This window comes from Pezoporus wallicus, unplaced genomic scaffold (assembly GCF_028554395.1).
Source record: "Pezoporus wallicus isolate ANWC-B61680 ecotype Strahan unplaced genomic scaffold, APGP_CSIRO_Pwel_v1 scaffold_2584, whole genome shotgun sequence".
Classification (NCBI taxonomy): Eukaryota; Metazoa; Chordata; class Aves; order Psittaciformes; family Psittacidae; genus Pezoporus; species Pezoporus wallicus.
The window spans coordinates 8,760,684-8,904,862 of NW_026642851.1; the positions used below are offsets into that span (position 1 = coordinate 8,760,684).

The following is a 144,179-nucleotide window of genomic DNA, read 5'->3' on the forward strand; positions in this document are numbered from 1 at the left end:
TCTCTCCAACCTGGGCCTTGAACACTGCCAGGGATGGAGCATCTACCACCTCTCTGGGCAACCTGTTCCAGTGCCTCACCACCCTCATAGTAAAGAACTTCTTCCTTATACCTAATCTAAACTTCCCCTGTTTAAGTTTGAACCTATTACCCCTTGACCTATCACTATAGTCCCTGATGAAGAGTCCTTCTCCAGCATCCTTGCAGGACCCCTTCAGATATCGGAAGGCTACTATGAGGTCACCACACAGCCTTCTCCAGGCTGAACAGCCCAAACTTTCTCAGCTTAAGGAGGACATAACCAATGAAATTTTCCCCGAATTATGTTTGAAATAGCCATAAGAACTACCATTATTGAAGAGAAGAAAAAGCTTTCCCAGACATGGAAATCACTGGGGGAGAGTAGATCCCAACCAGCAACTAATCACCTGCCAGCCGCTCACTCACTCACGCATTACCCCCAGTCTCCCACAGGATGGGGGAAAGAACTAGAAAAGCAAAAGTGAGAAAAAAATGTGGGTCAAGATAAAGACTGTTTAACAAACGAAAGAAGAAAAAGTAAAAAAAAACCCCAACTGACAAAGGCAATCACTCACCACCTCCCATAAGAAAACCAATACCTAGCCAGTCCCCAGGCAACAGCTACCTTGGGAGGACCACCCCCCAGCTTTATTGCTGAGACTGATGTTATATGGCATAAAATAGCCCTTTGATCAGCTGGGGTCAGACACTTGCCCACCCCCAGGCTACTCCCTGGCAGGGCAGGGTGAGAAACAGAAAAGTCTTGACACTGCACAACCCATTTAACAACAGCTAAAACATTGATGTGTTATCAATACTGTTTTGATAACATCAAGCAACATCTACAACACAGCAACGCATAAGCTGCTACAAAGAAAATTTAGTCCATCCAAATCAGACCCAGCACCAAGTTAAAACCAAATCTTTGCCTTCACTATTTAAATTTATCTCTTACATTTCTATCACCTGCCCACCATTGCAGTTTAGAGAAATAAAGATCTGTGAAGTTGTTTGTGAAGCAGGTGACTTGCCTCTACCAATCTACTGCAAAATTTTTCCCTTTCTTCCCTGCCAATGTTAGTAGTCACCTCTACTAACCATTGTAATCATGACAGATCTATCAGACTTCATGGAATGTCAGTCAGTTATAAACTGACCTTCAAAGTTTGGTGTTATTTCTCCTGCCTGCTGATACACTGGTCAGTATAAATGGTTCTTGACTTGTCACCGCAGTTGCTTTCCAGTGACAGGGGGCCTTGAACTAGAAGATCTTTAAGGTCCCTTCCAAGGTGATTATAAATCTATAAATTTTCTGTGGAGGGGTGATGTTAAAAGTGAAATGAGACACCTTCTTGGGGTTTGCTTGTGCCTAAAAATGACCCACCAAGTCTTCTGTTACGACAGTACACATTTGTCATACTGTAAGGCCAGTATCTGTTTGTGCTATGATCTCAGCAGATTGATATGGCTTATAAAAATAGAACTAAATTTATACTTGCTGTGCAACATTATGAGAAATCTGGGGAGAAAGCAATGAGATTTGTGACTAAAAGGAATCACAGGAGAGAGCTGAGAGCAGCTGTAATTTCTTTACCTATTATTACCTGACTTTGAGGCCACAAAATTATTATATTTGTCTGTTTCCTGTTACATCTGCAGCTGCTGATAGCAATTAAGCCGCATTTGAAGATAGAAAATGTTATTTAATTTCAGAATTTGGCTTAGTATTTCTTCCAAAATAGCCCTGGCTGGCAAAAGAGAATACTACAATGAATTATTACTCTGAAAATAGCACAATTATTTGTACAGCATGGCTTTCTCCATCAACCCAGAGCTGATAATAGAAAGGAGACAAGTCTTTTGGCCTTCTGACAAAGCTCTGTGCTGGTGTCTTACAGCAGGGCCACAGCCGGTGATGCTCTGACAGATTTGCCTGCACCTTGCTCTAAGTCATATAACTGTTTTATCTGTTTCTTCCAAAAGCAGATGGCTTTTTCAACATTTTTTTCTTTTTTTTTTTCTTTTTGCCAATGAATGCACCAAAGATAGATAGTGAAACAGGAATGAGGGAAAAAAAAAAAAAAAAAAAAAAAAAAAAGGAAGGTGTGAATATGGAAACTTTTAGACAGACATCCAGACTGTTCAAGGCCGGGTTGGACAGAGCTTTGAGCAACCTGTTTTAGTAGAAGGGGGGCTTGAACTAGAATATCTTTAAGGTCCTTTCCAACCCAAACCATTCTATGATTCTATGTTTATTAGTTCTGGTCTACAAACTGAACATGATCTGGCAGTGTGTGCTCACAGCCTAGAATCACAGAATCATAGAATAGTTAGGGTTGGAAGGGACCTTAAGATCATCTAGTTCCACCCTCTCTGCCAAGGACAGGGACACCTTACATTAAACCATGCCACCCAAGGCTCTGTCCAACCTAACCTTGAACACCGCCAGGGATGGAGCATTCACAACCTCCCTGGGCGTCCCATTCCAGCGCCTCACCGCCCTTACAGTAAAGAACTTCCTCCTTATATCCAATCTAAACTTCCCCTGTTTAAGCTTTAACCCGTTACCCCTTGTGATGTCACTACAGTCCCTAATGAAGAGTCCCTCCCCAGCATCCCTGTAGGCCCCCTTCAGATACTGGAAGGCTGCTTTGAGGTCTCCACGCAGCCTTCTCCAGGCTGAACAGACCCAGCTTTCTCAGCCTGTCTTCATATGGAAAGTGCTCCAGTTGCGAAGAAATGGATTAATGCAGGTGTCATCGTGAAATCACTCCAGAAGGACTGTGGAAATTCATGCCGAACGAACTAGCTTGAAGCCGCTGCCCTGGGACAAACGGGAAAGGGGAAGGAAGGGAAAGAGCGCCAGCGGCGTTATCAACCTCCCGCACGGCTCCCCTCAGGCGGGCCCGGCGCCCCCCGCGCATGCGCCACAGGCGTCTCCTAGCAACAGCCGAAACAACGGCGCTAGACGCTGCTGCGTGATCGCCCCCGGGTGGCACGTCGTGCCCGGCCCGTCCGCGGCGGGTGAGTGGGGGCCGCTCCCGGCCCTGCTGCCCGCGTCCGGACAGTGCCGGAGCGGGCGAGAGGAAGGCGGCCTTGGGTCTGGGGGAATCTCTGCGGCAAGCCTGTGGCGGAGAGCAGCAGCGGCGTCCGAAGGGGGCAGGTGCCGCGAGGGACTGGTGGCTGCCAGCTCCAAGTAAGCAGAAATAATCTGTTTGGTGTCGCCGGTTAGAGCCCCAACGTACGAACGCGGTGGCAGGGTGCCGGCGGTGCCGGTGCGGCGTTAGGCAGGGGGTCAGCTCTTCGTGCCTCGCCTCCGGCGGGTTTGGCCTCTTAGCGCTAAGAGAACTGGGGTCCCGTGCCTGTAGACGTTCAAAATTAATGACCCAAAGTTAAAGCAGAATCATTACCTTTTATAATTGATATTTTAAAAGTGTACATTGAAGTTTCCTCCAACCACAACCAGAAAAAAACTAAAAACTTACTGTCCTTTTGGCAGCGGTATCTACACCTTTTGAACAGCAGTGACAATTCCAAGATTTATTAAAAAAAAAAAACTGTAAGATTTAAGAACAGCTGAAGTTTATCAGAATGGAGAAAAATGGCATTTTTAAACCAGGCAGAACAAATCCTGCACTTAAGCATCCTGACAATATTCCCTATGAGAAACTGGGAGCCTAGGGATTTGTGTCAGCAAAGGTAGGGAAAGGCATGGGATGGGCTAGTTCAGCAGGGGATGACTGTGATCAGTGTTTGTAGTTGTGAGCTAGGAAGAAAGAAAATTCAGTGGAAGTGCCTTAAGGAGGCTTATATAGTAGAGAAAAAGAATTGTATTAAAAAAATTAGGGAATATGAATAAAGAAAGAACTGCACTACAGCTAAGGTATGTAGAATTTTTGTGTGACTGTAACATGAAAAGTACGAAACCTAACATTGTATGGATAATAGATAAAAAGAAGAAAAAAAAAAAACTTTTTTAAAACAGAAGTTTGATCCTAAAGAACTCTATCAGGGAATTAGGCTGTTAGGGAGGAATCTCACCTGATTTATTGATATTTCAAAGGTTTTGGGGCATCTGCAGACAGGAATTTCAAACCAAAGTATGGATTTGCTGGCAGAGGAGCATAATCTGTAGAACAGAACCTTTTATAATCTTCTTGGTAATCTCAAATTATCATCTATATATAAAATAATCCAATATTGTATTACCTTAACCTATACATAATTCGTAGTATAAATATTTGGTATAAATAATAGATTTTGATAACATGCCAGCAAAGAAAGTAATTGACAAATGTTTGAATATGACACAAATATAGTCATGAATAATGGCAGTAAAACTGGTCGTGAATAAATGTAGAATAAAAATTGAAAAAGGTCCCTGGCTGCTGAATAAATGGCCAGTGGAACAGCTTTTTAAAGAGAGAACTGGGAGCAAAATACCTAGTGTTTTTTAAGACACATCAGAATAGGTATCTGGTGGGATTAACATGGTGCAGTGGCTGTGACAGGGGAGGGGAATGAATCTGATCATTCACAATCCCTTTCACCTGGTGTCCCCGTAAAACTGACAGAAGGAGCATCCATTTTAAGACATAGATTGGCACAGCTGGCTAAAAATTCAGGAGTGTCTTTATTTTTTACTAATCTTTAAAGCACCTTTTTTCCTAAGGCAGACCATCTTTGACTTCTGTATGAAAAGTGTTCCCTACTATTGCTCAGGCAGTGGTTGTGTAACTGCTCTCTCTCATTTGTTTTAGATTAAGTAAATTTTTCTTTAGTCTCTTTCTCATGGGATGAGGGATTCCATTATGCTTCTTAGTGAGTCATTTAAAATCACACACATGATTTCCAAAAACCTCCTTCTTTCAGGCTGTCTCATCTTAGATTCTCCAATGATATAACCTAGGTCTGATCCTATTATTATGTTCACTATAATTTGGAAATGAACAATAACATAGAGAAATCAAAATAACTTACATTATGACTAACAAAGACTGCTAGAAACTTCTGAGGGTTCTTCTGCAGTTAGGTGAACTGGTCACACTACGACAGATAAAACTCATTGTTGATGAAAGCAGTATAATTTACACTTTGGAACAATATACTCTTCAGTAGTGAACCTAAATTAATTGTGATCAACTGGGAAAATGACCTATATATAGCTTAGTGAAAATCTTCACTGAGGAAATTGAGTAAAAATTAATACTCAGAAAGTTATAACATTACTGGAATAAATCAGTAGTGTTCTAGAATTGATTATGGTACTTCAGGTTAGGTTCATCATATATGAGAAAGATTTAATGGTCACAGAGGGACTCTGAGACAAGAAATATATATGTCTGGAAAAGCTATATGGAAAAAATAATTAAGGCAGCTTAGAAAAGTGATAAATCAGAATGTACTGGGAGTTATAAAAGAAAGTAGAAAAGATCAAGTCGGCATCTTTTAACTGAAGTTGTAACACAAGAATGAGGAAATGTGTTGAATTAAATAACACATTAAAACTGTTTACACATTTTTTAAATCTAAGGAGTAGTTCCTTATACAGTACACTTGACAACTGGACCTGTGCTGTAGCATGTCAGACTAAGAATGAAGAGTAAAAGGATTAAGCATTTATGTGGACAGTAAAAGTAGCTACTATTGTTAGGAAGAACATGAAAAAATTCAGGAGATCTAAACCTTTGTACTTTAGGGAAATAAAAACCCTGTAACAGATGGTGGAAATCTGACTTGGGATTGGCTTCATGTACTTATTAGAAGCATTTGGCTCTTACCATTCTGGAGGCAGAATAGTGATCTGCCATGAAGACTGTTCTTATTCACTGAAGGAGGTTTCTTACGCTGAGATATCTTAGTCATTCTATGATTTGAAAAGACTGCTACCATGTTCTTTAATTCCTGTTACTTCTTTTTATTAACATTCGTACATCATCTTTTACACTGCACTAATTGGAAAATGCATTCTGCCTCTGCAGCTTAAGGTCTCAAAATGACTGAAACGCTCCTGACATTGTATACTTCTTACTAGGTGTACCAAGCTCTTCAGCTTCAGAAAACAATGAAGTATCATCCTTGGGCAGTATGAAAAAGGTGCTGCTATCAATCAGAACCTGCACACAAGTCAAAATTTTATTGCACATCTTGCATATTTTCACCGCATCAGACTGTGGGATCAAATACCTGAAAATCTTGGCTTTTCTTAAATCTAAACCTCTACCCTTGGGCTTTTGAAAGTAACACTCAGCTGAATGTTAATGTGATATCAGAATGTGGATAAAAACTAGCAATGTATTCAGTGTATCTTAAAACTTCTGAGATTTTAAATAAATTATTATATTATTTTTTTGGCTCACCTAAAATCCCCACCTTTTCTCTCTTATAGCTATTTCCTCAACCTGGCATTTAACTGAAAACTCATCTTGGTTTTAACAGTTTGTCTGCAGAGTACTCGGCTCTGCATGTCTCTTTTTCTTCCTTTTTTTTAAATAGAATTATTTTGTTTTGTGTGTATATAATTAATAAATGCATAATTTTTTAAAAACAACTATTTAAATGAACTCTCAGAATGATAAAAATATATTTAGTCTTTTTGGTTTTTGTCTTGTATCTAGAAGCAGATTCTTGTTTAGTTAGCTAACATCTGTATGGTAGCTAATTCTTGACTTAACTTGATAATTTTTTACATAATATACATATGGGCACAGAAAAAAGAGTGAGCAGATTCAAAGGTCTTGACTTAATTGGTGTCTCATATAATGTATTAATTTCATACAGCACATAGCTTCAGAAACTGGATATTAAATTGGACCTGGTATCTCTTTTTAACTCTCTTCTTGCATGAACCCAGGTTTTTATAGTGTATTAATGCTTGCATTGACGTTACAGCACTGGGCAAATCCATATATAAGGAGTAGGACAGAAGAAAGCCAGAGGAAGAATTTAGGAGAAAGAAAGAAGGAAGTTTCAAGATTATTCCACATTATTTTCTTAATCATTACAAGGTTACCAGAGAATGATGAGGAAGATGTTTAAGCTGGCATACAAAGTACAGACTAGTTTACAGACTCAAGAAAGCTAGAGTGAGATTGTCATCTAATGCTTTTATTAGAATTTTAGTATCTTCCTTCTGATTGCATTGGAAGGCAGCAGAACTAGTGTCCCTACAGAGATCAATTGAAATAATCAATTAATATGATGAATTTATAAGAAATTTTCACTATTATAACAGAAAAAAATATTTTAATTTGTGAGATAAGAATAAATAGCAAAACTTCACTGAAACTAGCTGAACTGAATTGGGATTACATGATTATCACTTGGAAAGCAAAAAGAATCTCACTTGTGCATCACTTTTGTGAGGAAACTGAAAATCATTACTAGGTTGTAGTAACACAGCTTCAGGCTGACTTAAAGCATGGGACAGTCAATTTGCCAAGCGGATCATGTCGTGAATAACTGGTTGGAAGCTATTCTTACATACTTATCTTTGCATTGCTTTTCCATAGGAGTAATTTCTCTCAGAAGAGACCTTTAATTCCTTGACTAAGAGGTAAGTTCCACAGCTGGCCTGTGTCTTTGACTTATACCTGCTCTTTGTCTCATGTCTTGCTAATATTCAGTACATGCAGGATCTTAGGTTGTTGTGTCAGTTATTCAAAGTTTTGGAAAACATAAGATGCAGATGGAACAAGTAGTGTTTTCTAAATGCATTGTCTGACTTAAAGTCATGAAATATTATGGTCTTTAAATGTATGCAACAGGACTCTGAAACTATAAGTATATATTCCGTACTGTAAAGGAAGTGTTTATGAGATTTGAATGGAAAAACTGCAATAAGACTTCAAAGTTGTCGTGGTTTAAACCCTAGCCAGAGAGCTTGTTCACTCACTCCCAGTGAGTGGTGCCGGGTTGAGAGCAATCGAGGCCCAACCCCCCCCGGGCTCTCCCCTTCCCCGCTCCTGGAGGAATGGGGAGGAGGATCAAAAGAGTGCAACTCCCACAGGTTGAGATAAGAACAGTTTAGTAACTAAGGTATAACACAAATCACTGCTGCTACCACCAATAATAATAATGACAAAGGAAATAACAAGAGAATACGACACCTCACCACCAGCCGACCGATAACTCGCCCCCCCAAGCCTGACCAAGCACCAACTGATATCTCCTCTAAACCTGCAGTCCCAGCCCTTCCAGGTAACTCCCAGTTACATCCTGGGCATGACGTGCTGTGGTATGGAATGCCTCTTTGGTCAGTTTGGGTCAGGTGGCCTGTCTCTGCTTCCTCCTGGCTTCCTCTCCTCCCTGGCAGAGCATGAGGCTCACAAAGTCCTTGGCCAGACCAAAACATCATTGTTATCAGCTCTGTTCCCAGGCCGAAAGTCAAAACACTGCACTGCACCAGCTACCAAGAAGGAGAAAAATGGCTGCTACTGCTGAACCCAGGACAAAAGTATAATTTATAGATTTTTTGAGGTTCCTAGTGCAAGAAAATAAAATAGAGTAGTAACAGGGAATATGTCCATCATTATCTTATGATCTAGTATTTGGAATCTGCTCTTCTGGGCAGGCATCTGCAACAGCTCTTTCAAAAACGAAATAAATTTTGCATGCTTTATTTGACATGGCAGAGATGACAGTTCATGATATAATAGCCAAGAGGTTAGAGGGTTCCAATTTTGAACTAAAAAGTCCACATTTGTGACCTTTCTCAAAATCATTTTCCCTTTATGAGCAAAACATTCTAGTCACAGAGATGTTACTGGGGATAGGCCTATTCCCTCAGCCACTTCTAAAAAGACAAGATGGCTGTGTTTTGTCATATGCTGAGTTCTGCTAACATTGTCTACTGTGATAGTATCTGCCAGACCTAGCCTGTCATGTGGATTCATGTGGAGAATCAGGGTAATAAGTACATCTTGCTAACTTTAGATGTTAATGTGTCAATACACAAGGTAACAATTCTAGACTCTGCTTTTGATCTGAGGAAACAGTAGCTATTTTTAATGTGCAGTTCAGTTTTAGCTACCTACTTTAGGATGAATGCCTTAGGGGCTATTGAATATGTTGACTTGATCTCCATCAATTATCAAGGAGAGTGATTAACTTAATTACTGATGCCTAATTTAGTTTAGGGGACGCTACTCACAGTTTCTGGATACTTGTTCAACTTAAGATACTGATACTGGGGTAGTTCTGGTCCTATGGGAAAGCTGGAGGTCCTAGTGAAGTTCAGAGTAAAATAGGGAAGTGCCTGCTGAGCTTAGGCACCAGGAGCAGCCAGAGCTGAGTGAGAGTGATGGGGATTGTAATTTTGGAATGAGGATTTAGTTAGATGTAATGACTGGCCTGGCTGAGAGGCAACACCTGATTAGACCACTGCACTGAAACTGGGTGGAAGCAAAGCAAAGCAGGCTAATTTGTCTACCACTGAAAGCAATAAATTCCAGGTGAAGGACAGGAAGTAGCATAGAATGATAACTTCATAGATTGCTTAACTACACATTGGCTACATCTGCTAAGTCCTTCATTACACTATCTCTGCATGATTTAAAACAATCAGCCCTTTAATCTCAAAAAACATGTGGAAAAGATATGCTTCTATGATTCTAGAAACCTACAGAGCATGAAGTAATGAGTATTACTTAAATAAGAATTTTCTTTGTTTTGTCTTTGAGGTTTAGAATCATAGAATCATTTAGGTTGGAAAAGACCTTTAAGGTCAATGTGTCCAACTGTTAACCTAACACTAGCAAGTCCCACTAAACCATGTCCCTAAGCATCACATTTACATGTCTTCTAAGTACTTCTAGGGATGGTGATTCCACCACTGCCCTGGGCAGCCTGTCCCAGTGCTTGACAACCCTTTCAGTGAAGAAATTTTTCTTAATATCCAATCCAAACCTGCCCTGGTGCAACAGGATGCCATTTCCTCTTGTTCTGTCGCTTGTTGCTTTGAAGTGACTGACACCTGCGTCACTACACTCTCATTTTGTGTAGTTCTAGAGAGTGATAAGATCTCCTCTGAGCCTTCTTTTCTCCAGGCTGCACAGCCCCAATTTCCTCACCAGACTTGTGCTCCAGACCTTTCACCAGCTTCATTGCCCTTCTTTGGACCTGCTCCAGCACTTCAATGTCTTTCTTGTAGTGAGGGGCCCAGAACTGAACGCAGAATTTGACATGCAGCCTCAGCAGTGCTGAGTACAGGGGGATGATCACTCTCCTGGCCCTGCTGGTTACACTATACACAGGCCAGGACACCATTTGCATTCTTGGCCACCTAGGCACAAGCTGGCTCATGTTCAGCTGTCAACCGGCACCCCCAAGTCCTTTTCCACGGAGCAGCTTTCTCCATGCCTGTAGTGTTGCATGGGGTTGTTGTGACTGAAGAGCAGGACGTAGCATGGAGCCTTGTTGAAGCTCATATAGTTGGCCTTGGCCCTGACTCATGGATCCAGCCTGTCCAGATTCCTCTGCAGACCCTTCCTGCCCTCAAGTAGATCAACACTCTCACTCAGCTTAGTGTAGTTTGCAAATTTATTGAGCATGCCCTCAATCCCCTCTTTCAGATCGCTGGTAAAAGATATTAAACAGAACTGGCCCCAGTACTGAGCCCTGGGGAACACCCCTTGTGACTGGCCACCAGCTGGATTTAACTCCAGTCATCACCATTTTTTGGGATCACACATCCTGCCAATTTTTTACCCAGTGATGAGTACACCCATGCCACACTGTAATTAGCCAGTTTCTCTGGGAATTAATTCATTAACTATGCTTAATTACAAGTGAATAGAATTTTAATTTTCAAAATAAGTTTACTGTTAACTTAGACTCAGCATTTATTCACATTTTAAAATCTAAATTCTGCTACAATTTTTTTCTGACTTCTAAATATTCTGAATAGTAAACTGATAGTCAAAGATATGTGTACTGTAAACCTACTGAAAAAAAGACAACATGCAGTTATCATGGTGAGAAAGGGATTTGAGTAAGGAGTTCTTTTATGGGTCAGTAGTCTTTCAATACCTGTACATATCGATTGTCTGCAATAATTAAAATTCAATGCAGAAGACACATTTTTGTCAGCAAGCCAAAGAATTACACGTTCCTCATTGCCTCAAGTCACAGAATGACCACTGAATACAGAGAGCTTTATGGGAACAAAGCTAACAACAACAGTTGATGGCAGAATACACTGAAATCCAGAAGAGTAACTGCAGCAAAGAAACAGACTGAGGGGCATAATCCACAATAAAGTAATTGTCATGTTCTCTGTACCTGTTGCTTTTTTAATATTACTAAGGAACCAAGTATTCCTGAACATATAGAAAAATGTATAATTTTCTTGAAAACATTCTCAGAAGTTGGATGTATTTATATAGAATGAGTAAATATTTACAATTTAAGGCTTCAGTTATTTACAGTCTTGTAATATGTACAATTATTTTATCTGTGAACATTAATGGTACAATATTATAAATGCTTTTACATGAATTAACTTTTTTTAATTGTTTGATTTAAACTGAATTAAACTCATTGAGAATTAAAATTGCTTTTTAGAACTTTAGCTTGATTTATGTCTGAAATTATTTGAGCTGATCTGAATAATTCCCATTGTGCCCATATCTGTATTCCAAGATTTAACACAGTTTAAATAACCCAGATTTCCTGAATGTCTTTATAAATCTGATTCTTATATGTGTGTATGGTGCTTATTTTCTATAGTGACTGCATAAACCAGAAGGTAGTATGTCCATCATTTTTTTTCTCAGTAATTTGTCCTTACGCTTTTTCTTACATGTTAATTTGCCTCTATCCAAACCTTCACTTTCTGAAACACTGAATTCTAGTGTCTGTGTATGTGTTCATCTGTATGTGCATATGTATATATCATAGAATCATAGAATGGTTTGGGCTGGAAGGGACCTTAAAGATCATTCAGTTCCACAGGCAGGGACACCTTCCAGTACAGCAGGCTGTCCAAAGCCCCATCCAGCCTGGCCTTGAACACTGCCAGGGATGAGGCAGCCACAGCTTCTCTGGGAAACCTGTTTCTCATAGTGAAGAATTTTTTCCTAATATCTAAACTAAATCTCTCCTTTGTCAGCATTCCCCCTTGTGCTATACCTACATGACCTTGTAAAAAGTCCCTCTCCAGATTTCTTGTAGGCCCCCCTTAGGTATTGGAAGACAGTTATAAGGTCTTCTCTGAGCCACCTTCTCTTCTCAAGGCTGAACATAAGCACTAGGGTAAAGCAGATTGGAGCTGAAGAATCTTTGTGTGGGTCTTCCTCAAAAACTGTACTTAGTGACCTGATTATGAAGTTTTAAGTTTCAGATCCATTTTTAGGATGTGCTTATTCAACTGGTTTCAGTACTGCCATGTTATAGTTTCTTTGAGAAGTTGGTAGAGGAATAATACCTGAAAAATTTCAGAGGATTCAAGAAGAGCTCCAGAATTTTGTTGAACACAACAAATAATGGCCTTGACTTTACCAGCCAGGCTACAGCTCATGTTGCACTAGAAAATGATCTCTTATATCATAGGGAGACTGTCAGAGTAGTCCTGGCTGAGGTTGGATATGTTTCCCTTTGAGAACTTAACCAAGGAGTTAGCAAGGCATACTAACAGTGTGCATTTTGTTTTTACACAGTATAAAAACAAACTGAAGTTTGGCATAATTTGGGTTATGTTGTATGCATAGCTATTGCTAATGGGTCAGGTTGCTCTTTTCTTTTGCCTGCAGCTTAGCTAGAAGGCTCTGTTGAAGTTTTGCAAGCCACATGAAATTAGATACACGAGATATTACGTCCATATGCTTCCATATGCACTATTAGGTGCAGCTGAAAGGTCTTCCTGGTTCACATGAATATGTGCTAATATAAAAAAGGCAGAAGACAGAAGGTGGACTTTGTGTAAATTGGTGTAACTTTTTTAAATCAGTGAAATTTGTACTGTGCAGAACTGTTTCTTAGTACCTGCAGACCTGATTTTTGTCTCCTGTGAAATATGAACAGAGAATTCAAATCAAACTTGAACCACATTTTCAAGGTAGAACTTATTTGTACATTCTGCAGTTGTATAGAATGTGTGCCAACATAGAAAGTATAGATATGGGGAAATATTCTAATAAGACTTTTAAGTTCATATATGATTTATAGATGCAGATTAAAATAACTTACAGAAATGCATGGTATTTTTATCACATTAAAACTTGAGCCTGTGATGTCTCAGATTTTTCTTTTTAGTTATGTATTTTGTTGGCAGATGTACTTCATCAAATGTGTGTAAGCATTAAGTTTGTTTCTGTATAGAAATTACTATGTCAGAGAAATCTTCAAACTGATTAGGTCAGTCAAATGAATGAGAAAGTCAAGCTTTACATACTTTACTAAATCACTGGCAACCTAATTCCTAAAACACAGAAGAGAGTTTGTTTGTCTGCTGCTTTTTTAGGTTTGTTAGTTTTATTTTGTTTTTTTTTAGAATGGGTAAAAAAGTAAAGAAGGAAGGAGAGCCTCCACCCAAGGATGTGGTAAGTTTATAAACTGATATGTTCTATAAAATAAACATTACACAACTATAGGCCCAGTTCTACCATCCTTACATAGTTCCTTACTCTCCTAGCTTACCCACATTATTCTAAAAATGGCTTTAAATATGACTCTGTTTATGCTTTTCTTGGACGGCATACAAACCAGAGTGACTGGGCATGTGTAGTTCTTTGTGGAGATTGTTGTCTTTGGCAGGCTTTGCAAATAGTAATGTATGAAACAATCCAGGCTTCTTTTTATTTGAAGAACAGTATTAGCTTTCCATTTGTAAAAATCAAAGGAGAAAGGAGAGCAACCTGACATCTGCCTGTCTTTTCAACTGTGGAGACATTCCCTTTCTTTAAGAATGAAAGAGTTAAGAGCCTAGAAGGATCTGCAGAGTTTTTTACTGAATACAGAATTTTACATTTTGAGTGACAGTACTACATATTCTGGCTCTTTTGCAAAGATGATAGAGTCTTTAGAAGCAGTTCAGGTTTTTCTGGTATAATTGGAAGTGCCACAGTGAGTAGTACAAGAGCTGAAGCCAAATAAAGAATAATGGTGGTGTAATGGTTTAAACCCAGCTGGTAATGAAGTACCCCACAGCTGCTCACTCACCCCACGCTTTCCCCCACCCCAGGTGGGATGGGAAGGAGAATAGGAAGAATGTAAAACCCACACATTGCGATAAGTTTAATAACTAAAGATAACTAAAGTACAGTATAATAATAATAATAAAAAGGAAATAACGAGAGATAAAAACAGAAGAGATAGATAAAAACTCAAAGGGGAAAGAAAAAAACCAAACCAAAACAAACCAAAATAAACCCAAAACAATAAACACAAGACCTTCTGACCAATATCCAACCCGATCCAAGGAGCAATCTGCCCTTCCAGGTAAACTACCAGTTCCAGGTAACTACTTCCAGTTTATATACTGGGTATGACGTGCTGTGGTATGGAATACCCCTTTGGCTAGTTTGGGTCAGGTGTCCTGTCTTTGCTTCCTCCCAGCTTCTTGTGCCCCTCCTCACTGGCAGAGCATGAGACTGAAAAGTCCTTGATCAGTGTAAGGGCTACTTGGCAGAACTAAACCATCAGTGTGTTATCAGCATTGTTCTCAGACTAAATCCAAAACACAGCACTGCACCAGCTACTAGGAAGAAAATTAACTCTATCCCAGCCAAAACCAGGTCAGGTGGCAATGTGAGATTTAAGGGTCTAAGACTAGCATGCTTTTCAAGAGTTTCTAAAAATTCACAAGCTACAAAGACACTCCCAAAAAGATAGAGGTTCAAAATGTAGGTATTTTTAAAGTTTAGTTTAGAAAGAAGTAGAGGAAATAAGACAGAAACATTGAAAAGAGTATAATACAAATTCTGTGCCAGATAATAACTAAGTTAATGCCAATCAGGATCTCAACAAGTCCCATAGAGGAGCATGAAGCTAAATACAAAGGTCAGTGCATTATTTAAAAAAAAAAACCAGTAGGTTTGTCTGTAAAGAGTGATGGTACTGCAAGAGGTTTTTCAAAGGTCATAGAAAAGTTGACCAGCAAAACCTATGTCACAATTTCAATATTAAGTAAGCATAAATAGTTTTGACTATGTAATACCCGATAGCCATGATGTCACTGAAGCGTAGCAATTGATACCAGGTTTTTCCCAACTGTTCTGTGGAAAGAAGAATTACAAACATAATTCATAAGCTTCAATCAATAATAAGTCCTTACAAAGCAAAACTTGACTTCAGCATGGCAGGATAAATACATCTGATGCCATTTCTGTATAGAAGGTGTAGGTGGATGGGACTAATTAAAATAGGTGTGAAAAATTAAAACTAAGTATCTTTGCAGTCTAAGAAAAAAAAAAAAGAAGGCATAAGAAGTAGATTTAAAGCATACAAATGAGCCATCCCCCTCCCAAGTAATAAAAGTGAACTTTCCAGTTAAATACCTAGAAAGTCAGTAGAAGCAGCAACACAATTTCCATATCCAAAAGACAACATTAAAGTTTCTGGAGGAAAGTATGGTACAGCCTACTAACTATAGCAATAAAACGTCAATAATGTTAGATGTCAACATAAACGTCAATATGTTAGAAAACATATTCAACAACTGAAAAAACTAAGCTCACAGAAAAGGTCAGTAAAACTATTAAAAAGGGAAGAATTGGAAAGAGTGAAGTTCAGATGGCATCTGAATTTTTTGGCTTAGCTTTTACCTTTATTGTACTTTGGGCTAGCATCAGTTCTAGCGGTCATATCAAGAGGAAAAAACCTGAATTTTGCATAGCAAAACAGTATTAAACATGAAAATAAATCATTGATTAGTTGTAACTATCAACCAAGAAAGTCTTCTAGCTATGAGAATATTGTTTATAGCATCATGTAAAATCAAATCTCAAAACTTTAAATTTCACCTGGATGTTTCAGATGGCAGGAAATGAGATGCAGGCAAAAGAAAAGATACACTAGCTATTATCTTGTGATTGATAATCTGCTTATGAAAATGTCAAGTCCAAGAAAAGAAGCCTTGAGATAATGTGGACAGGCTTATAAAAGAGGGCCTTTGTGCATGTGGAATGCTCTGAGAATATATGGTACTGCAGTTGACCGCTAATTTTTATAGATTTCTAGGAACAGGTGGGAAACACATCTCTTAGCTTAACCGCTGCTTATGTTTCAGAAGGTATTCCTGAGGACTCTGTTTTCCCTGCCTTTCATAATTTGTCTTTTGCTATTATCTGTTATGAGAATTGGGCTTCTCCAGGAAAAATACTGCTTTCAGCCTCTCTCTCTATACGGATAACCTTAGCCAGTAAAATATGCTAGCTTTGACGTAGACTGATAGGATCTTTTCACATGGTATCTTCATTGAATTTAGTGTTGATAATATTACTATTTGATCATCAGCTAGGGCATAGACTTTAAAAGGGAAGCCTAGCATTAGCACTAGAGAAAACACAGAGACATTATCACTGAAAGAAAGTCACAGATACCCTAGTATTTTTGAAAATGGCTTCAGTCATAACACTGATGTTAAAAAGGCGGAATATATGGAGTGGCACTGTCAACTCCTGAAATTCAATCTCCACAGAAACACCTTCTTTGAGCAATTAATGCCTAAATATTAATTTGACTTTAGTAATGCTTTCAAAACTGTCTCCCATAACATCATCATAGACAAACTGATGAAGTTCTTGTTGCTGAGTTATTATTAAACTAAATGACTTATGGTACAGTAAGCTGATTACATTTTCTTTAAAAAGGAGCTTTGTTCCATGACTCATCCCATGCCTCTAGCTTGTCACAGCAAGCATGGAGTTGGACAGTGGTTTCAGGTTTTCAGACATGCTTGAAGACAGTAAGACCAAGCATATCAGCCAGGCAACCTTTTAACTGTTTATGTAGCTTGGATCTTGATCTTGCAGGCTGTTAAGCTGTGTGATATGCCTTATGGAAGGTGATGAAATGATTTCATTTAAAAACCTAACAAAATAAGAATTTAGAAATTTGGGTGCTAGTATCATATTTTGCTTTATTTTTTAGCAAGTCAGAGGAGGGAGAAGGAAAAAAGCCTCCTCTTTGTTTTTTTCCTTCTCGCACACTCATAACTTGGTTGAAGATTTGCTCTGAATAATTTCCTTGCTTGACAACTGACTTGTATGTATCTTCTGCTTGACAGCTGACTTGTATTGTTCAGCAACATGTGATTCTGAGGTAGCTCATAGAGAGTGAAGTAAAAGAAATAATAGACATTTTAAAATACATATGGTATAAATAAATATACATTGTATTAATATTTTAAAATAATTTTGATTTTCAAGGTTAATACATTGGTACTGAGAGACTGCATTACTCCAGTATCTAGTAGTTTATGTATGTAACACAGATATTCTCTAGGCCTAAAGTGTGAAGAGGGAAGACAGTATTTCCATGTTAAAAAATGTATTTTAAATCCAAACAAACTTAAAACATTTCAATAGGTGAAATTTTCAGAAATCCTTGAGTCTTGTTAAAGAAGAAAACACTTTTTTAGAAGATTCCCTTGCTTAATTGGTGTTAGTCCTAAAGAATCTATTAAGAGGGTGAAAACTGCCAGACTTCTTGGAAGATTTCTTTCTGTACAAGAGGTCAGAAATGGAAATTAACACTATGTATCATTTCTAGATGGATGAGCAGGGATTATATAATGGAAATACTTCAGCTAATCAAGATCCTGGTGAGCTACTGAGCTGAGTTGACAAAAGCACAGGAAGGGTCCTTTTTACTTTTTTAAAAGCAACAACGAAGTGTTAATGCCACAGAGTAACCAAATCCTCTTCCTCATACCATGCCTAAGTTCATAGGCCCTGTGCACAGCTGCTCAAAATAAACTTCTCATGTTCATTTCCAAAGCACAGGATGCTCTTATGTGTGTAAGAGAATTACATAGTTTGTTGTCCTCAAGACTTCCTAGATGTACAGTGAAGTGTCATGATTTCCCCAAAGTTTTCATATGTGATGAAATCATAATTATATCTGAAAGTCAATAATTCTTTTTCATTTTTCAACAGTGTTTCCAATTGTTATTGAGAAAATAATTTCTCCAGGTAGATAGCTACTCATGTTCATATTTCTAATCCAGCGTAGATATCAAACTAGATTTAATTATTTTTAGGGAAATGTGAGTCTGCTGCAGCACACAGGAATGTTTATAAGCAATAGTTTGATATAAATCAAACTACTCTCTCCTTTTTGTTTTTATTTGTAGCTTGATCCTTTATTGATTGAAAGCAAAACAGCAGCAACGGTTGTGTTAATGCTTAGCTCTCCTGAAGAGGAAGTTTTGGCCAAAGCATGTGATTCTCTCTATAAATTTGCATCAAAAGGTTAGTTTTTTGCAATGAGCTTTCCTTTGTGTTGTTTGGATTTTGATAGTAATTCATCATTTTTTATTTTCCTAGCACTGAAACTTTCGTTTCATCTCAAAGGTGTCTGTCAAGGTTTTGGTGGGTTTCTGAAATATCTGTCAAACCTGAATTTGCAGTAATAAATCCTGTCGTTTGTGTGAAGAAAATTTTTATCATTTTGTTGTAGAATTTTATATTCCCTGTTTAATCGAACTTGTTTTAAATATGACCTAGATTTGTTTTGTTATGAGCAACAGACCTGCATCTAGGAAAGAATTCTCTTTTTTTATGTTACAGTTTGAAACTTCTGTACCACTATAGTTATTTCAGAGTCCAGTTTTCAGTAAAAATTACTTTTTAGCCTGTTTCTGTTATTTTTGCATATAGCTCTTGTGTCAGTACTTTTGTTACAGATGATAAAGGAGGCTGAGCAGTCTCCAATATATCAAGCTGATTTCTGTATGCGTTGGGAATATAGCAAGTCCCCAGGATTCCAAACCTTACAAAGGTCCCTGTATTATCTATATCTAAGTGTCATGTTCCAGGCACCCAGAAGACAACTGTGTAAAAAAGGCTCAAAATTATGTAGCACATAATTACCTAAGTTTCATCCTATTTATTCCATACCAGCCACTCAAATTGGTATACACTGGTAGCATTCTTGGTATAATTAAACTGTTCTAACATAAATTTCCATTTATTTTATATTTTCTTTAAAAATTATGAGGTTATTTACTGATTATTGTACTGATGACAATTACCAACACTGCTGAGTGAGAAGAGAGCTAAAGCCTTTGACAGCGGGCTAGGGATCATAGGACTCAGAAAGATCTTTAGGTTCAGCTTAATACGGCAATTTAGGCTGAGGGCATGCAACCAGATTTTGAATATGTGAAGGGAGAATTTGTACTGTTGGGAAACAGTTATGAATCACACACTATAAACTCTTTTTGGCTTCTTCCCTGCTGTCCACAGGAAGATGTGGCACACTGCAGGAGGGCAGATATTTAATTTTTCTGTTTCTACTTAATGAACAATCCTGTAAGTTGTTCATGTAGATATTGCTGCAGTCTTCTGGAAGATGAGACCATACTTTGCTGTGTGGCATAAGAGAAGTTGTTGTTTTCTCTTTACAGTTAATTAATTTCTTGAATGTTGCTAGTAAATTAAGTCCCATCCCTCAGTAAAAAAATAGTTCTTGTATTTTAATTGTGTTTTGGCCCGAGAGTGAGCGCAGTTCTTCTGTTTCTCCTCACATTTCTCACTTGCAGCTGGAAAAGAAAGGCATGGCTTATTAGAAAATGAATTATAATTATGTTGTGGGAACTGAGAATAGAAGTAGTTTTCAGATTTTATTTCTTGAGTTTTGTGTGGGTTTTTTGAGTAAGCAGGAGCAGAAAGAAGGCTGTAATCATACAAAACACTTCTGTTCTTTGCGTGGCCAGAGCTTATTCAGCTACAAAGAGCTCCATTCTCAGGTGGTAGAAATCTCAGGTGGCATTTAATGATCCAAATCCTGGTAGCTGCTTCAGTTGAGGGGTTCTCAGAATGAATTAACTGTTATTTTGAGGAAAATAAAATTGGGAGGCAAGAAAAGAAGAAAATAAAATTAGGTTCTTAATGATACCGTTCACCTGTACTTCACTAAATAGAAAGCTGTCTTTTGTACTACCACTTCAGTCTCCAACAAATGAGTTGGGTGTCCAATAAACAAAAGCATCCTTTGCTTTACAAATGTGAATTAATCCTAGACATTATTAATCCTTGATACTATTTGACAGATGCTTATGTTATTTGGGGTATAGATTAGACCAACTCCCAGGATCCTGTCCAGGCCTTTGTTATTTGTCCAATAGAAGATTGGTAGCTGCTTTACTTTGTGACATTATAACTGTGAGCATTTTTCATTTTTATAGAACTTTTAACCTAATTACTCTTCAGGTGATGAAAACAAAGCAACGCTTCTTGCTCTTGGTGCTGTGGAACAGCTGTATAAACTCATCTCACATGAAGATCCAACTGTACGTAGAAATGCCATCATGGTATTTGGCATCATGGCTTCTAATTGTAAGATTCTCCATTTTTTAATATTTTCTGCTGTGTATGAGTGTGGTCATCAAAGCAATAGGTGGCCCATGTGAAAAAAAGAACTATATAGTGGCCCAGAACAAAGGAACAAATTGAGCTAGAATGAACTCCGCTGATTTTGAAAAGAAAATCACAAGTTAATTTTCCTCCAACCCTTATTTTTGTTATGATGTGGCCAAATTGAAGGAGTCTATTACTGGAGCTATGTCTGTCAAGGAACGCCTGGCTGCATGAGACGCCCACCAATCTGGACGTGACACATTCTTTTACAAAAGTTGGAGGAGAAGGATAAAGTAGTATTTATCATCTACATGAAATGCTCTGATTAAATATCAGTTGTTACTTGGGGCATTAGTGTAACTACAGTGATAAGGGAGAAAATGTGTTAAATTTAAAGTAGCTAACTCAAGTATTGAGGGAAAAAAAAAAAAGCCTGAGCTATCAAGCATTGGCATGCATATTTACCCAGCTTCTCTAGCAGGTCAGTGCTGTTGCAAATGTTTTGTTCTGTATCTGAACTAGTGAAATTCAAGTAGTCTTGAATCTTTCACATTAAGACAATATGACATTGACATTCACATCAAGGTGGTATACCTACTGTAACCATACCATTATTAAATGATTTAAACACTCTATATGCAAATTTTCTTGTACCTTTTTATAAAGTAAGAATGGATGTATTGCATCCATGCTGGGAGGCTGAGTGCCAGATAATCAGGCTGTAGTGAGTGGTAGGTAGACATACCTGAAGATGAAACAATAAGTGATGTAAGGTTGAGTTTTAGTGGCTATTATTTTTACTTTGCTTTATAAGCCTACATCTAATGAATATAATTAATCAGGTCTTATTTTGGTAGATGTTCTACCCAGTTGGTAGAACATACCCAGTTCCATGGTGTATTCAAGTCTTCTCATCAACTGCTACTTGCTTTTCATGTTGCACTGGACCTTGTGCTCTTTACCTTCCTTTCAACTTGGCAGTTGCATACCATCATTCCCTTCAGAACTTAGCTTTCAATGCTGTTGCACTAACACGGATAGGAATGACTGAAGATCTTCCGTTATATTCATAGGTTAATTGTTTTTTTTAAAAAAAAAAAAGTAAATTCAACTTAATAACTTTTTTCTTTTATTTCAACACTGTAATATATTGATAGTGACAACTTGGCACTGTAAGATCACATAAAGCCTGTCCCAAAGAATGTTTTTTGTTATTCTATCCAGTGATTGTGGTTTTACTAGTTTGCCATTGACAACAGTAAAAATGCATTCTGAAAGTCTTTAATTTTAATAAAACCTATATAACTCATATTTTCAATTTGCAGTGTGGGTTGTGTTAGCATAAAATTAGGAAGTGATGGCTTGAGAATTAAATAACAGAAAGATTGATTTTAATTTGATAATCTTAACCACAAATAATTTTAACTAACTGAGTTATGACTCCTTTGACAACTAAAACTGTGCAATATTTGATCAGAGCCTGCTGAATGCATATATTTTGAATCAAGTTTCAATGAAGTATTGAGGAACTTCATATATATCAAATGTCAATGACAGTCATCTGGTACTTCCTTAATATTTTCTAGGCTTATTATGATCTTGATATATTTTCAGTTGCGGGTCATTCCTAGTCAGATCTTTTTGTCACTCAGGGAGTAGCCATAAGTACATTTTCCTTGAGCAGAATCTGTTTTTTTTTCTCAAGATTGAAATAAGGATTTACAAGCCAAGATTGTCAAATGAAAGACTTCATATTTGTATTTATTTTATTGTAGATGATGTCAAGAAGTTACTAAGGGAACTGGATGTCACAAATTCACTTATATCACACCTGGTGCCAGAAGGTAGCTTGCAGTATTCATTCCTTGGGTAAAAATACACTCAGAAATAATTTATGATTGCCATTTGATTATACAATTTTATAGAATCTTCCTTGCGATTTTTTATTTGTCATACTACATGTTAAATAGGTAATTGCTTTTATAGAAGTAGTTCTGTTATTCACTGAGTAGTGGTTTTCATTGTACAGATGTATCAACATGTTTATGGAGATGTCAGGTATGGTTAACAGCTATTGTTTATGGGCTTCAAATAATATTTTAAACCATAGGATTAGTGAACATATGCTGTGCTGAATTAAACTTGATCAATTTTATTTTTTTTTCCCATAGAAGATGTAGTTATTCATGAATTTGCTACTCTCTGTCTTGCATATATGGCTGTTGAATATACTACTAAAGTACAAATATTTGAGCAAGGTGGATTAGAACCACTTATCAGGCTGCTAGGTAGCCCTGATCCTGATGTTCAGAAGAATTCAGCTGAATGTATCTACCTCCTGGTGCAGGTAAAGTTTGTTGTTATTTTAAATGGGAGAGTCAGATAAGCACTTACCCCCTTGGCCAGCCTCTACAGGGTAAATAAGTTTTAAATATTTGGTTCCTTTACTCCCCAATGTTCATCAGTGTATTTGAAAACATTACGTCCAAGTCCCTGATTGTTACATCACTTATAAATATAGCTGATTTGACTCATTTTGTTGAACTTAATGCAATTATCCATTCTCTACGGCAAAGTAAGTGAGATCAGAATCAGATTCAGATTTCTTTAATTAAATATGAATTTGTTTTCTTAGTTGGAAAATGTTAATCTTGGTAATTAGAGTTATAACCTGTCTATCCAAAGGTTGGAATAATGCTATAAATTAAAGAACTAACAATTGCATTGTGCCTTGTTTTGGCCAGCAAGTCCATAGTCCCAGTTTTGAACATCTTTTTAATCAGGGGTGAATGCTGTCAACAGCTACTTTCCATACTGGGAGGAACAGATTTGTTATTGGCTACTTTCACACTCAGCACTAATGTCATCCATATGCTGCTTAGCAAAAGAATGGTGCATTTGTATGGCAGTTCTTTTCCATGGCTTAAGCGAATCAATTCAATAATGAATTCAGTTTATAACTCTATCTCTTTTGGGGCATCAGAGCATGTCTATTCAGAATCACATTTTACTCTTTCTCCTTTTTTACTATCTCGCTGTCTTTGTTGCAGGGTATATCTGGATAACTGCACCTGGTGCTTGCTTATATTGATAAGGATAATTGCATGCTGCACATGTGCAATAAGCTATTTAAAAGCAAATTGTAATTTATTTATTTTTTTCTATTTTAATACATCTACTACTGTCTTTTTATTAAGCTGCATATACACTGTTTAAAGTTGAAATTTTAAATTGTCATTTTGTAATTACTAAAACAAGGGAAGTTATAACCAAGCAACCACAGTCAAGTGCAAAAACTGCTTTCCCCCCACTGAGGTAAATCAAAATGATAAAACTAAATTTAAAAAACTTTATCAAAGAAACGTGTGTTGAGACAAACATGGCAAAACCAAGAGTAAATAGGCTTCCTTAGGACAAGATTCTGTAGCTTCTGTGTACTTCAGTCATGCAAAAAAAATTGGAATTTAAGATTGGTTGGGCTTGATTATATTCAGTTTGATTCTTAGCTGAAAAGAAAGAAATATTCAGAACTGGAAATTCTGGAATATTGACTTTTTTGTGTGTTTGAAACCAGATTTTTTTATGTTCTTTCTGTAAAGTCAGGAATTGATGTACTGCTATATTCTCTATCATTAACATTCTTTGTTGAATATTTTACTGCAGGATTTTCAAAGCCGTGCTGCAGTTCGTGAACTGAACATAATTCCACCCTTGCTGGAACTACTGAAATCTGAATACCCAGTTATTCAGTTGCTAGCCCTTAAAACCTTAGAAGTAATTAGCAAAGATGGAGAAACCAGGATAATGCTGGGAGAAAATAGAGGATTAGATTGTCTTCTGACGATACTGGAAACTGATGTACAGTTCACTTGCCTTAAAAGTTTTTTGTTCTTGCTGCTAATGTTTGTATGGCTAATGAGAAATATTATCCCTGTTATGGAAATAACATGAATAGGATAAAAGAAGAAAGAGCTCCTTACTTGGAACTGTTATAGGATAAACTAGGATTAAGAAAGGGAGCAAAAGGGTTCACCGCAGTTTGTATTTGTTTTCTTGCTTTTTTGCAATTAGTAATACTATTTTGTATTTACTATCCATTTCTCAAACTATTGCACATATCAGAAAAATCCACCATATAGCTTTTTATATGATGTTTTCTCTGAATTTTTGATTATATGCTGAACTCTGGTGCTGGCTCCTAGTTTGAACATTGCTCTTTTTTCCCCTGAATATACATTGATATCAATGGCCTGAAATATAATTTCCTGCATTAGAAATTCTATTGTTTATGCTATTATGAAACTCATTTTAGTGCTTCTTGGGTTCAGCTGTCACCATGGGAAATGCAATGCATAGAGAAATTTGTGAAGTATTTGAAATTTTCAGATGACAGATCCTTTCTGATCCTACCTGCCTACCCCACTTTGATGTAAATGAGAAAATTCTGGGGGTTTTACTGATTTTGACAAATTGTGTTGCATCCCAAGGCACATCACAGAAATTATACAAAAAAAAAAAAAAAGAGTATGAAAATAATGTACTTTGCAGTATGAATAGACTGTCCAAAAGACAGTTATGACAATTATACTACAATGTTAAATGATTAAGATATTTTAGTCCTGTTTTGAAGGTTATTTGTTTGGGGATTTTTCTTTACTAGGAATTCAGTGATCTACATGTGGAAGCTCTTGCTGTGTTGGGAAATTGCCTCGAAGATGTGCATACTCTGCAACTGATTCAGCAGTCAGGAGGCCTTAAAAAGCTACTTTCATTTGTAGGAGACTCTACCATTCCGGATATTCAGAAGAATGCAGCAAAGGCAATTACCAAAGCAGCTTATGACTGTATGTGACTTTTTAAAAACCTACTGACATGGATTTGTTTCTGAAGTAAATTTTTATCTAGAATGATTCCATCTTACCTGGTTGAGGGTAGTACTTGTGCTGATGAAAACACTGGCAACAATAAATTACAGTGATGAATTTTACCAATCAGAGCAGCAATTGGATGCTAGGATATGTATGTATAGATACATATGAAAATCTTAAGATTTTGCCTCAATTTATTTTTAAATGTAATATATTCTTTCAAAATGTCCTCAGAAAGGAAAATACAGCACTCTTTACCTTTTGTCCAATGATGCCAGGTAACTGCCATCTGAAGCCACCTTTGCTGGCACTATTTCTCATCCCTGTCAGTTAAGACTTAATAGCAAGCTTACTTCCTTCTGCACACAACTGCCCCTCTAAATGTCAGGCAATTTCAAATACAGATTCCTTTAACCGGGACATGAAAAACAAGCCTTTCAAATGGATTGCAGATTAATATTCCTAGTGGAGTTAAATAGCTTCATTGTCATCTTTTTATAATTATTCATCCTATAGTCTTTCTTTATACACTTTTCTTTAATTCACCAAGGCATTCTGAATTAGGCAGAACATGCTCATCATTTTGCCCACAAGGATGCTCTTTAAATAAATCTACATTTGAAATTCCTTCCATGTATTGGCTTCTGAGTTACAACATATGCCTAGTAGTGCCGTGTAACAAAATGCAATGTAAGAAATAATATACTTCTGTCTATAGAAGATTTTAATACAGTCAAGGGATTTTGATGAATTTAACAGTAGAGCTTAAATATTTCATTCAAATTTCTATCATCTCATAACTGAATCATGGCTTTAATTTATGTGTATTTTACAAACATGTTCTCTAATTTAATACATGGCTAAAATAATCTCTCCTTTCTACAGTATTCAGACCTCCTTTCTTCTTTCCCCATCCTGTCTTTCCAGTTCTTTTCTCGCCTTGCTTAGTTTGACATCCTGAATATTTGTAATTATTTGGATTGCAAATGTTACATGAAAAGAGTATTTCTAGTATTTCTTAGTATTCTGTGGGTTTCTGTGTGCTTTTATCTATTGGAAGCTTTGTAAGTCATTGAAAGTTATTTTCATTAATGTTTAGGTATCAAAGATAGGATGGGACTTTATTATGCCAGTATTTTCTTTGTGTATTTTTCTGTATTGTCATTTTATTATACTACTTAGGATTGTCAGTATCATTTTTATAGTTCTGTGACAGGCTTGTAAGCAGTATGCTAAGCAGATTTATATTTGCTCCTGCTACTTTCTACTGCATCTTACTCTTTTTCATATTTATTTTCAAATAAGCATAGCCTTCTTTTCCTCTTTCACATGTTTTTCAGTTTTTGTGGTCTAATATTTTAGCAGCTGTTAGTAGAAGGATATCTGAACACAACATTTTTAAAGCATGGTGGCAAGAACTACACATAATATATTACAGTGCTAGCTATGATCTTATATCATAGGATGTTACTGTCAGTGAAGATGCATCTTCTTGTCATACTTCTTTACAAATGGAGTCAATGTAGTTTCATTATAAAGGTTTGCTCTCTTCTTCAGCCTATGACAGTTAGCATGAATGCAGCAAGATGAGAAAGTAGATCCAAAAAGATGTAAAATATTTGCTTCCAGCTGTAGAATTTTAGGGACAACCAGTTAGACAAAGGGCAATATGTTGTACCGGTGCAGTGGAAAACCCAGTCCAGTCAACTTGCTGCTGAACATTTTCAACTTGCTTCTGCCCCCAGTAGTACTGAATTTATTGCAGATACATACAGCTACTGCTCTAAAGTCAGTCTTCCAGTGGAAGGAAAAGTGTCACTGGGGCCATTATAAGAAACAGTCCAAGCGCAAAAAGAAAAGAGAAATGTTTGCAGTTCGTTTTTGTTCGTTTGGTTTCTGGTTGTAAATATACTAAACAGCCTATCCAAACTGTAACACTAATGTATACTATACTAATACTTGCCTTGATGTAAATCCAGTATAATACAGTGCAGCTTTAAGTTCTTTCATGACTTTCTCACTAAATTTACAGTAGCCATACAGTAGCCCACATTCCTCAGGTTTGATAATTGTGGTTGCAATTTACCAACATTTCCTGCATATTCGGGAGAAAAATAAAGAAATTTAAAACTTTCTTCTGCTGTGATGGAACATAAATGTAGCTGTTTTTTTAATTCTGGCAGCTGAGTACACAGCAATGTCTGGTTTTGAAACCATTATTATTGACAGATGGGATTTAGTTTTGTTTCTTTTTTTTCCTGATAGACATGATTATAGCAAACAGTTTTGGTTTATATCCCTTTCAGCCCTTTGGAAAGGGACTCCTGTAACTTTGTTGTTGTTGCTGTTATGTATCCCTTAAGAGCTATTCTCAATATCAGTATAAATTCCATGGTACTATCACTATATTCCATTTTAAACAGCATCTTTAGGATGCTGTTCTGTTTAAATAAAGTAAAAATGATCATATTTCTATGTACAATCATCTGATTGCCCCTGAAAATTTGTTTTGTTCTGTAACATGATTTTGAATTCATTATTAATTAATATATTAACTTATTAATGGTTTTATTTTGTATGCTTAGAATTACAGTGGTGAATTTTACTGTGATTCCCTCCTTGCCCAGTAAATAATGCAGTCATATAGGAATTCAAAATATAATTTAATACTATAAATTGAATATCTGTGATGGATTATCTGGACTCTTGATTAAAGAGGACCTGAGTTTCCCCTGACAGCTCCAGACACACCAGCAACAACAAAATGATATGGAGTGTGTACGAAGAAAGTGATGATCATGCTCACTTGAGTTTGGCCTCACTCTGCTAAACCTGGTTTGAAGCTCTGCCTGTTCTTTACATGTATTTAAATGCAAATCCTTTCAAAGGGGGGCATACTAGCCATGCTCTGTAGCCTGATTAACACATGGTTTTTCATAATACAGGGGTTTATTTATCCGGGTTATCTCAACTCAAGATCAGTGAGAGGTCATGATATTATTTAACATTAACTTTTTCATTTGAAATTGGTATAAATAATTCCATAGGGTGGTGACAATGAGATGAATAAGTAACCAGTAGAATCTCTGGAATAAGAAGGGGAAATAGGAAAATACATTGAAAAACATAGGTTGGCTCATGATTGGATCAGTGCATGAAAAAATGGACGGAAGTGTTAGTACTCCAGACTCTTTTAGTAGGATGTGCCTGAGTATTTCACTTTGTGTTAAATCAGAGTATTCAAATTACTTAGGGGTCAGAAAATTCATCACTGTAAATACAGTGTTGGCACTGACATTGGAAGGGCTTAAGTACAAAGGGTGCTTTTCAACTGCACATTCTTTCTTTTCTATAGTAAAGGAAACAACTCACACAAACAGAGAGAGGATCAGCAGAAAATATACATCCTTTAAATAGAATAGGGACCTGGATCTTAAAATATTAATTTTCATCTGTCTAGCTAGCTAAATATAGATACATTCTCTTTGCCATAAATTGAAAACCAAAATCTCTTCACATTGTTGAAAAAATTTTATTATGTGTAAAATATTTTAAATAGATATTTTCACTAATTCAAATAAATTACTCATATTGGTATTTCATATAGGCATAAATTATCTTTAAAATGAAATGCTTACCCATCATCATAATTGCCTTTAGAAGCAAGAATAATTTTTGAGAAAATCTGTATAGTAATAAGTAACTTGCTCTACAAGAACCAAATTACTGAGGCATAAAGAGATCTAGAGATCTAATGATCTAGAGATCATTATTAGGGATTATGGACTACTTTGGAAAGCAACAGGCCAGCGGCATACTTGAGAAACTGTCAAAATGGTCTGTAATCCCCGTTATGGCCTTCTCTTGAGAGCGGGCTGATACTCATCAAGGCTGTGGCCAAGGTTCTGCTGACGCTAAAAATCTTTTCTCTTTCATTTATTGCATCTTTTGCTTTGTGATTTCAGTTGTGTATCTCTGATGATTCTAGAAATATTTAAAATGGAGCTGGGTAGGAGAAAGCAGCTAACTGTCTCATGTATGTGCATTGACACCTTTCTGCTGTAACCAGGTTTTCAATCAAACTTCTTTTCTTTGGCTTTGTGGACTTGCCTGTTTACTTTTATTCTCTACATATTCAGTTTTATTTAAAAGAATGCTTATGGCGTTCTTCTTTCCTTTTTAAACTTTTTAATCCTAAACCAACAGTTCAAAGAAATGAGTGTTCTCTCAAAGCATTAGTAAGCACTGGTAAAATTTCCAAATGTACTAAACTCCTACTGACGTCTCAGATGCTGAATTTCTTTGATACACTTGAAAATTTTGCCATGTAGATATAACTTCTGGCATGTAATTAATCCACTTTAAATTATGCATATGGTTAAATGCTTATTGACCCTCATAACTGTAGGGCTTCTATGCCATCCTGTGCCTTTCTGGCTAAGAAGGTTACCCTCAGGGCTCTTTCTAACAAACACCTGCACTTATGATCTCACCCATTTTGGGATGAGTGAGTTCATTAGTGTAATTATCAGATGTCTGTAGATACTTTGTAGACACTGTATGTTTTTACTTGTGTAGAGGAAGGGAACATCTATGTCCTTCATTAGCTGCTGCCAATCATTGCAGTGTAGGTCAGCAATGAACCCTGTGTCACCAGGCTAAAATACAAAATTGAGATTCTCTGCAAAGTGTGCATTAATCAAGAACCGCAAGCTGTGCAGAATTTAAAATTCAGCTTTAACACCCCTTGCATTTTGGGGTTTGTGGGTTTTTTTGCTATTGTCGTATGTTAACTGGTACTCCACCAAGTTCAATTGTACATTTACTGCTATGTTCTTCAATTTTATGCGTTTGGCTTTGTTAGCATAAACCGAAGTTAAGCATGATGCTGAGTAAGTATGATCTGTTGAACTGGAAAAGCTGTTTTCATCAAGCCTATATGCATTCTGTGGTTTTAAGTCTTATAGAGAACAAATTTCGCATTCTGTTGGGCTATGTGTTTTTAAAGCTGTGTTTAATAGTCATCTTCTGGGCTTGATTCAGAGTTCACTGAAAGTCTAATGGGGTTTGGATCAGGCCTTTGTGTACATTTCTTAATTGCTGGTGCCTCTGTTACTAATATGTTTTGATTTCCGTGGGATCAAAAGCAAGTGTTATGTTGGAAACAACTATACAAAATCAAAATCATGTCCTTTCGATGATCTGGAAAATTAACACAGGTTAATGCTATTGTTCTTTTTCATTTAAAGCGGAAAATAGAAATATCTTAAATGAGGAAGAGGTTGAGAAGTGTCTCATAAACCTTTTGGAAACTGATAATGATGGAGTTAAAGTTGCTGCTTCCCAAGCAATTTCTGCCATGTGTGCGAATTCAGCTAGCAAACGTGCATTTGGACTCCAGGGTAAGTAAGGTGGGAAGGAATGAACTGAGAATCTGTGCTTTTTCCTTTTATAAGGAGCATATTATAATTTCACAGACTGCCATGGTTTATTTAAAGGTTCATGTATACAATTATTTCTTTCAAAGGGATTCCCCAGCTAGTACAGTTGCTAAGCAGTGACAATGAAGAAGTAAAAGAAGCTGCAGTGACAGTATTAGTTAATTTGACAGCAGCCAGTCCTAGTAATGCAAGGTAAGTCTGCAATAATTAAATTATTATTTAGAACACTGACCTGAACGCAAGTGATATTTTGATTTTTAAAGAATGCTTTACCTAGTCCTTACCCTACAAGGCGGGTCTGTTTGAATTTGACTATAAGGCACTTCTTGGTGCTTATGTGTCATCTGGAATAGGTTGTTTCTCATCAGTGTTACAAGACTTACGCAATCTCCACTAATGTTTGCTTTATCAAGGAAAGGTGTGAGGCAGATGCAATAAAAGCAGAGATATACATCATGTTTTTAAGGGAACATATGAGGAAAATATGCCTTGTAGTCTAAGGCATTCGATGTGGGATATTTTTTGAAAATTCAAAATCAGTAAGTGTCATGGTTTAAACCAAACCAGACAGCTCATTCACTCACTTCCCCCCCCCTTCTTGCCCTCCCCCTACTCCCAGAGGGATGGAGAGGAGAGTCAAAAAAAATGCAACTCCCCCGGGTTGAGATAAGAACAGTTTAGTAACTAAGGTATAACACAAATCACTGCTGCTACCACCAATGATAATAATGATAAAGGAAATAACAAGGGAAGAGAATACAACACCTCACCACCAGCTGACCGATAACTCACCCCCCAAGCTCGACCAAGCACCGACCCATACCTCCTCCAACCCTGCAGTCTCCCAGCCCTTCCAGGTAACTCTCCGTTACATCCTGGGCATGACGTGCTGTGGCATGGAATACCTCTGGCTAGCTCGGGTCAGGTGTCCTGTCTCTGCTTCCTCGCGGCTTCCCCTCCTCCCTGGCAGAGCATGAGGCGCCAAACCAAAACATCGCTGTTATCAGCTCTGTTCCCGAGCCGAAAGCCAAAACACTGCACTGCACCAGCTACCAAGGAGGAGAAAAATGACTGCTACTGCTGAACCCAGGACAGCAAGGTATCCTTTAAAGTTCGATGGTTCATGCAGCTTTTTTGACTAATTTAAACCCAGTCTTTGGTGAGGTAGCACTCAGATATTCTGAATATTGACATTGTCTTTCTCTTCCTTTTTTTACTGTTTCCCAAGTAATAGAGAATGCTCTTAGTGCATGCTGTAAAAGAAAAGTATAACTTCAGTATTCAAGATAACTAACAAAGGATGGTTAGCTGACTATATGTTCCAAAATAATTGTATCAGCTAAATTCTATTGTCAGTTGCAAGGTTCTGTTACCCAAACTCTATTAAAAGTTCTGTTTAGAGAAAAGAAGTGGAGCAGTCTGACGTGTATGAGTAATCGCATGTAACTAACAGACCATAAAATAAAATTACTTAAAAGTTTCCTGGAATATACTTAAGGAAGTTGTAATCCATTCACAGGCATTCTTTGAAGTGAAAAAGTAAAATAACTCACCAAATAAATTATTTGTTTCAATTTATTGATTCAGCTCTTACAGTCACCAGTATTCACTTAATGTTACCAGATGGAGCAGTTATTTGACACAAGAGAATAAAACTCTGTTCTCGGATTCACATAGTAGATTTTCTGCTCTTCTCATGCGCATGACTCTTCAGTTGATGTCAGTGGGAGTCATACACATATAAAAAGAGCACAGTACTGGAGTTTAGGGGTCAAACTTTCAGCTCTGCTACAGCTGTTTTTCATAGAGCAGCCCTTTGAGGCTTCACATTGTGAAAAGGAAATCTCTGGAGAGTTTTGAGTTGGTATAGCAGCTTATGCCAACTCGTTCAGTTTCTTTTGCCAAGGAGATAGTCAGGACATTGTTTAGCTCAACTGCTAGAACAATTCTCTGAGACCTCAGGCAGGGAAATAGCTGTCTCTATTCCTCTGCATTATAATGAAGTCCGTATTTGTTTCTTGCTGGGCAGAGTCAAGAAATTGTAAAGGTGGCTTACATATACTGCTCTCTCTTTGCAACCCAGCTCCAAGTACAATATGGAAGAACCAGATAATCTAATCACAGGTCTTCTGTGAAAATCAGGAAGCAATAATTTACATAAATATGTATATTGGATGAATGCCATGCGACTATATAATTACTTCAAAGCTTCATTTCTAATCAAAACCATTAATAAGTCATAGAAGGGTCCAAGTGTGACTAGGATCTATGAATGAATATATAGAGTTGAACCCTCGGCTGATACAAATTGGTATAGTTCCAGCTCACTGACTATCTGGCCCATATTTATTTTACATTCTCGTAATAGGAAAAAAAATAGTTTGGAGAAAATGGATTCCAGATTGAGTTACCATAATCATATTTCATCCTGGAATATTTTCTCTGAGTGTCTTGTAAACCACTGAAAATAAGTGTATATATAATGAAGATGCTGATATGCTTTTATAATAACGTGACTTTGCTGTGTAATTATGTTGACAGTACTCTAGTCCCAAATGAGACTAATGAGACTAGTGTCCTTTTATTGGTTATATATTAGATTCTGGTTATAAACCTTCCAAGAATATTAAATCATAAAGCTAGTAGTAGCAGGTAGACCTTACGTGGCAAGAACAAAATGACTACAGTAAAGAGGAAGACTATTTACTATAAATGTTTTTACTTTTTACCACCCAAGAAATCAATCTTGTTGAACTCATCTACATATCTTCTGCCACATTTCATGAGCATTTTTGCATGTATTATATCAATTGAAGAATGTGTACCTTGCCCTTTTATTTTGTACAGTATATATAACAGAATGTAAGGAGAGTACAAAACATTGCTATTTTTGCTTGAGATTTGTTGTTCTTGTTAGGAATATTTGGTCAAGAAGCGTCTATTTTTCCTGTAATATGGAAAAAAAAAAAGTTTAACCACGCTGTGTCAGTAAGGCTCCCACAATAGCTAGCTCCTAAGGATAAAGTCTTCCATTGATAAATAACACAAGAACAGCATAGGCAATGGGCAATACTACCCCCCGCTAATGTATATTAACCTTGACCTTTAGGTGCTTCCCCACAGCAATGAAAGGCTAGTTCTATACCTCTACCCAATCAATCCTTTGTTTCTCAACTGAGACAGCTAATAAAGGTGTCAAATATGGTGGAGGTTTTGTAATTAGAACACCTGTTCACAACAAACGGGACGGAGACCAGCTTGTCATTTCAAACAAGTCCCCAAGCAACCACAGTTTGGCAAAAATAAATAAATTCATGAATGACTCTGACCCCCATGGTATTTTAGCCAAAAATCTAGAGCAGAAGAGAACATGGGTCCTATGCAAACTGTTTGAGTTTTCAGGTTTACTGGAAAACACGGATTTTCAATATGATATCTACTGGAACACATACAATTACTATGGATAACTTCTAAAATATTTCAACATTCAAATTTTTGCTGCAGAGCTGGTGGTGTGTCATGCTTCAGTAGCACACAGAAGAAAGTATGGTAGTCAAAAGCCTCATTAGTTTACAGACTGACACCACAGATGATGCTTTTATCAGGATTTTATCTGAAAGTAATGACAGAATTTTTTTAATGATAAATTCTTCATAAGCTTGTTAATAATTAGGCTAAATAAAAATAAAATTGCGGAGCATATTGCAGTTTAAAACCCCATGTACTTATTCTAACATACAACAAAGAAATCATTTTGCTATGTTACTCTTGTATAACTCCAACACCACCCTTGATATATGTCAGAATTTGTTTCTGTGGTCTGCTCCAGAGAAGAAGAGAATTATGTTCAGCTAGGGTTTTGCATCTATTTCCCATTTTTTAATCCAGAACACTAACTTGCTTTATTGAAAACTGTATACAGTTATTTGGACAGCAGAATGCCATTTTAAAGAATCTCTGAAATCTGTCTGGTTTTGATGTGTCCAAGCACCGGGAAATGTAGGCATAGTCACTTCAATAACGTACATTATGCACGATTGAAAAATTGCACGCAAACAAAGAAACAGCAGTGCCATCTATTGGTCAGAAAAACAAATCCTGTGCTACACAACTCACTACAGAGCAAACGTTTTACTTCACACTCTGCATATTTTTTTCCCATTTAAAGTATAATCAATTATTTTTGCTTTTCCTGTATTTAGGATAAGCTAATCATGTTAAATATAAATATTATATTAGTTAGAAGCAACACATAGAAATAAGCTCTTAAGTGTACCAGTTAGACATTAATTTGAGTAGCTCTTTTCTTCAGTATTGTCATAGCACAAATGCCATTTCTAATAGCTGTCTTCATAAATCTGGCAATGTCTGAATTCTAGGCACCTAATGGACTTACCACTAAAGAAAAACATATGCTCTGAAATTTAGAGCTTTGTACTGGACATGAAAACTAATCAACAGTTTCAATAATATTTGTCTTAAATTGTTTACTTTAAGCGCAAAATTTATAGCATTCAGTTAGAGTTTGGTCTGGGGGAAGAAGGAAAGGGATGTTTTTTGGTTCAGCTGCATTAAGGGCTGCAGGAAATTGTGGTGCATGACAGACTTATGATCTGTCAGAATATTTCTCCTGGGGTTTATCATTAGTGTCACATTACCTATTTATAAATATTCTATCTGGATTCGAGATAGTAAAGTATCATCCCAAAAATTGCAAAGTCAAGGCAAGCTTGATTTATTTGTACATTAAATATTATATATTTAAATAGTTATTTAATTTTCTAATTATTCTTTCCAAGAATCAGTGGACCTATTTAAGTAAGCAAAAGTATGTCTATATAGGCAGTTACAGGCGTTATTGCAGCATCAGAATACATGCTTTCTTACATGTATCAAGATTTCCAAGATCTGGGAGTAGGCTGGGCATGGGAAGATAGGTTGTGAACTCACTGATTATGAGCAGTGCCCAGTAATAAGAGTCAGTCCCTTGACTTCAGTGGGTGTTGCATCTATTCCAAACTGAAATTCAGATACTGATCTAATGACTCAACATAACACATCCTCAGTCTATTTCATGTGGATAATGCTCATGTGTAGTGAGAGTCTTTCACCTTCTTAAATGGAGTTTTTCAGTATCCACGACAGATTTGTATTCTTTTTAAGACAGGTGTAGCTGTCAAGGAATAAATTTAAAGAACGTCCAGTTTTCTTACATTTCAAATTTTGTTATTGTCATTAGGAAGTAATGATTGTTACCATTAGGTAATAATATCACTAGGTAGTAATCTTCCCTATTAGAAAATGGGGAACTTAATCACAGCTTTTTTCTTTCGAGACTGTAGATGGAACAATTCACATAAATGGGTCAATATTGAAGCGTCGGTATTACATAAGATAATACATTTGCGTGAATATATGTGTTAAATTATGAGAACAGGAACCAAAATTTCTAGTACATGACAGCTATATTTAAGAACAGAAATAGGAAATAATCCATTGTATGGGTTTTGTCCTTTTTATGGTTTAATAGTTGTTCTTTATAACGTAAGTTTGTTTCTGAAGGAGGGAATCAACAATAGAATGCCGCTAGCTGCATTGTGTAAAGGTAATATGCTTTAATACTGACCCCTAGTGACAGAATCATATTTTTGAGCCACTGTGCTGCAAGGTAAAGGGATTTTGTGGCTTTTGTGGTTTGTGTTGTTATTTTTTACATTAGCACCCATTCTGTTGAGCTCTTCGCAAATACATTTAATGCATGCCACGAACAGATTCCTCCTTTGACTGTCTCTTACTGTATATCCACAGTGCAATGGGTGCTTTCCAAAGAAGAAAAGCTAATGCAGTCATTACCCAAGAGCTCACAAGCTTTTCCTTACAAATTACATATTGACTTCCATTGAAAACTGGTTTATGGTAAATTTCTCCCTTGGCAGAAAAGCTGAATCAAGGCCTGCTGCTGGGATGTCATTCAGAAATGGGTTCCCACTGTGACATTAACATCACATCAGATGACTGATGCGCAACCCACGGACAGTATCCAAAATCATGCCTTGCTGGCAGCTGCGAATGTTCCACTCAGCCAACTGTTGGTTTTCTCTCTTGGATTTGTGACAGTGTGGCTATATAGAAAAGTCCTGCTGTGGACTCACTGTAACTGCATTTTGCTCCCATTACAACCCTTCTCTCACAAAAAAAAACCAAACAAAAAAATGTTATGCATTTTCCTGTTTTATCTTGAAGGCACAGACCAGCTTAGAACATTCAGCTCTAGCTAACACAAATCTCATTTCACAGCATCCTAAGTCCATGAGAACCTAAGAAGTTCTACCCTTTACTGATACAGCAAAATCTTTCAGGCTGTTTGCACTCTCCTACCTTCAAAGCCTTGCAGTATGGTCACTATTTATCTTAGCTGTGGAAGGCTGGACTTTCACTTGGTGCATGTGTGTTGTCACCTGTAACTTCCCATGGTAGATTTCTGTGGGATGAGGTGAAACTTCTCTCTTCCTGGATGGAGAATTCCTAAGCCTGGTGGAGAAAAGTGTGTTTAAAAGAGTGGCACAAGTACAATGATTTCTTTTGAGTGTGTATCCCTACAGTGACATTCGGTTATATGCACTGAGATTAATTATACTTCTTCTGAATTAAAAGTAGCAAGGATTATTTTACATTTGAGTAAATTTCAGGCAAATCTATTGGTGCTTTTACACGCATATTTTCTTTGTAACATATTTCTAAATTACATGTAAATTATTTAAGTATATGCTTTAACTTACTTAAGTGTAGTGTGAAGTTATTTAAGTCTATATAAGGGAATTGCAGGGTTATAGCTGATCATGCAAACTTAATTCTGTCCTGCTGTGAATTTAACCTGTGCACTGACTGTGGCATGCTGTCTAATTGGACTGTTATACACACAAGGGGGTAAAAATAAACTTTCACAAGTAACTTTAACCCTTTTGACTTGCAACCTCAGTAATTTTACCTTAACTTAGTAGTATATGTATACTATGTTAGAGATTTACTTTTGAGAGAGAAAACTAAAAGCATAAGTTTCTCCACCTGAATCCTTGTTGAGCCTTTAGCAAAGCAAAGCATATTGCTGCCACTGAAGTTCACAGTTGTCCAGAAAAGACTTATCCAGAAGTGAAAGATAGAGTCAAGTTTCACAGTCTGAGTGCTATGTTTAGAGAGACTGACTTGGCACAGCTCTTTTGTACTTCCAAAAATGAAGAGGAGCCACTGTCTCCTCAGTCCGTGTGTCCAAATGAGTTGTGAGGATCCTGCTTCAGCTTTTTCTTTCCTTCCCTTACACCTCCATGAAGGCTGCTCTGGCAGCTCCTGAATGTTCCCTATTATTTTGCTTTTGTCACAATGTGGGTTACAGACTCTCAACATTTGTGCTGAGTTACTGGTTTTTTCATACACTGCTACTTGAATTGGAAAAAAGAGAGAGGGGGATGGTATCTTTTTCATGAGCTTATCCTGGCAGAAGCTATGTGGGATCTTTAAAGGGAAAAAAAGAGTTTCTGTTGCTGAATTTCAAGGCTTTCTCATTATAGCAGAAGTGTCAAAGATTCTTAATAAATGTTGCAAATAATATTATAATTTAAAGGCTCCGATATCACAAATAGATAGTTCATTACCAATGCCACTGTAATATTTTAAATTAAGCATACTCCACTTTTAGAATTGAATTCTGTGTTACTTTGTCAGATGGGTTCAGTAACAGAAGATCTCTGTAGTGCTAAATGAGAGTCAGGTGTTACAGGCTCTGCTAATCCAGATAGTTTAAGGTTTTATTGCTTCCAGACTGTGGAGTTTATTGAGCTTGGGGTTTGTTGATGTTTTAACAAGATACTTCTCATTAAAAAATAGGAATAGAAGGGTCAGTTCCTGAAATTAAAAATTAATATGGTTTGCTGATATCATCACTATTTTTATTGTAGCACAAAGGGGCCCTAAATTGTAGATCAGAGTCTTCTGTGCTAGATTCCCTTACTCAGAATAAACGTACTGACATTAATTTCCTTGGTATAGTGAAGAAAACGAAAGTAATATTAATCTTTAAATAAAATACAAGGGACTGCATACAGTATAAACAGTCAATTCCTTTTGAAATAATTAAATCACAAAGTGAAATTTTTGGTAAATGCAGAAGACATTTGTTGGATGTGATTATTCTAATGGCATAACAAGGCAAGTGAAGAATATTAATACATCTAAGGAATAAAAAGGAAGATATTTCTTGATTTTTTTTCAAACTTCTGGTTATGATATTCTTTCTCAGTCAGAAATTACATAATAGAGTTGGATCAAAAATGCCTTGTGTGGAAAAGAAGTCATGCGATTTAACAGAGTTGACTTTAAAAAAAATGTGTGTGTAATTAGATGCATAATTCCTATGCATAATTTACATGCAATTATGTATGAAAATGAGATATGCACAGGCATAAATGGCTAGCTAAGCACTCACACACAATCACAGTAATTTTGCACAGAAATTAAACATGTGGTTGCAAATACATTTGGAAAATGAAGTCCACGAGGAGTCCAACAGTCTTTGTGAGGAGGAGAAATCTGAATTTTTTCTGAGCAGAAATTGTGTTCAATCCTCAGTCAGAAGGGGGACGTAGCTTACGTTAAGGGCTTGGGGGTGGTCTCGGTGGTTTCTGTCAGTGTTTTGGACAGGGATAACTGCTTTCTCCATTAGGCTAGACCTTCTCTTCTGGAGGAAAAGCTAGCTGGTCCATTCTCTATGCACTAAGTAAGTAATCCGTTATCTTTCTTGCCATGGCTGGGAGGGTTGGTTGGTGATAGAACTATTATGCTTAATGTGATGCCAACAAAGAGGTGGTTCTTGTGCCAGAAAGCCTACAGTCCTAAAAATAAAATAAAAACCCATGGAGTTTTGGATCAATTTTTACCGATGATTGTTCTCACAATGCTCTGCCACTGTCTGAACTTTCCTATTGCATCCCAGACAACTAAACAAATAACATATTCAATTCAGTGAAAGTCAGATGCATCTCCAAAGTAACTGTTTAAAAATATCTGCACTGTGAAACTTTTGGTAATTATTTTATTGTCAACTTTTAATTTCTTTTTGTAGTGAAACCAATGAAGAAAGCATTTGTCTCAAACTCTCAGCATTCATTGAGTTGAGTGATCTTTAGCGAACTTTCAAGAAAATCTCTTAGCTTGTTACAATGTATACTTAAAATTAATAATTTCAATTAAATATTAATTATCTGACCTTTTAATATTTGTCTTTTCAATGGCACTTGAGAAAAATAATTTAGCTGTTCCTGTACATAGTAATTTGAATTCAGGTGTAATCAGAATTTTACTCTTTCACTACAGAGCATGGTTAAGATCATTAGGGTACCTGAACCATATATACCCTGGCTAAGGTAAATGGCTAACCCTATTAGGTTAGGCACTCTCACAATCATAACCATGTGCTTATTAGTCATAACATTTGAATTATTTTAACTTTAATTTGAGCTCCACAATTTCTACACCTATCTCATCTGGTTTTTCTTGTTTGCTTGTTTGTAATTCAAATGGCTTCCAATTTTCAAAAAACCATGGTGATACTGCAAATGGATCTTTTTTCTTTTTTTTTTTTTTTTTTATTCCTTTGTCATTATCTTTTTTCCTTTTCCCTGATCTTTTCTTTCCATTAGGGTACTTGATGTATTTTGAATCTTTACACAATGTGGAGGAAAAAAACTGTGTATTTATATAATTTATTCCTTTATCACATCAAATAGTGTAATTTTTTTTCAGCTAATCCGATGTAGTCCTGTAGTGGGTGCACTGACAAAGTGCTCCGTCTCAGTAGGATGTGTTCTGCAGGCAGGGAGAGGCAAGTGCTCATTTACATTAGGCAAAGACAGTGATGGTAAAAGCTTCTTCCTCTGGCTTTTATTTCTTTGTAATCAGAATCTACACAATGTGTATCTCTGCCCAAGATGGAAGGGTATGAGGATCTTCATGATGAGATCTTAATGTTGTAGTATTTCAGCACCTTAAAAGCTTAAGCATATTGATTCTTTCAGCTCCATTCTGATGTCGGGTACTGCTGTTTCTTTAGCAGCTGGAGCTCTGTGGCCCAGGGTGACAGTGCTATGGAGGCCTTCTCTGGAGGGCTAAGGAGTAGCAGTGTGTTTATCTATGGATTCTCCATTCTTCCCTCATAACCTCTTCTGTATGTATCTCTGTCACCAGGACACAGCATTGCTCTCAGGTGTTTATGCCCCTTAAAATCTTATTCTCAAAGGTACTGGTTACCTTCAGCTCTTACTACCCGCTTTCATCACTTCTAACAGGAATTCTTTTTGCTTTGTAATTGTGCTCTTGATTAAACTAAACCATCACTAAACTGTGCTTCAAAATGAATCTGGGCAGAAGTAGAAGGCAGGATTCAAATAAATATGTATGAACTTCTAAATCAGTGGTTCTCAACCTTTTTGAAGTTGAGTGCCACTTGAGAAAATTGGCTGTGCTCTGTACCTCGCTGAGGTCAACTCTGAACACATGAGAAGCTGTCACCTTGCTCTTTTTTTAAGTACTTGTGTACTTGCTGGCTTTATGGAAATTACAGTGAATCTGCTTCTAATGTGATTGGCTACATCATTCAGTTCCATGTGTCATCCTGGAATCAGTCTGTTAGGGACTATATGTTTATTAGGATTTCCTATGGGAGAAATCATGTGTTATTAGGTGTAGTATAGGAAGAGTAAGTCCCGTACTTACTGCAGAAATATTGGATATATTACACCTGTGAGATGCAGCCATGCATCTCGTGTAGTGTATCTATCTGTCCTGTAAATCCTGGAATTTTGATGTATCCAATGTACAGGAAAAGCTTTGATTTTTTTTTTCTTCTTTTTTTTTTTTTTTTTTAATTTTTGTCCCTGGATAAGGTATTTGTGTGTATACTGTATAATGATATAATCTGGGGGGAAAAAAGCTTATGGATATGCCTTAATGTGCATGTATGGTAAGTCTCTCCCCACATTTTGCCAGCAGGTACATCATGACATCATGTCATGCTACATGTGCTATGCATGTGTGGCTTTCTGGTAAACCTGTGATACATGTGGTGTATAGCTGATCCTTAACATGTGCAATTGACATGTCCAGGATTTCTTCATATACAGCAGCCTGGATAAAGCTACAGCACTCCTGAAGCTGGAAGTCTGGATAAAATTTTTATGGGGAAGAGAAGACAATTATTAACCAGAGAAGTTCAGTGGCCTTACCTAAGTAAAATAAAAAAAATCACCAACCAAGCCAAACCAAACGTTTTCAGCTCTTCTTTATCTGGTCACCCAGGTAAAGGGCTAATGGAAGACAGTCTGAGGAGTGTAGTGCAGGACATCTGAAAACATGGGATTCACTTCTGAACAGAGACTGAAGTGCTTGTATTAAACTGCTGCCTGGCTGCCAGACTTCCTTATACCCATGCTCCAGTGCTAGAGCCGCCATTGCCTTGTAGCTGAGGCAAAGATCAGACTAACAAACCCCGTTAGCCTCTGCTGATTTGCTGCAGGTAGCCTCAGAAGTAAAAAAATCTGGTCTGGAGATACTTGTGCTAAGATGAGTTCACAGTGAGATCGACATTGTGTTGCTCATGAAATGGGATTATATGGCATGCGTTAGCACGTATTCTGCTTTCTATCCTGCTTGCGTAAGAGCGTGACTGTGGCTTTCCTGAGGTTTTTTGTTTTTATCAATGCCTTGCCAGTCTTTGATAGCTTAACTCTTTCTTGTATATGTAATACTTGTAAGCTTGTGTTTATTTTTGCAACTGTGAAAGTTACCAAAAGCCAGTTAGATTTTGGTAAAACACTGTTACAGTAAAAGTAAGATTTTTTTACATCCAGATTTCTCTTATTAAGGTGTTGACAGAAATTTAGCAAAACTTATAAAAAATGTACACTCTTCTCTTGGTCAAGTGCTTAGCTATGCTTGTATAGAGGTGGGAGAGTTTATCATGTTTTTGATATATACAATATATAAAAGAAGGTATAAAAAGCAGTTGCAAAGAAAATTCAAATTGCTATCTGTGCATTTCCATTGCTAACAATAATGCCAACCTTTGTTTAACAAACAGATGAGCCTAATGTAAAATTGCTACACGCAGATATTAAATTTGACATACGCCTCAAATCATTTGATCAAATTTTATGTGCAAGCTTAGCACAAAGACAATTCAGTTTTTACAGTGTGCTGGTTTCTAACGACATTGGGAAAAGCATCCCTGAAGTGAATGTAAGATGGTATAGGCAAAGAAGTAAGCAAAATTTTGGCAAGAAGGTGAACAAAAATCTCAAGTTATGGAATATTTTATGGCATTCAAAGAATATAAACTGCATTGGTTTCAGTAGTTTCTTTTGCCTATGGCAAAGAAACCAAAGAATACATAATGAGGTGGTAACCCAGAAATATATACCTGAAGTTGACTTTGTTATTTTTCCTTTAAGAGGCACTATCCCAGTGAGTACCAGCAGCAGAACAGCAGCATTGAGATGAAGGGCTCATAGGCCAGTTCCTTCTGCTGTGACTGAGCTGTAGTCCCACATGATTATTAGTTCTGCAACACATCAGATTTAAGTAATCTGCAAATGTGTCCTCTAATAGTGTAGCTGCCTGCACTGTCTGCTGTCTCCTGCCTGAAGTTACTATTTCCTTAGTAGTGCTTCATAAACTGTTTTTTTTTTTTTCTTGGCTGCTCTCTAACCTAAATCTGTGAAATGATCCTTAAAAAAAAACGCATCAATCTTCCCCAATTTTATTTGCAAGCAGGTTGTTGCACATCTAGCTTAGAACTTGGCCACACCAGCATTTGTCCCAGCACTTTTGAGGGGCAGCACCCTTCAGCTACGGCTGCAGTATCAACTGGGAGCAGAGGGAATATTTAAACTGGATCTGCTTCTGACAGACATCTTAATGCGGAGCCATAGTCATAGCCAGCCATGAACTCTGTGCTGATGTGTCCATTGTACTCCTGCTGTCTAAATCAGCTTGTATAAAGCCAGCTCAATATCTTCTATGTTGCACTGAACTCCATTATGTGCACCTACTCTTTAAGAATGGCAGAAACTTGGTGTACTTATTCATTCCACCTAGATATCTGATCACAGAAATTTATGGAGACAGCACAAAGAACAATGGCATGAAATTCCATGCACTGTAATCCTTATTAGAAGTTGTGCTAGAATGGTTATGGGGAGAGGTGGTAAGTCTGCAGAGGCATTTGGCTGCAACTAGAGATACAGAAATTTTGCACGTTTGAAAAGATGCAGGATTTACTTCACTTGTTCAGAACCTCAGAAAGAATCCACCTGCTAATAAGTCAAAGAATCCAGAAGTTTGTGACTTTGTCTGCTTAGGTTGTGCCTCTTGAACTTCACACCATGAGTCATATATAAATTACATGCATTACATACACACACATACATATATATAAAAATACTGAAATGTAATGCTAATTTAGTTGACACATATAGAACACTAAGAAGAAAAAAATGGTCCTAAAATAACAAAGATTTTTTCTTCTCCTTCATTTTGCTAGTGCTGTTGCTGAGGCTGAAGGAATTGAGCCATTATTAAATACCTTGTATGCTCAGCGAGATGGAGCCATTGCTAATGCTGCTACAGTTCTAACAAATCTGGCCATGCAAGAGCCATTACGTGTAAATATCCAGAGCCACGGTATTATGAGTGTGCTTGCAGAACCGTTGCGCTCGACCAACAGCCAAGTGCAAAGCAAAGCAGCATTTGCTGTGGCTGTGTTTGGTTGTGATGCTGATGCAAGGACTGAGGTAAAGCTGCTCTTCTGGGCTGTGGTTATTTTATGACATTTCTAGATCCTGAGGTTGCTGTTATTCTTACCTAGAATCTTTGTATTTTGTGTCTGTCCTAAAAGTCCCAGGCTTTCTAGATAGTAGCTAATTTTTCACTTTTATCATAGCTTCGTTCAGCTGAATTTAGCTCAGTTTGTCATGAGAACTTGGAAAGGGTTTTCTTTAATTTCTATGTTTACTGTTGTATTTGCTTGCACCATATTAATGTTTTACAGCTTTTCACTGGCTTTGATGAGCTTGCACAAGGGCTATATCTTAATTCTCATGTTTATGAGCATTAAACATTATGGCTTTCCAGCTGCAACTGTCATCTGAACTTTGAAGATGAGAAGCTCTGCCCTCTTTACTCTCCCTCAGCATTGTTCTATTGCCCATTTTCAAGGCCGGAATGGCAGTGCCTGACCTTGTTTGATAAGATCCTGCATGTACATGGAGTAAATGTAATTCAGGCAAAACTCAAAATATAATTAATCACTTGATCAGTGGCATCCAGCAAGTTGAACTTCTCACTGTTTATCAATGGTCACGCTATTTTCTTTTAATAAATAAGGATGATCCTATGTGCATTCATAGATCTTAAGCTGGGGTTTTCTCATGGGTCAAGACTCTTAATTAGGACATGAATAAGGGGCATAGATAATTAGTCTACCTCTTTCAGTGTCCTTAAAATGTCTTTCTTTTCAAAAATCCAAATGAGCAATATTTCCTCCAGCATGTATAGGAAAGATACTGTAGTACACAAGAGAATAGGACGTTAATAAGATTGTCATACATACAATACAATACAAATTCAAATAAATTGTTACGTAAGTAAGTTGCTAGGAGGCAACAGAACACAGAAAAAGCTGTGTAATTCTCTGTGGCAGTCTGGAGTTGCACAGTCTCTTCAGTTTCCGTACCACAATCTAATAACTGAAAATCAAGGCAGAGCCAGAACGGATGTGTGCCTTGTACTGCTCCTGAATCTTGCTTCAGCTCTAGCCTATGCCAAGTTCACAGAAGCACAGAATCCCCATAAATGATCTTTCTAGCAGCCCAGCATAGCTTGTCTACAAGCCTTGAATGTTTCGGAAGGTGAATTTCACAGGCAGTTCTTGCTGAGATAAATGAAATATGTAAGAGGCAACATCATCTTTTTTTTTTTTTGCAGTTAAGAAAAGCAGATGGACTGGGACCACTCGTTGAACTGCTGCATTCTAAAAATGAAGAAGTCAGAAGAAATGCCTGTTGGGCTGTTATGATCTGTGCAAGTGATGAACTAACTGCTGTTGAACTATGCAGGCTAGGGTGAGTAGAAATAGTATCGAGGGGCAGAGGGAAGATTTTGATGCAGTAATTCTAGTAAGTTGATCTTTACACGTTTATAGCAGAATAACAAAGTTAAGCTATATGTTTTGGTAAGCAGAAGCTACTTACGCACTACTGATGTTATAGATTACAAAGTATTGATTTTAAGTAACAGAAGGCTTAAGATAAAACGTAAGCCTGAAAAGAGACTTTGTCTGGAGTTATAAAAATGTTTATTGTTTTTGTGACTGAGTTGGGCTTTACATTGAAGGTGTGCTTGTATCACTCAAAATTAGGGACTGCAGTGCCTCATACATATGAAACTGAAATTAAAGTTTTGGGCTAAGTTCAGTATACAGTAAATTTTATTTAATATGCACAGGCTAAATTTGATTTAAAGCTCTGGTTAACTGCAGGTGTGCTAAAGTATCACATAAAAAAGCCTCTGTTTTATTCCTTCTTAGAAAGTCCAGGTTCCATATATTAATATCTGAATTACAAAAGCTGGTTTAAGTTATCGGAGTAGGACTCTAATTTATGTCCTTCTAGTCTGACAGCATATTATTGATAATAATACATTAAGCATAGTTTTTCAACCATCAGGCACTACTTCATGTTATTTTCATGTAGATCATATTTCCCTGACTTGCTTATGAGTATCAAAGTAGGAATGTGCGAAAAGACTTATTAAAGTCAAAACATACCTCTAAGTCAACTCATCTCTCATGTCTTCTACTTCTGTCTGTATGTTAAGTCAGTTACCGTGTCACAGAAAGGATTAGATTGGCTTTACATGATTTATTCTTGACAAACGCAAAATAGCTATTTCTTATCTCTTGTTGCTTGCAAAGTGATTGTTTAATAATTTGATATGGTGCTCCTTGGACACTGAAATTTGGCTGAATTATCTCCATTGTAACTTCCTTGTTCTTCATTTTTCAAATGTAGATACAATCTTTGCCCTTCTCCACTCCCCTGGCACCTAGCCTGTCCTCACTAAATTTTCAAATACAATTACAAACAGTTCAGAAGTTGCTTTTGCCAATTCATAGAGCAGTGTGAGGTAGATATCCTCAGGGGCTGCTAACTTTGCCGCCTCAAACTTCTTCTAGACATACTAAGCCTACTGTTTCTACCTTCTTTGTTAATATTACTACCAGGCATCTGCTTGCAACCTTCTTTTATGAAAACTGAAGCAAAAAAGGCATCAGACACTCCAGTCTTTTCTGTGCCATCTGTTACGAGTTTTCTTCCCACATTGAGTAATAGGTCTACATTTTCCTCTCTGACTTGCAGCATATGAAATGTTTATTTTTGTTTCAGTCCCTGACTAGTTGTGTCTCACTTTGCCTGTGGGTCTTTTGGGTTTATCCCTAACTTTTTCTTTTCAAAAGTGTCAGTGTTTCCATTTCTGTATAAGTCTTTCTTTTTTGTTTTCAGGTCTTCACAGAATTTTTGGTGCAGCTTTATTTGGCCATTTATGTCTTTCCTCCATATGAGGGTAATGTGCCATTGTTCCTGTAATGTCATCTGTTTTAGACACTGCTGTACACACTAGCTTTTCCATATTCATTTTTCCCCTTTAAAATTCTCTGCATCACTTGCTGGTTACCTGACTTTGTTGCAGTATGCTGTATGACAAATAGCCTGTACTGCTCTTCCACTATTTTCTCCCATTGTTCCCTTCTAAAAGAGAGGGCTGTTATTTGCCTTGCCTGAAAAATTTATTCTCTGGAATTCATCTGCCATACCTTCAGAAGTCTACGTGGCAAATGTCCACAGCTGAGGCTCCCTGTGTAGTTCACAGAGCAGTCTAAACGTGGAGTTCATTATATTTATATATACATATATATATATTAAATTGACTCCTCAGGATGCGAAGAATGTCTGCATGTGTGTATATACACACAGAGATATCAACTGAATACATACACACATATATAAATATATTTCCCTATTTCTTCCTGTTTTTTTTCATTCCTAAACAGTTTCATAACTGCAGTGTGCTATGTTCTCCTCACTGAGCTTTCTTTATCTTCTTCGAGCTTTTTCTCAGCTTTTCAGGTCAGAAGTTATCAGTATGTGGGTTTCAGCACCCAAAACAGCTGAATAAATGAATTCCTGTACTCTGGTGTCCTCACATGACTATTTGTTTCTACCTTCATCCTGCAAAAATCCTGCCATCCTGACGGTGCTGACACAACTGCTTGTTTCCATGCTCAACCGCGTTTATCAAATCTCTGCCAACTGTGCCTCCCCGAACACAGTAATAGTCCTAAACCAGAAGGATTCACACATTGAGTATTGCACAGCTGGAATCTGCAAACTGCATTGCAACATTGCAAGTTGGAGGGAGAGACATTCCCTGATTTGTATCTTATCATCAGCTCTGAACATTATTCCTTCTACTCTACTTTTACATCCTTCTTTTTCTCAGGTTCTCTGTGGTGCTTAACATCCTTCTGGTATAAGGCTGTGGCATCCTGTCCATGTTTCTTTATGTAAGTTTAACTGCCTAAATTTTTCTTCCCTAAAGAAAGAATTCTGTGCAGCACAGCCACCTCCTTGCTGGCCCAGGGAGCACAAGGCTACCACTTGGAAATGAATCTGTCTTGGCCTTGGTAATGCTGAAAACAAACTCTGGACTGTATAATAACAATTAATTGGTATTTAATGATGAATCAGCCTTTGTATTTTGTTTAACAGTGCTTTAGATATCCTAGAAGAAATTAATCTATCAATAAGCCGCAAAAATAACTTTAGTAAAGCTGCTCTGGAAAAGCTACTTGATAACAACCTTTCCCAAAAGTACAGCCAGATGGGATATTTATCATCAAATAATATCATTACTGATGGATTCTACGATTGTGGTCAGGTAAGCTACTTTAAATAAATTACCCTTCTTAGAAAGGATGAAATTTTCTTATTGATTTGGAAAAAGTAAGAGTACTACAGCAAAAGCCAAAATCTAGCTATGTAAAATACCTTCTTTTCTTGTCCTGAAGCTTCCCAGCTTTTATACAAATTTCTTTTGATTATCTTTCTTCATGGATGAAATCTTATCATCTTCATGTTACACCCCAGTTGTGATCTTCTTCCCAACCCTATGTAAGCTGTGCAGACATAGCTCCTTTCCAGATCCTTTCTCAGACTTCAGTTCTTCTGGTCTCTTTCCCTAATATCTCTTTTCTAAATACTGACCTTACACTGAATGACCTATGGACTTTTTGTTTATTTTTACATAAAGAAGTAAAGAGTTCATATTTTCACCTTGGTCATGACCCTTTCTCTCACAAAGCAGTGTTTATATATAAAGAATGACTCCAGCATCACTTGTTAGTGCTGTGTTCAGTTTAAATCCAAGGACTTTTCAAAATGCCCAAATTAATTAGAAATACCAGTCTGACTGAAAATCAGTGAAATAACTGCTCCTAAAGCACTTGGTTGCATTTGAAAAATCTGTCCTATATTGTAAAGCTTTCAGAGGCAGGAACTTTTCAACATCCTAGAACTATTTGAAAAGTAACAATAGTAACAATAACTACAAGTTAAATTATTTACAGGCAATCTTTTCTAAGAAAATTGACTAAGAAAATGCAAATGAAGAACAAAACAATTTTACTTATTTTGAATGACTTTATAAAGTCTCATGTAAGCCTTCTGTTCAAGATTATGAATTTTAAATTACTCTATAAAGATCTTCTAAATACATTATTTTCTCTTCATCTTTAACTGAACACCTTTTCTTCTATGTTAATTTTCTTGTAGATAAAACGTGGAATGAAATTTTCATCTCTGGAGGAATTGAGTATGCAAGCTCTTACTGACCGTCGGGCCATAATCTTCATTAATGCTAAACCACAAGAAGAGCAAGCCAGGTTTGATCTACGAAGTTATTGTGGTAGCTCATCTTTTCTGTCATTTCCATTGATTCCAGTACAAACTACATAGTCTATATATGTATACACATATATAAAATAGATTATCCCTAGTATCCCTAATATTTAATCCCTAGCTTCATGTCCTAGAAGGCAAGATATTTCTATTTTGGAAAATAGGAATTTAGAAAATAACATTTTTTCCCTCTAGACAGGAAAGATTTATTCAGTTGAGCTGCTTTTTTTCACTTAGCCATTAAGACTTATTCATTTAACACCCTTTGATTCCTGATGCTGGCATACCCAGTGTTGTATTAGCTATTACAAAGCTTGTCATCTGCCATTATAATTATGTCATCTAAGCTGAATGTCAATATGCAGCAATGGAACCTATGATTTGATGATCTTCTTGTACAGACAAATGCATGGAATTTTAAGCACAACATCCCAAGTGGCAGGACAAAGCCAGGCATCGTGCTTTCATACTTGATATAGAACCCATGCCTGTTCCTTCTCTGTTTAAGTTGAAGCCAGCCTAACAAATCTTCCTAGATTCAAATGCAGGAAGTTGGTATTTGGCTTGTTTAACTGGGAGTCACTTCCTGTAAACAGTCTCACAGATCAAAGAATGCTCTACCAATATTTTGCAAGTCCAAAACCTTCTTCTCTGTCAACACATCACATATTTGGTTAACAGTATCATTAGCTTCCTTTTAAGCTTGTATATGACACCATAAAGATGTCTGAGAATATCTATAACAAACTTTCATGCTCTTTGTTGATCCCTAGAGTTGTCTTTAACTATCAGGTTTTCTTTCTTTGACTTTGATACAGCTTCTTGCCTTTGGCAGCAGTCTTACTTTCCAGTTACTTTTGTGTCCATCGTTTGGTATTTGGTTATTTCATTTTTGATTCCTGAATCAGTATCTGGTTTCTTACTGGTTATGTTATTTCTTCCACTTATATTTTCCTATGAATATATTTAGTGGCCTTTAAAATCAGAACTTCATTTTCACAGTTTAATATGCAAACACTAATTGACATGCAAAAATATCTTGTTCCATTTCAGTCCTCCAGGAGAGGAGAAGGCACACGATTCATCACATGAACAAACTATCTTATCACCTTCTATTTCAAGAAAAAGCAGTAGAGAGAAAACAAGGTATGGTTTTAAAATTTACTACTTTTCAATATTCTGTTATTGCTCTAACATTAGAAATAAAATTCTGATTGAAAATAGTGATAGACAGTTTTCAAATGGAGTACAAAATGCTCAAATACAATGTTATATATGTTTTTGGAGTCTTTCTTTTACCTCCTAATTGCTGTAGTCTTCCTTTTCTATCTTAGTAATGATTTGTCCTCCATCCCCATGCTTTCTTAGAACATCTCCTGTTTATTTGGCTGGTTTTCCTTTCAATATCCCTTAGAGGCAGTGAAATTATGTTATTTTACAGCTTAACAACCAAGACACAGGGAAACTAGGGTAGAAGTTCCTTCTCAATTTAGAACCTAGACACACAAAAAGTTCCTACACTGCATGCATGCATCTTTGTTTCTAGATTAGATTTCTTCCAGTGAAATTTTATACATGACTAAAAGCTGAGAAGGGTGTTCTCAAAACTGTCTCCGTTTTGACAGCAACAAGCCTAAAACTGCCTCGCTTTTGCAGGGCTCCCACTGACCCATACAATACACTAGGTACAATCCTGCACTCCTCTCTGTAGAACTGATGTGGTAGGCATGTCTGCTCATAACAAATAGGTCAGAGCCTCTAGCCTTGTGGTAGGAAATTAATTTCTTTCCTTTACAGAAAGAGGGTTTGATCCTGTCCTTCCCACCTGGAGGTAGCTGACCACAAGATATTTGGGGTTTAGCAGTCTCTTTCTGGTTTGTTGTAGCTATTCACTAACAATGAGGTGGAATGAACAGAGCTGTCTACTTCAGCTGTTAGGGTACTTAACTGAGAGAGTAGAGACCAACGACTGGTCATTGTCTTGATGACTTTTAATATAAGGCACTTAACCCTTAGTTTGTTCCTGCTAAAGAAAATTGAACCATGATCCCCCAGCTGTGCTTTATATAAAACAGCAGCACAATCATGACCACAACAGTGTCCTTCAGAAAAGGCAGGTGTAAATGCCTAATCCTAAAGAAATTTTCAGGATTTCCAAACTGGTCCACATAGAGCTTCCTTGACATTGATGGGGTGATATCTAGTCCTTGATAGGAATGTGATATAACCTACAACTCTCCTTGGTTTTTCTGTTAGCTAACTTAATGAGCTGACCATTTATCATGCTAGTTTCTGTGGGTCTCAGTCCTGTCTTCCTGATTTTTCTTAGTTTATGGTATAGGGAGCCTTGGCTCTGCTTCAGGGCTGTGAATGTGATGTCAGTGGTGGGCATTACAAAATCCTAAGTGCTACAGGATCATAAAAAAAAGCCCACAGGAGAGATGGCATGCCTGTTGTGGGAACTGAAGTGCTACATTTGCAATGTTTAGCTTGGAGCTCACCCATGAACTGTGATATGTCTGTACAGGCATTTTAGTGATATTGTGGATTTCTCAGACTGCTTCTATATTTCTGTGTATGTATGTATGTATCTGTGCTGGAGACATGAAATCTGCAGTAGGAAAGTAAAGAGAAAATTCAAACCTGCTTTGTGATCTCAATAGTTCAATTGTATCTCCAGTGGAGGAAAAGAGAGAATTATCTGGACAATGGTGTTCAGTCAGCAAAACCAGCATTAGAGAAAAAGGCTTGATGTATTATTCTTTGAATTATATGTCTTATCAGCTTCTTTAGAACTGACATGCAAATTGTTGACAGATAATAGCTACTGACTGTGAAGGGTTGAGGTTCTGACTTAAATCAGAACGTGGATTGTGAGGTAGGTCTATCCACTTGACTTGTGGATCTATCTATTGACTTACAAGGCAGACATTTACATTTGACTAGTTATTTGGACTGCAAGCACTTTTGGAATTCAGTTTAAATAATTTCATAGTAGGTAACTGAAATGGATCATGTCAGTTGCATTGTGGAAGGTTCCCATTTCAGGATGCAAAAGAGTTTTCAATATTGCATCTTGAGTGTCTTAGCAGGCATATTCTAGCTTCTGCTCATTTAGCAGGTCCTCCTGAAGCCCAACACACTCTGGTCATGACCCACTATGCAATGTCAGTTTACTCAAAAGGAGCAGAAGGCAATGGGAGATATTGAGCCCCCTGGTGCCCTGCAATTGTGGGGGATTCCTTCATCTCAGAAGATGCTCTAGAGTCGTGGACCATTTTGCATAGTCTCAAGCAGCTGCGCAAAGCTTAGAGATCTGTTCTGACAAGATGTTTGTTTATTACAATGTGAGACGAGGATACCCTTGGATAATTGCTTTTTAATCTATTTTATGTCAGTTACACAGTAAATGACTGCTGGGTTAGCAACAATAACTCTTTTGAAAGCAAAAAAAATTCTTTACAAGAAGGATCCCAAATACCTGTCTCGATTTCCCATAGCAAACTTGCAGGGATACAAAGACTTCTTTCTTCAAGTATGAAATAATTGCTTTTGAATGTCATGATCAAGTTGTATGATTTATAACCCCATTGTCATTCATTTTGAATCCATAATTCATACATCGTTATTATTATTAATTTGTGAGATATATGGGAGTTACTTGAAGGTCAGTAGCCGACTCCAAGTCTCAAACATACTCAGACCTTTTCTGACATATTTTTTTCCTTTGATCATACATTTCTGTTCATCAATATTTTGCAAAGTACTACTGAACACAGCTTAAAGATGTTGTTTTGAAAAAGTAAATCTACTTTGTATAAACCACACTTGAAAGCTAAAAGAAAGAGCAGTTGTAATTGTCTGCTGGAAGTGTTTGAATTAGATGTAGAGGAAGTGCATAGTAGACAGGTTGACATATATTTTCATGGACAGATAGCAACCTTTTTAATCAAACGGTTGCATATCTGATATACACATTCACTGGGCTAAAATACGATGTTTAATGTAGACTGACAAATTTACATTTATTCTATGCTATGTTCCAGTACATCATTTAAGGAGGTGCTTTCCAGTGTCCATTTACTCCTTTTCTAAAGACAGCCAAAGGATTAAGCTATGTGAAAAAGGAAAGAAAATAGGTGTAATGGCTTTCTTTTAGTGGTAGGATATTTTATTGGCTGCCTTCTTCCTCACACTGATTCTCTGGTGACCCATTGGACTTTTTTTGCAGCAGAAATCAGAAACATCTTGGACACTGTTAACAGCCATGAGTTCTTCTTTGTATATTTGTCTACATTCATGGCAAGTATGTGTCATGAGTAGTAAGACAGCTTTGGGAAAGGAGAGTGATTTTTTTTTTTTTCAGATGTCATAATTCCCACTGGTAAATAAAATAATAAAAGAGGACACAAAAAAGATAGTAGAAGTCTAGTGTAATGGTCACTGGTTATTTTATGGCACTGTGCTATGAGACAGCACCTCCACAGTTCCTTAGGAGGTAAGTATTAGACATGATGAACTGAAGAGTTGAGGAGTAAGGTAGGGACAGGTGTGGAAGACAACTTTAAAGCAGCCATTCCACCAAGGAACCATAGTCATACCTGAGAGAAATAGGCAGCAACAAAAACCCCAAACAAATCACTGCTCAAACCCATCCCTCTCAGTGTTTTCTTTCTGAAAACTGGAAAGGAGAGTAAGAGTGATTCAAGAGTCATCTGAGTAGATAGGAATAGGAAACAGTTTTCTTTAAATAAATTATTCTTAAACATTATGTCTAAGTGCATAAATGGAGAAGTAGGTAGCTGTTTAATCTACCATTATAAGGTTCCCTGGCTATAGTTAGATAGAGTCAAATTAGACAAAGAAAACTGTTTATCTGCTTTTTTCAAGTATAGGTGCAATTAATAACCAGAACGGTTTACTTAAAAGGGTGGTGAATTTTCTATAATTCTAAGATTAAATCTTAATTGGCTATCCTGCTAAAATAATGTGCTTTAGGAAACCTATGAAAAGGCCATTTTGTGAATATGGTAAATCTCAGTAGGTAAAAGAAAAGTTTGCAAAGTATTCTGAAGACAAATGGCTTGAATTAGACACCTGATAATGGTGTGTGCCCTTCTGCTTTGTCCATTGCCTTCCTTCTTAAGAGAGCTGTCCATTGTCAAAATTTCAAGAATTAATTTGAAGAGCACAAGATAATGATAGTGTGCCCTGGAGCCATATACTCTAGTGATCCATCCTTTCTTTTTTTCCGCCCTTTTTCCTTCCAAGAATGCCAGCAGTATTATGGATTTCAACAAATTAGCCAGAATTGTTAAATAAAGGAAAGAAATTCTGTCATGTTTCACAGTAGAATTATTCAACACCTATGCTGAAAAAAGATATAATGCTTATGAAACGCAAGTTCCACATGTTCCCACAAATGAAATATCCTAAACTGATTGTATAGATCTTAATGATATCTCTGTTAAGATCTTGGTTTTGTAGTTGCTACGTAACTTGTGAAATGCACAGTCAGTATTCAATCTAAGCAGAACAAGCATTTCATTTTTACTTCTGCTAGGTGCTTATGATGCCTGTTCAGGATCACAGTCATTTTTCCAGTCCTGAGCATTAGCGATATATGTAGCATGTACAGTGAAAAAAGAGACAGCAAAACCACAGACTTCTTATAAAATCTTCATCTGACCAGCAGTGTTGTAGTTTGTACAATGCTTGAAGTACGTGGACTTACAACTACAGACACTGCTGCCTGGTATGTCCTGTCAAAAATTTTGGCCATGCTTTTGATACCACTTGTTCCTTTATTTGAAATCCAATTTCTATCAAGTAAAGCCTCATTGGAGTGCATGATTTTTAGTTCGTGTCCATATGGAACCAAACTGTAACTGTCTAAAAGTGTTTCTTATATGGATGTACGTCTCTTCTCCTCTAGATATATGTGAAAGGCATATCAGAGCTATAGATAAAAATAAAATGAGAATTTACAGCAATATTAATATGACGCTAGTGACACTTGGTTCATAAATATCTCCTGAGGGCATGTTCCACAAGTGTTCTCTACAACTTTGCAGATTTTCGAGTATTCATTATCAAGAGAAAAGATTTTTCCTAACTCCCCCTGCAATCTATTTGTCTAAAATGTTCTGTTGGAGAACTGCTGTTATTTGAATTTGGACTTTCGCGATTACAGCATTCTAAATAACTGTACATTGTTTCCTATGTAAGAAAAGGGAAGGGGAAAAAAGAAGAGGAAAAATCAAAAGAAGTTATTCAGATTCTGTCTGCAGTCCAGGATGAAATAAATCTACAAAATACACAGTGGCTACCACCGCCTGACCTCATTTTACTTAATTACATTAATGATGCTTCCAAAACAATTTTACCACTAACTACTACAAGGGAACAGGTTGTGGCTCTTGCACAGTGAGTATCAAATCACATTTCCATAAATAATAGAAATAAGTTCAATTGGTAAAATAACTGTTCTCTCATCTGAGGACAACTTTTCCAAGCTTGTTATTTTTCCCATCCTAACTGGAATCCAAATCAGGTCTGGTCTAGAATTCTAACATAATTTTAGATTTTAAGCTTCTTGTTCCTAATTTTGTTGTAAATAGTTGGATTGGGTTTGTTTGGAAGATAAAATCACTTGCCACAAAAGGGTACAAATTTCCCATTTTGAAAATATTCATATGAAAATTTCCTTTTCCTTCCCCCCCCCCCCCCCCCCCCCCCCCACATTAATGTATCTGTATTGATCCTTTCCAATGAACACCTCAGCTGCATATGGTATCATTAAGGAGCCAGAGAGACCTAGGAGCTGCAGTGACTAAATCCACAACCTAAACTCCTAACTTAATAGTTGAGACTGTTGTAACTTGCACGTATCATGTCTATTCCTTCTTTTATGATCTTTTTTGCCTGCTTGGTTTGAAAACCCCTCAGGACAGGATCTGTCTCATATTTTGTTTTCCTATAGAGCCAAAAGCATGAGACATTTTTCTAATGTAGTTTTTAGGTACTACTGTAATTAATATCCTGATGATTTAATAGTGCCAGAATATTGCACTGGTGCATGTACAGACTGTTATTATCAATGTGTGGTTCATTAGTTACACTGACTACTCGGCCTTAGCACCAATCACTGTCATCTTCAGGCAGTGTGTCTGCTTTCACCTTCTCCTTAGTTTAACCTTTGCTATCTTAGCAGTTTCCTGGCTACCTCCTGAATCTGTAGAGTTTGGCATCAGATCCCACTGAGTCTCACAAAATCTGTTTCTTCTACTAACTCTCATTTTTAATGAAGTGGTCTAATGTGATAGGAAGAATGACTTTTCTGTTGGTTGCAAAATGTGACAGTACAGATACTCATCCTTTGCTACCAGCTGTGTATAAATCATGCTGCCATCCTCAAGGTGGAATCCATAAAATGCTCTTTCAAATCTGCTCTTCAAACACACCAATGAAATTCTTGCAGACACACAACCCAGGAAAACAATCATGGGAAATTTAAGTAGAATGTTTTCTGTGGGGATTTTTATGTGCATGTTCCATTTTAAGCGGCTGCCTGAATAGCGTGTGTTGAATAGGAAGGGGAGGAAGAGGCAGCTGCAGCAGCCCTCGGCAGCCTGGCAGCTTGAGCGGGGTTCCTGCTGTGCTCACCAGGGAGGGAGCCGGGGTAGATGAAGGAACATGCAGTAGTGCTGGCTGTCTCCTTTTAAACAGACAGAGCACATCTTTGTGCACACGTGGGAGCAGCGTGCCTGCAGGATCAAGAAGCTTTGCTCTCTTTACTGAGGGCTGGCTGTAGGCACAAGCAGCACGAGCGACCGCCTGGAGTCCCCACTTCTTCACGTTCACCCAGTAATTCCCAACTTCAAGATACCATGTCTAGCCAGCTTGGTGATAATTCCCTGTGCCCATGCTGTTGCAACCAGTATCACCTCAGGCCCTAGGGTTTGAGAAATAAGGCCTCCAGGGTTGCCTTGCACATACTATGTGGACAGAACCTACAGTTACTGCAAAGGAGGGTAATGCAGATCTTAGTTCACTGTCTGAAGTAGTGGCTTGTGATTTAAACCCACGACAGCTCTGCATCACCTTGCCCAGAGTGAGGGCCCTCAGTAACACTTGTAGCTCTGGCTGAGGACTCTGAGAGGAACAAAGGTCTTTACATACAGGGACCATGCATAGAAAGGTGAAGGTGTCTTACAGACTTATAAATGGGGCCTGGTCCTATGTGTGCACAGTCGCCCAAAGACATGCTTTTGGCAGTGTCTGCACAGATTGTGAGTTTTGACCTTCTGTTTCTGTGACTAAGCCAATTCTTTTTCATGGGTAAATACACACCTCTCACCACCCAAATACTGGCTTCAATATTAAGACAGCACACATAGAAGCTGAAGTATCCTTTATGGATATAGTTGCTTTCCTATGTTGGGATCATTATCTGTGGCTTAAATTTTACCCTGTATACTCACATGCCTTAATGACTATTTCAAACAAATGGTAGGGCTGCAGATTGTAATATGTAGCTCACATAATCTGTTAGCTGTAAAGGTGAACACTAGCTTCTGAGCTACGTCCTCGGTAATGACACGGTTACTGGTGCTTTTCTCTGAGGACTTTGTGCCTATACCAGAGCCCTCCAGAATCTCTGCTGACAGAAGTTGCACCTTGGTTTAGGTCTGTGACAAATGAGAACAACCTGAGTTATGGTTATTTGTATTTAACAGTTAACATATATAAAATACAAATTACTGAATTAATACAGCAAGTATAGCAGAAGTATTAAAGTCTTATATGTCATTCACTTATTGCTTGTATACATTTCATTTGCTACATTTCTGTGGTAAATACTAGAGGAATTATAGATGCAGCTGATTCTGGTATACACTGGAACAGGTTTGTTGCAGACAAGATGGGTGGCCCGATTGAAAGAGACAAACTACATAACTTCAGCTGGGAACTTCACATAAGCGAAATAGAATTTGAACTGAAATGCAACGTTGTGCCTATCGGGAAAGTGAAAAAAGGGACATTCTACCACAGGGCTTTACTTTTCAAGGTACATTAACATTTATTTTACAACATAACATATTGATGTTAAATAGGTATTATAAACTAAAGCATACTTGCATCAGTACAATATAATATTTATATTCATGTAAAATCTTTTGTATACACTTAAGTCATTTTTCACTGGCAAAGTTGATTTCCCAGTGAATGAAAGCCAGCATCGCTTCTTTCTGTAAACATTCTTGTTGTCATTAAATTGTCTTAAGTGATATCTGCAGAATACTTGATAAATGGCAAAAAGCCAGAATATTTGATTGGGAGTCAAAACATTTTACATTTTCTGTAAACTGTAAAATACTGAATTATGCAGCTTCCCTTTTTTTTCTATGCTGCAAACATAAACTTGTTGGGACAATTTTTATTTGGTATCTATCCAGTATTCTATAATAGTATATAACAGCTTTTATGTTCTAGTTTCTGAAATTGGAAAGATTAATTTCTTCTGTCCTCATGTGAACATGTGCTGGTGCAGCCTGCATATTTTTTCTATCCTTTTTCCTTGGCTGTTGGGTAGCTGGACTTTTCTTCTTGGATGGAAAAGACAACAGAAGCAAGAGCCTAGCACATTAAGTGTGAAGGACCCAGGAAACAGTACACAGGAGAAAAAGCTCAGTCCTAAATTTATGGTATCCATGGGGAGAGAAAGTTCCTGACATATTTTATGGAGGTCCAAGGACACGAATTAATTGTGCTGAAGCAGCACTGATGTTCGCTTATCCTGCACTGTCCTAAGAAACCTTTGCAGGGACAGATCATCTCTCTTAAAGCCACAGCAGTCTAAGCATTGGTTAGCCTTGCCCATTCATAACAAGTTAAAAATCTTCCAGGATCTCATTCCCTCACAGGAGATGCATTCTGAGAAAGCAGTTTTTCAGCTGGAAACCATTATAGGTCTGTCAGTGATAGCACAGCACAGAGGAAAGGCAGGTGTTTCATCTAGCAGATGCTTGCCTCGCATTTCATTGCTTCCCATACTTGCAGGGCTGAAAAGCAAGGAGTGTGCTCTGGAGTGAGGCAGCAGTCCTAAACTTACACTGATAGAAATGTTGCATTTTTACACCTAATATTTCATGGTAGCTGTATGTGTGCAGTACCTACACCTCATCGCCTGAATAGCCAGTTCTTTAAAATGTTATTCAGAAGTAAGTCTTCCAACTAAAAAAAGAACATTCCTAGGCACTGCGGCTATTGCACTTGTTTATCATCCAGTCCTTTAGATCTCAAATCAAGAGTTAAAGTTAGTATTTTTCATGTTGTGCATACAATATGGTACAAACAACATTTTTAAAGGCCACACTTTCTAAGCAGAACTAACAATAAGGATTCACAGTTTGGAACACTTCAGAGATTTACGAAGTGTGTTTCAAGAAAGCGCTTGGCCTCTCAGGTATTTGTTTTCTTTTTAAGCATCTCTTGGCATTGCTTTGTATCACAGAACCTACGTGTATTAACTGTGATTAACTCCTTTTTCTTTCCTTTTTAGGCGATAGCAGACAGAATTGGCATTGGCTGTAGTTTAGTTCGTGGCAAGTACAACAGAGCTTGGAATGAAGTTAAATTGGTTGATGACTCTCCTCAAGGAATAACTGGGCTTCTGCTTCCCCCTCGCGAGTATATTGTAGATCTAATGTTTGAGCCAGGCCGTTTGATAAAAGAGGGCAGTGTAGAGGCAGATCAGTACAAACATATTTAATCATTTTGACAAATGTCACCAAAGTAGCTATTTTAAAGATGTTTGCAGTGCTAATATTTATGAAACATGAGGGGTTTCAGGTCCAGCTATCAAAAAGAAGCATAACTGGTATGTTGTCCTAAATGTTGCGTTAAACATATTTTAGGTATCCAACTTCAATGCTTAGAAATTTTATTAATTTTTCTGGTACTATTTTACGACTAAACTAAAAATACAGATTAAAATTTGGTAGCTCAAGAATATTTGGTATGTGCTAACATTATAATGCTTATTCAATAGGTTTAAATTATTTCCAAAATACAGTATATTCTTTTTTTCTGATGTTCCTTCAAAGCCCATGCACATTTACAGGAGCTATATGTCCATGAAGCAAGAAAATCTGAGGGCTGGTGAAGTAACAAGTCACCTAAAAACAACTGGACAATTTTTTGTGTGAAATAACCCAAGAACTGAGAATTAGAAGAACTAAGATAACGGCGTACTTTCAGCCTTGTAGAAGACATCCCATTCGTATTGCTTGGAACTTGGCAGAGTTAATAATTACAGATAATAGCATACTCTGGATAAATACTGTTTGTCCTGGCACAGGGAAGACAGATGATTGATAAGCTACTGCTTGCAATCTCCATTTGAATTTTTTATCTTTCACTTGAAGATAAAATGGACTCTGAGAAGGCAGCCGTTTTAGACAGGGAGTTTATATTTCTTGCAGCCTTGGGTAATGTGATGTGGCTACAGTGTGGTGGTGCATCTAAGAGGTGAAACACTGGCTACAGCACTCTGGTAAACACTTTCTGGTGAAAGTGGAAGGAAGGTACTGGAGTATTTCAGTGAGTTTACTGTGGGACAGAAAAAGACCTGTACGTAAGTTGGGCCACTGCACATTGTCACGTTGCAAATCTGCATTTCAGAAGACCAGAACACCACCAATAAAGCATTTACTTCCTGCCCACCAAAAACGTGATAAAAAAGTCTGCGGTCTGTGTTATTTTAGTTTTTAATGTTTGTGTAAGCACAGTCACTTGTATAGTCTGCTCTGGCTTGAAGAGGTTATATCTGTTGTATTCAGTACTGCTTATGAGCATGATCCCACCACTCCCCCTCCTTCCTCCTCTGACATGCAGCATGATTTTCTGGTAGCCCTCTGGGAATAGTCTATCTTTCTGTTGTAAATTCACTTATATGCCCTCATGTTCATTTTTTACCTTATGTTCAGCAGTGCTCCAGCCATCAGAATGAAAAAAGAACTCTGGAAACAAAATACATGATATGCTAGCAGAAGCCAGTGGAAGGTGAGGATGTGTTTCTTATCAGTGCTATGTAGCAAGTAGAGGCCTGATGAAAAGTCATATGCTCTCACTGACAGGCATGATTTGGTATAGAAACCTGCAACTTTGAAAGTGCAGTAAGTGCAAGTAAAATAAGAATTAATTTCCTACTAGCTATCATTTTGTATGGTTTTCCTACATTGGAATTTCATTATTTTGTATTGGAATCGTAATGTTAACGAGTGACTTATTCATTTGAGGAGGTCTTGAAAAACAAAGCAATTTCTGTTGTTTCTAATAAAAACTTTTGTTCTAGACATATAAAATGGCTTTACATAAAATGATAACCTAAGCAAATAAAACAAACAAATACTACACAACCTTGTATAATGCAAAATTTGATGATCCAAAAATGTTGGATGATGGTTGGTTTATGTCTTTCACAATTTTTAGCTTTGTATTACCTGAATTCCGTCACTTCAAAATTGTAATGCACTTGGGTGTCAAACATAAGAACAAGGTAGAACATAAACACTTACATCCAGAATTGTTACTTTGAAAACGTAGTTTAGTTGTCAAGCGAGTCAAGAGATGCCACACGTTTTTAGTTGATGCTTCCCATGGACCTGTAGCTGGGCCCATGCCCTGATGAACTCCCCCAGCCTTCATAAGAGCTGCCCAGCTCACACTCATTCCCCACCTGAACCAGAAAACAAAATGTTTCTGCAGGGCTCAGCTGGGTGAATATTCCTGGGACATGCCCAACATACACTGTTTGTTTGGCTTGGACCACGCCTGAGTAATCGCCTACCATCTTCTAAGGAGCAGATGGGGAAGGGTCTCATATTTCCTTTTACATAATAGTTCAGTGGGCAGATCAGTCACTCAGGGCATAGGAGTCAGGCCTTGATGCCTTCCTAAGCATGAACAAAACAGTCTGCAGCTACCCAATTGCCATGATATATTCTAGCCTCTGACAACTACAGCCCTCTGTTTGAAGCTCTGCTGTCGCGCAGAAAAGAGTCTGGGTCTCCAGTGCCCAAGAATATAAGAAATATTCTTATAGTTTCCTGTGTCTACTGTAAGACGTAGAAACTGTACCCTGCCTAAAATAATACCCTCCTAGTTAGGTGCTCTCCTTCTAGATGAAAAGCTGTCTTAGGCCAAGATAGGAATTGAAAAAAGGTTCATTCTTCCATAGCTGTAACCACTGGGCAGCTACACAAAAGCAGGCATTATGGCCAGCAGCTGTGCAGGATGAAAACTTAATGAGACATGCTCAGCTTCTTGAAAGAGAGGGTATGTAGGTGATTATCTCAGGACAGTGATGTGGACTGTAGCTCCTGATTTGGAAGGGGCACCTCTAAATCATCCTTACTGTGATGTCTGTGCTTCTGAGAGAAGACAGCATGAAAACACTGCTCCTCCTGTTCCCTGGAACTACCCAACTTCATACTCACTGTGCTGAACCTACTCTGCTGCTTACTGCAGGGTCTGTTCCAAGGCACCTGGAACTGACACATTGCACCTGCACACACCCTGCCATTCATTTTCATAAAAAAGAATCTTAGTTTTGATTTGGCATTGAGAAGCACAATGCTTAATACACAGCAATCTGCATATCAAAGATATACAGAACTGGCTGTGCTGACAAAAGGTCAGGCACGATTTCTAGCTTTCTAATGAAAGTGGCCCAGCAAAGCAGCAAACCAAAACTGCTGGTGGTGTCAATGAGATCTCAAGTTGCAGCAGCAGTTTTGCTATGAGAAAGTCTAATGTTTTGATCCTGCACATTTCTCTGCCTTTTTCTGTTTGTGCCAGGACCATTGTGGCTAAGGGTATTCTAGGTGGATAATTCCAGGCTCTCCAGACCAGTTTTGGCTGAGACCTGTTTCAGAGGGGTGCTTCTCGTAAACACCTCGCTGCCAAAGTGGCTGCTTCTGTTTTTCCCCAAGCAGATGCAGAGGCAGTAACAGATTTCTGGCAACAGCAATACCAGCGCTTCCATGCTTGCTTTCTCTTGCTCTTGATCCCCGAGCAGTAGGAGCACTGAGGTTAACTTACACTTGTTTTATCTTTAGCTGGGAGCAACTGCTGTGTAATTTATAGAATTAACATATTTCAAACAGTTTCTGATTACCCACCGCTAAACTACAGCAATGGCAGAATGTCACTGCCTCAAACTGTGCATGGTAGAAATTGAAATGAACTCTTCCTCCAGTAAAAATCCATTGTTGATTAGCTCTGCATCCTGAGAAGAATCCAAGACTCTTAGAGCAAAACAGGTGTTTCTTTCCAGATCCAAGAAGAACTTTTGTTGTTATTTTGTCATTAAAGATGGCTTTGGAGAAAAGCAAAAAAGTCTTTTATTACTAAATACGGGTTTCGAATGGTGACATATTATTTCATCCATGGATGAATCTGCACCTCTTCTACTACGTGATAAATCCAGAATCCAGCTCAATGCACAGCATCAAAATGGAGACTGTGCAGAGGCAATAGACATTTACTGACTAGCATGTCAATTTAGTTAAGATAGAAAGTGCATTAATACATTGTTATAGCTCTCTTGCTGGTTCATACAAGAGTCTTCTCCACAACTTATCTGCAGTACCTGTTCCCTTCAGAACACCAAAAATAAGCAAAAACAAAAAATTAATTCAAAGCCTGAAGACAGCATATGCCATAGCAGCAAAGTAGAGGGCAGCACAGGAATAGACACAGAGGCTCAAGCCAAGAGCCTGTCCAACTCCAGCAGTGGTCAGTATAGAAAAGGTTAAGAACACGGCACAAACACATTTATACATTTCAAGAGTAGTGTGATAGGTGACCCACCACCAGCACTGGGATAGCGTGAGGGGCACACGGGCATTCCTCAAGGCAGCAATGCTGAGTTCAGACCTACCTCCTGCTGCCCAGGCCCACTGCTGTGGGGGCAGGGGAGGCCTTGGGGCTGCTGCACAGGGAAAGCATCAGCACTGCCACTGCTGGTATTCAGCTGCATTGGAGCAAAACAAAGTCGGTTACAAGGTGGTTTCATCTTTCCACCACAGGGAGGAAAGCGCACTGATAAACGTGTCTGTCTGTGGGCTGGGGTGGTTAGGGACCACAGGCATTGCTTTGCACGGAAATATCCCCAACCAGTCTCTCCTCAGCATCTTTGCTGATAGTGCAACAATGGCAAAACCCTCACCTAGACAAAAAGTGAAAAACTCTCACCTTGGCGGAACCTTGACGAAAGACCTCTTTTTGACCAGTACAATCTAATTCCCTGAACTGCAGAAGCTAAAAAAGAGCTCTTTGAATGCCATACATTGGATCTATGTGTGGCACTGGGTATTTGCAGCCCTAAAAGCCAAAGGGATGCCACGCAAACCCTGAGAAGTGGGGCTGGCCATGCAGTGAGCTCTGCGAGGCAGGCCTGAGCAGGGGTGGGAATCAGAGGTTGGCTAAAGCGCATAAACTGCTGAGTGCTGATCAACACATCCAAACCACAGTGATGCACCATGCAGCATTGAGAACACATAACACAGCACAGACAGACATGTACAGCCACCTCCTGGCACATCCAGAAAGCCAACCTTCTCGCACTGCAGCTCTGCCAAGGTGTCTCCTCCCAGGCAGCTGAACATCTCCCAAAAGGTGAGGGGAGTAACCAAGGGACGCGGTTTTTTGTCTCATGTTTGCTTTGCAATACAGCTGTGTGGATGGGGGGGCATGATTTTTTTCACACTCTTTACCAACAAAGCTATTACAGCAGATAAATTAACAGCTCTTTAGCCCTCTTAATGATCTATTTCTTTTTCTGACACTGAAAGATATTTGAGATATTGGGATAACCTGATCTGGCCTTCCTTGCCCACTATCACACAATTCACAGTTCAGGTACAGGTAGAGTACGTGTAGAAATGACAGAAACACAGAGGGAGACACACACACATACATGTCTTTGACCTATAAAAATGTTATTTGTAGGACATAGAAGGTATTAGTGTACTGGAGACACAATGAGGTAGTAAAAGCTTTTCTCTCATTAAAGAGTGAGCTTATTTGCATGCTAATGAACCAGCTAGTTCTTCCAGCTCATTGATGTTTCACTGACACGCTGCGATGCCATCTACGGAAATCATGTGCAAAGCATAATTGAAGCCAATTCTTGCTTGGGGTTGATAAATGTTGGGGAAAATATAGCAAGATGAGAAAAGCAATCATACAAAAGTAGGCAGCAGATTCTGTTGTTCATGCAGCCCTTTGCCCAGGCTATACCCACCTTCTCAAACACTGTTTACGACCAGCTCTCCTTGTTCTATCCTGACCTTGCAAACACAGCAGAGGGTTTCTTTGACCCTGTCTTCCAGCAGTCCTAACACTTGGTGTATGCGAGATTGCCTTGCCAATTTTAGAATAGAGACAAAAAAGGCTCTTCAACAAAGGACTCCTCTAGTAAGTACAGTGACATTAGGTTTCGCATGCTGTCTACCTGTGAACAAACCTTTTCCAGTCCACCTAAAGCTTTAGAGCTGTCCACTGCTGTTCTCACTCCCTCATCCATGCTGCATAAAACTGCCAAAAGTAACAGGCTCCTCTGTGGACTCTATAGTGTGTAACATTTTTCCCTTTTGTGGTGCCAGCATTGTGCAAGTTTGCTTTAAAACATGGTGCTAAGTTCTTGTGGAACAGAAACTGCTCCAAAGCCAGTTCACCCTTCTGTCACAAGGCAGGTTGACTACCCCACCAGATACCTCAGTGCACGCTGGTCCCACGTGTAAGTAACAGCTCACAGCTGCAGTGTTCCTTGTTTATTCATTATTATGCTCTCTTGCTGTTTCCAGGAGATGTCCCTACATTGTCTTATTGTTGCTGATACTAATCTCTTGTGTTTTCTAACCTATATCCTGTGGTGGTTTAACCCCAGTCGGCAGATAAGCACCATGCAGCCGCTCGCTCACTCCCTCCCTGTGGGATGGGGGAAGAGAATCAGAAAAGTGAGCAAACTCGTGGGCAGAGATAAGGACAGTTTAACAGGCAAAGCAAAAGCCACATGCACAAGTAAAGCAAAACAAGGAATCCATTCACCACTTCCCATGGGCAGGCAGGTGTTCAGCCATCTCCAGGAAAGCACATAATGGTTATTTGGGAAGACAAACACCATCACTTCAAACAGCCCCACTTCCTCCTCCTTCTTCCCCCAGCCTCATGTAGTAAGCCTGATGCCATATAGTATGGAATATTCCTGTGGTCAGCTGGGGTCAGCCATCCTGACTGTGTCCCCTCCCAGCTTCCTGTGAACCCCCAACCTCCTTGCCAGTGGGGTGGTGTGAGGAGCAGAAAAGGCCTACTGTGACTGAGTTTAACCCTAGCTCCACCTGGTACTAACAGGAGCTACACTACCAAAAAGAGAGCTAAATAATCAAGGGCTGGTCCTTAGGTATGTATAAATATATGAAAAGAAAAAAAAAAGCCAGGGGCCTTAAGACGAAACACTGGATGAGCTTAGAGCTGTTCAGGTACTAAATTGCTTCAGGAATTCCCAATGACCAGATAGCCTAGTGTCAGGAATTAAGAGGAACAAGGGCTTTGCAGCACTGGGCCACATGTTACATTGGAAATGGCAGTTTCCACAAGCCAAGCACTGTGTAGCAAGTGGTACGCTTCTAAAGTACACACAACACGAAATGCAGGGGGAGTACAGGATGCGATGTTAATGTGTGCCAAGGAGGACTCTGATGGTCAGGGAGCCTCCTCTGCGGCAAAACCTCTGGCCAGAAATGTTCAGTGATTTCCACAGGGATTAGTCTGTCACTTTTGCTAGCATGGAATAGGAGAAGGATAAGAAAGGGACCACCACCAGTTCAGTGTGTTGTCGCTGCTTGTAGTGTATTTGCTGACCACAGAAATCCAGGAGCAAACAGGAGCGCAGACTTCAGTCAGGTCTGCGCTCAGTTTTTGTGAAATGCCACTGAACATTAGGCATTGGGAAGGTGTCTTTGCTTGCCACTACAGAATTAAAGCAGAACGTGCTAACAAATAAGCTAGCAATACCTGATCTATTGTTGTTTCTCTCTGCTAGATGAATGTCAGTATGGTGTGGAAACAAGAGGTCTGTGCAAAACACAGAGCTTGCTCTGATCCTTTCTACACTCTTCCTACATAGCAAATAGGGACCAGAACACTTGCAGCAGCAGCTTCAACTTGGTACGCTCTGTCTTGTAAAGGGCTCCTGAACCTAGAGCTGCCACAGAGGTATCTGTCCCTGCAGATCTGGCCAGTCCTTACATGACATGAAGCTGGAGTAGGAGTTTTTACTCACCCAGAGTTGCTCCGATGGCCCCTGAAAAGAAAACCCCATCTCCCATTGCTGCAGGAGTGGGGATTGCTGGGTCAGGGTACCACCAGGCACTCCATCGTCATGAAATGGAAAACCAGCTCATGCCCTGAAAGCAGCATGCCAGTTTCTCCCACAGACATCTGGTGAGCATGCTGGAGACCAAGGATTATAACCAAATCCTGAAGTGCGCTAAAAGAATGAGTTAGAGGCAGGCAAATCTCACTAGACAAAGCAGAACTGCACACTGTTCACATGCAAATCCCTCGGGCAGCTTTCTGAGTAGTCTTTTGTACTGCCTGTGATACTGTGATACTGTGATACTACATGTTTCCTAGTTTTCAAATAATATATGCATTTGAGAAAATCAGTCTGGTTTTAGGTTGTGGCTGAAACACTAAAAAGTCTCCAGAAACCCAGATGCCAAATGCATTTTGAGACATTCCCCCATCCCTCCCCTATCCATCTACTTCACCAACAGTCCTGTTCATTCCTCCATAATGCTTACCCAAGTGAAATCAAGAGGCAAATCCAGCCTCCCTGTCCCAGCCATGAGGCAGGTCATTCATAAGAAGCAGGGCATGCACTCAGCCCCATACTTTTCTCCTCTCTTCTAAACCAAGAGCACCGCAGTGAAGATGAGTTAGCAGCAGGAAACCAGTGGGTGACTGCCATCATGCCTGTATCACAGCAATAGTACAGAGGGAACGCAGAATTTTGGGGGATTTTTAAGGAGTATAATTTTGTGCTTTTCCTGATTAGAAAATGCATTAAAAATAACTCTTTGGAGGGCCATCTATGAGAGAAGGCAAGAAGGTTCATAACCACATTTATGTGAATCCCAAATTTAAAAATACATCTCAGATGAATGAGAGGGAATAAAACCTGTTCTGGTGAGCCCTGCTCCTCAGGAACCGCCATTTGCTGGGAAGGAGGCAAACTGTTATCAGGGAAGTCTGCTGAAGGGAGAGCAATTTCCCCCAGTCAGAGTGAAGCATGACATACACCACTCTTAAATCATTTGTATTTTACTTTTTTATGATGCAATCGTGAATTAGCTTTTTCTGCATTTGTAATTAGAGGCTAGAACAGATGGTCAGGGCTTAGTTCAGGGCGATAAATCCATTAAGATAACCTACAGAAAGCTGCTGCTACTGCGGTTGCTGCCAAATAACTGTTCATTCAAAGCTTTGTTCACGCTCTGGGTACTGGGTGGAAGAAGAACCAGCCCAGTTCTTCACTACCTTGAGGTACAAGGGATAAAAATCACACACAAATTTGGGGAATTGTCCTGGGTTCAGCAGTAGCAGTCATTTTTCTCCTCCTTGGTAGCTGGCGCAGTGCAGTGTTTTGACTTTCGGCCTGGGAACAGAGCTGATAACAATGATGTTTTGGTCTGGCCAAGGACTTTGTGAGCCTCATGCTCTGCCAGGGAGGAGGGGAAGCCTAGAGGAAGCAGAGACAGGACACCTGACCCAAACTGACCAAAGAGGTATTCCATACCACAGCACGTCATGCCCAGGATGTAACTGGGAGTTAGCCGGAAGGGCTGGGACTGTGGGGTTGGAGGAGGTATCAGTCAGAGCTTGGTCGGGCTTGGGGGCCAAGTTATCGGTCGGCTGGTGCTGAGGTGTTGTATTCTCTTCCCTTGTTATTTCCTTTATCATTATTATTATTGGTGGTAGCAGTAGTGATTTGTGTTATACCTTAGTTACTAAACTGTTCTGATCTCAACCCGTGAGAGTTGCATTCTTTTCGATTCTCCTCTCTGTCCCTCCAGGAGTAGGGGGAGGGAAAGAAGGGGGGGAGTGAGTGAACGAGTTACCTGACTGGGTTTAAACCACGACAGGAAAGTATTATTACTGTCTATGTGGCTCAAGAAACTTTGTGGTATGATACAGGGAATGCATGGGGCAATCCAGGGGAGAAGCCTGGAGATGCTACTTCCTAACAGCTGCCCCTGCAGATACACTCACTCTATCCCAGAGCGTGTGTCTGCTTTTCCAAGTGGATGAAATTTAGCTGAACAGGCAGCCTGGTTGCAGAATAGAGTTCTCTATCAAGGAGTGATTGCAAAATATGCATTTGATTTTGAATTCATGTCTTCACCCATTTTGCAATAAATTTCTCAAAGCATGAGAATCCTAGAATAGTGTATGCTGGACAGGACCTATGGACAGCATTTGGTCAATCGAACTCAAAGCATTTGTCACAATGGACCAAACCTGTAGGTCCCTTCCAACTGGAACTAATTTCTCTCGTCTCCTCTCCCCTCCCCTCTTCTCTCCATCTCTTTTCCTACCATATTATATTCAAATCCTAACCTTAGGCTCCAGCAGAAGGTTCCTGCTTAAGCTAGTCCTCAAATATGACCTATATTTTTTGCCCAAAACAGAGGTCAGGCAATTAGGTATCCTAAGGCTTATGATTAGCAAAAAGAGATCTTAAATCATAAAGCAAACAAGGCAAGAAGTTGTGTGTTCACTGTTTCTCATGGCGTCTTTGACCTGAATCACATCAAGCTACTCTGCAAATGAATCTCAGCAGAACCCATGGGTCAGCTTCATGGAGGTTCAGATCTGTGTTAAGGCTCTCTGCACCTCTGGAAACCAGCAGTGTCCTTTTCCAAGACTCTGCTATCAATCATTTTTGCTGAAATCCCTTCCCACTACTGGAATTCAGCACTGGAGCATTACCACGTATCTTTGGATAGCACTGCCATATGGAAACAGTATCTCCATACTCAGTTTCATAACATCTGAGCAGCTAGAAACTAGCTGTGGAGTTGTATCATACAGGAGAAGAAAGACTCTGCTGTGGAAGGATGTGGAGTTCCCGTCATCATCTCCTACATAAGCAGTGAAGATTTGTGTGGGGAAAATAGAGCCTGCCACAGATACAGCCTACCCACTGAAGTACGTGCTCATGCTGGTCCCCTTTCCTTCATTCTCTAGGGACTTGGGCACACAGTGCCACTACACAGGACAGGTCTGAGCTAAATTCTTGCACATTGAATGTTTCAGTGGAACATTCCATAGGAGAGGACATACATTACATATGACAAAATGAGCAGGAAACCTGATTGCATACAAGCACATACAAAATACACCACTATTTCTGTGTTTCTTCTGCACGTAGTAAGGTCGAGGGGCTTTATTAACAAAGGCTGCTTAAGCAGAGGTTTGCATTTGAACAAGGGTTCATTTGATTTCTGCTCCTCACTGCTTCCTGGCTGACTGCTCAGTATCTGCCAGCGTAGGCGTTACGTGATGCTCTGCTTGTCCCCAAAGCTGTCAGTCAGCACAGAGCCTGGGCTGGGAAATGGTTGGAGCCCAAATAAATATTAGCAGGATAGCCTGGACCGTGACCGCTCCCCTCCTCTTCTCACCTTCACACACCAACACACATGATGCTGCGGCTGCCTCGGCACAAAGTAATGCTACAAGAGGAACTGGGGAGCTTCTTCCCCATCTACACACCTCTAATACGACACTGTGCTTTTGATGAGTGACCCTTCCCTGGATGCAGCTTGTGCCTGTGCTGGATGGAGCCAGGTGATGTTTTTAACAATAAACCCGCTGAATTACTATTCAGGGAGAATCTACTTGGAAATTTACATAATGTAGCTAGGGGAGACTTTTGAACTGCTTCCCCTTGTGCATGAGGGAAGGAAAAAGGAGGAAAATTAAGTAACAGCCTAATTGGCTTTTATAACAGTCTATGGGGAGAGATGCAGGACAGTTCTCTGCCTAGCTACGAGGCTTGATATGTGCTGTAACCATGGGAAGCAACATTAGAGGCATGACAGGACAATGATTTGGTTTTTCAGCACTGAAGATGTGAAAAATGAAATACATCCAGCCAGGAGTTGTTTTCTGCTTGAGGAAGACCTGTCATGCAGGTTCAGAGGACTGCAGGTCAGGCTCCTGTTGGAGGGAAGAATGGAGGACGCGCTCTGCTGGTGCACCACCTCCAATGTGGATCACAGCTGCTGGGGTGAACAGGATCTCCCTCTTCCACCACTGTGCTCATTTTAACCAAGGAGTGCTTTGCAGTAAACTGGGTAACAGAGAGGACCACCAGCCTAATGCCTCCTGCTCCTTCTGTGCCTGCTGCTCCCCTGCGTGCACAGTCCAGGCACCAGCCCCCTCCTTCAGAGCCCAAAGAAGATGGCACAACAGCAGACCTGAGTTCAGCTCCCTCTGCCTCAAAACCACTGCATTTTGGGACACAGCAGTAACAGGGAGCTAGCTACAAGGAAGATATTGATGGTTCATTCGTCATTGGATTTTGTCTTCAAAAAAGCGCCCGTTAAATCAATGTCAATTACATTAAAACATGCAAGTTTCAGGACTAATCACTTTCTCTCACCCGCCTTCATTTCCCAGATACTTCAGGGAGAACTCCATTGATTACCTGCCCTCCTCAGCAGCAACCACTGCCTGAGATCAAGGCCAGGAGGAACAGGAGGGAAATGCCACTCTCCCACAGCTGAACCAGAGACAGCAGCAGTGAGCACTGGGAGTGACGCCATCCCCTGACAGCACTTTCCAGGCCTAAGCCATTTGCCAGAACCGGGGAGTGTCAGATTGGGTCTGTCCTCAAAACAGGCTCCCTAAAATGTTCCAGTTCCCTCCTAAACCATGGCTAAATGACTGATAGAAGCCCTCTGCCAGCACTGTGAGCTCAGGCAAAGCTGTCTCCTCCCTGCCCAACAGTGCTGCTCTCCTACTACTCTGAACCATGGTCCTGAGGACTCACAGGCACCATCACATCCCCAGGGTTTTTATCAAGGTACTCTTCACTCCACGGTGCCTATTTGTATAGGACAAAGCCATTAATCAGCTGTATGTCCCTCTCTCCCTGCCACTGCAGGCAGCGAATGCAATCACCTACAAGCTTTGCTGCTATCTGTCTTCTGGTGCATGAGAATTTGATTACAGCCATGGTACTGTATATGTTGTGCTGGATGTCCTCAGCTGCCATTGAACTCACAGTCTTAGGTATGAGGATGGTTCAGTAAGGGTGTGTATACACAGGACTGATCACACACCACTATTTTTTTGCTTTGATTTTAAAATCAGGCTAGAAGAATTAGACTAAAAAGAAAGTAATTTTGTTTTAAAACACCATTTGTTATCCAGTGCAACCAAAACAGTTCCTTCCACACCGTTCAGTGATGACCTAATTCCAAATCAGAAATGGAGCTATAAGGGAAAAAAACCCAGACAACAGCATTAAGGCTTAACCTGGAAAACTACCTTGTGTTTAGGTCTACCTTTTAAGGCCAGAAGCCCACACTAAACCACGTGTCCTATTACAGCTATATTTATAGAACAAGCCAAAGCAGCTGTGACTGCAAATCACACCATGTTCTCAATACAACTAAGAGCAACGCCTCCAAGATGCATTTTAAGAGCACTTTCGCGTGTAAACACCAGGCTTGTTCTCCTTAAATACAACTGAGAACAGCTGCAAGCAAAAGCCTCGACAGGATAATGCTGCATTTTAAGCTGAGCTCTTAAAGAAGCGATCGAAACCTTTACTTGCAAGTGCTGCATTGGTGTTTAAGGGCGGCCCTACTCATAAGGCGCACTTACTCAGGCTCAACGCATGGTTGAGACATAGAACACGGTGGGGCGGGACCGGGAGAGACGCCGGACGCGGCGTCTCTGCCGGTCCCGCCCCACCGCTATGGCGTCTCCTGTGCTCCGGAGGATGCTCGGGAGTTGCCGCCTCCTCTTCCTCCTCCATAGAGGAAGCTCTAGCAGCAGCACCACCCGCGGTGGCACAGGTACGCGCTGCCCGGACCATGGGGAGATGGAGGGAAAGGGCAGCCCCCTGCCCTGCGATGGGAGGGTATCCCCGACCCTGGTGTCCTCTAGCTGCTCGGAAAGGGCTATATCAGCTTCTTGTAGGTATTTCTCTTGAGCTGGCAGGCTAAATTATAGGTGTTTATAGTTAAACTGTGATTGCAAGTTTTATTTCCCCCCTTCCCCGTATCACCTCTGCATTGCCAAAGGTGAGTCCAGGCAAGCATTTATCACTCGGGCTGATTTTTTTTCCAAGGATCCTATGCTGATGAGCAGTAAGTGTGGAGATAGTTCCCTACCTCACACTTTTGATTAGGAAGGCATGAAACTGTTCTATTCATTGTTTTTCAGACAATCTATTCATTCTTTTCTAATCCCATACCACCATAAATGTTCTGTATGGTGTGTACAGACTCACACACTCTTCAGCCTGAAGAAGAGAAGGCTGTGTGGAGACCTCGTAGTAACCTTCCAGTATCTGAAGGGGGCCTACAAGGATGCCAGAGAGGGATTCTTCATCAGGGACTAGCGACAGGACAAGGGGTAATAGGTTTAGACTTAAACCGAGGAAGTTTAGATTGAATATAAGGAGGAAGTCCTTTACTGTAAGGGTGGTGAGGCACTGGAATGGGTTGCCCAAAGAAGCTGTGAATGCTCCATCCCTGGAAGTGTTCAAGGCCAGGTTGAACAGAGCCTTGGGCAACCTGGGCTAGGGTGAGTCGTCCCTGCCCACTGCAGGGGGTTTGGAACTAGATGATCTTATGGTACTTTCTAACCGTAAACATTCTATGATTATATGATTCACAGGAGGTATTGCTGGAGGTTTTGCACCATTATGGGATTATGCTCTCCATTTTTGTGTCCCTCAGAACTATGGCCCTATTTCTTTTGGGCTGTAGGTGTTTCTTTCTTTCAGTGCTTCTTATCACCGCTTCACAGAGGCCTGTGGAAGTTGCTAGCCTTTGACAGCCCATCAGTGAGCATTAGTTGCGGTGTCTGAGGGTTTCCAAGAGGCAGACTGCCAAAGCTTTCAGTGATACCCAGGGAGGAGGAAGGAGCACCAGCACACCAGCAGTTGTTCTAAGCCAGCGCAGAGGGCTGCACTGCCCGGGTGGATGGTAACTTGGGCGGTAGGTGCCCACTTCCAATCAGAGCCTTCTTAGGTGGTGTGCTGGAGCTGCTCTCCCTATGTTGCACACAGAATGGAAAGCAGATGCAAAGTCCTGTGCTCACCCCTGCTCTTATGTCTTTAAACTGCCTTCCTGTGATCTGTCTGTACCCATAGAAACTTTGGGAGAATTGAGGTGATGATGGAAAGCATGAACAGAGTCTAAGCTGAAATGGTTTTAAAATTATTGTGAATTGTCTTTCTGTATCTAACTGAAGGCTCAGGCTCTCTGACTAAACAAGCTGAAGCAACTGCTGCTACAGACTGGAAAAAGAAATTGACTCCAGAGCAATTCTATGTTACGAGACAAAAAGGAACTGAACCGGTAAGCAAAAGCATTAATGCTGTCCAAGGTTAAGACACCTCCTCTGCCTACTGGGCAGAGAAAAACCTGCTGCAGGGAGCTGTCACAACTCAGTTGCTTCCTCTGCCTTCCTGTGGATGGAAGGTAGACTCAGCATACTGAATTGGGTGGATTCTGTTCTGATCCAGACTGGTTTGAGGATAAAAAAAAAAATTGTACGTTCTTTTCATATTTTGGTGATTTTTTTCCTCTGGGATACTCTACTGCCAGCTCAGCCATCTGTGTGGCAGTAGTGGAGACCTCCCCAGAGGGGAGGGAGAAGATCACACTTTGGTCCTATAGTCTTTTCTAGACCATATGTAGATTAGCCATAGAAATCTTATACATAGCACTCCATTCAGAAGCTGGGTTATCCCTCATGTGCCATGTCACCACCCACCTTGTCCCTGTGCCTTGCTTCTTTCTGTGATGGAGGCCAAGTAGAACTGTGGGTGTCCCCAGCCCAAAGCCAGGGCTTCTGCGTGCATGGAGCATGTACCATGAGATTAAACCATGTGAGCCGTGCCAAAATCTTTATCTATAAAATAAGGATCCCAATTCCAGACCATTCAGGGAGAAGAGAGTCCCTTTGTAGAGCCACTTTGAAGTCGTGGCACTCCACAGCAGAGCCCTGGTCTTTGGGATGCTGCACATTTCACAAGTTCCTCGGAGGTCACGACTCCAGCCCTGGTACCTGGATGATTTATGCATCTGACTGCTCTCGAAGTTTCTGGGGGCAGGGGGTAGTCTTCACTGTTAATCCAAAGGCATCCTGCCCTTCGTTTCTTTAGGTTGCTAATGTTTGATCTTCAAAGCCCCCCTGCGAAGCCTTCTTTTTATAGTTTTTCTCCTGTTTTGAATCCGATTCCTACATGCTCATTCCAGATGGTGAGCTTAAAAGACCTACATTATTAACTTCCCTTTTTTTTCTTCCTTTTTTTAAAGCCATTTAGTGGGATCTATCTGAATTACACAGAATCGGGAATATACTGCTGCGTGTGCTGCAATGCCCCACTGTTCAGGTAACACCTTTTCACAGCATCCTTAAAATGTCCGAACTATGACAAGAGGAGGAATAAGAGGAATGGGAAGCTGCCAGAGTGCTATGTACAGGATTTCCAGGATACCTGTGGTGATACAGGCACAAGATAGGCCCTTTTCTTGAGCATATGAGGTCTCCAGTGGGCAGCAGGCAATAGCTGGTACTTTAAGGTCTGCCTTTGATTCCTGCCACCCACACTGTCCTTCTTGATTGATTATAATTCTCTGTTTAAGAGGTCCCTAAGCCATAAGCTGCCACAAAATACACGTATTTATGTGTGAATATCACTGTATGTTTGCTCTGTTCTCGTGCTCTTCCACGGCTGTCTTCTGCCACTTATGCTGCTGGGCTAACAGACTTTTGGTCTGCTTTAGTCTAGATGTTATGTTCTTACTGCTGGGTCCCTTGTACTGGATCTGAGATCTTCACCTCCACCCCCTTCTTGCTCCCTAAATTAAATTCCACTATTTTTGCCCTTTTGATTACATTTGCTTTTTAAAACCTGTCTGTAAACGACCGTGCTGTTAACCTCTGTGCTCTTTACAATACAATATATTTTGCAACTTCATTAAAGTCTAAGTAAAAGGAAACAGAATGCCTCAGAGTAGGATATTCAGAAGGTGTTCTGTTCTCTGTAACTGAACCAGAAAAGACAGTTCCTCATATTTTTGATCTAGAAAATAGCCTTTATTTATCCCCAGCTGAGAGTTCCATGGAATATGGCTGATATGCCCATTTTTATGAAGACTTTAAAGGATGCATCACAGATCAGAACTTCAACAGGAAGCTGAGGAACAAGAGATCTGGACAGTAAGAAGGGGGAGGGGGAAGGTAATGGCTGTATTAAAAATAAACCTAAACCAAGCAATTAAATGGTAAAATTGGAGGCTGATAATTGTGAACTGTTAGTTATCCTTTGGCCAAGTGCAGAAAGCTGTTGTTATGCAAATGAACATTTGCTTAAATATATCTTTTTCTTTAGAGGTTTGATAATAAACACTTATAAGTACATTTACTTCAGAACCTAGAACACATTGCAGAATATTCTGAAGACAAATGCAAAATCTAAAAATATCTCTGAAAAATTCAGGTAAATGAGAGAAATTTTAAATTATTAAGCTGTGCAAGAGTTCCTTCAGTTCCCTCAACTATTCCTTCAATTTAGGTTTCCTTTATATTAGACAATAGATATTGACAGGCCAACATGAAGAGATGAGCACTGGAGGGAATTGCTGCTGCTGCTAAACTAATAACAAAACAATATCACCAGTCATGCTGCTTTTTGCAGAATCCAGTCTCGAAGAATATAGGCACTTCTGTTTAAAGCATAAAATAATGCTGAGCCTTGCATAGTGACACAGAGAAATTAAACCTCACACAAATTTACAGAAAAATAAATAATTAAAAAAAATTGTTAAGAAAATTGAAAATTACTAAATATGCAAAATGGTCTGAAAATATATTTTCCATGAGTGCATTATGTTGTGGAGGACACTAAATATGAGGGGGGAAATGGTATTTGATAAGAGATTCATTCATTATGTTTATTTCCTAGTGCATTTAAAAAATGCCCTTTCTTTTCCAAATGCATCAGATCATTAGCTACAGGTAAACATGAAGCATTTCCTCCTTTCTTTCAAAGCATACATGTGTGTGTATGCGTTTATACCAGAATTTATTACCTTCTGCTACCAAATACTCATTTGAAAGAGTTGAAAATACATGGAACAAACCCCTGACCTTTATAGATAGCAAATTGTGGTGCTTTAATGAAAACTCAAACCTTCAGCGAACCATAAACCTACAGCTGAGATTCATACAGCAAAAGGCACTTTTTAGAATTATCTGGATTCCATCCAGGACGACTAAAATAGGGATCAAAGTAAATGACATGTGCTGGAGGAATGGTGTGTCGAAGGGTAATCTAATGCATATGTTTAGGGAAAGTCCATTTATCCATAAATTAAGTGGTGAAATACTTCAAAGGGCAAATATGATCTCAAACAGCAATATTTTGGGGAACTAAAATGATTCTATTAGGGAATCTAAGTGATATTACTGTTAGTAAAACCACACAGAGACCATTTCTGTTGAGAGCTAGTTTAACAGTTCACAAGATTGATCCTTTAGCAGTGGAAACATCTACAATAAACTGAAGCATTGTGAGTGGCATGTAAGGGACAGAATCAGTCGGGGTCAGATGCAAAGCCCACATAGCATTAAAGACTTTCCTTGGCTCTACAGGGTTTCAGAGAGGATCCTTGTACCTGTATATGAATAAGTAGAAGGGTCCCTGTGTCAAAAGAGTTGACTGAAATGTTTTGAAAATAAGAAAGAACCAGTGCAGGTACATGCCCAGGAAACTCAGGAGCCATGCGCAGACATTTGTGTTCCCCCAGGTTATTTTTTGGGACTCTGGCTAGCAGGCAAAGTGTTGGTGTGGTTTTGTAGCAAGGAGAAGCAGGGAGCCTTTTTTGGCTAGAACGAAATGGGCCTGGAGCCCTAAATACCTTCTCACACAAACACAGTCTGCAAACTGTGTTTTCTCTAGTGCTGCCTGTTTCTGTGCTGTGTCCTATTTCTCCCCAGTTTTAAGGAAGGGAGGCGATAGAAGAGCATTTCTGAGAAGAAGTTTCTTCTCAAGTTTAAGTGGAACCTCTTGTGTTCCAGTTTGTACCCAAATTTCTCCCCAGTTTTAAGGAAGGGAGGCGATAGAAGAGCATTTCTCATGGGTCTTTATGGAGTTATGTAAAGGACTGAGCAACAGCCCCCACAAAAATTAGCCTTCTGTTCTGTATTTGCAAATTCTGCTTTATTTCCACAGTTGCATTGCTCAAAGACAGCCTTGTACAGTTAATTATAAAACATATGCTCAAGCATGCCCTGTTCTTTGGGTTGGATTTTTTTAAGCTTTTTGCCCAGCTTGTTTGCCTTTTCTTTTTAAAAGGCACTGCAAGTAAGATTTTTCTGCACTGTATTAACATCCCACCAAAATATACATGATCTGTACTAGATATTTTGCTTTAAATTCTGTGTTAACTAATAGAGTCACCCGATCACAGAAAAGCTGCTGCTGGTGTTGGTGTCTCCCTCCACCACTAGATGCCAGTAAGAGCATTGGGTTTGTGAAATGGGATAAACCATGGAAAATGGGGAGGAAACAGTCGTGCTGGGTCTCCAGACCACTTACCCCGGGAGTATGTGTGTCTGTTTTCATTTCTCACACTAGGTCCCTCCTCGCTAGGAGAAAGTACTTATTGCTGGCGAACCTTGCACAACTTTAAACTGGATGGATTATCTCATTTCTGTATGCTAGATCCCAAAAATATTTTCTAATCATATTTTTTCAGCATACTCTAGGTTTTAATATGCAACTAAACAGGTTTGGTAATCCTGGATGTTAACAGGAGGCATGCACAAGTGCCTCAGTTGTTGGAAAAAGCTTTTTTCAAGCTTTATAGAATGCCAGTCTGTCAGTGAAACAGAGACAAGTGAAGCAAAAGCCCATGTTGTGGACTGATTGAGAATTCCCTTTGGAAAAGAGCTTCCAGCACAGTTTGATGCCAGTGAGAAAATTTATACTGTGCCAAATATTATTAATAGCAGTACAAGACAGGGATGAGGGAAAAAAATCCAATGTTCTTATGAAAATCAGGTTTTTTTCTAACATGTCTGTTATTTATTAAGAAGAAGATCTGATTTCCCCTATAGCTCAGAAAAGAAGTTCAATTCTGGGACTGGATGGCCATCATTTTCTGAGGCTTATGGTTCCTGTGGCAGAGATGAAAGCAATGCTAATATTATGAGGCGACCAGATAACTCACTGGGATCAATTAGAACCGAAGTTGTCTGCAAACAGGTATGTTTATTTTGGAGGTGATACCCAAAGACCCACATCTTAACAAATACATTTTCTTTGTGCCCATGAATGAATCTACCTAAATACAATAGTGAGAATTACTATTAGTTATAGTAATTACCACTGCAACTGTTCAAACACATGAGTAGTTTGAAGTATCAAGTATAGGCAGTTGGTTTGGGTTGAAGAAGTGATGTGACTAGGGAGAACAGTTGTTTAAGTATAGCCAAGGGCTGGAGTTTAGAAAACATATTCAGAAAACCACAGGTGAGCTGCAGGACAGAAAAACACACGGTGGAAAGGACTGTGAGATTTAGCCCATTTTGCTCCATCACAGGGCAGTTCTTCATAGTTCAGTCCTCCTAAATGCTGAAGCTCTTCTTAAAATATGCAGTGATGGAGACACCACAGCTGTTGAAACTTTCTACTGTTTGTCCTGCACAGCAATGGTTGTGCTCTACATCTTCACAGCTATCTTGTATGGTTTCTCTTATTCCACAGAAACCACCCTTCTATTTTGAGTAGCTATTTTGACTCTCTGAATCGTTTCTTTTCAAGACTAGAAAGGCCTGGTTCTTTTTATGCAGTGTTTTATAGTGTTAGTCATCTTGTTGCTGAATTTTGCACTCCTTCCAATTGATCCTTTTCCTTCTTGAGTACAGTGCAGACCTGGACATAGCACTGCAGGTGTGCCTAGCCTGCATCAGAGGCTGTGTAGGTGTGTTATAGGTAGTGGTCCTGATCTTACACCTTTACTTTTCCACAGCCCATGACCCATATTTCTTTTAGGACTTGCTGTAATACCCAGGTTGTCTTCCAAAGAACTGCCACCCATGACGATTTATTTCCAACCCTAAACCTCTGCTATTTACTGCTTTTGTTAGGGTATAAAAGTATGCAATTGAGTCGAATGAATTTCATCTTAGGCTTTTGGGTTTGGAGGTTTTTTTGCTTGTTTTTCAAAACTGTTAATATTGCTAACACTGCCCTCCAGTGCGCTTGCAGCCCATTCTAACAGGATTAGGTATTATCTGCAGATGTAACGAGAATCTACTGCAGAGTTCATGTTTGCAGGAATATCCAGCAATCACCTTTCAAGAACCCCAGCTGAAGATAGCCTTTCAATTATATAATGAGCCACTTATAGCTATTCTGGGTCCTATTTCTTCCCATCAGTAATTTTTGGGAGGAAGTCCTAGCTGACCTATGAGAAGTCCCTACAGTGACTGCCTCAATTAACTTGACATTTTCATTATATATTTAGATGTCTGAATCCTCCCATATATTTCCTATACTTTCTCTCATTAGTACCTTTCAGTTTCCTCTTCTGCACTCTGCTTGTTTTGGGCGCAGATATTCGCCCACTGACAAGAGGTGATTACTCCAGGATGTATTTCTAATCTCTCCCCAAGACTCCCCCACCAACATAACTCAACAGTGAATTCATCATACAAGTTTCTTAATTCAAGTTCGTACCAAGTCGATCCATAATTGCAGTGGTAATAATGGTACATAATTTCTGTTGCAGTGTGAAGCCCATCTAGGCCATGTATTTGATGATGGTCCCCCACCTTCTGGGCAGAGGTTCTGTATCAACAGTGTTTCCTTAAACTTCAGACCAGGCTCTGGTCAATGAGAAGTGGATCTCTGTGGTTTATAGAACATCCTTTTACTGCTTATACAACAGGCTTGTGAAAAACTCATGCTTTTAATATAGAACTCAAATTTTTATGCCACTGCAGCTTTGCTTTCTGGCTGAGTGTTGATAAAATACATATTTTTGTATTAAACCTTTCGCAGTCTGTTTTTTAATGATTAGTGTGAGGTAAGTGTTGATCTGTTTATTGTATTTTTTAAAATTAATAATATCTATGCAATAGTTCACATTCATAATTATCGATATGAACTGCACTGAGGCTGCTGAAATGAAGTACTCTCCCTGAACCTGACTTTGCTGATGCTGAACAGTAGTCGTGGCACCCAGGAATACAGATGTACAAAAGCCAAAGCTTTTACTTCTGTAAAATCATCATATCCTTCTAAAGGGAAGAAAAAGTAACATGAATCTCCAAACAAGGTTTGAGGTGGGTGTTTTTTCCCTGATGTGAGAGGTCTTTAACCAAGCCAAGTGACTTTTCCGTGCACACATAAAAGCAGAAGGAGGGCCTAATTAAAACTATTCCAGGCAACGGAACCAGTGAGGATACAGAGTCTTTCTTCTTTGAAATCGATGGCTTTGATTCTGTGTCCAATAGCTGAAGTAGGGTTTGCTCCAGGAACTTCCTCTTACAGAAATAATATGATAATAATGTAACAATCTGTGTAATATATCCACACTTCTGTTATCACGTGTGTATTTCAGAATCCCAAAATAAAAATGAATGTGAAATTGACTTTACGGGGAGGGGGGGCAGGAATCGGCATCAAAAAATCATGTTCAGTAAAGTGATGCTTTTGTTGAAAACATACCTTGTCTGCTCTTATTTGTGCAAGTTTGTAAATAATTCTGTATTCTCCCAAGCATTGTTACCATGGTTTGCTGTAACAGGAAAATAAATTGTGTGTTTGTTATTGAGCTTTCCCGCTTTCAGGTTTTTTCCAGAGAAAGTAATCTCTGAGTCAGAACATCAGCTTCACTAAACTGGCTGGATTTAAATGCTTCCCTGCTGAGAGTTACTAGGCAACATCTCATTTGGCTTTACCTATAACAGCCTGTTTCCATTCTCCCCACTTTGGTTGCCTCAGTAATAAAAAGGGTGTGTTCATTTACTAGCGTGGTCTTAAAACCATTTAAATGTCTTCAGAAAATGGACCTCTATTCCACTGAATTTACCTTTGCTCCTTCTGTTTTGGAGCTCTGTAGCTTTTCATTCTCCTGTACTTTCTATAGGAGATCTCTACAATTTCAGCTTCTAAAAACAACAGATGAGGGCAATGATCCCTATAGCCAACCTAAATCAGAACAGCTGCTACTGGCTTTATGTAGTGTCATAAATGGTGATGGTCACACTGTCATCAGAGGTGTCTGTTAATGGCACCCACATGCTGCCTGCTGTGCCTGCGCTGCATCGTGCTCTGCTATGCAGAGATGCCCTTGCATCACCTATTGCTATTGCCTGCCTGTTCTGACCAGGATGTATGTGCCCAACCTGTTCAGGTCTCTGCACCTAAGAGTCTTCACAGGCTGTACAGAAATTGCTGTTCTCACATGCTCTGAATTCACATATCCCCCATATCCTGACATACCTTCATTCACTGACAAAACAAGTATCCACACACAGATGTGTGCAAACCACACTCGGTTTAGTACCTTGGATGTATGCGGTTGGTGAAACCAGCTCTTAGTGAACTGGCAAGTTACTATTACTGACAGAGGAAGCTTGCCTGAGCAGAGAACATATTTATGCCTTTAAACATCACTTTATGCAACTGGAGATGTTTGGTCTAAGCAGCAGCTAGTGCCTCTTCACTTCATACAGGAAGATGACGTGAGGAAATAGTCCTGTTAAGGTCCCAGTTTGGCTTGTGCACTGTTAATTACAGATACGTAATTGTATGAACAGACTCGTATCTTCAGGGATAGCACCTGAACTGCACTACACTGATCCGTCACCAAGGAAACAGCATAAAGCACAACTCCACTGCCCCACAGAAACCAGACACTGAGCTAAGCAACCTTGTTCTGCTTATTCAAAAGAAAACTGGGGCAAGAGGAGGGTTTGGCTTTCACCACGTCTTAAAATCAGAGTAGTGGCACATCACCTTTCAGTGTGGTGGTGTATCCCACAGTTTGGAGTAGCTATACTGAGAGGCATTTGAATATCCTGCCCCTTACACCTCACTGTAAATCTAAAAGTGTTTAGGTGTCTCTACATACCCATGCGTATATATTGGTAGAGGAACAGGGGAAATAATTTCCTTTGCAAGCATGGCCAGTAATCAATTTGGAATAAAAGCCAAAATCAACAGAAGCTCTCTTACCACTCCCAGCCCTCTCCATTACAGGCAGCTTGCACCTCTTCCATTAAAACACAGCCACACGAATGATGCAGGACTCAGCAGAGGAAAAGGGAGGGGGTGGGTAGGTAAGGGAAGAACGTGTGAAAGAAATGGTATGACCTTCTTGAATTAGCTCTTGCGATGTCTTTTTTTCAATGTCTGACTCTCACATTCTCTGCTGTATCAGACAGTGCCTGGAACTGTTTTCACAGTAATCTTGAGTACTGCGGTGGGGATAAGGCAGAGGTTTCTTAACAGATCCATCTTATTATTACATTATCAGTTGTGGAAAATTACATGGATCAAATGGGTTACTCCTCATCAGTCCTTTATAAAATGACATCTTTGACAGCCTTGTTTTCTATTGTTTGTCTCACAGTGTAAGATGGGGGGGAAGTGCCATCCTTGTTTGAGTTCAGGTTAATCATCTCTCGAGCTGAGCATTACTATTCTTAGACTAGCAAGTAATTCTGAGGATGCGCCAAGATCTGCATGTATAAAACTGCAGGATGTCCATGTCTTTGGTTTTATTCCCTCTGCTGGCTTTTTATTCTCTATATATCTGTTTGAACTTCTATATTTCACTTGTAAGATACATCACAGCTTGGTCCCACCTTGTGTTTTGTCTCAGATATGCTGATGGTACTGGCCTGTGCTCTGCCAGTAATCTCTGCCTTTGTAAAATTAAGGTCAAGTTTTCGTCAAATACATTTGTACTTCATCTAGGCCTACCAAAACCAAAGAGGAGATTCATCTAAGACTGTGCAAGGCCAGTTAGTTACCCTGCCTCTTCCTGGCCTCCTCCCTGAAATTTGCATCTCTCAGTATGCACATAGAGCACATCTGGTGTACTCTGACAGTTACACCAGCCTTAATGATGCCACTGTTACCTTGTGCTTCATGCCAGGGGAATCCCCATGACATTTCTCATCATGTATTTAAGCTTGTCTCCCATGACGATTCATTTATGGACGCTAGTTTTACATCTATAAACAGAGTTGCTCACATTCATGGTTTCATCCTTGTGTGATTTAAACTGCTAGACATCCAGGACCTCTGGTAAGCTCTTTGGGGCAGGGAATTTCATTATCTTCTGTGTCTGTGGTACCAACCACACCAGGACAGACCCCAGCTAAAGGCCCAAAGTGTTACAAAGAATAATAAAGACCAATAATAATGGAAGACACTACTAAAGAGTATCATAGGCTAGAAGACTTTCCACATGTACCTGCACTGACTTTGTTCCACCATAGCAAATGCTCAGAAGAGCAGTTGCTTCTCTGAGCTGACTGTAGTCTGCCAGGCAACTGCAAATTTATGATCTATTGTTCACATCATAGAAGTTTTTCAACACTCTTATTTCATTAATTAGCTCCAATGATGATACTTTTTTATCCCATTGTGGTTTTAAATAACCTTTTTAGAAATCTTATTTGAGGTTTCTACATAATTCTTAAGAGGCTTTAACATCTTAAATAAATTATTTAAAGACTTTCTTAGTTTCCGCATCATCTCTACAAGACAAGTAATTATTCTGGATTTTACTGAGGGAAGATTTGATGAAAAGAATTTCATTGACTTGCTCAAGACCACAAATTAAATTTGCAGCCAAGCCAGAATTAGACTCTGCATGGCTCCTAACAGTTCCTATCTTCACACTCTGGCTTTTCTAAAACTTGTTTTGGTACTTGATTGCTTGGTCAGGGGGTGAATTATCGAAACAGAGGAGGTAAAATTAGCATATGTTTTTTCCAGCTATGGTATTAAAACCAAAGCTAAGCCAACTAGGGCAACTTTGGCACATAAAGAGCAATACTTGACCTCTTTCTCAGAGCAAAGACGGTACGGGCTTGGTTGGGAATTAGGCCACAGTATTTTCCGGCTGTGTTGCATGTTGCCATGCAGCCTAAAGTGAGCCTATGTTCTTCACGTTCCAACACAGCTTCATGTAGAAGTGATGCAAGGCAGATTGCTAACAGTAACTTCTTCTCCTGGAAGACACCATGGGGTTTTTTTGGGAGCACAGAGAGAAGATAGGGAAGAAGGAGCAGGTTACTCTTACCTTACTAGCAGCTTCATGTTCCTTTCACCAGAGACCGTGATGCCCATTATTTTAGCCACACATCCACAGAACTGTAGTGATACCCTTTTCTGTTGCACCATGTTGCGAATCATCTGGATTCTCTTGTAAGTCTGTTGACAATCTGATTCTGGTCAGAACAAGAGAAGAAGAGAGAAGTTTCTCAGACCAAAAATAAGATTTTGCCAGCCCAGAACATCTCCAGTATGAGGTGGCTCAGGAGGCAGCCTGTATGAGAAGGAACTGAAAAAGTCTTTGTTTGGGTTTTGCTTTCTTTCTGGTTTTGAACAAGATGGTGAGGACTTGGCTAGTACTCCTAAGCATGTTTGTATTTTCTAGTGTTCAACCTCAGACCTACTGTGTAGAAGAAATGGCCTCTGTCACTATAGGACTGCCTCCTATTGCATTCACTTAATGACTTTTTGCTCTTGGCAGCGAAATGCTTTAAACCATACTCCTGTGCCTGTCCAACCTCCTGCTATATACAAGTGGTGAGCTGTGGTAACACTACCCTCACAGTGTGTGGTGTAATGCTCAGCACCCCATCAACCTCATGGATTTCACAGCTCTTTACACATAAGTGATGCCTAACCCCAGCCCTTTGACGTAGTGGTGAGCCACATGTCACAGAATAGGAAGCTGAGGGACAGCTGTGGGAAGTGATTCGCCCACAGTCCCCTGGGGCAGGGGAATCTGATTACAGAAAAGGGTTCTCAAAAGCTCTCCAAGTTCGAGCTGCTGCCAAAATTCACAAAGGCAGAGTAGTTTAAAAGCAAAGCTCTTTATTGAAGAAGTGCCCAGATTTTTTCAAGACTAAAAGAATTTGTCTCAAGGCAGGTGTGTCCATGGGGACTGGTTTTAGCAGCGCTGAGGAATGTGTGTGGAAGGGATTGGCAGCTTGCCATGGGGCAGAAGAAAGAGAAATTCATGCCCATTATTGCACTCCCTTTTACTGTCTTCTCTTTTGTTGTTTTTCTGGTTTTTTTTTTCTTTGCTCTGTGGTATCCCTTCCCACTCCTCTTCAGAAATCCCTTTGTAATATCCCCCAGGCTCTAGCTTTACTTATTGCATTCTCCCTCACCTTGTGCCTGAACTCTCATAATTTCACACACCCAGGGCACTTCTCTGTGCCAGAGAGATGATCAAATACACAGTCCTGTGCCCACATCTGTGTCAGCAGCTACCTGCACATGCTGGAGGTGGCTGTGAGGATCTGCCCTGCAGGGTCTGGAGGGGCTGGCAGAGCAGGCATCAGCTGTGCTCATCCAGCTCATCTCCTTTGTGTACATGGTTTGACATCATTTACAAAGTGACTTCCGGAAGAACCTATCAGGGACAGAGAAGCTGCCACAGAAATCAGGAAAAAGAAAATAGAAAAGTCATCAGGATACTCAAGTAACCTGCTTGGTTCTGGAAACAAAGACTGTGATGCCCTTCCACATTTCGGATGTGGCAGGGCATATGGGATGTAGAAATGTGGACCACAGCCAGGTCGTCTTTGCTCAGGTGTCATTTCTGGAAGATCGGAAGATGGATCCGGACATTTTGTGATAGGAGGAAGGAACAGGAAAGAATAGCAAAGTATTTTGCACAACTGTTAGGAAAGAGGCAAAGGCAACACAAGGTGCTGGAAGGCGGTGCTGGAGTCAAAGATGGACAACGAGAGTTTGTGTTTTCCTTTGCAGAAGGAGTCAGCACCAAAGGATGGGGACACAGAAGCATGTAGGACTGAAAGCATGAAGAGGACAGTAGCAAAAGAGCTGACTGTGAACTCTCAGGGATGAGGGAGCTGAGATCAATCCTCCCTGGTGTGACAGTCTCTTGGGGACAGTTCTAACAGAGCCATGGGATGCCTATGCATTTTCTTGGATTACTGAAGGAAAAAGCCCTGTGAAGGGCTAGGATCTGAGCAGAGCTAGAAGCAGGTGTTTATGTTTGGGAAGTTTAGGAGATTGACCTCACTGTTAATCAGAATACCAGGTGCAAAATGAGCCCTCACACATTCACTGCCCCAGGAATGACCCTATTCCCAATCCAGAAAATGTTCCCTCCCTATTTCAGCCTTTCCATTACCTCTTAGTCCTGGGCCTCTCCCCAGTGCACTTGGGTATTCACGCTTGGGCCCATTATGAACAAAGGTCATTAAACCTTGTCATGTACACTATGTCTAGCTGGAGTTTCCTTAGGCCCCCAGAGAAGGAAAAAAAAGGGCCTCCAAGACACTTCTCCTTGGCAATAGCCCCAATAGTCTCTGCCTCTGCGCTTGGTCTGTAAGAAGGGCATTTTCCAAAACCGGATCACATGTAACTTTCTATGACCTTGTAGCCTTCTCTTTACTTTTATGAATGAATCTCTATTAAAAGCAGGGGGTAAATGTTTTTCCTTTGTCCCTCTTTCAGTTTACAAATTTGTCTTCTCCTATAGCCAGCTGTTAAAAGATTGGTTCTGCCCCTGCTTTCACCTTTCCTGTTTTATCAGCTGAGACATCAAACTGAGGGCCTGACCACTTGGTGTTAAAGATCCATGGCTCTTTTTGTAAGGCAGTGGTCTGGCCAACTCTAGACTCTAAATGCTGCCTTGTCTTACCATTTGAGTTAGCCTCTCACACCCTAAATTGCAAGGCGTTGTTGCCTTGAGCAATGAACAGCTTCTCTGTCCTAATTCAGGGGTGACAGCAGTTAAGCAATAGGTGAAAGAAACTGCGTATTTCTGATGTATGAGCACTGCTGAGAGAACTTTTTTAGCTCTTGCAAATTGTTCGACATCCGCAGATGAAAAGGGCTGCAGAAATCCTTGCAATGGCTTATTCTTTTGGGCCTGTTGCTATTCTTATTTCTATTACCCCTGTGCCAATTACCTTTTCTGTAAGATTTCACCTTCTTACTCTACACCTGCCTCAAGAATAGGCAGAAATTGCAAATAAAAAAGAAAGCCTAAAACTGATGAACTGCTCCAAGAGACACAGTAAATCTCCTCCACTCTGCCCACGTCGAGTCTTCAACTAAGCCCACTAAGCACCTCTCCACAGATAACTACAGTGAGCAGAGGTTTTCAGCTGTACTTGTAATGACTTCCCAGCCTACGGAAAACACAGCAGTGGCTGTGTACAGTTTTGGGATCCTGTTCTGTGGAGGTATGGCATATGGTTGGGTGGTTTTGGAGAGGGATGGACTACTCAGAGTAGTAGTATCACTACTAGTAGTAGAGTCACACTGCTGAGTGACTACTCAGAGCCACCTCAAAATACGTTTTTAAAAAATTTAATTTTCCAGAATAATTTGACAATTCCCCCAGAACACAGAGCACCTCAACTGGCTGCTCTGCAGTGACCTCTAGGGTACGTTTGCTTTCAACCCTGTTGCAACCTTAAATCACCTACAAAAAACAGCTTCTCCAAAGCAGATTACACGGTCCTACTTTCTCTTCTAAGGCTGGCTTGTGCCATTGCCAGTCTCAAAGTCTTTTTCCACACAATGCCTTAGGTAGGAAATGTATGGAGAAGAGAGCCTTGTTATCTCCACTTTGCTGATGCATCAAAGGAAGTTGCAGATGCTCCACATGGATCTGATCCAATACCCTTTGAAGTCAATCAAAACCCTTCCCTTGACCTCTTATTCAATTTCCCTCTCTCAGTAGCTCCTTATGCAAATCACAGTCTATTTTGTCTGTCTCTCTAACAAAATCAACATGTTTCTCTCAAGCATATTCCTCTGTGGAACCTGATGGAAAACCTTTCAAATTTCTTGGTGTTCTCTTTTTCTGAAGATGTGTGAATTGAAAGCAGATTAGCGCTATCCAAAGGGGGGAAGAACCAAGCCCTGGCCCTGCAAACCCGTGGAAGTACCTATTACTGACAGCTATTATCACTCTGACTGCAGCAGGAATGCTCACCTGGGTAACAGCCAGGAGGAACAGGCCTCAGATAGGGACCTGCTAAAAATCAGAAACAATGCAAATGAATGCAAGGCACTTGACAGCAGAAGGTTGTCAGGAAGCCAAACTGGAAAGAGCTGGCTAAGCCTAAAATGAAATTGTCTGAATTTGCTAAAATAAACAAACAAATAAAATTATGACTAAAATGATGGATGGAAATTTAGAGTACAGAAGTCCTAGAAAGCTCAGGACTAAACTGTTCAAAAATGAGACCAAAATTCACAGTAGAGGCTAAAACTAAAAAATGGGCACCCCTACTCACAATGACTGGGAGGCAATCCTAATGCTTTGTGTCTTTTAAGATAATCCTTACGTATTCATGTGCCAACAGCCCCCCTACTCCCCCTTAACAATTAAAAATCTGGGATACGGATTAAAGAGATAGCAGGTGGCAATCTAATTGCTATCAATCCTACATCTGAACCTTTCATTTGTCACATAAACTCAACAACAGCTGGCTCTCAACCCTGGTTATCCTCACAGCCATTACAACAGGTTCAAAGAAGGTGTGGGGATGCAGGGTCCTCTTCTGCATGCTGCCAAGGACCAAGGGGAGGAGAGGGGTGTACCAGTGCTGCACTCTGCAGCAGCGAGATGAAGGCAGAAGCAGCTTAGCCCCCTTTTCATTCTCTTCGCAGGATCTATTCATGGAGGGGACTCAGCATTCATTATCTGGTACCCACTTCAGCCTTCACACTGAGTCAAGGTGGGCTGAGGAACGCCCACCATGGTGGTTCACAGCCAAAAACCCGCAAGCCACCAAGACAGCAGCACAGTAAATGGGATGCACTGTTATGAACAAGGATAAGCAAGAAAGCACTTTTCTGCCATTTTCAGGGCTGTTTTAGTCATACTGCGACGTTTCAGGCATTGCTGTGCCTTGGCGAGCCTGGTTTTTGGAGGGGTTAGTTTAACCCGGATTGGTGCGCTGTGGAAAGAGGCGGTCAGCACCGATGGGGGCTCACCAAACGGCCCGGCTGCTGCCCGACCGGCCTCGGGGGCAGGCTGCCGGACACGCAGGTCCCTTCGGGGCCTCAGGGCCGGTCCCTGTCAGTGCCGGTCCCTGTCAGTGCCGTTCCTCGCGACGCCACAAGATGGCAGCAGAGCCCCGAGGCCGGGCCCTAACGGCTCACGCGGGCGGCTGGCTTTTCCCGTGAGGAATCACCAAAACTGTTGGGAGCTGGCCTGGGAAAAGATGGAACAAATTGTGGCGGTGTGGGTTTGCGGGACGTCTGTCCTCACGCTTACAGAAGCCTGGTCAATTTTGGCATCCAGGTACACCATAGCAACCAGATCTAATCGAAGATGTCTCATTGCGGGCAGGTTGGACTAGATGGTCTTTAAAGGTCCCTTCCAACCTAAACTATTCTATGGTTCTGTAGTTTCCTCATGAACAAATCACACTTCAGCCTGGGCGTGCGAGGTGTAAGCACAAATTTGTCTGTGGTCTTGAGAGGTCTCTGTGGCATTGGCCTCTCAAGTTAAAAGGTGTAGGCCATCTGTGTTATCTGTGTCTCCTCTGATGGCATTTTGGTGGGGGACAGTGACACTTGACTGGGAATTAAGATAGGCAAAGCTTAGGTAGGGAGAAGAGGGATCAAAGGATGATGACATCCAGGAAATGTGGTGTCAAGGGCAGAGGAGGGTCTAGGGTAGGGGAGGGAGGGAATGAGGCACTTGCTGAATGGAATGGACTTCTGCAAGAAGGGAAGAGACTGGGGTCTCTTCAGCTCGGAGGATTCAGTGGAGTGCATTGTATAACCCATGGCTCAAGCTATCGTTACTAACATGACACTTCAAATCAATAGGGGTATGTTCACCAAGTAAACTCTGTTTGCATTTGGTAACAGGAAAGAACTGATGATTCTGTAACCAAAAGTACACCTTAAAATGTATTATTGTCCCTCAAGTGCTATTCCTAAACAACTGCAGGCCCCAATAATCCAAAATACAGGGAGACAGCACCTCTGCCCTGCAACAAAAGGACAATCTGGTGTGTGAGATACCAGGCAGAAGCCCTGGGAATGCAGGAACTGAGCCGTGAAGACCTGTGGAGGATTTGCAGTGAACACTGGCATGGCATAAAGAGGGCACCACATTCACATGTGTTCCCCTAAGCCTTTGTGTGCCAGTGTGCAGGGCCAGCCCTAGCTGCCCAGCCCCGCAGTCGCAATTAAGGGATTCCCACTCGCCATGAACAGGTGCAGCCCCACCCAAACAACAAGGCAGCAGACAAAAGGCTACAAATAAGGGCTAAATCCCTCTACTGCACATTGCAGTGGTGAGCAGGGACAGGTGGCCTATGGTGATTCAGGTCCAGTCCTCATGCTGGGAAACTCTGGCACTCATTTGGATGTGAACTCTTATATGGTAACTCCTTGTGGGCTCTGTTGACGGGGAGGCCGATGGGTGCATGGATTAAATCAAACAGCCTGTAAGCTACTGGCAGTGGAATGGTCTCTACATATTTCTGACAGCTTGCAAATCAAGGCACAGATGAAGGAGAAGCTTCTTTCTCAAGGTACCCCTTCCCCACCAGTACCTTACGTCATTCATTTGTTCACCTACAATTCATCAAGATCTTGTACATCAGAAGAACATGAGTGTATGTGTGCGGTGGATTTACTTCATGTACCTTTGGGACTGCTATGTCAGAAGAGGTCTTGAATATTTCAGTAACAAAACAGAAGCAACTTTCATTGGATGTGATCTTTGATATTTTCTTTATTTACTGCATTTTTTTGCTGTTCTAGATGTGCCTTGCCATGAGTGTTCTGTCTGTAGATCTGGAGGAAGGTCTTAATACAGCCCAGGGATGTGGGCAGCTCAGGTAAACTTCCAATATTTCCATCTGCACTACATAATGCATCCAAACTTTCTGCCTTGGGTACATGCAGCTCTGTTATCACAGATCAGAGTGCCCTGCAAGCTTCCATGTGATTATCCTCACAACACCTGCAAGTGAGTGAAAGGCTGGATTCTGCACTTAATAGATACGGCTGAGCTATAAAACCCTGGATTCCTCTAAATCAACAAAACCACCCAAGCTGGTACACCTATCTTTTTTTCCTTAACTATTAATTAACACCTTATACTTAGGGATGTAGTTACTTTAACATAGATTTATCCCTTTTTAGATGCTCTCAGGTATCCCACATGAATAGCCTACAAGGAAGCTCCAGCTGAGCTTCCAGAAACGTGGAGGACTCCTGTGGGTCCTGCCTCATATCTGCAAGTCCCAAGAAATATATATGATACTATATAGGACTTAGCATGATACTAAACTGTGTGTCATACTCCTGTGTGTAAGGAACTGAATGCCCTTCAAGTTAATGTGCAGCTTTTAACTGGCTAAAGTTAGAGGCAATGACAACTCACGTGTGACTCGCTTGAGGACATTGATCCCAGAGGCATGTGTTTACAAGCCCCCCCCCCCCCCCCCCCAAAAAAAAAAAAAGAGCAAAGAAGAGGATCCTGGGAAGTATAAATCCATCAGCGTAACCATGATAATGAGAGTCAATTATTAATCAATTTGTAAGCACGTAAGCGATAAGAAAGCAGTGGAACATATCAACATGGATTAATCAAGAACATATCACTTCAAATTAATTCCATGTCCTTATTTGAAGGACTAACTAGCTAAGTGTATAAAGAGATAGATGTGATATATCTCAACTTTGTTAGTATCAAAAGCCTTACTCTACTTATAAACCAAACTGTGTGATGAGATCTAAATGAAATCAGGATTAGACTGAGCACATAATGTTTGAATCATACTAAAGCACTCATCTGCTGTTCACTGTCAAAGCTGGGTGTGCCAAGTGGGGTCTTGGAGGCATCTGTTGTGGCCCCAACGTTTTCAACAATAAATAGCCTGCTGGAAAAGAGAGTACTTAATTCAACTCCAGAGAGTGCTGGCTGGGAGAGGTTGATTTGGAGAACAAGATCAGGACTCACATTGATCTTCACAGATTGGAGAGCCTGCCTGAAATCAATAAGCTGCACTGTAATAAAGACAAGTACAAAATACAGTTTTGGACAAAAGACAGATCAAATATGTGGTTTGTGAAGTGAGGAATAGCTGATATGGCAGCAATAGTGCAGGAATGGATCAACTGACTGTTGTGAACTATGAACTAGGTAAAGTGGGATAAAACCTATGCAGAAGAAAACAAATGTAATTTGGGGGTATATTAGCACCAGTGTCTTGGGTACAACTCTGAGGTAATTATTCTGCTCTTCTTGGCACTGGTGAGGCTTAGCCTAAACACAAAGTCCAGTTTTGAACAGTACACTAGAAGAAAAGCTACAGGGAATTTAGCAGCAAACAACAAAAAATGTTATATTTAAAAAGGACACGATGAAAGGACATGGAATTTCTTCATCTCAGGAAGAACTCATTGAGAGGAGGCATGAAAACAATCCTCACTGTGAGAAACGTTCTCATGCAGTGGAATGAAGAGTGCTCTCCCATGCCTATTTAAGGTGAGATTAGGAGAAGATCTATCAGGCTAGGTAAAACAGTACTTTCCATGTGTGGACAACTTCCAAAGAACATGCAGCATCTCCTTGTGTAGATGTTTTTCATGTCCCTGACTTGGTTAATAATTTGCCACAAAGATAAAAGCCTCAGGGCTAAATGGATGGAGAGATGTGGTTTTGCAATGCCTAAATTGTAGGTGCTGGGCACCCAGCCCCAAGGCTCCTGGTACGGTAAGAGGTGGGTGATCAACAAAGAACACAAGAGTGAGCCAGAGGGCTCAGCAAGGAGCCAAAACATGTCTAACTCTGGGCTGGAGAAAAACCTAATGGCACTTAGAAGTGGGGTTGAGGGATCTCCACTGGAATAACTGAACAACTATGGCAGGTCAGCTCTTCCTAGTTAAAAATCATTGGGAGAGTTTTCACATTGTATTACAGCCAAGACTATTCAACAAAACACCAACAATGTAGGGTGTCTGCAGGAGAGACGTTTGTGGGGTTACATGGTAGCTGAGGAATGATTCTTGAGGAATGTGGACCCCTCGCAGGCTTTTAAGCCTCTGGTTTTACCTGCATCTCTAAATCTTGCAACTTCTTCCAAGACAACAATCATTAATTTAAAAGTCAGCTCTACTAAATAGTATCTAATAGTTTTAATACATCAACTTGCTGCTTTAGTTCTAAAAGCCATTAGGCAAATTCATGAAAGAGAGAAATGCATCAAGAGCTTTTAGATACACAGAAGCAATCTCAAGCTCTTACCACTGGCACGTGTGGATGAAGAAATTGGATGAATTTATGCCATGGCCCAGGATAGTAATCTCTTTGCTCTTACAGACTCGATGGAAAATTTTAATTGACAGTTTTAGAACAAAAGGACTCTGCTAACAACATCTGACACAGTCATGGAGGAGGGTAGACATCCCAGCATGGAGAAGGCTTGAAAAGTCATCAGGAGGAGGCTTAGGACTGCGAGTGCCACAGTGGCAAGCAAGGAATGAAATCCAGCAATAGGAGGTCATATATTTGGGACACATCGTAAGAACATGTGCTGTGGCCTTGGAAGTCCTTGCCAGGTAAAGGAGGAAAAAGACCTTGGGGCAGTAGTTAATGACAAAGTGGTCATGAGCCACGGAAGGAACATGACCATGAAAAAGGCAAATACAACCCATGAAGTACAACATGAGGAGTTTTGGCAGAAAGGCAAATACCGACGGCATTCTCCAAGGAAAGCCATTTTCCACAGTCATCCATCTCCTGGATGACTATGTATATAAGCCTAAGGGAAAATCCTGTGGAGACTGACACCTTTTGTGGGAGCCTGCACTCACAAGAGCAAACCGACATAAACCAGGGAGGAAGAATCAAGGGAGGAGACAAAACAGAAGGAGCCTGTAACCACCCCACCCCTAAAAAGAGCAATGACTAGAAAAAACGTATTTCTATTTAATCTAGAGCTGTATATATTTATGTAAGAGATGATGTAACGCGGTTGCTTACTGAAATAAAAAAGTGCCCTGTTATCCATTGGGATGGGCCTCTTAATCGCAGGAAGTTGTCCGGAGTAAAAACCATTCAAACTGAGTGGCAGTGCCTTCTGCCCGCTGATGCTAAGGAGACTTGTGGCCCTTCTTAAACTGTCCGGCGTGTGGGTAGAGCCTCATGAGCAGTCATCTGCTTTGCCTTGTTCCAGCCAGCCCTCCCGCGGTTACCGTGACCGTCTGGTGCGTGTTTTCAAGTGAGCGATGCTCTGGATCAGGACCTGCTCTCAAGAAACGATTCCCGCTCCCCATGAGTGGTTTCATACATTGGAAAGTAAGGGACTCCTTACCAAACGTGCTTTCCACACTGCTCCCCTCCAGTGGCCTGGTTTACCAGTCCCCCAGGGGAGAGCGCGCAGGAACACGCCGCAGCCGGTGCTGTGGTGGACGGGAGGGCGGCCCAGGGCAGGGCTCGCCCGGGATGCCACCGAGGGATCCGGGCAGCCCGCACCTTCTAGGGTGGTGGCTGCCTGTTTAGGAGACTATTCCCGATGGGGGCCGGTCAGGTTTGTTGCTAGTTTATTCCGCTGCGATGCCCTATAGGAGCTCCTGCGTCCTCCCCGTCCAGGACAACCAGCACTTGCCCTTCATCCCCCACCCCGCGCTGTGGCTGCCTTTTCCTCCGAGCTCCCCAGCCCGGACCTGGCAGGGCCGGGCAGGCCCGGCTAGCCCAGCAGGCACGGCACGACCCCTCCGCTCGCACCTGAACCGCTTCCGCCAGAGAAGAAGGGCGGCAGCCGCAGCCCTGCCGCTTCCGCAGTCTGCGGAGCCACAAACCCGATCATCTCTGTTGATTTCAATGATACTAGCTTCGAGCCGTTCTGTTGTGGAGCAATTTAGAAGCTGATGAAACAGTAAATTCTTCGTGGAAACGTAGGCAGCTTTGTGCTTTGCCAAGCAGGTGCCCGGCGGTTTTAGTCAAGGATTGGTAAATTTACAAGACTGCAGTGGACGTGCCCTCCCCGGGCTATTGTGAAATTCAGGGACGAACAAAGGAGAACGTGAATATTCACACAGCCGCCTTTCAGCGTGTGGCATTGCTCCGCAATGTTTAAAGCGCTGCGCTTTCTTTTTCTTCTTGTTTGGGAAAAAAACCCCACCAACACCCCCCCCCCCCTCAAATCAGAAAGTACCTGTTTGCGTTTTAAAGCACATGGAAATCATCCGTGAGCAACCATATAATTTGATTTGCTAGACAATCTGCGAGGCGATTGCACATCATTTATAATGTTCATTGAGCATTTTGCTTAATTGTGTCTCTTTTTGTAAAGGAAGCACAGCCCCCTCCCGGCTGCGCCCGGCGCAAGTGGCCAGATTCCCATGGACCGCAGGCAACCGCCGGCTTTGCGCAGGGGTTCCCAAGAGGAGCCGTGCCCCGCGCACGGCTGGGACACAGAGAAAGGGCTCAGGTACAAGACCCCTGCTCGCACACTGCCTACGGCTGTGGCAGGTGCTGCCAGCCCGGGCTGCCGGGTGCCTGAGCGAGCCCGGGGTTCTGCATGTGCGGGGCAAGCCCGCCGGCACCAATGCCGTCGCGGGGTTGTTTCCCCTCTTCAGCCCCAGGCCCGGGAAAGGAGCTCGGGGAGGAGACCTGAAAGCGGCACCAGAAGGGGAGGAAAGATCTCTGATCTTTGCTGAAGTCCCCCCAGGTGCTTTGCCATAGCTAGTAGCACTTCCGTACGCCGCGCAACCTGCGCGCAGGTCGACAGCGAGACCCGAAAGTCGTAGGGTGCCTCGGGGGGATGGAGGGACCGGCTGGCATAGCCGTGTTCAGCGAGACCGGGCCGAGCCAGAGACTTCCCATCTCTGCCACGGAGCCGGGGAGAAGCCGAGCAGACCCGGGCTGGACAGAAGCGAAGCTGGGGCCAGGCTGGGCTGGCAGCCTGTCCATTCCGCGCCGAGGGCTGCGGCGGAGGGAAGCCGGCAGCTCGCCTGCCGCTCTCTGCACCTTTTGCCGACCGCGGCCGCCCAGCCGCACCATATAATTTGATTTTCCCCGTGCCCGCAGATCGATTGCAGCTCATTTGTTACATTCAGCGGCTCCTCGGGGCGGCGAAGAGGGGGAAGGGCTGGCCGGGGGAGCCGGCGGCACAAGTGTTGGGATTCCCATGGGCTTTCCAGCTTGCCGCGCTGGCACCCCGGCCCGAGCGGCCGACAGAGGGGGGTTTGTAGACATGGTGACCTCCGCGATCTCGGCTTGAAAGAGCCTGAAAGGAGGTTTTTTATGGTGCATTACCAGCCCAACGCCCAGGTACCAGCGCGGAAGGAAGGGCGCGCAGCCGGACCGACCCCGGCTGCAGGTGCCTCCTCGTCGGCCGGGCGTGTGAGGGTCCAAGGCCGCCACATCGTCTTTGTGGAACTGCCTCCCTGCCGGGCCGCGCTCGCTCCGGTAGCAGTGCTGGGGGGGAGAAGCCTTTCTCCCCGCCGTATTTATGGGCCTCACGTGGTGGTTGGGGAAGGGGTGGGGTCGCTGCGGCCCGGCCTCGGCGACTGGTCCCGTTCCCTCCGCACCCCTGGGATAGGCCCTGCTCCGGGACTTCTGCACGGGTCCAGGGCACCAGCCTCTGGGGACAGGGGGGGGCTGCGGGACACAGGCGGTGAGAGTTGGTGGGGCTTTGGTAGCCCTCGGGGAGCAGAAGAGCTCCCGCAGACGTCTCTGCACAGCGGTTTCCATCCTGCAGGATTTGGCACAGCACAGACTTGCTCTCTGTCAAGTATGCAGTGGGACACCCTCACTCCAGTGAGGTGATGAGGGTCTTCTCCTTTACCTTGCAGAACAGGAGGTTGTCGAAAGTTTATCAGGAAACACACGGTCCTCCCAAGGTTAAATTATACTTTCAGTGGTAAATAGTCCTTCAAAAGCCTCCTGCTTCCTTTATCAAACATTACATCTCTGAGCAAGTGCAATACACCGAGGAATTCTTATAGGTGAGCTGTTTTATAATCTTGAGGAAAAATATTAGCCATACTCAGTATTCGTCCCACTGTGGCTTTATGGACCTGAGTTCTCTTTAATCGAACGCTGACAGATGATTTGAGAAGAATATTAGGTCCATGGAGGAAGGGGGGGTCTCTCCCAGCTTGTATTTCCATTCCTGTGGCTTCATGGCATTGGATCAACAGGACCTAGGAAATATATGCTGGTATAAGAGTGAGAGCTGGATTTTAGGCCTGAAGAGGAAACCCAACACACCTGGGGACTTTATGGGATCCGGGGTGTTACCTTAGGTGTAGCTAGCAGGTTTCATTATTCTGGATTATCACAGGATTCTCGAGGTCCTGTACTGAAAGGCGGCTAGCAGGGTGGGGGCCTGTGGCTCCTCTCCACCTCGGACCTCGCTGTTGCTTACTTAACTCCACCTTTTACCTGGTTCCCGTCTCTGTTCAGGGCAAAACGTAGTCGAAAGTGGAAGCCGGGGCCGGAAGGCGGCGGGGGTGGGAGCTCAGGGGCGTCGGAGGGACCCACTGCCTCGTCCCGCTAGGGACCAGCGCAGGGCCGCGCTCCCCACGCAGCGGCCCCAGGGGCTCCGCCGCAGCGGAAAGGCACCGAAGACGAGCGCTGCTGCTTCTCACCGCGGGGCTTGTACCCCGGCGGACGGGCTGGGGAGCAGTGCTCTGTCGCTTGTTCCCGCGGGGTGCCCGGAGGGAGCCGCTCCACCCCCCGCCCGCCGCTAAGACATCCGGCATGCCATGGGTGTGCGGGTAAAAAAAAGGGATTTGTGGGAATCGGGGCAGACCCAAGGGGCTGCGAAGCCTCCGGGACCCGATCCCTCGAGTATGGGCCTCCGCGCTCAGCCCCGCGAGCGTTGGGAGTTCAGAGACAGTATTCTTCCACGACCCACACAGAGCATCGCCGGGAGTCGTGCGCGCTTTGCAGTCCCGCCGGGGCGAGGGACTGCTCCTGCTTCCCGGCTCCGCTCCGGCACCGGAAGACCCCGAGATGAAACCTGTCAGAGGGAAGGGATGGGCATCGGCCGGACGAACGTTCTTCTTGCCCTAGAACAGCAGGGCCGCTGTGGCTTCCCAGGTGTACTGCGGAATCCCTCGCCCAGGGAGATCTTTGCCGCCTTCCCGAGCCAGGGTGGGGCTCCAGCCCTTACTCGTGTCGGGCCAGACGCGTACAGCGCTGAGCATCCCGGCTGAGGGAGGGCTAGAGAGCCTGGCAAGCCCGGGTGCTCTGGGTCCACTCGGTGGGCCACTAAATTTCGGTACGCGCCCTCTCTCCCCGTCCCCATGCCCCTCCCCATCTGTGGACCTTCAGCGATTCCCCGTGGAATTGGCGGCCAGCGGAACTTTTGTGTGGTCATTGGCTGTGGAGGAAGGCGGTGTGCCCCTTGGCGTCTCCCCTACTGGTTCCTGCCCTCGGGGAATGAAAATAAGGAGGTGTCAGGCGCTGGTTACTCATTTGCTTTCCTGGAAAGTGGCTCAGGGAGGGGCCGTTCCTGTGAGCACACAAGCAGACAAGAGGGACAGGACAAATATTGAAAAAAAGGCGTTTGCGACACAGGTGGTGCTGGTCCAAGTTTGTTGCCGTGGCGCGGGCTGCCCAGGTACCGGTTCTTGGTTTTCGCGTGTCTTTTTCGTAACCTCTTAGACAACGCGGGAGGAGCCTTTCCACTCCTCGGACAGTTCCTTCGGGGACGGTCATTGCTCATTGCTCACAGGCAGATGTATAAAACTGGAACTGGTCGTCTTTAAACCCGTCATTGTCGCAGGGGCGAGGGCTGAGGTGGGCACAGTGAGGGAAACGCCTCTTCTGCTCCAGAGCCGAGCGTCGCAGCGGGCACTGCGCCGGGGAGCCGCGCAGCCATATTCCATTCGTTGCCTTCGCAGCCCTGCGCACACGAGGAGCGCCAGCGCGCACTGCGAGGGGGAGAGGAGCTGTCCGAGATCAGCTGCATGCATCGGTCACCTCCCCCGGGGCGCTGCTCGCCGATTCACCAAAGATCTGCTAGGTCTGAACGGTTTCAAGACAGGTTCCGTCTCCAACAGTTTGGACATAGTAGGTTGCTAAAGTACTCCTCAGCTTCCCCCAAGCAGTGAGCTCCCATCATTTGGAGCTGCCGGGCAGCAGGTTTCCCCTGCTACCGCAACAGCGCGGTGAAATGTCTGTCGGTCCTGTGGGAGCTGCCCCGCAGGGATGGACAGACCGCACAGACCAGCTGCCCAGGTCACCTGCCTTTGTTTTGTGGGCCGCTGTTGTCGTGCCACCTCCATAGTGTGATATTCACTGCCTAGCGCTGCGGGGCTCATCCCAGCTGTGCGCCAGAGCAAAGCAGGACCACCAGCCCTGGGGAAGTGAGACAGGCTTCGGGCGCTGAAAATATGCTGGGCCCCCTCCAGCGTCTCTGGGAACCTGTTGTCCTTAGATCAACAGCAGAGAGCCTGCTTCTCCTTCGTCATCACCCCTTGCTTGCAGGCCATAAAACCAGCCGTATACTGGGGAGCCAGCAGGTCGAGGTAGGTGGTTCTGCTCCTCTACTCTTCATGAGACCTCCTCTAGAATACTGTGTCCAGCTCTGGGGCCCCAGCACAACAGAGATGTGGACCTGCTCAAGCAAGTCCAGAGGAGGCCATGAACAGGATCAGAGTTCAGAGGAGGCCACGAACAGGATCAGGAGGGCTGGAGCATCTTTGCTATGAAGACAGGCTGAGAGATGTGGGCTTGTTCAGCCTGGAGACGGCTCCGAAGAGACCTTATAGCAGCCTTCCAGTACCTAAAGGGACTACAAGAAATCTGGATAGGGACTTTTTACAAGGGGGTGTAGTGACAGGACAAGGGGGAATGGCTTGAAGCTGACAGAGGGGAGATTTAGATATGAGGAAGAACTTTTTTACTGTGAGGGTGATAAGGCACTGGCACAGGTTGCCCAGAGAAGCTGTGTCTGCCCCATTCCTGGCAGAGTTCAAGGCCAGGCTGGATGGAGCTTTGAGCAACCTGGTCTAGCAGAAGGTGTCCCTGTCCATGGCAGGGGGGTTGGAACTATATGATAAGGTCCCTTCCAACTGAACTGTTCTATGATTCTATGAATCTAAAGCCTTCAGACGGCCACCGGGAAGATGCCTCACCACCATATTAAAGAGAGAGGCCCTGACACCTCCCTCACTCTTGTGGACAAGGACAGACCAGGGTCAAGAAGCTGCGCTAGGGAAAAGGCTGGTAGCAGAGGCCATGGGGGAGAAAAGCCTGTTTCAGGGGGTGCTCACCGTTGGATCTGATGGTGCTTGGCCTGTCTGACCCAGGGGAAGTGCTTCAAGGCAGGCTGTGAGTCAGCGTAGTGTGTGCATGTGGATCTCGAGTGGATGTGATGGTGACTGGGGCCACTCGAAGTGGTTTGCTTATCGGCTTTGAATTCCCCTGCTCCAGCCGTAGTGTGGCATGAGCAAGGACTCACAATCCCATTGATGACTCCTTGGGCATGCAGGAGAGAGAGCAGAAACAGCTCTGTGGCCAGGAAATGCGCCAAAAAAAAATCACAGCGTTAGGATTTCAGGTTTTGCTTTCTTCTTTTCCGTGTGTTTTGGGTTAGGAATTGCATGGATCCGGGAGGATCTCGTGCTAGGTTTATGCCTGTGCTCCTCTCTAGGATGCCATAGCGTTCATCCACTGGCTGCGCTTGGCTCGGGTAGGGCCGTGCCACGTGGGGAGGGAAGGATCTGGCATTTTTCTTTTGGGAAAAGGAGGCTCTCCAGCTGCACGCGTGCCTCGGCGTGCCCGCTCCTCCCGGCCACGGTGCGCGGGAAGCGCTGGGGAAGGGCCGGGCCGTCATGCGGGTGTGCCACAGCTGAGCCAGAGGGGACGGGAGGGACGCAGGTAGGGCTCCTGTCCCCGCGTCCCGGGCTCTGCACAAGACAGAGGGGGACAGGCTGCCGGCGGGTGGCACGGATTAGGGGCTGCGCAGCGCGGCTGTGGGACAGACGGGCTAGGCTGACGGCTCCCGGGGACTCCGGGACTCACCGGACTCTGGGGCCGCCCGCAGCGGTGACTCTGCCAAGCTACGAGGGCTTCGTGCCTCTCGGAGCTGTCCATAGGGAGCGCCACTGGAAGTGCTGGGAGTGGCGGTGGGCAGCGGGCTGGGCGAGAGCCAGCCGTGTGCCCTGGCCGCCCGGGATGCTGGCGGCACCTCTTTGCCTGCGGAAACAGGATCACAGCCCAGAGAACCGAGGGAAGGGATTATTCCCCGTGTTCTATGGCACTCATGAGACTGTGAGGCAGAGGCGGCCACGGGGGCAGCCGGAGCACAGTGGCGGGAGGGGTGTGGAGCATGCAGAAACCGGGCTCTTGCTAGCGGTGAGTGGTGCGAGGTTAAGGGACAGCGGGCGTGAACGGAAACAGGAGTCCAGGCGCACGGAAAACCGTGAGAAAAGGGAGAGGTTCGAAATCTACATACATGGGGCAACACCAGTTCCTTTAACACCGATGAAGGTGAAACAGCCGCACAGGTTGCCCTGGGAACTTGTGCAAGGCTCCATCCACGGACGTTTTCAGGACGACAGGATAAAGTCTGGTCCGGCCTCGCAGCTGCCCCGGTTGGGAGCAGGATGTAGCCCTGGACCCCTCTTCGGGTCTCTAACTGCCTGGGTTCCCACTCGAGGGGAGTGTGCAGCCCAGCGGGACTCTCGGCACGGGTAGGCAGCGGAGCCGTTCCCGCAGAGTAGGAGAGAGGCTCTTCGACCGCGAGCAGCTGTGCCGGACTCTGCCAGCTCCGCAGAGGGTACCGGGCGGTGATGCCCGCAGCAGGCAGCTGCAGCTGGTGTTTCCCGGACCGGCAGCTTCCGCCTCTTCTCCTCATCCCCCACCCCGGGTCCTCAGTCCCGCTCCCTGGACGTGAACGGGGAGCCACTTCGCTGTCTCACCGCCCCTCGATGGGGGACTCCCTCATTTCCGCCGTCCCTGAACGGTGGCAGAGGTCCCCCCGCAAAGCGTCCTGTCGTCAGGCGAAGGTTTCGTCCTTCCCTTCTCGTTTTTTCGCTTGGTCCGTCTGCAGGCAGGACTTCCCAAGATTTGGTTCTTGCAAAGCTCTTTGTTCCCTCCCGTGACTCACGCGTTTCCCCGCCGTTATCACGGCGTTGTCAGCGGCTTTGAAGTCGAGTCATTTATTACTTTCCCGGAGCTGGCCCTGTCCTTCTCTGCTGATAGGGCGCGGAGCGTTTCCACTCGGGGTTTGATCTCGGTGTTACTGGTGCCACACTGAAAAGTCACTTTCGATAAACCCGGACAGCCTTTGCCGGACAAGCTACTGCAGCGCTAATGACAGATAATCCTTCCCTAATCTGCCGGGTAATCCATTTCACCCCAGTGAGAATTTTTAGGGCTTTAATCAGTGAGAGTCAGTTGGGGAATTATTAACAGAGCCTCCGCCAAACGTGCTTGTCCCGAGAGTGCTGTGGGAGTAGGAAAAGCTAAAACGCGGCAGGTCAACGTCGCCGCGCGCTCGGCTCTTGCTCGATGTTATGATAGATCTGTCCGCCTTTTAAACCCTGCGCCATCCATCCACCCGATGCTCTCTCCTACAGCGGCTCTGCTGACGGCAGGGGCTGGCTGGCCCGGGGGAAGGGGACGATCCGCGGTGGTGACCCCTTCTAGCGCCAGGGTACTAATCCTCCCGATGCCAACTCGCGCTGTCAGCCTGTGGCTTGTGGGAAGGCTGTTGGACGGATATGGGCTGCGAGCCTCGACGTGTGGGGAGCACCAGCCTGAACTGCTTCGCGGGCTCCAGGAGAGTACCCGGGCCGCGGGGCCGGGCAGGACAGGGCGGGGGGCACCATCGGGGGTCACCATCAGGGCCCGCCTCCCACCACCCCCCCAGTCTCCGCCGCGGCGCCGCCCCTCGGCCGGCGGGAGCGCTGCGGGTGTCGCCCCGACGGGGGGGCCCGTCCACCCCCTCGGCGGGCGCTGATTGGCTGTGGGCGGCGGTCAGCGGCACGCGCCCGGGGATGTCGTTATAAGACTCCTCGCGTGCCGGCCCGCCGCGCCAGCCGGCTCCGGCCTCCTCCCTGGAGAGCGGCGGCAGCGGCCCGGCCTCCCGGCCACCCAGGGGCAGGGAGGGCAGGCCACGGGCACGGGCAGGGGCGGGGGCTCCGCCGCCCCCGGGGCGGCTCGGAGAGCGGGCCGGCGGGAGCGGCTGCAGGCGCGTCCCGGTGGGTCTGGCCTCCCGCCCCGTCGCGGCTCGTCCCTGCCGAGGCCGGGGGTAGCATGGAGACTGTGCTGTTGGAGCACTTCGCCGGCGGGCTGGACTCCTTCTCCTCGCCCCCGTATTTCGACGAGGAGGACTTCTTTCCCGAGCCGCCCTCGCGGGACTCGCTGGCAGCCGACGGTCTGCTGGAGCCGGACGTGGACTTCCTCAGCCGGCAGCTGCAGGAGTACTATCGCGACGGCGGCGACCTCGAGGGCGGCTATCGATGCCCGCCGCAGGCCGCCACCTTCCCGCCGTCGCCCGCCTCGCCCGGCTTCGCCTACGAGTGCTGCGGGGCGGCGGGCGCGGCGCTGCTGTCCCCTGGGGGGCGGCTTCAGGCGCTGGGCTCAGCCAAGAGGCGGCGGCGGGTGCGCTCCGAGGCGGAGCTGCAGCAGCTCCGGCAGGCCGCCAACGTGCGGGAGCGGCGGCGGATGCAGTCCATCAACGACGCCTTCGAGGGGCTGCGCTCGCACATCCCCACCCTCCCCTACGAGAAGCGGCTCTCCAAGGTGGACACACTCCGCCTGGCCATCGGCTACATCAACTTCCTCAGCGAACTGGTGCAGTCCGACCTGCCGCTGCGCAGCGCCAGCAGTGAGAGCCCCAGCCAGCCCAAGAAAATCATCATCTGCCACCGCGGCACAAGTAAGTGGCGGCCTGGCACGGCCCCGTACGGCACAGCCCGGCCCGGCTCAGCCCGGCTTGGCTCTCCGCAGGAATGCCGTCCCCAGCAATAACCCCCTGCCTTTCTCCCTCTGTCCCCCAGGATCTCCCTCCCCTAGCGACCCCGACTACGGACTCCCCCCTCTGGCCGGTCACTCGCTGTCGTGGACTGATGAAAAGCAACTCAAGGAACAAAACATCATCCGGACAGCCAAAGTGTGGACCCCCGAGGACCCGCGGAAGGTGAACAGCAAACCCTCCCTCAACGATATCGAGAACGAGCCTCCCTTTGACTTCGTGGCGTGAGGCACCAAGCGGGTGGCCCCCGCCCGCCTTGTACATGCTGTGTGTAAAGACTTTTATTGTAAATGTAATTTAAGATTCAGACTCTAAGGGCAATCAACTTTATTTATCTATTTATTACGGAGTAGTGATAATGATATAGAATCGTCTGTTTTGAATATATAATTTATATAATTTATACTGATTTTTTTTTTTTAAGATATGCAATAGGTTTATTCCACCAGCACTTTTTTTTTTGGGGGGGGGGGAAACAAAAACATTGCCAGAACTTGTGAGAATAATTTATTGCCGCACGTGGACTGTTCCTGTGTTTGTTAATAATAAACCAGACTGTACCTTGTGGAGCAGTGTGTTTGCGGGAAGCGGCTGCCGGGAGTCCCGCCGCATCCCGGGGAAGCCCGCCGCATCCCGGGGAAGCCCGTCCATAAGCACCCGTCCCGATCTCCAGATAGGTGGGGTGAGCCCGGGCTATGCGGGGCCTGGAGGCCGCCCCAGCCGGCCCCGCTCTGCCCCATCTCCCGCTCGGGCTGCTCTTATACAGCTGGGAGGGACGGGGACGGGCGGGGGAGACCTACCCCCTCTCTCCACCCCTTTTGACGTTCTCTCCTGAAGTGCTTCCAACTGATGTCTTTGTCTATCTCTAGGAGGTCCCCTCCTTTCAGTGCTTCTGCTCTCTGCTTGTAGCTTCCAGATGAAAGACCCGAGTCCTCAAACACCAACCTTGCGATGGTGTGACACTCCTCTTCCCCCCGCTGCTGTTTTGTACCCCGGCCCGCCGTCACGGGGATGGGCGCGCAAACGCCGCCGGACAAAGCTCTTCCCAAAAGTGCCGGGGCGGAAGGGGTAAAGAGGGGGGGCAGGCTTGGCTTCTGCGCGTGCGGGGCCAGGCTGTCCCCAGCAACTGGTGGCAGAGTTGCTCCTGTAGCCACAGCCCCGCGTACCCCGCTGCTGGGTGTGTGTATGTGTTGGGGGGGGGCTGCACCTGCCCGGCGGCAAGGGGAGGGGGCGGTGGGGACCAGGGCATGCAAGTGCTACCGGCGGGGCGGGGGGGCGGCCCGGGGCTGGGCTTTGGACTCGACCCGGTGCCGCAGGTGCTGATTTTCCCGTGGCACCCGCGGCTCAGCCCCGACGGCTCGGCCCCCGGGAGAGCCGCAGATGCCCGGCCCGGCCGCCGGCCGGAGCAGAGCTGTCCCCGCGGCGTGCCCGGGCGGGTGGGAACGGCCCGGGTGAGCCAAGGCATAATTATTACCCATCATATACTGTACATCTCTCCCTCTGTTTTTTTTTCAAAGCTGCCGCAAAGTGGGAGCAATATGTTGCATGCATGCTAATTGCATTAACCTAGTTAGACACATTTAGTTCCCTAGCGCGGATGGCATGGATCTATTCCAATAGCAATTAGAGGAGCTACTTACCCACAAAAACAGACCGAGGCTCGGCTGGGGACGGGGCTGAGGGGGAGCTTTGCTTATTTCTTTGCCCATTTTCCGTGCGAACCCGGCTGAAGCCTCGCCCCGTCCTGCAGCGGGCGGGAGGCGGGCGGCACCGGAGTCGTTGAACTTAAACGGAGCTCTTTGAACGGGAAAAAGAGCCGACCTATAATTCGATCTTGTCCTGTATTAGGACCTCATTAAACACAGAAAGTCGCTTTTGCACAAATGCTTCCATCAGGCATGTAATCTCATTACACTCATTAGAAAGTCAAATGTTAGGCGGACTTCGGCTTAATTATAAGTTATGGAAGTGTTGTACCGTTTCCTTCTGTGTATAGCCCCGTCCGTCTCAATTGGCTCGGGTGATGCGGTCCCCCACAATTTAAACACTACAATCATTGTTATGTGGCACCTTTTCTTCGGCGTGCCACTTTTTTGTGATTCAATGCTTCAACACATCCTTTAGTATGGTGCAGATGAAGCGGAAGAGCCGGCCTTCGCATGTAAAACACCAGGGTGTCTATCTTGTCACTCTCCCGTCTTGACTTGGCAAGTCCCTTTAAAGGCAGTCTTCAAAGAGACTGACAGCTCCTTTTGACCGACTCATCATCCATTCACCCCAGCTCCGCGCTCCTCCGACGAGATCCCGCCGCACGGGGCAGGAGGAGGCGCCTGCGCAGGTCCTGGCCCAAGGGATGCAGCGGGACCGGCCACTCCCGCAAGTCCTGCTCGGGGCTTCCGCGGTAGCTTTCTGGGGGAGAGCACGTCTGGGTCCATTGAGGACCAGCGTGGCGCAGGCATGACCGACAGCCACGCAGCCCCGGGGCCCGCCGCCTCTTCTCGCTGCTCCCCGCGGCCGTCACCGGGGCGATGGCAGGGATGGCTGCACCTTCCAGCGCTGTTTCCCCCGGCGCGCCTCGGGCAGCCGCTCCCCGCCAACCCCCGTGCCCCTGCCCCGCTCCCGAAGCCCCGGCCTCCCGCCTGAAACTACACACCGGCTCCCGCAGGGGCCTCCCAGCTGCCCCGACGGTGCCCCGAGGGGACGGGGGTGGCCCGCTCGGGCCCAGGCCTCTGCACCTAACCCCCCCTCCCGGCATCACCCCGGGGGCTGCAAAGTGGGGCTGGAGAGAACAAAAGTGGGAGAGGGGATCCCCAGCCCCGTGTGGTGCGGGGGATGTTGGAGGCGCTAGCAGGCGTCCTGGTTCCTGCTGGCTGCCGGGAGGGTGGTGCGGGCTCTGGTCGTGCGGGGTGATGCTGTGCTCCAGTGGCATCACCCGTGAGGCACCAGGTGAAAAGACATCTTTATTGTGCAGGACGGGCAAGCCCCCATTAAAAAAATAAAATATATATATATAAAGAAATACAACAAGGTGTCCCTCACCGCACCCCCCCGGCCGAACCGGGAGGACCGCTTAGTCGGCCCACGGGCCCACACGGGCCCGGGAATGCGGGCGGGGCCCCTCGCAAAGCCGGACGCAGGTGGGGGCTGCCCGGCGCTGTGAACCGGTCCCGCCGCCGTTCCCAGGGCCGCTCATCTGCCGGCGGCCGGGCGCGGGGAGAGAGGCTGCCCTATCCCGGGCTCTCACCCCCTCCTTCATTCACGCACCCCTCACTGGCACCGAGTGCCAGCTGCGAGGTCGAACAAACACCAGTTGAGTGTCCCCCGGTAAAGCTCCCTCCCGCTTTCCACAGCATCCCGCAGCCGGTGGGAACGGCCCTAAATAACTCCGCAGAGAGCCGCGGTGCAGGGACCTGGAAGCCCGGGCGGGAGGCGGTTCCCACGGCGGGGCCGGGGTCTGGGCAACAGGTGCTCGGGTTTGGCGGAGGGCGCCGGGGGAGCCCGGGGCGGCCGAGCCTCCGCCGCCAGCAAGCAGCCTGCCCCGGCGCCTCCGGCTTTACATGGCGTGGAAGCCGCAAACAATCGCAATGATATCTTTATTGCTAGGTTCATGTCCTGGGCTATAACATATCAATCCCTGTCGTGGTTCTCTCGGATGCACCTGGTATTTCAAACTTGTTCTTTTTGTGCTTCTGGGTCCTGGACTGCAGCTGCCTAAAGCGAGCAAAGAGAGAGGCCCTTACAATGTGTCCAAGACGTGTTGGCATGGTTTGCTTGTCTTTAATGTACCATTAACTATTGTCTTTACACAATATGGGAACTGTAAAGCATGACATGTGTTATAATAAAACACATTTTCAACGATACACTTGGACGCGGCGCTGGGATGCAAGCAAACAAACAGGCCCAAATCTTGTTTTGTCTCCCTCGCTAAGCCTACTGGCAATTAAACTTAAGACCACTGCTTTCCCCTGATCAGCCAATTAAATTTTATGTCTCCTAATTTTTCACATAGAAAAAAAGTCTCGGGGCCGGCCCCTAAAGACATTGATTTTCTTGCTATCACCTGGCGCTCAGACCTTAGTTCCATTTATCAAGAAGGGAAACGTCAGGCGTTACATAAAGTGACTCTGTTACCATAAGGCTCTCACCATCCTGCCCCATTGTTTTCCCTTGTTAATAACTCATTACCAGGATTTAACAAATCAACCATTACATATGTTTTGTGTCTCCATATTTTGATCCGTACGATTAAGCAGATGTTACGATTGAAAATTGAAAAGTCCAAGGCTACTCTCGTCTGAAAGAAAGAGGGCAGCCTCAAACAACGAGCTAACAATGAGATTCAGAAGATCTTCAGAAAAACATTTACGACCAATAAACAGACTCCAACCTGCTCCATTTCAACCATTGTGCGCCTTGGGGGAATAATTAAGTTGAATAGGAAGAGGTCCGCAGGGTTTTCAATGCCAAGCCCACAGGTGCGGGGTGGCACGATGAATGATCCGCCTGATTTTTGCCAGGCTCAAGGGCCCTTCTCCTGCCCGGCCGAGCAGATACGAAATATTGTCATTTCTTTTAATTCACAGCGTTACTCTCAGGGCGAACAAAGGGGCAGCGGATGAATGGCTCCGGCTGCAGACCAGGCGCGCCCGGACGCCGCTGCCCTCGCCGGAGACCGCCCGGCGGGGACGAGCGCGCCTCCGCCGCCGCCGCAGCTCCCGAGGGCAGCCCCGGCAGGCACTGAGGGGCTTCCGACCCCCCCCCGCCGCAGCCGCTCACCCCCCTCTCGGGCGGCTCCGGGCCCGCCCGCGCCTCGGCCCCGCGCCGCTCCCGGGGTCCTCGACGCCGCGCGCCTCGCCGCGGGGACGGACCCCGCGCGGGCGCGCGTGCGCTCCGCCGCTCCCCGCCGCTCCCCGCGCCGCCGCAGCGGCCGGGAGGAGTCGGGCGGGGCAGCCCCGAGCCGGGGGAGGCTCCCGGCCGTCGATCCCGCCGCCGACTCGCTGCCGTCGGGGCTCCGGCGAGGGGCAGTGGGCGACGGCGGCGGGGCTCTCCCGTCCCGGCAGCCCGCGTTACGCATGGAGGTCTCCAAGAGGGGACCCGACTACCGGGCGCCCCCGGGGACGAGGGCGATGCCGCCCCTGCGCGGCGGCCGCGCAGTGGGAGGCCCCGGGGTGTGCCCCGCTAGGAGCCTCCGCGCCGCGTCGCGGGGCCCCGTCTGGCGACGGCCCCGCCGAGAAGAGCAGGGCTCCCTCCCGGAAGGCCCCTGGAGCGGAAGCGCAGTGTTGGAGGCAGCGCTCGGCTCTCCGGTCGCGGTCGCGGAGCCCTCCCGGACGGCGTACAGCCGGCCCCCGAGGCCCCCCCCCTGGAACGACCGCCCCCCCCCTCCTCTCCACGGCCCCCGCTTCCCCAGCCTCCGCCAGCAGCCAAAGCCACTGGCGGCCCCCCGCTCTCTCTGTGCACCTGCTCTGCGCAACCTGTAACGCCGAGCAGCTTGGAGAGGGCAGAGGAGGCACGGCCCCGCCGATCCCCCCCTGCTCTCTGCTCCCCGCGGGGCAGCGCCGGGGCAGCGAGAGGCTCCGGCCGCCCTGCCCGGTCATGCCCTGACCCACCCGGACGGTTCGCTGCTGCCCTGGTCTTTCCCGACCCCCGCCTTCCCGGAATCCTTGCTTGGAGCGCCTCAGCCCGAGCCGCGGCTCCGCTGGGTGGAGGCTGCCCCCGTCCCGCAAGGAGAGTCAGGACGGACGGGTCGCATGGGCAGGCGAATGCTGCCGTCCCGCACTTCGACTGGGCCTCGAGGGCTCCTGCGCCGCGGGGCGCGGTAAGAAGGCCGGGCGAAGGGCAGGCGTGGACGGCAGAACTCCACACCAGCTGGGCCGGTGTCGGTGTCTCCTTGTTGTGGGAAATGTCCCCACTGGGCGCCCCGACGGCTACCCTTACCCCGGCGTGCCCCGGGGGCCCGGGCCTTTTCAGTGCGGCCGCTTACCGCCCTGGCACCTCGCGCTCTGGCCTCGGGAAAGCGATGTCCCTGGCAAGAACCTCTATCCTACCCCGCAGCGGACGGCTCCTCCGTGGATGGCGGGGGGGCGACGCCCCCGGGGCAAAACGGCGCCGGTCCCCATCCGGGGGAGGCCACAGGGAGCTGATCCCTGCTGCAGAAGGGAGAAGTAACTTGGGGCGACATGCGGTTGGAAAGGAGAGCTCCGGAGGAGTCTCAGCGTGGCTTGGACAGCCCTGCCGGTGCCCGTCCGCCGGTGGCTTCGGGCTGGCAGAGTTTTGGGAAGAGGGGTAAAGCACGGAACCCTCGGGACGTCTCAGCACCAGTCGTGCCTGCCGGCTTGCGGAGAGGAGGGCGCGCCCCGACGGTGCGGTCCGTGGTGCCGAGGATGCGCGGAGCGCTGAGGCTCACTTGGCGGAGCGCAGCCCGCAGCCATGACCTTCTCGCGGGGGGGGGGACCGGGACCCGCCTGTCACAGAATTATCCTCACATGCTTCTCTATCACTTTGGTTCCCCGCCACTGCCCGGAGGCACTGCGTCCGCTCTGCTGCCACCCCAGCCCGTCCCGTCCCGTTCTGTCCCCTCCCGTCCCGACGGCTCTCCCTGTGCCCTGCCCCGACAATGCTTCGAAATGCATCACTGTCACCGGGCGCGGGTGACAGATGAGGCGAAGGTGCGGAGCCCTCTCCAAGGTCAAGTTGAAGATGCCGATGGTAGTGCGGCCGCCTCCAGTAGAAGCCGCACAGGGCCCGGCCGGGGTCCCTCCCCGACGTTACACTTTTACCTCCCCCTTTCCCCATTTCCCCTTGGGCTTTGACCGGCGCTTCTGCCGGGGCTTGCGGGGTCCGGAGAGCGGCCCGAAAGGACGGGACTCTGCGCGGTGCTGAGCGGGAGGGCGCGGAGTGCCGGAGCTAGGTCCTTGAGGGGCCGTACCGGGCCGCACCGGGGCGCGGATCTCCGGCCGCGGACACACGCGCTGTCGCCGGCTTGAAAGCAACTGCAAAAATGCTCTGGGGTGGGTTTTACCCCGCGTCGACCAAAAGTTTTGCAAACGGAGCCTGGTGAAAGAAACGCTTCGCCCTTCTCCCGCTCGCCCTTGCTGTGTGATGATTGATATTTTTCATTCAGACAACTTTTATTTACCTTGCAAAAATGTTGGGGACAAATGTGATAAATTACAGATATGCAAATTTCTTTGAATGGCGTTGTAAGTGTGTCTCGCTGGAGCTGAATAAGTCCTTGCAAGTCGGTCTGCGCGCACTCAGGACCCCAGGGAGCTGATCAAAGCACCCTTTCTCTTTCATCCCCAGTATTCTCCTCCAAACTATTTCGATACAATATGTTTCCATGATGCACTTAATGTGCTAGGGACACAGGACTCATTACACCCTAGCTAGTTCTGCCGACCCCTTTGTTCCGAGGCACGGAGTTAAAAGAGGCGGAGGGGCGGCGGGGGGAGCGCCGCTGGCCGCCGGCTCTCTGAGATGCTAAAGCATGCGTCATTTTTCACCAGGTCTCGTCTTGATATCCTCAAAAGACAAACTATGGAACCGGCCCCAGCCCTCGCTGGCATTAATTACGCTGCTGTCCAGCCGATCTGTTTTTCCTATTATATGCATTTCTCAGCAGGGATTTTTTTTTCCCCCTTTTTTCCTTTTTCCCCCCCCCTTTTTTTTTTTTTTTTTTTGGCAAGGCTAATGCAGCTGCGAGCCCAAGTATGAATGCGGTTTATCGGCGTAGGGGAAGAAAAAAGTGGCAAGGCTGAAAAAAGTGTCAAAGTCAATGGCGAGGGTTTTCTTTGCCCAGTGGCTTTGGAAAAGAGTTTGGGCTCGTCCTGTCACGTCAATTGGCTTTCTTTCTAATTATCACCTATTTAGGGGAGAAAACCGTCAGGTTCCGTGTTTACTGAGCGCCGAAGAGCCCAACAAATCTCTTCGTGCCGGGGAGACGCTCTTGGGGCAGCGGCTGGGCCCGGCGGCGCCGGGTTCACTCGGGACAGCGGGGCCGGGGCTCAGCGCAGGACGAGCCTCGGAGTTAGCCCTGTTTGGGTGGATGGCGCGTTTGTTTACGGGGTTGATTGGTTGACGGAAATGGCTGGCAGCCAGTTCTGGGAAAGATTCCAGACCTGACTCCGATTAACCCTCTCTGGTGAAACTCTGCTGGAAACCAACTCACCAGCAATTGCCATTAATCTACTTACTAATTAAGCCAATTCATTTCTAAAGGAGAAAAATTCCTTTCTTTGGCCAAACTGATGGGAGGAAATTTGAAAGAAGCGCCAAACTGTGTAACTGTAATTCAGCCAAGGACTGCTAAAACAAGGTGTTGATATATAGCTGGAGATTTAAAACAAGTTTCTAGGGCAACAATCCTTTGGAGACGGTGGTATATAGTGCATAGTAGATGAAGCTCGAATAATGGTGGACTGCAGTGTGCAATTGTACGGACATTGGTTGGAACCGGGCTGCTTTTCCCAATTAAGCCGCTCAAGGCTTTTACTCCTAATAATTTATCTGCCCCGTTTAAACGTTTCAGCCTCTGTCGACAGCTACAAAGCGCATCTCCGCGGCACCCAGCGAGCGCGGGCCGAGAAATAGCTTCAGGCTTTTGCCAGGCAGTTGGCGACGGCATCTCAGCTCCCCTCTCCCTGTGGTCCGGATCATCCCGGGAGGACTCAGGGACACGCGTGGTTCTCCCAGCCCCCCATGCCTGCGGGACCGGCCCGGGGTCCCCGAGGCAGGGCCGCTCCGGAGGTTCCCGGTGAGGCGTAGGCATAGTTTATTGAGGTTTTATCTCTGGCGTTCAGCTCCTCAACACACAGTTCAGGCTAGGGAGGATAGTCCGAGGGAGACCCGTACCCTGGACGAGGCTGCGGGGGGCCTGGCTCACAGGGCAGAGTGCTCTTGCAGACCCAGACCCCATCTCTTTGGCTGCTGGCATCGGGGTACCTGCTTGGTGAGGGGGGAGGCGACGGGGGTCATCTTCGCCCTCTGTCCCGGCACCTGCAGAAAGAGGAGCAGCCCAGGGCAGCCCGCCCCGTTTGCCTGCCCCGCCGGCAGCCGCCCTGCTCTCCCTCGGGGCCTGAGCCCAGCCAAGGGTTTCCGCCGTCCCGGGCAGACCCGAGGCACCTTCATCCCTGGCTTTTGTCTCTCACACGTCTGCCCAGAACTTTCCCCGCCGCTCTTCCCTCCCCAGAGTTTTTCTCCGTCCCGCACCTCTCCCAGAGTTGCCCCACACCTTGTTCTGTCGGGCAGCCGGCAGGCACCGGGCGAAGAGGTCCCGGTGCGCACCCAAGGGCCGGGCTTGGCCAGTAACGGGCGCAGCTCCCCGGGGAAAAGGGGTGAGAGGGAACAAATACAAGGGCGGATAGTTTAACGTAAGTATAACCGTTCCCTCTTGCTTCGGGATTTCTTCTCCCGCTTTTTTTTTCGGGTGCGCTGCGGCGACGGCGGACAATTGCACGAGTAACAAATTAAGCGTTCAGTGCATCCGTCTCCGGACAAGGCGGAGGTGGTCAAAGCTCTCGGCGGGAGGTAGGAGGATGCTGAGACCCGGACATGAACAAACCACCCTCCCGGGAAGCCACAGCCTCGTGTCGTTTCGCTAAACCGGCGAGACCCCGTGAAATACCCGGTACCGCCGAATGATGACAGAAACACGGCCTGGGGGGAAACGGGGAAGCGTTTCCTCCAACAGCCGAGGGCAAACCTGCACCCCCGGCCTCAAGCAAACACTCAACTTCTTCGCTTTACATCTGCTTAACTCTGAGATCATAAAAAATAGGATGCACTATCCTAAAAAGACTAATGACATTTCACAGGTAATGCAATTTCGAAAGAAACACTTCCATGTTTTCTTTTCCAACAATGTGCATTTTTGTAAACTGCTATAAATTGCAATTCAAAAGCCCTGATCTCGCCATCCCCAATCATTTTTTATACTGATCAAATGAATGCAGATACTCCCATTTGGGAGGGGCGACATGACATTTCACTCGGCAGTTCTAAACAGGTCACGGACCTTTCACAGACCCTAAGGCAGTGGGAGGGAGCTCTTTACGAAACCGTGTAACCAAATCAAACCAATGGTTACCCCTTTTCAATACCATTGGAATGGTTTGCACAATGCTATTCACATAGCAGCAGAGAAACTGAAAGGATGGTCATCCAATGGAAATTTCTTTTCTTTTGTTTAAACTTGCAGAGCTTTTTTTTTTTTTTTTTAAAAAGTAAAATACTGGAAAACAATTCCTTTTTGTATGACAAAAAGAGAAACACTCCGACGCGGAGCCGTCCGTGTACACGGCGGCCCTCGGGTGTTTGTGCACATACAGGCACACATCTGTGTGTGGGGATGTACATTTATTGGGGATGTTGCTTTGTGTGAAACCATCGGCACAAAGACACAACATGGCTGCCCTGGAGATGACCTATTGCTTTCAAGTTGCTTGAACACATCAGAATTTCTATTGTTGAGGTTGATTAATTGAAACTGATAAGTTACCATGAATAAAGATTGTTTTTCTGTTTAATGTGGTGGGCCTGATTTGGTAAATGCTTCATTCATGTAGCCTTGCAGTGCAGCATATGGGCAAGATTCATTCAGTATCGCAAACATATACAATTTAGTATGCTTGTATGGTCACAACCAAAAGGCCTTTCTATTTTAATGACAAACTTTGAATGAAAAATTCCATTTAAAGAGTCACTAACATTAAACGCGGGTTTGTAATTTATTCCCCTTGCTGGCTGCCGGGGAGCGCAGCGCCTCGAGGAAGCAGGGGCTCGGCGGGCAGAGGAGATAGCAACCGACCGGGTCTCCGGCGTGCCCGGACGGTCCACTCGTGATGGGGACGCTTCCCCTGCCACACGCCGCAGAGTCGCTTCTCTCGGGAGCACCGGCCCCAGCACGGGGGAGCCGGGCCTTTGCCTGAGGTGTTGGACACGCGTGTCCGCCTTGGGGTCTCACCCGAGGGCCGCGGTGCCTGGGCGGGCAGAGCACGCGTGGGGAGCCGGGGGGGGGGGGGGGTGGGGGGGTGGGTGACGAGGGTCCTCGCAACCCCACGGCGGGAACCCAGTGCCTCTCGCCGGCTCCCCCGGGGAGCGGGTGTCCTCTCCAATCTCCAAACTTAAGAGTTCAGCACCACTGTGGCCAAGGGGACTTTTGCCTCGATGTTTTAATCCCTAACCCCTCTCCTCCCCATGTCTTTGCTGGGCAGTCACTGGTTTGAAAGTTTTCAATGCACACGACTCTCAACCTTGACCTCGCTCCTCCTTAAAAAGCCCGTGTGGCGTTTTCTGCGTCCTCTCTAGTAAAACGGTTCAAAGCAATAACAAAGCCTCACCCAACAGGGGGAAAAAAAAGCGCAAACTTGAAATGAAGATGTGATGGAGACCTGTCAGCAGCTGCCGTGTGGGGCAAATCACTGCGCTCCAGTCCGCGTGTAGGGGGTGATCCTGTTCCTGACTGCTTGAGGGGGGTTGTGAGACAACGTTTCATAAACCCAGCACATGTGACAAGGCAAAGTAAAGAGCATGCAGCATCACAAATAAGTAATTACGTATGGGGTTGAAGTTTATGAAAAATCCCTTGAAAGAGCCCTTTCAAGCATTTTTTTTTAAACAATATGACCTCTTAACCTCTTCTTTCTCGATTGACAGAGTAATTTGAAACAGAAACAATGTAATCTACCCAAATAAGTTGTGTTACTTCTGTAAATCAGATATTTGTGTTTGAGCTTTCTCTTACTGACAAGCTATAAAGGCTCACTGTTATTCCAAGGGTTTATCTCAGAGATCCTTGTCTTTTCTGCTCATTAAGAGTATGTCTACAGATTACAAAGTCAATAGATGCAAACACCGGACTGTGAGAAAACTCTCCCTGAGTACATAAGAACCAGCAGCGGTGGATGCTGTACAATGGCAAGCATAGATGTTTGTAGGTGTTCGGTTTTATCAGCTTGAAACAAGCAAGAGAGTAAATATTGTGGCAAAACTTCATCCCCCTGTGTCGCACACTTCCTTCTGCCATTCCCAAAGGGGATCATCCTTCCTTAATGGCAGTTCTAAGTTTTAGTGAAACCTGTTTTACGAATGTTTCGAGTTTTCTAACCGTAACTAATGGGTAATTATCCGGCTGGCCCTGAGGGGATGGCGTTACAGCTACTTTTATGGGTTATCCTGGAAAGGGATGACTGATCCCAGTGGAGTTCTGGCACTTCATTAAGCGCCCGAAGGATCCTGGGCCCTGGGCAGGTTCCCCCAGCTTGGGAAATGCCACAAGGAGCAGGTTTTCACTATTTCCTGCCCTAACGTGTCCAAGTTATTATATGCCTATATTTTTTTAAAGGATTCAGTTGATACATTCCTCGTATTCCTCTGTGCTCGCACGTTAAACTGAGAAAGAAATGAAGAAAAACACCAGAAAAAACCCCAAACCAACCCACTCAGCTTCAGCCCAATCCACATGAAAAGGCTTTTTGGCGTGAGCGAGCTGAAGCTGTGCGGGGTTACCCGGAGGGGCGGCTGTGAGGATGACTCCTCGCTCCCACCGGAGGACCGAGGCCAGAGAGAAACAAGGTGCGGGCTTGGAAAGAGCATTCAGAGGGTGCCATTACATGCCCGCAGTTCGGCTGTCCATCGAGAGAGATGGAAGGGGAAATTGTGATGGAAGCCGTGAGCTGCTGTCCCGCTGCCAGCTAGTCGGGCAGCCTCCTCAGGAGCCCGGGCACGTCGATGGTCAGAGCTCGCTCCCTGTCCTGGCTCTGCGGCACTGGGACGGCGCCTCTCGGGTCGCGCTGAATGGGGCCGGTCGAATCGGGACGCCGGGCGTACCCAGGGAGCTGAGCAGCGGCCCGAAGCGAGGACCTGCCGAGTCCGCAGGTGTCTCTTCCCCGCGGGAAGCCGGAGCCCACTAACGTGTCTTCAACGACTGCCTTCAGAGGAGGCGGCGGGCGGCTGTAGCCCCTGTGACTCCTGCAGCTCCTGCTTTTAATGACTCGTGTATGTGGGTTGTACATTCACAATAACTCGACAGTCCTTTACCGTTCATTGCTCACGTTAGAAGAGAATGGAGTTTCAGGGAGGTAAATCATGCAGCAGGGTAGACGTGGCATCTTCCCTGACACGCCGCTTCACTTCTGAAGAGGAGGGAGGTAACTGCATAGGGACAGTGTGCAAATGCCTGGTACTTTACAGCTGGCACCTCACTTTATTATTCTGACTGAATTCTCCCTGACTATGCTGTGTATTACTGTATGCACTATCCGTTCAGGTACACAGTGCTTTTCCTCTTCGTGCACAATACCAAGCGATCACTTCCCGGAAACCGGAGCCAGCTCCTCTGCAGCAGAGCCTTACACACGGGGACGTGTGACCAGCAGGGCTGGACTTACTGCTTATACTCGAAACTACTTTACAAAGGTAGCAAAGAAATCAAAAAGTTCTATTCGATAAAGAAAAGGCTGTAAGTACTGTGGGGGCAGGCAGATGCATGGGCTGGAACCTGTCTAGGACAAAGAAGTTTAATAGGTCTACTAAGCACTTATAAAATATTTTGTTTCATGTGACATTAAACTAGAACATGATTTTCTCATTTACCTCTAAAAAGGCTTAACATTAGACGTCATAAATTTTAAAGAAACATCTATTTGTGCGGAAATCAGAATCTGTATTGAAAATAATAAAGTGAAAAAATATTTTTACTATAAATTCTATTGTATTATTAAGCTTCTGTGCGGAGGCAGACAGCTGGAGGAAGTGATGCAACACTTGAATCCCAAATTCAGGAACTTGAAGAATAGAAAAAAGAAACAGTTCACTTCCTAAAATTTCCTTGATTTATATTACCATACATTCCTATGCCCCTGTTTTTTTCGTGTCTTTGCTTATATAATTGTTTATCTCATTAAATGCCAGCACACTTATTAACAGAAAAAATTAGGCATTAAAATATTGTGTCATCTTGTTGTAAGAACAATTTCCCAAGCTGAAAAAGTTCCAAACCATGAACTCACCTGAGATTTACTCAATTTATTCTGCCTCAGTATATGCAGTTCACTGGACTTGTCCGTGGGACCGTGGATGTGACCAAGGGATGATTTCAGGGGTGCTTTGATGTGGAGCAACAGCATGGTTCTCACTCCCATACAGTTTGCCAGAGTCCTCAAAATGATACATTGCACCATTTTATGAAAGTAATTCACATTCATTTCACTAAGTGAAAATTTATGAACTGATGTTAGTAATCTTTCCATAAGTTCATATCTTGCAATAGAATAATTCAAGGATATTTTAAATAGGAATCACTTACCTGAAGCATTTCTTTCTGTTTGCACAAGTTATAGGGCTTCAGTGTCTTGAAAAAGAAATTCTAGCTTGTTATTCTTGACATAAACCTGATAATTTTAAGATCAATTACATTTTTACCATATAGACAATTCCTTCTTGCACTGCAGTAGCCGTATTCCAACCATGTTTCCTCAGAAGTATTTTCAGTTTAGAATTTACCGGAGTTTTTCACCCTGAACATCTGAGCAGATGATTTGAAGCAAATCAAGGAAATTCCTTCTATTCTGGGAAGAGTAAATGCTTGCCCAGGTTTGGACAGACTATCTACTGTGTTTAACAGTTTGAAAATCTTATTTCAATAACCTGTGTGTTCTGATTGGTACTTATTTATTGCTGTTGTTGGTTAAGATTAGCTCTCTCCCCATTACTGAAGACATACAAACCTAGGAACTCAAGAGGGGGAATGTAGGGAAGGCTTTTCTTTCCTCATCCTCAGCTCATGCTTATCCTAAGATCTGGGAAAAACATTCTGCTTGTGATTTTTGTTTTGGTTTGTTTTAAAGTCTTCAGAGGACTGAGAAGGTGAGGTAGGAGGGCAGGTTGGACCACAGGAACCTGCATACACACATGAAAGAATTAATCTGAAGACAGTTACTGATAACTTCATTCTTTTGGTATGTGCTTATTTACATATATAGATTCACATGGGTTGTGACTTCAGGCAGTGCACATCCTAAAAGTCCATACACCCAGAGAAAACTCATGCAGCCAATATCAAATAAAGACTCTTGGATTGCCCTCCCATTAGCAGCATCATGGATCACTACTTCATCAATAGCATAGATGGAAATCAGTCATGTTGCAAAGAAGCCTCTTACACCACTTAAGTTCTATCTGTACATGCTATGACAGCTGCATGTTCAAAATCTTCACAGAAATCCTGTGGCAATAATACCATGACAGAGGAAAGGTAAAGCATTTTGCAAGTGTGTCTTGCAATCAAAGCTAGGTAGGTCAATACTTAAAATTGGGAAGAGGCAAGATTGAGCAAATTGCTCATTTTTTTTAGTTCCTCTTGTCTTGTTCATTCCACCACAGTACCCATGACAAAAGAGGATGCAGGGGTACAAAACAGAAAATCCATAAGGCCAAATAGACTGGATACCTTCTAATAATTCACTGGGTATGGAAGCACACACGAGGTTGGTTTCTATAGAATATTCTACACTGAACCTATCAGTTATCAAGAAGATACTTTTCAGGTCAGAAGAGTCATTGAAAATATCAAGGATTCCTTCAGAATATCACATCTCCTTTCTGAGGAGAACCTCTAGGGCAGATATCACCCAGTGGTACGGGTCTGTAACTGGAATGATATTATATAGCACTGGTAATTAGGACAATTATTTCTGTATAGCTTCAATTATGCATGTAGACATTACACTCTACACTCTAATGAACTATTAATGAGAAAGATATCAAGATCAATGCAGAAGACTAAATATCACTATAGGCTGGAGGAGTCTCCTGTGAGTCACAGTTTTCAATATCGGGTTAGGTTGCTTTAAAGGAAATTAATCAAGAACTTTGTTTCTAGTAATTTTCTTTAGTTCAAGGAATATTTTCCTTTCAGTAAAATTGATGTTGAGTTGAATATTCTTGTTTGGCTAGCTAATGCCTTTTTTTCTCTTTCTTTCAAAATGCTGAAAGCAAACCACAGTACAACATCAAAGAAAAGCAGTCCTTGGGTTTGTAGAAACTCAAAATTTCTCAGACCATAGAAGCATTTTCCAGTGAAAGAATTCAGGTTACAGGAACATTTCCCATTACTACTGGGTGGAAAAATAGTTTGCTGCTTTAAACAAAAAATCAGAGCAAGGCATACTAACATCCTATGTTCTAGATTGCTATAATGTCGGAAGCGGCTCCTATGAATAGTGGGATCAGTTCATCCTCTACCCTAATTGGTCACCTTGTGTACTGTAACAAGTTACAGAAGTAACCTATGCCCATAACTTTGAACCTTGGTACATATGAGCTTTAAAATAGCTTAGAGCAGGAATTTATAAGCTATCTATGGATGATATAAATAACTTCATAAAATATAAACATTAAGCATCATCAGAACAGGATGAGCAGAGACTTGTTTAGAGAGTTGAAAAAAGATACTTCAGGATGCTTTTGACTGAAAATTGTTCTTTATTAACTTTATGTCAATTGATGGTTAAAATAGAAAGCTCATTATCTTTGTAACCTTGGTATCTTTTCTGTAATTACCTATAGCAACCTGAACAATACCTTATTCTTCACTAGCCTTTACTTAAATGTATTTTTTTTCCCCCACCTGTCATTTTGCTTTTGGTGTTTACCTGCTGGCAAGCATTTTTGACTGAACTTATCTCTGCAGCAAGTCTGTTTGTCTCAGGTTGCATTTGTACGTGTAGTGACTGATTCATGCCCCAAGTCAAAGATTTGTGTAATTCATAAAGCAAAATTAGCTACCTTTTCTATTCTATCTGTACACTCCCCTGCAGTATGCCAATAAAATTTATATCTTCTTGTTTCTATAAGCATGTGAACCTTAGTGATTTTTTGATGCAATTATTTTCACAAGATAGATACCTAAGTTATAACAAGCTCTTACCACACAGCATATTGTTTCATTTCATTTCAATGACGCCCTTGTCCATAGCCAGAATAATGGGCTTACTAAAGATAATCAATATACAAATTTCTCCACAAAGCAGACAATCAAGAGTGTGTCATTAAATTTGTACTTTTAAAGACCTTAAACTGGTTTATCTTTAGGGGATTAAGATTCAGCAAACACCAGGTTCTAAAATAAAATTAGTTGGGAAGAAGTAATGACACTTCTGGTGCTATGTTAGCCCCTGAATCCCTGTCATTTTTTGTCATAAAAATAACTGTATCATATATGCTTCTTTGTTTACATTACATAATGAAATTTCAAACCATAATCCCAGTTGTGTGACATACGTTTCTCATAAACATTCCATATGTGCTCACAAACTGTGTATAGAATTTCCATCCCCTGGAGTAATCTGAAGATCTGCCCACTGAGGTTGAGCTATTAGGCCTAAAAGGGAGCAAGACAAACTAAACTCTTACAAGCTAGGCAACTGGCGGTGTTCATAACCTTAGAAACCCACTCATTTCTTGTTTAAACCATCTTGGTCTTCCCATTTATTTTAGGACTGGATGAATCAGGCTTACACTGGCCTTTCTAACCACTGAGACAATGCTACATCAGTTCCTATGCGGATGGTTACAATTGCAGCCACCTAATTATTATTATTATTTTAATATTGCAGCTGGCTTTAAAACTGAAGCTGTCATGCTTCTCACAAATACTTGTTTTTGCATGTTTCAAAACAATACTTGCTATTGTTTTGAAAACAAAAAAGCTATGTAAAATTTGGACATGTTAAATATTTAAATAATTAACAATATAAAATTTATGTAAACAATCATAATTCATACTGTAGAGAAATGTGAAATTCAGTATATGTTTATAGCAAGTCGTTATCTGACATTAAGAAACTCTCCAATTGAAATAATCTTCCATTATGCAAATGATAAATGTTGACTCTTGGATATATGAAAGTCTTATCCTATGCTTCACAAAATTGGCAAAAATATTATCATTATTATTAATGATAAATATGTAAATATTTATGTTTAGGAAAAAAAACCAACAAAACCCCCAAAGAAGTTACAGAGCAAATTTGAATGCAAATATAACCTAGCTCTGAATCCCTGCATATTGCTTGTATCATTTTCACCACAAACAGGACAAGCCACCTGTAAGTAGCATGCTAATCATATACTAAAAATATTTCAAGAAAGTGTAGCTTAAGACATATAAAATAATAAGTGAGAAACCTTACTGCATTCAGTTCTGGGGCCGCCAACACAAGAGGGACAAGGGCCTGTTGAAGCGTATTCAGAGGAGGCTCACAAGGATAATGAGAGGACTGCAACACCTCTCCTATGAAGACAGGCTGAGAGAGTTGGGCTTTTTCAGCCTGGAGAGGAGAAGGCTCCAGGGAGACATTAGAGCAGCTCCCAGTGCCTAAAGGGGGTGCAAAAAAGCTGGAGAGGGGCTTTTGACAAGGGCAGGTAGCAACAGGACAAGGGGGAATGGCTTTAAACTGACAGATGAGAGATTTAGGTGGGCTACTAGGAAGAATTTATTTATTGTGAGTGTGGTGAGACAGTAGCACAGGTTGGCCAGAGAAGTGTGTCTGCCCCATCCCTGAAGTTGCAAGACCAGGCTGAGCAACCTGTTCTAGCAGAAGGTGTCTCTGCCCATGGCTGAGGGGAGTTGGAACTAGATGATCCTTAAGGTTCTCTCCAACCCAAAACATTCTATGATTCTACGGTTTGATGAAATCAACATTAATAAAAGATGTTAAAAAGGATGTAACATTTTGTTAACTCTAATTGAATGTGGAATTGCCATGAATGTATAATCGTTCTTAAATTAGGCGAATATATTTTAACTTGACTGTACCTGAATTGTACACCTTTTACTTTGAGAGTTGAGCATATGTAGAACTCAGTTGCATATATGACTTTAATCAGGGAAATAAATCCATGGAAAGTACTTGTGTTTGAACATTAATTATGCTAGTGATAGTAAACTCAAAATTATTTCAATCTGACAAGCTCCATTCTTGTTCATTCTCCCTGCAATTCTTTCTATGCTGTCAGAATAGCAAAAAAGAGGACAAAAAATACAACCATGTATGAAGGGAATTAAAGTAATTCTTCTGTTTAAGGCAACTGCCATGCGATAAATGAATTCCAAACATTTGTCTCTCAATTCTGCTTTGCAAAAACGATTTCCTTAAATCCTTCCAAGCACAGTGTAGTGAATGTCTAACTGAACAGAGGCAGAGACAATGTGATGTTGTGCTAACCCATGCCTATCCAAAGGATTGACTGAAGACCTTTCTGACATCTAGAACATTTAAATTAAATCCCAAAGGACTCAGAGTTTTTATAAAGCCCTCTCCCCTGATCCAGGGAGTAAGCAGACTGTGCTAGACCTACACTTAGACTAGAATACATCTTCCCCTGTTTAACTTCCCTGGAAAAAAAGAAAGACCCTAATTTCACTCTGGCCTGCTGCACCCGCTTGCATAAGAGAAGAACCAATGGCTCTTTAGGGGTGGCTGTCCTTGATGAGTTAGGACTTACAAATGTAAGCCACAGAGAGAGTAATATGCCCAACCTCATAGACCCTGGTCTCTCTACCTTCTATCATGTGGCTGTGGCTACAAGAGGCAACCTACAGTCTGAGTCTGAACTCACAAATTGATTGAAAATGTTATCATTAGGGCTTATTCATATACTCCAGATGGATGCTATGTTTACCTAGCAAAGGCACAATTTACGTGCTATTTGTAGATACAAATTATGTACACAATATTCTGCTGCATGCGGCTGAGCATATCCAGCTTTGACAATCTGCCCCTCTTGGATTTACCATTTCATAGTTTTACTGTTGTATGGCAGGAGCTGGCTTCTGTGTCTTGTTGTATTAGAAAGCTTTCTTTTGATAGAAATAAAGCATTAAATAAAATAAACCAGTCACCTTTTCTTTACTAACAGATCTCCTATTTAAGTGCTAGTAACTGGTGTTACAGGTTTTTTCTAAAAACCATCTCATCCTTAATCGCATGCAGACTGAAAAGATTTTCACATTAAATTAACCTACATTAGCCTGTTGTCATTCTTAATAATTACAATACAGAATCAAAATCAAACTGAAACTGACTTTCCAAAATATCAAAATAACTATGATGAAGCAGACATATGATTGATATTCACTTGAGAGTTGTAAATATAAAAGACTCTTAAATATAGGTGGAGCATATTAGTTCTGTGTAGCCTCAACCTCTCTCATATGATTGTTAATCAATCAGGTGAATTCAGGTTCAGAGCACTTTCACCATCAGTGGTTAATCTTCTCTTAATCTTAATAGAAGGAGATGCTTCCGTTTAAAATAACATTGAAGGCTGATCAAAAAACACTGCAGCTGAATTCCTCTCATTTAAAGAAATCAATCAATATCTATGGATTATTACCCGTTGCTCTGCCCAGTTAATATTTGCATTCATTTATACTTTGAAAATGAGAAACTTGCGTGATCTCACCAGTAATGAACGTGAGGTTTGGCTTTTTCTCTCCTCAGTAAATGCACTAATTTTTGACTCTTCTCTGACATGTTTTCTGCAAATTCCTGTGTGGTTCCTGTGCATGTAATTCTTATAGGGTAATTTCTATAGGTGCTGGAAGTCTTTAATTCTGTTCATTCTACAGTGACTGTTTGCAAAGACTCCTTTGAGAGTTTGTATCAAGGATGCAATGATAAAATGCACTCCAACAATGAACATCAAGTACATTTGTAAATATGGCATTTCTTTTGAGGTATGAATGTATGTTACGTTTTTGAGGAGAAAAACAGACACAGCGTAATAGAGCAAGAATTAACAAATACACTCCAGTTTTAATCTGCTTCCATACTACTGAAAAGATGGTGATAAACAGACATAAAATTAGCAGAAAACAAAAACATAAGACCAAATTAAACCAGGAAAATATTAACAGAAGTGTTGGTAGTTTGCATTTTTTCAACATAAATATATATAGCTGAGTCATAAATAGGTAACTTTACGCAAGTGTCGCAAATACTGTGATACTGAATAAGGTTAAGATATTGCAGCCAATACTCTCCAGCACAGCGTAAAATAGCCAGTTAATAAAAAAAAAGTGTACATTTTTGTATTTTTCTCAGACCTCAGGGGAAATAATTAAGCAAATACTATCAATCAGCAAAATTAGAACAAATAACCAGTAAGCGTTCAGCAATACAAGGGACATATATACATTTAAATGCCATTATGTTAGATGTATGAGTAAAGTAACACACTTTATGCAGTGGGAAAACCTGTGAAGAGCAGAATACACATTTTGAGTTTAAAATACCGTAATTTTCCTACCTGTAAATTTACCATCACTTCAACCACAGAGTTCTGCTATTTTATCTAATCAGTGAATATCACTGCCTAATTTCTCAAGGCCCAGTTCATGAGGTAATTTGCCCAGCTGTAAAATTTTTCCTCTTTCTTTACAAAGAAAGGTATTACAATGCAGCAACAGACCTTTTTAATGGAGGGAAGCAAAAAAAAAAAAAAAAAAGTCACAGAAGATGAAAATTATTGTCTCAGGTGATAAAAGCTTTTCTTAAATAAGAATATGTAGTTTGGATGGTTTGGGTCGTTTTCACTTGAATTTGTGACGAATGAGTGATAACTTACAATGAAATGTTGTCTCTTCTTCCTCAAAATCACCACAGAGCTTAGTTTCAGCTCAGTAACACCTGAAAGGCACCTCTGGCTGTCTGTCATGTTTGGTCCTATATGACTCAAATCATTGCTTTATATAAAGGTTTTAAAGTAAAAACCCTGTATCATAATGAAGATCTCCACAAAACCCATTTTACATTAACTAGAACCTTTCACAGCAATTACAGCAGCATGGACGAAGTTATTAGGAATTTTGGAGTTCTGTGTCCTGTTTGTGTCTGGTTCCAAAACCAGAACTTCATAGGCATTTTAGCTACAAACAGTAAATTAAGATGCCAAGGCAAACTTAATTCGGTTGTTATGAAAAATGATAAAGAACTGACATCAGAAGTGCTAACTAGACAAATATATGCTTCATGTTCACTGGATATTTTTCAGGCACTTCATTCACCAGCCCACACAATCTTTGATGATTTCATAAGATATTTTGGCCACAAGAGGGCTCACATATTTTATATATATATATTTTTTTTTTTAAATGTGAGTGTAATAAAATTATAACAAGATTCAGGCTACATTCAAGGCAAATGTCTGCTGCCCAGAGAGTAATGCTGTCATGAGAAAATAATTGGTGTGGTTCTTAATAAACTATCAGAATGAAATGAATCAAAAGTTCAAGGCCAGGGTGGACAGAGCCTTGGGCAACATGGTCTAGTGTGAGGTGTTCTGCCAATGGCAGAGGGGTTGGAACTAGGTGATCTTATGGTCCTTTCCAACACAAACCATTCTATGATTCTGTGTTCATATAGTCTATTCATGTCTCACCATTAATTGGCTTTTCATCAAAATGTCTCTGTTTCTATGATGATGTAACAGTTAGCTATATCTAAAATGACAAATCAAACTCTTATTTAAACAAATAATTTTAATGGTCTCTGTTAAAATATCCTCCAGTACCCACCTATTCAGGTAACACAGTGTATACTCATTAAAGTAGACCTAGTAAGAATAATAGAATTTTATTTTTCGATGGAGACTTGCATTATGACTGAAAACACTGATAACACTGCCATTATATTATCAGCACAGTCTATTGTCACCATTTTCAGATGAGAAGATAAGTTGGGGCCTTTTTCAATGAATGCTGAACTTAGTGAGCAACTATCCATTGACCTTAGAGATATTGTATCAAATTAAACAAGCATAATGTACAATACAGCGAGTATCCTGTGTGATGGGTGTGCCTTCATTGCAGTTCACTATTTGTAGGATGTGAACTACTGAATTTCCACACCTTTGATTGGTGTTGTGGAGATAAAAATACAAGGAAAAGAGATGTTTGAAGTACAGCAGAATCTGCTGTTGGTGGGAAATTTTGTTCTTTAAAACTTGCTTTCAGTCCAGATGAATCTGCAATAAAGTTGAAATTTCTGGGGAAAAAAATCCTGGAAAGAATGAAATACAATGTTTACATGATTAAATTGATTCCTTCAGGACTCTGTAAATTTAAAGTTAAAGTTTGTCTGATTTATCCCTACAGCATTAGGAAAAGATACCACCAAGAACATATTAAATTCATTTAACATCTGCTAGGACTCTACTATTCTGTCATTCCAGGCAACACTCACATGCAAATTATCTGTGGCTGCAACCCCTACAGCTTCCATATCTTGTCCCAGAGCCTTCAGACTGTAGTTCCTGAGTTCACAGTAGGCACTCTGGAAGCTCTGATAACCCTCGTTAGAATGGAGGCTACCAAGGTTTTGTACCTTATTTGCCTGCTGTGGAATTCAGTCTGAGTGCACTATGTAAGATATGCACTACTGAAGTGTTTTGCTGCAGGGAGAAATTCATAGGCATAAGACACGCTGCACAACTTGTCCTCACTGCTCAGTACCAGTGACCTCCAGAGTGCACTGGCTGCATTCATTGTTTGCCAGGTTGGCTCCCATGGGGCACAGATGTGGATTTGAGATAATCTTTGTAGTTTTCTACCTAAAATAGCTTTGGGCTATGTCATGGCCTATGAGAGAGCTGTTTTTATAGCATGGTGCCAAACACATACGTTGCATGTTCTAAGATGTGGCCTGGAGTTATGTGGGCATGCTATCTCATCTGCACTGCCTATAGGGAACAAACCAGCACCAGAACTGCTCTAAGGTTTTGTCCTGAGGGATTGCTTGTTCTATCCAAAAAAAGACCATGAGTGAAGCAATAGACACAGAGAGGCTGATAGAGAACCAAGACTCAAGGACAAATGTATCTATACTATTAAAAATCATTTGTCAGTATAGATGTAGTCCTAGCACGTCTGGCTGTCCAAATGCTACTTGCCCAAGAAACAACATAAGGTTTTTTCAATGAGCAAGACTAGAACCAGGTTTAGAGCAAGGGAATTCATAGCTTCACAAGGTCTTCAATCCCAGCCACAGATTCATGGCAAATCAGAAAGCTGTCCCCTGAAGCAGTTGTGCTGGAGCTGTGTGACATAGAAGCACTGAAGTTCTCAGCCAGTCTCTGTGACTGAGCAGAGCTCCATGGGAGCCTCCATGTTCTTTTGCTAGTTCATTAAATTCAATGGTTCAAGTGAATTTGTGCGTTTGGACAATCAGCATTTTTTAGCTAAAATGTTTCAGTATATAGAGAAGGAAGGTTAAGATTCTGGAGAGGATGGATAGAGCAGAGGTGAAAACTGCACAAAGAACTGCCATCACATGAAAAACAAGAAAGCAATGACTGTGATTCTGGGATAGAGAAAGTGTAGTGACAGAAAATGGTAAAGTATGAAATAGGAGATGAAAAACAATTCTGGGAAAGAGGGGCATTAGGAAAGAAGACAACAGAAGCAAACAGGCTAAAAAAGAGTATTAACAGCTTAAAATCTCATTCAAGACTGCCATAAGAAAGACATTACAGAAAATGTAGTCTAACAGCACACAAAACAAGTTTTGTTTTTAAGAACTGAGTACTATTTGTACACAACTGTACAAAATTAATTGTCTGAAGTGTTTATCATTATTAGGTTAACAATATGTTATTCAGTCCATTAATATTTAATTCCAGCCTTCTAAACCTAGCTATTACAAATGCTAACAACTACGTAACTGAATAATGTATATAACCGTATAACACAATTTGCAAAATCTATAGGCCTGCAGTATTTTATCACTGCAATTGATTCAATAACACTAACCCTGATCTGTAGAATCTGTGATTTCTCTTTACTTTGCTCAGCTTCCTTTCTAAGGTAGAAAAAAAAGTGTCAAGAGAAGTAGTTAAATTTATTTAAGAAATAGAGGTTTCTTAAATCTCTCCAAAGCACATCTTCACAATTTTGGCCACTACTATTCTGTGGTTTGCCTTTCCCGACCTTTTCCAGCAGTCAGGGATCTGTCAGCAGCTTGCTGCTCAGGTACTACATATGTTATATGAAAGTAAGTAAAACATTCATTATTTTTTTCCAGCTATGCAAAACCAAACATGATGTTTTGCTCATACACAGAGCTACTCTTGGGATGAGTTTTCATGATTGGGCCTTTGGATAGTTTCAGCATCCTGTTTAAAATGGAAAGGTTTTATAGCCTAAGTCAGTAGGTCAAAGTAGGCTCATATTTTTGGTTTTGTTTCTAAGGATTGTGACAGGCAAAGTTTTGGCAACTATAATAAAATCAGCACTGTGGATAATTAAATGCAATCTTGTCCTACGTAGAGTTGTCTGAACCTCATCTTACTGATAGCAATGGTAAAATTGCCATTGCATTAAATGGACGAGGAGTCAAGGCCAATCACCACAAATTCCCTGTGGCAAAACCAGTAGTGTGTGAAAAGGATATGGTCAAGTGATTAGAGCAATGAATAGAACTCCTGACTCAGACCTAACTCTGATTTTCATGATTGTCCATACTGAGATCCAGGAACGCTTCCGAATCTTTGCTTTTGTGCAGATGCCCTTACTCAAATCAGTCCCATGTCAAATGCAAGAGGAAAATCCAGATACACAGACTAGAAGGGAGCTGTGGCACATTTCCAGTCTCTATGACTCATGATTGGATGGAAGTACCCATGCAGGTGTTCACGGAACACCCATGCAATATGGATTAGACACAGCCTGCATGACTGGATCTTCATTCTTCCTTCTTCGAAACTGATTTCTGTTTCTCTTATGGAAATGTCATGAAAAAAATCTGTAAGGTCCTGGGATAAAGCTGCCCCATAAATGTCTATTGCTACCATTATGTTAGCATAATGGTAACAATTTCCAAGCTGAAAAGAAGAGCAAATCTCCTTGCAAATGTGGAAAGCAATCATAAGCTGGTTTAGAATTCAACTTTTGAAGATAATTGAGATTCTTGCCCCTTTTCAAGAGCATCTCCAGCTGATAGAAGCATAATTTCAATACAGGGATCTTGTTCAATCTCTTGATCAGAAAAGCCCTTGCTATTTAAACTGTATTTCATATCTTTCAGCTTTAAAACCTCAGCCAGGCCTCATTTAAGAGTTTATTGAGTTTTATATACAAAAGTGATAAGAAACACTAACCACTAATGCAACAACCAGGAGTGCATTTAAATTTTTGTTTTTCAAAAGCTGGAAATGTATTTATTACTGTCACTCATTCAACTCACTGCAGAATGATGGACTAAACTTTATACCCTCTTTAAGCTGAAGCTAATGAAACAAGTTTCTGCCTCCTATTGATCTAGCCAATGAAACTCAGGTGAAGGGCTAAGAAACTATCACTGTACTCCTTCCACTCAGTTTAAGTTCTCATGTGCCTTCATTTTTTTACATTGATGTTCAGATTAGGACAGCCCATAGCCATAAGCCTACTGACTATTGTCCACCGTGAGTTTCAGCTCTCAACAAGCACCCTTGGTACACATGCATGGTCTTTGGACTGCCTCAACACATGACCATCTGTTGTGATTGCATGGTGCCTCTCCACAACTGGGTCGGATCCTTGCCTGAGGGCATTAGGTTCCAGACAATGCTGGTTTAGATGAACAGTTTGGTTAACACTACGAAGGCCATCTGTTCTACAGGAAATCCTTTCCCTGTGTCATTAATGAAGTGTTCCCAGCACATAACTATATATTTATCTCCTTATATAAGCTTTTATGTAACAGGAATTACAAAAGCATGTTATTTGCAAATGAACACTTTGCAAAAATACCAGATTTCATTACATAAGTTTTCTTGATACACCTCTTAGTACAGGTGAATTCTAACCACATTATTTGGCAGAGGAAGTAATTGCTTAGCTAGTGTTTCAGCATGGCTACAACACCTCAGTACCTCAGGCAATGTAAAAGAACTGAACCTTGGTCTATGCTTTGCAAATAAAGTCTGGAAATAAAAATAAGAATCCTACTGAACAGGATTCCCAAATTTAACTTTGGTAAGGAAGTTGAACTCCACTGTAGCGTAACTTGGCATGTTACATATTAGCATGGTGATTATAAGGATTGCATTTCAGGGAAGACCTTGCAGATATTTCAGATATGTAATAAAAATATACTTAATTTTTTTAGCAAATTAAGCATGGCCAGAATCCAATAACCACAGTTCTTCACGTTCACAAGGCTTTTCATCCGCTGTTGAAACACACTTAGCTTTCAGGCATTAGAACTCTAATTTACTCAGTAGGAAAAAGCATCCTGCAACTAGTCTTTTGGTGACATCTTCCCCTTCTCCCAATCCCATTTTCATCTTAAAAGATGAAAGTTTGAAATACAGTGTATCCTACTCAGTACATAAAGTGACTCATGCTACTGAAAATATTACTATTGTATTTTGAAATATGATTAGATTTCACCCTCGAAAAGACTCCTAATTGCCCCAAAGGTTCTAAAACTAAACACTGCTTGCTGAACAGCCACGAAGGCCTGGGGATGAATGAAGTTACAATGGCTTTATAGACTTGCTCAGAGGGCTTGATAGGTTTTCATTTTACATCTAATATAGAAGAGTGTCATAAATATCAGATACTGTGACCTGACTGGGAATCTTCCATGTTGGGGAATTTCAAGAACACTGAGGAATAAAACCATTCAATATGTACCAATTATTAGGAGTTAAGGGATGAATTTAAGGTAGTTAGAAAACAGCATGAAATTGGGTGACATGAGACTGTGAAATAGATGTCAGGGGAACTGTGACAATTTTATTACCTGTAACATTATTTCTGCTCAGTTATACCCTTTCCATCATGACATTGGATATTTGCTTTAAATGAAGAAAAGAAGGAAAAGCACTCAATATGAAAAATCTTCCCCATTGATGGGACTAGTTAAAATGATCTAATATACTTTCCCACCTCTAGCTTCCTGTTTCTGTAATAAACACAGAATAATAAATTTCTTATTGCATACATCTCCAGTTTTATCTACAGTGCTGTATGCAGTCACCAGCTACCACTGAAACAGAGAATAAATGGATATCCTGTTATTTACAAAATCTTGATTTATAACAAAATGGACTTCCCAGTGTAAATATAAACCCTATCTAGATACATAAAAATTTCTAGAGGTGAATGCAAGTGTCTGGTGCTCGATCTACAAAACAAAATTACACAACCAAATCTGCTACAGTACAAACACTGAGTAAAATATCAGCTAGCACCATATGTGTACTTAATAGTAATTGGATAGTAATTGAAAAGCAGTTGAGCTTTATTGAATGTGCTATTGTGTGCTTCTTCAAACCCACATTCAAAATTAGAAAGGCTGTACAGCAGAACCTTACAGTATCATTTAGTGTTTTACTCATTAACAGCAGATTGTATCTTGAAAGCACTTCAGGCTGTGCCAGAGTCTATGTGGTTTCTGAGAAGAACCGTCCTCCCAGGGCTGTAGAGCTATGGGAAGGATGTCAGGTTAGGCCTGGACATCCTCATGTGCCCTGTGTGGAGGCCAGTGAGGGCTGGTCAAGTCTGTGCATTTATCTTCTTGTTTAAAAGACTGAAAAGAATAAATATTCTTTGCTCTTTTTAGAAGGGTGCATTAAGGAGGAGAAGGATTCATGCGCTCTCTTGCAGGATCAATACAGTATTGACCAGTATCAATACAAAACCACATAGCTCCAATAAATTAATTTTGAATTCACAAGGTCAAAATCCTATTATCTTTGATAATAGGAATTATGAAGGTTTGTAGGCATTAGAAAGAACTATAGTATGAGCACTAGTAACATAACAGAACTCGGGGTGTTACTGATGGGATATTCTCAGAAATTCAGCTAATAGAAAGAAAAAAGATTGGGAAATAGCAGCAGCAAATTGGTCAAAAATAGTACACAGTGAAGGATAATGATAGATGGGAGAATCAGGTATTAAAGGAACACAGGAAAACCAAACCCGTGCTTCAAACTCCTCAAAATATTTCTAATACGAGAAGAACTAGGCTAGGTCATTTTAAAGGCGGAACTATAAATGAAAGGGCTCCTTCTCTTCATAGAATCATAGTGTTGTTTGGGTTAGAAAGTACCTTAAAGATCATACAGTTCCAAACCCCCTACCATGGGCAGGAACACCTCCCACTAGTCCAGGTTGGAGCTCCTCAGCTATATTCAGACACGTACAGACTTGGTCAATGGAGAGTGGATTTTTGACATAATTATAACAGGAAATTTCACAAAATACTTAAAAAAGCAAGGGGGGAAAAAACTCACAAAAATTATACCTAATGGAATAGTGGAAAACTGAAATTTTTATTTTATCAAGTTATAATAGAATGAAAGAGATAAAAAGATCTGTCCTTAAAGGGAAAGAAAAGGTTTTGAAGGTAGTATAGGGGCTGAATTTCTGTTGAAGTTTTTCATTGTTGATACTGAGATTGAAATTTTATGTTGTTGTCTCTGAGATTTTACTGTATTATTAATATTAATAATGTAATTATTAAAGCATTAGGGCAAGTAGAGATTTGGGTAAGTGCCAAAGCAATGTAATTACTAACAGTATACAAATTTTTTGTTTTAATACAATCAAATGCCACTTTCAAACATCATACATATTTCAGCTAACCTAGATGTGCTTCAGTTCAGTTTATCTCAGCATATGGCTTGTTCTCACCACATGCCATAGATTTCCAAATCTAACTGTGATTAATAGGATATGTCAAATAACTGTTGAAGGAAATCCAGCTTCAAAAAGTAAGACTGATTAATACATTGATTTAGATATTAACTTCTAAGCACTGACTTCTTTTTTCCTATTATTTGAAGTTTTGAAAGATCAGGGATATCATCAACCCTTTACTCAAATAAATCGTTCTAAAACCTAAATTCTATCTAACCCCAAAGATAATAAAACAAACAAACAAAAAAAATCCTTTCTTCTTATAATGGTTCACTACATTTATTTTGATATTATAAAAATATTCTGCAAAAGTTAAAGAATGTCAACAAACATAAATACACATTTTACAGGCAATTATTTTCTGAAATGATTAAAATATAATTAATAGCAGAAGAGAAATCCACAGTTTAACTGTCCCCACACCTCTGGTAAATGACAGGCTGTAGCAGTCGGTACAGTTGAAAAATTACGTTTTTATTTGATTATGGTCACATTTGGAACCTCCTGGTACAGTGAGTTTTTAGATAGTTCAAATATCTAATGGAAACTGGTTATAGACTCCTAAGTGATAATCATTCTTATGAAGGAAGAAAGCACAAATTTTAAAGGAAAACCTTCAAATGTTATTAAAATGTTAAGATTTTTCCTTATTAGTCTCATCTGTTCTTTATCTAAAGGATTCTAAAGTTGGCAAGTGTATAGAAGGAATTACAAGAGTACGTTTTTGGAAAGAGAGGATGACTTATGTAAAGCAGACCACACTTTCTCTCCATAAATCAAAGAAGTGGTTTTGATCATTCAGCATGAAAAAAGAAAAGCATAAATGGAGAGTTATCCCCTAAATATCAAGAATAACAAAAGGACATATAATTTGCTTATAAAATTAGTTAGGACACTGCCACTGGAACCCCCTCCCATGGTATTTTAAATGAAACTAGAGTTTCATGAAGGACAAATTAATTCCTTGAATTTTTCACTGCTTTGTGGAGTTAGTACATTTACTTGATCCTGGGCATATTTTGAAGTGTCTGGGAGATAGATCACTATGGGCTTTTGAAAATTACAGTAAGTGTCAAAACCATTTTAAAATTTATTTATGTATTCACGTATACTTTATTTGCAGACTCTTCTATATTCCAGTAACATTCTTGTTTTGCAACAATCCTTATTTTCAGGAGAATTCAATGATTTCATAATATCCTAAGTACTGACAGCTACAATGCAGTAATATCTCTTTATATATATTTAGCTGTCTGTCAGATTTCCTTCAGCTGTATGTAATTATAATGCACATATTGTTCCTTGGAGGCTGGGACCACTTAAGTGCATATGTTTGCAAGAATAACCAACCATGCCTCATATCAAGTATAGAACCACAGAGGAACCAGAGGACCTGCATGTCAAGTATCTTAGTAATTTCTCAAGAGCCTCCTAGTGTCACTTAGGACCCACACAGGATTTTCCTGACAGTTACTAACTCAGATGCCAGCTTTACCCAAATGCCCTAACAGCATTTTAAGTTCTATTTCCACAGTTCCTTGAGGATCACATCCGACTTAGTTAATCGTGATGAAGCACAGGAAATATTTTTCCCATGTGGATAAACATGATTCTCAGTTTAAGCTTTGGAAATAAGTCTATTAAATACCTGGACTACCTTTAAACTTGCTGTGCGAAGACACTGTTGTCGCATAGTAAGCTGTTGGTCTCTGGCTACACTATGACATATGCTTGAAGTAGAATTTGTGCTGCTTTTAGTCTTGAGATATGCAGGTATTATGTCAAACCACAAGCATCTTGGTATTCTGTCTCTGTGATTGATATGAATTGTATTTTTTTGGTAAAGCATTGCTGCCTGTGGACAAATTTAGTATTGAGTGGCTATTGTTTAAATGTTTTTGTGGGGTTTTCTTGTTTTTTTAGCAATTTATGAGGTACAATAGTAATAAAGGGATTTCTTCCATCAGACTCCTACCTTGTCAGTTGAATTGATTTCAGCTGAACAAACCCAGATTTAGGCTTACCTAATAATTACAGCTGTTAAACATCATGTCCTTCCATAGGCCATGCTCATTCTCTCTAGATTAAAGGGCAGGGAACACGGAGTACACTTTTCAGTTCAAAGGGGTGGTGAGTAGAAGATAAGGGTCTAGTCTAGTAGTGATGTTACTGAACTCCAGTTAGGTTAAATGGGGAAAAAGTGCTGTTTAAAAAAGTATAGCTGCAGTGAAAGTAGCCTGTTACTAGTACAGTGTAAGCAAAGTGTTTTGTTACTGTTAGAATAAACATCAAAGTTTAAAATACTGTTAAAACACAAACGTAAGTTTAAGAGAAGCAAGTGGAATGTGATAAACAAGACTAAAAAAATACAAAATAGAGGTATAACATGAGCACAGAACTTTGTAATATTAGCTAATAAATCTATATTTTACTTCAGAAACAAAGTAAATTGCATACTTTTCCTGTACCACACCCAGGACACTTTGCATTTTTGACTTGGCAGCTTCTCTTTTCATCTGCTGCTGCTGAAAGCAACCACCAAGGAATATGAACAAAACTATAGGCCTAAAATTTAGGAAAAGTCTAATATTAACCAGCATTATGGTTTATTGAAAAATTGTATAAAAATGAGAAACTATGAGATAATCTATAATGGTATTATTTTCAAAAGGCATATGACTTTTTGCAGATTTGAAGCTAATTGTATTCGCACTTTGACCTATGGCCGTGAAAAACTGTCTTTCAGTTCACCATCTGGGGACATAATAACTAGAGAGAAAAATACTTACACTTCTTCTTTGAAAACTCTATTGAAATAAGCTGGGACTGTCAACAACATTAGAAAGTGACAGCAAGTCCTTGGCTTGTACTGAGTTTTAACAAAGCCTGTTGCTTCTGTGTTACTGCCCATCATTGCTCAGAAATCTGTACTACTGGAATGATGGAAAAGCAACAATGTTGTTTAGACAATGAGATGAAACTGAATATTCATGAAATCATTAAAGATGACAAAAGGAGAACATTTAATCAATCAGTGTTTCCCCCCCTAATATTTATTCCAGGTTTTTATTATTGATTCAACTTTGGCTACTTTGCTATTGATTCTGTTTTGTAATTGTTTATTTTCATCTAACATTGGTACATTTCCCAAAACTTAAACCATTAGGAAATGTCATTTTATACCAGTAGTATTCTTATTTATTGTCAGAAAATAAAAGTTCGTAGAATTGTATGAAAATTGCAGCTATTACATTTATGTAACAATCTTCATGTAGTTGCTTTAAAAACTTGTTAAAACTTCAAGAAGATCTTGTGAGAGTGCAGATGTTTTATTCCAATCGTATGTCACTGGATTTATATTTTTAGGTTCAATCTTACTTATAAATTACTTTTTACATTCAGTGTTGATTCCTCTTTCTCTTCAGCACTGTGTACTTACGATGTTTTTATTCTCTTGCTTGTCCATCTTTCATTTCCACATTTGTATGCACTCAGAGTACCAGTAAGAAGTCTCAACGAGCAAAGCATCTGAGTTGTCACCAAGTCTACTCCTTCTTTGCTATGTACTAGATAAGCATTCCACTTTCAATGTTATTTCTCATTCAGTGTGCACATTACTGCTCTGACTTACCTTACCTTCATTACTGCTGTATTTCTTTCGTTTGTTTGATAATATGCAGTGAAAAGTTAAAGCCACAAAATTCAGACTGTTAACTACATCTGCGCAAAGAAAGGTTACCCAGTTCATCCAAGAAGTTCTCCTCAGATGAAGCATTTCTAGGTAAAAATTGGAACAAATTCTGGAATAATAATAAAAAGAAGTAAACATTTCTGATAATCAGTATTTATTAAAAAAAAAAAATTGAAAACTTATTTTTCTCCTGAATTAATAAAAGCTTTCTAATACATAGATTTGTTTGCATACATTAAGGATATCACAAACCTGACTACTTAAGCTTTGATGTTAAAGATCCCGCTGGGATTTCTAGAACTATCACAATTCAAATTGTGACTTAAAATAATTCTAGGTGCTTCAGCTATGATCCAGAAGTCTGTCTGAGTTGTCTTCATTCTATGCATCAGTTCAGAAACAGACCATGAAGCCAAATCAACCCTCAGTTATATCATCTTATCATAATGCCTTCAAATGCTTTTGGTAAATACACAAATCAAAGCGGAAGTTTAAGTATTAGCTTAAGTATTAAGTATTTAAGGATTCTCTGCTGGCACATTTTGTCCCCAGAGCTTTTCCTTGACAGAGCAAAGTCTCGACTCTGGCCTAAATTTAGACAATCAAATTTTAAAATCCTTTATTTACAGTTTCCTAATTCCAAAACAGTCCTGCTTACATCTTCATGTTAAAGAAATTTTCCTAAAATGTGCTGCAAATTAGAAACCATTTTCATTTTGAAGGTGCTGATTAAAATGTATTTAGTAGGCAACATTTTGTAGATTTTTAGTTTTCACAAACGGATTTCAAAGACCTACTTTATAACACTATATTTTGGTTTTGGGTTTGCTTTTTTTTTCTGCCTCTGATTTTCAAAAGATGCAGTCCTACAGTATTTACCCAGCCTCGCTGAAACTGAAAACTGAGTAAGGGCTGCAGGACTGGCCCCCTATTAAAAAAGCCCAAGACACATGGTGCTGAGATTAACAAAACAAAGTAAAGCAGCTATGACTTGGCACAAAGTTTGACAAGCTGCAGAAAAGCAAATGTTTAAATAACTGAAGTGGTACTGATTTTCTATTCACAACCTTTTCTCTTCGAAACAGTATCATATTCTTTTCCAGCACATTTAGATTGCAAGTCAAGCTGTGTTTTATTTTTTATTATAATAAACCCAGTCAGTTTACTGTAACAAAGACATACTAGTGGTGATCAGTGTGAAAGCCAGTACGAAATCAGGCTTGGAGTAAAAAAAAAAAGTCAAACGGTAAAATAAAGGACCAGCCGTCTGGAAAGTTCCTGGATCATGTAAAAAGAAAATAAAAGGCAGTGTTCTTATGAGACTAATGCAGAATACAAAAATATTTTAAGACAAAACTCCGCATCCTTGACTATGACATTTGTAAACAGCAGCAGCAAATCCTTTCAGATAATGTTGCATTTATTAAATATTTAACAAGCCCTTCTAAAAAAAAAAAAGTTTTAAAATCAAATCTTTCTGGTGGCATTGTTGACATCTGTAAAATATCCTGTAAGAACAAAGTAAGACTGTAAAGCATTTTTGCTATCTTTTTTTTACATGTAAAGCAACTTCCTACTTAAACCCCAAGTTTATTCCACCTATGTTATATTTAAAAGGTTCTGTGTATTTTATTACATTTGCAATAAGTGGTGGTTTACATAAAACAATGTACACGAATCTGACCAGATTTTTAAGTAAAGGTGTTTCAGTTTGAAGTTCTGCCTTCATTTGTTCATGAATTTCAATCGACTAAAATATAAATATGAGAATTGATGGTGATTTTGTATTACAAGCAGAAAGGATTTTCTAAGTACAGTCTCTCTGATCAAGAAACTACATGTGAACATACACACATTTTTGTATTATGATTGGTAACAGATAGATGTGTTCACTTAGAGATGATAGATGCTTTTATGTGGAGTTTAATAATGTCACAAAAGTCACCCATATGAAGTTCTTTCGACATAAGCAAAGTAGAGTGTGATGTCACAGGAGATGGGAAGATGACGAAAACATTAGAAACAGAGACTTAATGACTTAAACCCTCAGAAACGTGAATATCTGTGGAAAGCGGTTACAGTCAAACAGCAGTGGCAGTTTGGAACAGCAACTGCACTGTTGTGTTGTAAATCTGTAGAAAGATCAGAAGATGTCTATATCATCCGCATGAGACAAACATTGTCAGGCAAATTACACATCTTGTCTCACCAAGGACAAAGGGTTGTGCCTAAAAGCAGAATTCTTTAAGAAGTCTTAGAAGTTCCAGAATCAAACTCTCTGAAACAGTTACATTGCACGGCAAAGCTTCCTTGGTTCTGCTGGGGTTGAGCTGTCTGGCACTTGTGTCAGAGGTACTGTCACTTGGGACTTGTAAGTTAAACATCTATATTTCTCAGTGTCACCAGGAGCAGAATTTGCTACTCACCAAATTTGCATTTTGAACATATTTAAAGCCAGACAATGTTGAGTGCAAGACTGACATTCTTTTTCTTTCATAAAAATGGAGAAATGCTCCCCTTCAGCATAATAACCTAGATGCTAGAATGCTCAGCCACAAATCAGGGCAGCCGACATTGTATGCCGCTGGGAGTTTTATGGGGCTGGATTACAATATCTCAAGTCATGGAAAAGTAGCCTAACTACCCCTCTATGATGAGAATAAGCCACCAGCTCTGATCAAGCTGTGCCATTGGACACAAAGAATATGAAATTCATGAGACTAGATACAAAATACTCATGCATGAGCTTGATGACATACCAAAGCTGTGACTGCATGAGAAAGGGACAACATTGTGTTTTGACTTGCTACATCATTTATGCATTTTACATTAGCCTATGAATTACGAGAAAACAATACACAAAATATCCTCCCCCTAAAACCTAAGCAAAAATACACAGAAGAAATGTGAAGAAAGAAAGAGCAAGCCTATAGAAAAGTCCCTTCCTCTATGCTGAGTATCCTAACATGTAGCGCAGGGATTATGGCTCTTCTGTACTTGCTCTCCCCGTATCCAGCTTTAAAGAGAATATTTTCCCACCAGAACACAGTATAATCTAGCAGTTAAGTCATTGGTATACGGAGCTTTGGGTTCAAAGGTCCTCAGGTTCCGTGATGAGAACCCTGGGCAAGTGCTCCAGTACTTAAGAAAACCTCAGTCCTTGCCATCTCTTATGGTGCTTTAAGAGAAATTAGAGAGGCAATTGCCCACAGCTAGCGTACAGCTTGGCTGCCTGGGCACAAGAGGAAGACCCAGGCTCTGAGTCCCAGCTGCAAGAAATCATCTGATAACTTACGGTTAGTCCAGTTAAGAGACAGCGCTTCCAGCATGTTTCATCATTACTCAGTACTGATTGTGTTTGCTTTGAATCCTGGTTTTAAGTGTTGACTTTTCCATAAGCACTGTTCATTGGATACTGTACCAGCTTTGTGAACTCCCTTTCTGGAGTGAAATGTCAAACTGCTGGGCACTACAGCAGTGTGTACCTTCATGCTTTGCTCCTCTTTTTAAAGATCAAAGCTTTTTAACCAGAGGAGATTTTCTGCACATCCTGGCTATCAAGAGAATATCTTTCAAAGATACTTCAGCAAAGAGGTGGGGGAGAGGGAGATAGTCAGAAACTTGAATCAATGTAGTTAATTTTCCAGAATTGTAGTTTTTCTTATGGGAATGGAAATCTAATTAGTTTCATTATCAGAATTATAGTGAGAAAGGAAGGACTGCTCCGAAGATTTCTCACAGCACTGCAGTACTTACAGTTTAGCTCACTTGACACATGGTGCAGTGACCGTGAAGGGCTACATGTATGGGTAGCTGTACTGGAGGTGGACTGGGAGGAAGGTGTGTGACCCAAGTTTACACAAATGTAGTGCTTCCCAGTCATGTGAGAGGCATACAGAAAAGAGTTCCTATGCTGCTGCTGAGATCCACAGACCAAGGTCATATCTGTGGGAAGATACTAGATGTAACATCTTCCATTGTGTGGAGATGAAGGGAAGGAAAGGAAAATACAGAGTAACTTTTCAGAAAAAAATTCCTGTGTGTGACAGGATGAAAAAAAGTACTACTAAAAATATTCTTTGGACTTTGCAAATGAACTAAGAAGAAACGTTCAGTACAGGAACAGATGACTGGCCCTTTCTTTCCAGCATAAAGAGACTGGAAACCTAAGTGGGATTCCTGAGCGCTGTCAGACCTAGACAGAAAAAGAGAAAAACTAACAGAAGACACATCCCTTCTTTGATAGGCTAGTGCATTCAACAGATCAATTAATATGCCACTTCTGATTTTGGATTTCTTAACTCACCCTTTCAATGCGCCTGTAAAGATGAGTAGTTATCACT

General features: G+C 42.2%; 3 protein-coding genes across 15 annotated transcripts; all 3 read left to right on the plus strand.

Annotated features, from left to right (window-relative positions):
* Positions 1-2,960: 2,960 nt before the first annotated feature.
* ARMC3 (armadillo repeat containing 3) lies at positions 2,961-60,836 on the plus strand. Of its 13 annotated transcripts, none has more exons than XM_057432689.1 (19): positions 2,961-3,044; positions 7,532-7,575; positions 13,510-13,558; positions 18,313-18,430; positions 20,393-20,518; positions 22,315-22,383; positions 22,711-22,886; positions 24,203-24,280; positions 25,200-25,383; positions 30,657-30,809; positions 30,935-31,040; positions 44,437-44,686; positions 45,879-46,015; positions 48,722-48,890; positions 49,784-49,893; positions 50,963-51,055; positions 56,138-56,335; positions 58,775-58,979; positions 60,474-60,836. In XM_057432689.1, the coding sequence occupies exons 3-19, from the start codon at positions 13,511-13,513 to the stop codon at positions 60,681-60,683; spliced, it is 2,430 nt and encodes an 809-aa protein (XP_057288672.1). In that variant the 5' UTR covers positions 2,961-3,044; positions 7,532-7,575; position 13,510; the 3' UTR covers positions 60,684-60,836. The 13 variants fall into 13 exon arrangements, with proteins under 13 accessions (XP_057288672.1, XP_057288662.1, XP_057288675.1 ...); XM_057432679.1 differs by having other exon boundaries at positions 2,962-3,044; positions 24,203-24,397; XM_057432684.1 differs by having other exon boundaries at positions 2,963-3,044; positions 24,203-24,397; positions 58,817-58,979.
* Positions 60,837-73,946: 13,110 nt separating this feature from the next.
* On the plus strand, positions 73,947-83,076 carry MSRB2 (methionine sulfoxide reductase B2). The gene is made up of 5 exons (XM_057432733.1): positions 73,947-74,070; positions 75,476-75,582; positions 76,546-76,622; positions 80,354-80,501; positions 82,030-83,076. The coding sequence occupies exons 1-5, from the start codon at positions 73,971-73,973 to the stop codon at positions 82,135-82,137; spliced, it is 540 nt and encodes a 179-aa protein (XP_057288716.1). The 5' UTR covers positions 73,947-73,970; the 3' UTR covers positions 82,138-83,076.
* A 22,494-nt stretch (positions 83,077-105,570) lies between these two features.
* PTF1A (pancreas associated transcription factor 1a) lies at positions 105,571-107,018 on the plus strand. The gene is made up of 2 exons (XM_057432693.1): positions 105,571-106,357; positions 106,479-107,018. Exons 1-2 carry the CDS (start codon positions 105,733-105,735, stop codon positions 106,679-106,681), a joined length of 828 nt encoding a protein of 275 aa, XP_057288676.1. The 5' UTR covers positions 105,571-105,732; the 3' UTR covers positions 106,682-107,018.
* Positions 107,019-144,179: the final 37,161 nt, after the last annotated feature.

Bases quoted from the DNA above. Each gene is read 5' to 3' on its own strand.
- ARMC3 (XM_057432679.1), top strand. From the start codon at position 13,511: ATGGGTAAAAAAGTAAAGAAGGAAGGAGAGCCTCCACCCAAGGATGTG. The intron at 18,431-20,392 runs GTTAGTTTTTTG...ATTACTCTTCAG, and splicing joins CTATAAATTTGCATCAAAAG to GTGATGAAAACAAAGCAACG. The intron at 48,891-49,783 runs GTAAGCTACTTT...ATTTTCTTGTAG, and splicing joins GATTCTACGATTGTGGTCAG to ATAAAACGTGGAATGAAATT.
- MSRB2 (XM_057432733.1), top strand. From the start codon at position 73,971: ATGGCGTCTCCTGTGCTCCGGAGGATGCTCGGGAGTTGCCGCCTCCTC. The intron at 74,071-75,475 runs GTACGCGCTGCC...ATCTAACTGAAG, and splicing joins CACCACCCGCGGTGGCACAG to GCTCAGGCTCTCTGACTAAA. The intron at 76,623-80,353 runs GTAACACCTTTT...TTTCCCCTATAG, and splicing joins TGCAATGCCCCACTGTTCAG to CTCAGAAAAGAAGTTCAATT.
- PTF1A (XM_057432693.1), top strand. From the start codon at position 105,733: ATGGAGACTGTGCTGTTGGAGCACTTCGCCGGCGGGCTGGACTCCTTC. The intron at 106,358-106,478 runs GTAAGTGGCGGC...TCTGTCCCCCAG, and splicing joins CATCTGCCACCGCGGCACAA to GATCTCCCTCCCCTAGCGAC.